Below are 144,179 nucleotides of genomic sequence, written 5' to 3' on the forward strand. Positions count from 1 at the left end.
CTGCTCATTTCATTCCTTTACGACAATTGCCAACTGCTTTTGAAATGGCTCAAATATTTGCAAAAGAAATCATCAGATTACATGGAATTCCTTCTGTGGTAATTTCCGACAGAGGGGCCCAATTTATTTCCCATTTTTGGCAACATTTAGGGAAGGTGATTCATATGGACATACGTACCTCTTCCAGTTACCACCCACAAACCGATGGTTTAACTGAAAGAACTAACCAAACCATTGAGCAGTATTTACGTTGTATGTTAACCACTTTTGACAGTGAATGGTCCGATCTTTTATGGGCAATGGAACTTGTATATAATAATTTGGATCACTCTTCCATTGGCATGTCTCCTTTTTTTTGCACTTTTGGGTATCATCCTAAAACGATCATTCAACTTGAAAAAACGTCTTTAACAAATCCAACTGTGAATGAGTTAGTACAAACGATAGTCTCTGTCCAACAACAAGCTCAGTATCATTTAGCACAAGCTAAGGAGACTCAAAAACTGACTTCCGATAAACATCGATCTATACCACCATCATATCAAGTAGGGGATAAGGTGTGGCTATCGACCAAAAATTTAAGATTGAAGGGCTGTAAAAAATTTAATCCACGCTTTATAGGACCCTTTGCCATTGATAAGGTCATCAATCCTGTGTGTGTGCGGTTGACGCTCCCACCTAAGTATCACTTTCACCCAACGTTTCATGTCTCGTTAGTGAAACCCTACTCTCCTCATACTCGAGTCATTAAACCTCCTCCAGTTATTGACATAGATGGTACACCAGAGTTTGAAGTTAAAACAATTCTAGATTCAAAACGTATTAGAGGGAAATTACACTATCTAGTCGATTGGAAGGGATATGGCCCAGAAGAACGATCGTGGGAGCCTCTTGCTAATTTGCAAAACGCGCCACGGTTGGTTAGAACCTTCCATTTACGACATCCGGAAAAACCCAAACCAGTTCCACAAGTCTTAGGGGGGCTTGTGAGAGGGGGGTACTGTCATGATTCACGGTAACTTTGCCATAAAACGACGATGGATTCATAAGCCTTATGGATCTATGGCCGTTTAAGAAGAAACCCGCCCCTGTCCCGTGCATCCAGCACTCCGAATGACAATTATTATATCTGTAAGTGTATATTAGTATTCGGATTTATATCAGTATATGTTTTTGTTTATGTATATTACGGGAGTTCTGCCATATATGATTTTGTTTATGCAAATGTGTAATTTTGTGTATGTTATGCGCGCTCTGAATCATGTATGTTATGCGCGCTCTGAATCACTGTTTAAATCTTGTTATGAGCCAGGGTTTTGAGAAATGCTTGAAGTTTTCAGCACATTGTACCAAGCATCGAAGAAACGGTAGTTGCGCGTATGGGAGAAATTCTAGAAAGGACGTTACCTCGCGTTGGAACGCGGGCAACGTCAACCAACGTTCGGGTGTGGCAAGCTTATAAAAGCCACACCCGAGCCTCTAGAAGGTGCTTGGCCTTCTGAGTGTGAGTCGGTTCGCTTCGCAGCAGCTTCGCCGCATCGCGCTACACTCACCTGATTCCGTTTCCAGTCAGCGGGGAGTTCTTCTTCACCGGAGCTTCCGAACCTGAAAATGAAAGAAAGAAAGCTAAGTAACTTTGCAGTTCTATTATTCAACAAGGCGCCCAACGCAAGAGAGAGTCTTTAACACGATCTGGATAATACGAACAATTTTTGGAACTTCTTTTGAACGCATGTGTTTCAGAAGGGACAATGTTATTTTAAAAGCATGATAGTAGTCTAGGTAAATGTTTTTGATGTTTATTTATAACCTTTTGGGCAACCATCACTAAAGAACTTACGTCAGCAATTGGAGACTAGCAGAAGGAGATTAAAAGAAGTAGGTAAACAAGGGAGAAAAGAGGATATTGTTGTAGCCCCTTTTGAATAGCGAATTGAAGGTTAATTTGTAACATTTTCTTTTAAAGGTTTATTCACCACCTTTATTTGGACACCACTTCAATCAAACATCTGGACTTCACTCCAGCAATACTTCTCCAATGACGAAGACATCAGGACGCTAGGACTATCCCTGTAGAATCGCAGGTAGGACGTTGCGTCATTTAATTCTTGTAGCAATACTTGCGGAGTTTAAGCTAAGGTCGACTTATAGTTCGTGTTCCCTAAAACAACGTCTTGTTGCCTCGCAGGTCGACAACAGGATCCAGTAGCGTCCGAATCCGGCCCTCCTCCCCAAAGTTCTATGTATGGCCTTAGCGTAAAATCAATAGCTGGTTGTAAGTAGGAGTTCAGGGAGGTTGGTCTATAGCGTCTCTGCAAAACTCACCGATCACCCTTCAGGTAAGAGAGATCAAGGCTCCAGAAGGTAAGAGTGATTCGGTGCCCTTGACAGCCATCTGCCCGAAATGGAAAGTTCCCAGCCGGTCCTATTTCGCAAGAATTGCTGTTCCGGCACTACATCATGATGTGCTGGAATTGGTTGGACAAGCTTTGCAGAAGAGTGCTGTGCACAATATCCACCTGACAACAGACATGTGGAGCAGTTGCCAAGCCACAGATTACATGTGCATCACTGCACACTGGATCTCTTTTGTGGGGCTTAAAGATAAACTATCTGCACGAGGTGTTGTTGACACAGCTGCGATTTTTGAAGGTACTCGGAAACATGCAACTGTAGCCATGTTCGCCATGGAGAAATCTCATATGGCTGAAAACATTTTACACGAGTTTCGCACCAAGGTTTTGGAATGGCTGCGGCCCAGAGGGCTTCGTATTGGTTTTGTTGCCACAGACAATGGCAGTAATGTACTTAAGGCCATGGAACTTGGTTCCTATTTCAGGGTTCCGTGTTTGGCGCACTGCATAAACATTATAGTTCAAGACTTTCTGAAAAAAGAACCCATAGTCAGCAATTTACTGGCCATCTGCCGAAGAATATGCACTCATTTCAGCCATTCTTTTAAAGCTCAGAAGCAGCTGAGGATCATCCAACTTGAATTTAGGATGCCAGTCAAGGCACTCATCCAGGAGGTGGCAACACGTTGGAACTCAACGTATTACATGCTTGATCTTCTGTACGAACAGCACATGTCACTCCATGAATATGTCTGGAAAAGAAGAGGGGATGCTAGTGCTACTGTTAAAGGCATGAACCTTGACATGGAGCAATGGAGCCTAATTAAATGCCTGACTGAGATGCTTTCTCCTTTTGAGGTCTTCACACGTGAAGTCAGCAAGGAGGACTGTACAATGGGCCAAGCTATCCCATTATTGCAAATGCTAGAGTATGAGCTGAATAATATGTCTGAATCATACAAAGGTGTAGAGGACAGAAGCCAAGCCCATGACTTGGTGGAGAGCTTATCCCGGCGCTTAACTGAAAATGTAAGGTTACAAAATAAAATTTTGTCACAAGAACATTACATTTGTGCCACAATTCTGGATCCACGTGCAAAATTGGGACTACTCAAGACATTCCTTGCTTTTTCCGACAATGATGTTGCCCGCTACAAAAGTTGTATAGCTGAAGCAGCCAGTAAGTTGGAAAACGAATGGCTGCTAATTAAAAGCCCGCAAGATCAACCCACAACAAGTACTGATACTGAAGCAGGCCATGCAGAATCAAGTGCAACTTCGTTGGCTGAGGGCAGTGCGGTTGGCTCACAATCACAACACTCACCATCACTATCGACTACAGAAACAATAACTGGATCATTAGGCCGAGTACAATCATTATCATTACAGGATTGGTATGTAAAGATGGGCTATTGTAAGCACAGTGCTGATGCACAGAAAAAACAGCACAAAAGGTTACCAGCAGCAACCCTGAACATTGAGCGGATGGTCCAGGCCTATCTGGACGACCCAACAGAGGTGTACGTTGATCAAAACCCATTGCAGTATTGGTATAGGAAAAGGTCTGAATGGCCACAGCTCAGCAGGCTGGCGATAAGCTATCTGGCTTGCCCTGTCGCAAGTGTCTCTTCCGAACGTGTTTTCAGTGCTGCTGGTTCCATTGTAACATTGAGAAGGACCAGTCTATCTCCAAAAAACGTGGAGAGGTTAACAATGATCAAAATGAATCAGCACTTCATACCACCGAATTACACAATACATGAATCAACGGAGGAAGATGAGGACAGCGGCTCAGGTGATGGAAGTATTGTGTCAGATGATTACCTACTACTGGCTGAACCCCCAGAGTTTGAGGACGAGCTATACTTCCCTGACAATTAGGCTCGCACTTACTGTCTTCCTCCCTTTTTTCCCCCTTTGTTTATGTGTCTGTCGTTCCGGTTATAAACTTGTGAATCACAACAAATCCATTACCACCGTCTTCTACTCTTCTAATTTAATATACAAGTTTCAGGTGTCTGCTATTTGACAGTACAGTCCTCCGAATCCAGCTCCTCCGCTCCATCATACTGAATCTCCTGCTCAATTCCATTTCCCTCATGAATGATGATTGGATGATGGTAACAACAAATTCAAACTTTCCTAGTCCTTCCAAAAGAAGTGGACCATGAATCAGATGACTACTATAGCTATCCTCCTTTCAGAGCCGAGAGAGACTGGCCATTAACTGAAAATAAGATGGAACAGGTAATGATTGATGCCATGCATTGGACGCAGAGTCGCAGACTATTTAGATTTTGTTGTGTTTGTTGTGCATGAATTTATGTAATTGTGCACTGCCACTAAACAACTTTCTACAGAACACACTAATTTACCCCTTCTTGCAAATAAGAAATTTGTACTTCTCCTGCAGCTTGGTGATACATTGCTTTTAATTCAATACAGGAAGGGGACTCACTCAATCTGCGCAATGAGTATGATTGACACAACAGCACCGTCCGATGGCGAAATAGACGGCCCGTTAACTTAAGATGAGAAGGAACAGGTAATGATTGATGCCATGCATTGGACGCAGAGTCGCAGACTGAATGATTTAGATTTTGTTGTGTTTGTTGTGCATGAATTTATGTAATTGTGCACTGCCACTAATCAACTTTCTACAGAACACACTAAGTAATTTCCCCCTTATTGCAAATAAGAAATTTGTACTTCTCCTGCAGCTTAGTGACCCATTGCTTTTAATTCAATACAGGAAGGGGACTCACTCAATCTGCGCAATGAGTATGATTGACACAACAGCACCGTCCATCATGATGATGGCGAAATAGACGGCCCGTTAACTTAAGATGAGAAGGAACAGGTAATGATTGATGCCATGCATTGGACGCAGAGTCGCAGACTGAATGATTTAGATTTTGTTGTGTTTGTTGTGCATGAATTTATGTAATTGTGCACTGCCACTAATCAACTTTCTACAGAACACACTAAGTAATTTCCCCCTTCTTGCAAATAAGAAATTTGTACTTCTCCTGCAGCTTGGTGACCCATTGCTTTTAATGCAATACAGGAAGGGGACTCACTCAATCTGCGCAATGAGTATGATTGACACAACAGCACCGTCCATCATGATGATGGCGAAATAGACGGCCCGTTAACTTAAGATGAGAAGGAACAGGTAATGATTGATGCCATGCATTGGACGCAGAGTCGCAGACTGAATGATTTAGATTTTGTTGTGTTTGTTGTGCATGAATTTATGTAATTGTGCACTGCCACTAATCAACTTTCTACAGAACACACTAAGTAATTTCCCCCTTCTTGCAAATAAGAAATTTGTACTTCTCCTGCAGCTTGGTGACCCATTGCTTTTAATTCAATACAGGAAGGGGACTCACTCAATCTGCGCAATGAGTATGATTGACACAACAGCACCGTCCATCATGATGATGGTGAAATAGACGGCCCGTTAACTTAAGATGAGAAGGAACAGGTAATGATTGATGCCATGCATTGGACGCAGAGTCGCAGACTGAATGATTTAGATTTTGTTGTGTTTGTTGTGCATGAATTTATGTAATTGTGCACTGCCACTAATCAACTTTCTACAGAACACACTAAGTAATTTCCCCCTTCTTGCAAATAAGAAATTTGTACTTCTCCTGCAGCTTGGTGACCCATTGCTTTTAATTCAATACAAGAAGGTGACTCACTCAATCTGCGCAATGAGTATGATTGACACAACAGCACCGTCCATCATGATGATGGCGAAATAGACGGCCCGTTAACTTAAGATGAGAAGGAACAGGTAATGATGACAATTAATGGCATGCATTGGACACCTGACTCTAAGCTATTGGTCTTTGTGTTTGCGTTGTTTGTTTGTTGTGCACAAAGTGATGTCAAAGTGTACTAGTAATCTATCTTTCTGTACACAATAAAGAATGACTCAAGTCAGTAATATTTATATTTCTACTCTTGTTGTGTCATAAAAATTTTACTTATACTGCAGGCCGATCTTCACAGTCAGTCAGTAAAAGTATCAGAGATGATGATCATTAAGTCAGGACTCAGGAGGACGTTTCATGAGTGGCATAAAACGGAAAAGCCAAAAGGTAAACACGTCAACAACAACAACCACAGCAGACCCAAATTTCTGTGTAGAAGTTGAATAGAGTGTAGCGGTGGGATGACTGCAGTGCATTGATTTTACTAACTTAAACTGTAAAATGCTATGTTTGGAATGGATAATGTGCTTTGCGTTTGTCCAACTCTTTGAGAGAAAAAAAAAGAATTTTAAGTGTTAACCCCTTCCATGCCCATGACGGAACGGTTCCGTCATGAGCATCGGTTGCGCTGTGCTCATGACGGAACCGTTCCGTCATGGCCCCGCCCGCGCTCGAACCCTTCAGCACCGCGGGGGAATTCCCGCAGCGCTGAAGGGGTTAAAGTAGGATGTGCTAATGCTAAGCACTGTGGGCCTGCTCTCTCCTGTTACTGTTGAAGGTCAATGCTGGAAACAGACTAGAGTAGAGATGATGCATAGATGCCACCTCGGAAAGTGTTCTTGTTGCACTACACCATCACTTGTGCATTTGTTTTAACTTTCTTTCTCAATATCCCCTTTGGTTTTCAATCTACTATTACAGGCCGGGCCTTGCCCGAAACTTTGTAAAACATTACAATGCATATTAATTACCTTACCAATCAATCACCTTTTTTTTCCAGCCAGGCAGTGGCGAATGGCGAGGCGACACACCCAAGATTGATGGACGAGAGGAGCAAGAGGAATGCTGAGATGCAAAAATCCAGTCCATATTTTTGACCAGGATAAGACAGTAACAGTATCCACTTTTCTCTTCTTTTAAATAATTTGATTAATATCTTGTATACAATCTTTACAACAGTGTGTTCTTGGAGTTGTTATTATCAATCATCATTAGGTTTGCTCTGTGTTTACGATTCTTCCCTACCAATTTTTAAAATTTCTATTTGCTATCTGTTAAAGTATTAAGGCCGGAACAACAGAACAAGAACTAGAAATGTATGTAATACGGGTCTCTCATCATCATGCATGCATTGCCTTTTTCTCCCTTAACATATGGATATGGTAGTCTTCAATGATTGCCGTTTGTTTGTCTATGTATGCATACTGTTTTTCTATGTCAAACCTTTCCCAAAAACCCCCTTCCCATCCATTCAACAAACCCTAACCCTCTTCCCCCGGGCTGTGTGACTTATTGTCGAGGTGGAACTAAATTAAATGTACACCAATACTTAATCACACACTTGCTGGGGCGGATGTGGTGAAAGCAACACTACTTCAATTTCAAGGCAGAGCGATGATCTTCTTCTGCTTGGCCACCCATGAGTAGGATATTTCAGAGGTTATTTTTTTTAACAAAGGAACATATACCTCAGCATGAATTGCCGGCATTGATTGGATTTGTTTCTTGTCATTCCTCATATACAGCACTAACTGTTAGGCTGTAGGCCTAGTCAAGTGACTCGACACAACTATAGTTTGTAACTCTGTCTAGTAGGCTATCCTCCTAACCACCATTCTGTTTTTTTGTCAAATATTTGAGCATATTATTGTTGCTCGGTAAGTTCTGTACTGTACTTCATTCAACTACTCCTAACAGTCTCTCAAAGGCGATTGACTGTCTCCTTCTCTTTTTTTGCAAATGCTGCCGCCCTGCCAGTGTCTACTACTACTACTATGCTGCTACCACCACCATCACCCCAATCATGGCATGTATGAAAAAGGAAACCATCTTCACCATGCAGCCAGTGCTGTGCCACAGTTGGACATAAACATCAAGCACCGGTAAGAGACAAGTTTGGGGTAGGCAGAATTAATAATGGACATGTTGTCAATGATTTCATTTTCACACACCAGTACAAAGAATGCATAGACTAGAGGACAGACTGAAAGTACTAGAAGGACCAGTCAATGAGTGAGGTGTGTCGCATCTATCTGTGTTTTATACAGTCAGCCAATTATTGAAATCAAACACAGGTTATGGGCGGCCATGCATCAGCAAGGAAACAGTGTGATGTAAAACAGTTACCCCACCTACAAAACATTAACAACATTGCATGTAACATAGAAAAATATATTTAATTTACCCTAACAAATAAACTAAACCCACAAAAGCTGACCCACCCCCCTCCCTAACCCCAACCAATGTCCATAGAAGTCCGTAACGCCCAAACAAGTTCCCACCCACCCACCCAAACAAGAATTAAAAAAGGGGCAGAACAGGATGACAGGGACTAAGTGGTGGGGCGGGACTCCAGGAGGACACGCATCTGGCGCGTCTCGCCCTCTAAACGGGCGACGCGGCGTCTAAGGGTGCGGCAGTTGCAGCCACAGTGGGCGGGGGCACCGGAGATGGCACGGTGGCGGCGGACAGCCGCCAGACGGTGGCGCCGTACCGCTGGAGGGCGGTGGCTGGGGCCCGGGCCACGGGAGGTGGCTTCAACAATTGCAGCCGCAGTCTCCTCCTCCTCCTCGGCTAAGACCACCAGCCGCCGGTATTCTCGCTGGATTGCCTCCAGCTTCCGGCGCCGTGCCTTGGTGGCCAACTCCTTCCGATTTTGTTTCGGAGTAGCTGTGTATCAAAAAGAAAAAAACAAGAAAATTGTAAAATATACTCTTAGAAAAACAGTAGGACAAGGTAATTATTTATACACATAGTGGCATGGTAGAGTAGCACAATAAAGCACAGTAGTACATAACATTTTAAATGTCGCCCGTCCTTCTTCCTTCCACCCGTCTTTCACTTTTTAGTTGAACAGTGCACCAGGTGCTCTTCTCCATAAAACTTTCAAAGCTGAGTTGAAATCAGATAGATGAGGCCATTGGTTACTCAATACTCCGGCTCCTATGCCAATTAAAGGGAATTCTAGTCTTCTAGTTCACTCTTCAAACGTCCCCAACAACTCATACTTACTTACGACATCGGATAGCGGGCAGACTTTGTCCGCCCGCCATCCTCATGCTAAAAAGGGTGGGGGTCCCGTGGGGACAATTAATTAGGATGATGCGCCCGGCACAGTGGCGGGCGCATCCTGTTTTTTTTTTTACATTCTGGTTGGCTTTGCTGAAAGCAATGCTAAAATGTTGTGCTGCTTTTCCAAGCACAACATGATGGGCCCCGCACGGAGCCTGTCACGTTTTGCTTTGAAAGGCGGGGGGGTACCATAGCATAGGTAGGTACCCTCCATGGGGGCACCCAAGCATACTCTGCAATGTCTGCATGCCTTTCCGTGGCGGACGGCAATGCTGCCACGCAAAGGCATTCCAAAATGCAGATTATATGGCTGGCGGTGTGTTCAGAGAGACACCACCGGCATATTGAACCCTTTTCCGCCTGGTCGACATGTGGGGAGTCTGAATATTTTCTACAGGGATGGCAGGAGGTATGCCCCTGCGGTATCGGCAGTGAATTCCAGCCGGCCCGGCAGGGGCAATACGCCCATCATCCTAATGGGGCCCTAAGTCACAACTGTACAGTATACATATACATACAGTACACCCTTGCAGTGAGTGTACTGTCAAGTTTAACAATAGTGAAGGATTATGAATCTAACTAACCACCGCCTGCCACTGGTGCTGCCACTCCCCCTACCGCTCCATCGTCGGTATCGGCAGCAACTGCCGCATCCTCGCCCTCCACGTCGCCTTGTTCGCTGGCCCCGGCAATGGTGGTCGGTGGTGCGCCTAGAAAACATTACACATTTATTAGGCGTCAAATACACCTCCCCCCTATTGATCAGTAGCAAGGTTGAAAAATGAGTTAATACTAACATACATCACTAGTACAAATCAGGTAGTAGTAGAGTAGACACTAATAGTTATATATGATCATTGTAGCCTTTGCTTAATTAGCCCTAGCCATGCTACCATTTTACCTTTGTGTCTTTTATTTTTGCACATGTGACGTTACCTTTACCTTGCAGCTTAAGACACCTTTGAGCCCACATGACCTGCCTCACACTGCTACTGTCTAGTCTACGCGCTGCGTACAAGCGGTCAACAAACATTAACAAGCCACTTTTTTAGGAAGTACTGGTGTACTACTGTTACTGTTAGTCCATATTGCTTATCCATAAATGCTAAACTTTTTGGCACGGCTGAGAAATGCTTGCAAGTTGCAATATACTAACGCACACCATTTCATTTTTCGCATTACAGACGCGAGATTCCCTTCTACGAACCAGAGCTTCTGAATGATGCAACAACTACCAGTACTAGGTTCTTCTAAGGTGAGGGGTCCCTTCACTCACATCTTCATTTATAAATTTATATAAACTAAATGGCTATGGGATGGTGGTGCTGCATTCCACCACTGTTCAGTTATCATGATTTAATTCCCAACTGTATAAGTGTAACAATGTATATTGTTTTAATGTTATTGATTTTCCGGTTGGTGCTGCATTTATATGAAAACAGTGTACAGACCTTCTCAAATTGAAATAAACATTTTGAACTTACATAGACTTGGTGGTATTTGGTGTGGACTAACTTACACGAGTGAGCAAATTAAAGTAAGGGTGTGCATGTGATTTGCTTCCACGACTGAGAGGTTGGGTGTGTTATGTTCTGGGTTGTCTACTTGTTGGGTATCTTGGGGGGAGGGTTCCGAGACCTAATAGTTATGACAAGACAGTACTATAGTCAAGCAGTGGAATTGTGGTGGGTGCGGAATTTCTGATTGAGGTGTGCAAGGAATGTCCAACCTACCATCACCAACATCCTATTTTCTGGTGCAAATGTCTGTGTATGTGCAAGATCCCTACAACAGTAGTATGTCCTATAGGGTATCATATCAAAATAGTAATAAATCTGGTAGGGCTGTTGCTGTGAATTTTCAAAGCCTCAAGATCTATAAGAGTAAAAGTAGTACAAGACAACGACCCAACGGATTGGACTCAATGGCTCGAGCTACTGGTAAATATGAGTTTTATATTACAACCTTTCACAAAGAGTGGCACTGGCCAACTGGGCAAGACTAGCTACTACAGTACAGACAGACTGATAGTATGTAGTAGTAGTAGTAGTACTCAGAGTCATCATAGCGGAGGCAGGGATAAGATTTTTGAAACCGTACAGATCGAAGGATAATTGGTGGTAAAAAAATAGCATTTAGAAACAAACAATAGTTCGGGAAAAATATGGGGCAGTACAAGTTATTGAATAAGAAATATTATTAAAAACAAGAAGACTTACTGGGGCCAGCAGAGGAGCCCTCAGCGGTGTCCTCCTGGTGGTGTTCTGTGTGTCCCGCCGACTGCCCAGTCCCAGTCGGTCTGCCCCTGGGTGCTGATGAACAGGAAAGATATAAGAAAGAGACAAACATTGATGGATGGTGTCAAACAAATACAATATTTTTCAACAACGGTCAAAAAACACTTATGTAAACAACAATTGCAATAACTAAATTGACCGATCTCATCTGGTCAGCAAGTAATATCGGGGGATTCGCAGTTCGACTACTTAAGTTACTATTTATCAACAGTAATCCAGTCTTCCATTCTGATTCCAGAATACCAAGTTACAACTTAGCCTAAGTACAACGTACCATCCAACCTAGCCCACCTATTCCAGGCATGCCAATTGTACATTAAGGTGCCAATTACGATCCTGTAAAAACCGGGTACGAACCGTCGGTCGGAGCGTTTTCTCCGTCCGACTCGTACCCGGTTGTAAAACTGTACAAACATGCAAGTACGATTCGCACGGAAACACCATTTCCGTACGAGTCGTACAAAACACCGACCGACGAAAATATACATACAAATGTAATCCGGGAAAGCGCCGAAGTGACGTCGGGACGCTTTCAGGCAGCGTTTCACGAACCAGGAAGTACGATTCGAACCGACAGCAGTCCGGATGGCAATATTTTTACGGCACCCAAAAAGTGCCGGAAAAGCGAAGTACGCCGCGAAATGACCAGATGAGGGGGCCCGGTACGCGCCGTACCCACCCCCAGCCCCCGTGAGTACGCGCCGAACCCCCCCCAGCCCCCGTGTATGTACGAGTCGAACCCCCCGTGTATGTACGAGTCGAACCCCCCGTGTATGTACACCCGTGTACGTACGAGTCGAACCCCCCCGTGTATGTACACCCATGTACGTACGAGTCGAACCCCCACCCGTGTATGTACACCCATGTAGGTACGAGTCGAACCCCCCCGTGTATGTACGAGTCGAACCCCCCGTGTATGTACACCCGTGTACGTACGAGTCGAACCCCCACCCGTGTATGTACGGTGCGTACCCCCAGAGCGAAAAAAATTCCCCGTACGACTCGTATCCGGTCTTTTTACCGTACGAATCATACAAGTGCCGTACAAACTGCCAAGTACGATTCGCATGGGAAAAAGACCATACGAATCGCATTGGGAATTATTCCCCACACGTCCTCGGGTCGTAAAATGTGTCCGACACATCCTCGGACGGTTTACCGTACAAATGTGAAAAGTGAAGTCCGACCGCGCAAGTACGATCCATCCCGTGCGTCCGATGTTACAACCGGATGGAAAAAACACCGTCCGCACTGAACTCCCATAGCAACCATGTAGACATGTGCCCGCATACGCGCCCAACACTCCCCCCAGCCCTCCTATGTACGAGTCGAATCCCCACCCGTGTATGTACACCCGTGTATGTACGAGACGTACCCCCACCTGCGTATGTATGGAACGTACCCCCACCCCAACCGTGTATGTACGGACCGTACCCCCACCCCAACCGTGTATGTACAACCCGTACCCTCACCCGCGTATGTATGGAGCGTACCCCACCCCAACCGTGTATGTACGACCCGTACCCTCACCCGTGTATGTATGGAGTGTACCCCCACCCCAACCGTGTATGTACGGACCGTACCCCCACCCCAACCGTGGATGTACGACCCGTACCCTCACCCGCGTATGTATGGAGCGTACCCCCACTCCAACCGTGTATGTACGACCCGTACCCTCACCTGTGTATGTATGGAGCGTACCCCCACCCCAACCATGTATGTACGGACCGTACCCCCACCCCAACCGTGGATGTATGACCCGTACCCTCACCCGCGTATGTATGGAGCGTACCCCCACCCCAACCGTGTATGTACGACCCGTACCCTCACCCGCGTATGTATGGAGCGTACCCCCACCCCAACCGTGTATGTACGGACCGTACCCCCACCCCAACCGTGGATGTACGACCCGTACCCTCACCCGCGTATGCATGGAGCGTACCCCCACCCCAACCGTGTATGTACGACCCATACCCCCACCCCAACTGTGGATGTACGACCCGTACCCTCACCCGCGTATGTATGGAGCGTACCCCCACCCCAACCGTGTATGTACGACCCGTACCCTCGCCCGCGTATGTATGGAGCGTACCCCCACCCCAACCGTGTATGTACGACCCATACCCTCACCCGCATATGTATGGAGCGTACCCCCACCCCAACTGTGTATGTATGGACCGTACCCCCACCCCAACCGTGGATGTACGGCCCGTACCCTCACCCGCGTATGTATGGAGCGTACCCCCACCCCAACCGTGTATGTACGACCTGTACCCTCGCCCGCGTATGTATGGAGCGTACCCCCACCCCAACCGTGTATGTACGACCCATACCCTCACCCACATATGTATGGAGCGTACCCCCACCCCAACATTCTAAGTACGGAGCGCACCCCAGGCCCCAACACCAGCACCTTCACCTAACATCGCGCATGTACGAGTCGTACCAAGCCAGACACAAGGACAGCACTGTACAACAAAATTGCCGAAGTACACACCGTACACACGCTTAAAACGCACGTACACAACCAGGACAAAGCACAACAACACAAGAATACACTATTCGAATGGCACAAAGCCACAAAACATGTCCAACAAGCACAAATACAACACATTCACTGACCTGCAACTGCCAAAATCCCAAACAGAGGCCCAAAACACAACCACTCCTTATAACACACCCACCCAAAGTTCAAACACAGCCACACCCACCAATGGACCAATAAAAAGGGCCCACACACACAAACCATGAGCCTTTGCAACAGACTCACTGCTGCCAGACCCCACAGACAACCTACAGCACCATACTTGAACCTTTACTACACCTTACACTTGCACACCTTCACACACACACCTTCACAAACACCCCCTCATCACATTCACACACACTTGCACAACCACACCCACACACCCACAACCATCCACACCCACACCCCCCACAACCATCCACACCCACACCCCTCACCATGCCCACTAACAAGAATCCAAAGTTCACTAGCCAAGAGTTGGAGGTCCTTGTCGACGAAATCCTCAGAGTCGAGCCACACCTCTTTGGAACATTGGTCAGACAGACCAGCATTTCTGAAAAAACAGCCATGTGGCAGAGGATTGTCGATGCTGTGAATGCTGTTGCGACCACCAAAAGGACCAGGCATGAATGCCAAGCCAGGTGGTACGATCTGCGGAGGAGGGTCCGAGCCAAAATGACCGACGACCACAACCAGGCCAACATCACAGGAGGAGGGCTGCCCCGCAGACCCGTACAATACCATCCCTGGGAGGAGAGGGTGATGGCCATACTGCCGGTGGTGGCAGTGGACGGATTAGAAGGACTCCGAGACCCGGGTGAGTACACAAACAACTCACCTCACATGGAGGGAACGTCATCCACAACCAAACTCACAATCAGTCACGCAACCACCCCAAGCTATCGCATGACTCAACCACACTCCATGAACACACACATGCCACTAGTGCCACCATGCCCCATGCACCCAGCTGGACAATGCCAAGTCACAGGCCACAGAAAACACCAACACAAGACACGGTAAGCCGGATGGCGGGAGTGTGGGCCCCAAAAATCACATAGTGCAACTCAGAAGCAGACAACAATGCCCTCTGCCCATATGCCCTAGGTCACAGCCAGACAAACAGTGTGTCCCCACACAGGAAAGACTTGCCAGCAAATGGCGGACGCCTTGCATTAAGACATGGGGGTGAAGGCACGTTTTTGCACATGACAGCAGCTAATGAACAGCCAACACTGTGAAAGAGTGGCAGCACACACCACCACAGCAGCAGCGCAGACACACACACTACACCCAATGGGTGCCTGGAGATCAGAAACAAACTCACATCAACAAGCCAAGGGCCATTCAAAGATCTGCTAAAAGTGTGTGCCTAGGAAGCTGGGCTGAGGTGACAGAGGGTGACACACAGAGGGAGGGAGAGGGGGAGAGAGAGGGAGGGAGACACAGGGAGACGGACAGAGGGAGGAGGCTGACACAGGGAGGGAGGGAGAGGGGGACAGAGTGGGAGTGATAAAGGGACACACAGGGAGACCAATTCAGCCTTGTGGGGTGTGGGAATGTCTGCTCGTCAGCAGGTGGACTGCGTGCATGTAGACAAGGGTGGCCAGTGCCTCAATCCCCCTCTCTTCTCCATGGCAAAACACTGGGCCATGTCTCAACCTGTGCACGAGCACAACGCCAGCTACCTGCATTATATAAGTGTGTGGAACAACTCCATGTGCCCACGTACAGTGCAACACGGAAGGCACCAATGCATGGCTCGCCACACCTGCTCACTCCACTGCTGACTGCAGTCACAATTGACAAAGCAAGTAAGACTGTGCCACACATAGGTAAAGTCTCAAAAGCTGTGGCCAAGGGACATACCCATGCACAAGTGCACTGTGAATGGAATGCAAGACATATCCAAATTCCCAGAGGAAATGTGCCTGCTTTGAAACGAATGAAACATGGATGTTGCATGGAACATAAATAACATTGTCTCTCTCACACACAGGTCAATGTCGTGGATCACCCCCCAACACTGGGGGGGAAGACTCACAGGACCCGGCTCTGTGGGATGCCGATCCCACCGGCAGCGACGACTCTCACCACTCTGTGGACGACCCAGACCAACCTGGCCCCTCTGGTGTCCAACCACCTGCAGCACCTGCGTCAGGTACAACTGGGCCAACCACCACCCCCACTCCTGCCACATCCCAGGAGACACCCAGGTTCCCTGCCCCACCACCACAATTCAGCCAGGCACACCAGGAGGGACACGGTGTACCGGGCACCCAGGAGGAGGCAGGCGACAACGCTAATGCCACCCCTCAGGGGTCCCGGAGACCCGATGTGCCCACAAGGGCAGGCCAGGTGCAAGTGGGCAGGGGTGGTGGGAGTGGAGGATGGCGGAGGCGCGAGCCTGACCAGTTGGCTGCGGAACCGGTATATGCCCATGTCAGAAACATCCTGGACACATACCGGCAGGACACCACGGGCATGGCCCAGGTTGTGTCCATCCTCTAGGAGATCAAGACCCAGCAGGCCCAGCAACATGCGGAGCAACATGCCTGTCTACTGCGACACCAAGGGCGGATGGAGGACAGACAGGCTGAGCTCGTGACGGTGTTCAGGGGAATTCACAGTACACTCCGTCGGATAGCCGACAACATGGGCAACCCTCCCTGTGCCGCCAGGCGTAGAACATCACCACCCACAGGGAGGGATCAGAAGGAGGAGGAGACATCCGACGGAGCATCCCAAACATCGTCACGGCCTGCTTCTGAGGGTTCCCACAGGAGGGCGGGTCGTCCACGGAAAAGACCGTGAGGGTCGGCGCAACAGCACCATCTCCCAGGACACCTGGCCTGGCACCTGGCCCACTGGACCAACAGCAGCTCATCAGCAAAAGACATTCTCTGCCACATGGACTTGCTGGTCACTGTCTGACCAATGTTGACAAAGACTGTGGCATGGACTCTGAGGATTTCCAATGGCAAGGACACCAACTCCCCTAGTGAACTTTGGATTCCACACACCCGGAAAGCCCCTCATGTCATACCCCCTCCCCCCCACGTACCCCAACAAAAATAAAAGTTACACGATAAAGAGATGATGCCTACATTTTGCATTATTACCTTACATGTGTCTTGTTAAGTCTAACCATGCCAGAGTTCTCATATGACTCCAACCATCCACACCCTGGGGCCTGAGTCTGGCACAGGACACACATGAGTCACAATGTATTAGGCAAGACAGACATGGAGCACCATACACACCCGTGATGGGCCCAACCAGCTGAGGGGGTGGCCGCACAACCGTGCCGACAGACATATTGAGTACAGCGACAGCCATGCGCAGAGGTCAGGGATCATGTGGAGTGTCCTGGGGGGCACCCAGGTACGTGTGGACAGGTGGCAGAACCATGTCCTGCAAGCTTGAGTCAGGTGGATGCAGAGAATGGTGGCCTGGCCAACGTTGGATGCATGGGGATGGCACATGTCACAATACCCACACAGTCATGGACATCATGCACAATACACAGTCTAATCCCACACAAACAGCTTGCATCTTGCTACTCGACACATAGACACATAGCCACTATCACGGAAAACCATGCCAGACATGCTGTATGCACCGTGGCAACACACCAGCATTGACTGAGAATAGGCACCTTGGAGCCATAGGGACACCTTTATTATTCATGTATTCGGGAATGAAGAGGCAACTCGGAGTACACATAAACAGGTCATGTGGAGTAACATGTGGGTCCAACACTGGAACCCCCCTTCTGCTGCACAAATGCGTGATAGCCATGGAACTGGCACACAAGTGTCGGCCAATAGCTAAACACCCCCTGCTGCTCACGGAGAGGCTGCCATACACCATTGATCCTCTGATGTGGAAGTCCCACACCATGTCAAGCCAATGCAAACCGTATGTGTCCGAGGGCAGTGTTACACACATTGATGCCATCATCACAATCCACTATCCCATCACAGATGACTGTCAACAAGTCTGACCATCTATTCAGGTGTACCCAGCTACATGTCATGTGTCCCATGGTGATGCGACATGTCTGCAGAGGAACCAAACATCGACAGGGGCAGTGTGCACACATCAGAAACAACAGCCACACCCAATACACCCCTGATGCATCCTTTACCCTAAGGAGACTTCCAAACGTGTCCGTGCGTGTAACGCTGAGTCAGCACATGATGACGTGTCCATGAGGAATAGCAGTGCCACAACAATGCAACCAGCAGACGGCATGCGCAAGTACCTGGGGATGAGAGACACACAAGAAGTCAGCCACAAAAAGCACAGCCACTTGCATGTGCATGTACTCGACACATGTAAGGATGACAACATGCTAGGTCACAATTATGACTGGGGAAATACAGTCATCACTGGTACCATCACTCGAGTGACACATCCACACACCTCTGACTCACGTGGCATACATGCAAATGGACACACACATCGCAACACATGCCACACGGGGACCAATGCGTGCACACACAGACACTGGTACTCACCACTAAGCAAAGAAGTCGCGTATGAGCCGACTCCGGATGTCCTCTTGCGGAACCACATCCTCCACATCACTAGCCCCATTGCCAAGCCCTTCGTCCTCCACGGGTGGATGGTCCTGATCATCTTGATCCAGGATGAGTGGCACAGCTTTCTCAACTGCCATGTTGTGCAGCATGCAGCAGACCATGAAGATTTTGCAGACCTTCGCCGGGGCATATGGGAGGGCGCCGCCGGTCTTGTGGAGGCATCTGAATCGGCTCTTCAGGAGGCCAAATGTCCTCTCAATCACTCGCCTTGTCCGGCCATGGGCGGTGTTGTAGCAGAGCTGGGCCGGCGTAATGGGGTTGCGGAGAGGTGTGATCAGCCATGGCATGTTGGGATAGCCAGCGTCCCCTACATGGAAACCACATGGACATGAGTAGGACAGGAGAAGCGGTCGTGCTGTAAGTCTACGCAAAATACAGGACAGACAGAGTGTACCCACCAACAACACATGCTCGTTAGTTGCGCAGCTGCGTCATCATTTCAGGCACCCTGCTACGCCTCATGATGTAGGCATCGAGTGCTGATCCTGGAAAACGAGCACAGACATGTGAAATCACCATGTTGGACAGACACACCACAAGGGCATTGATGTAGTGGTAGTGTTTGCGATTCCTGTACGCTACCTCCTGTGCCTTTGGTGGTACCGAAGCCACATGTGTCCCATCTATGGACCCAATGACATGGGGCATCCCTCCCAGGGCATAGAATCCACGCTTGACCCCAGTCAATAGTTCAGGAGTTGGGAAATGGATGAACTCATCCAGGTGAAGCAACATGGCCTCTCAGAAATCATGCAGCACACGGCTGAACATGCTCTGGGACATGCCACCAACATGAGCTATGGTATATTGAAAGGTACCCGTGGCAAGAAAATGTAGGGCTGCCATTAACTTCAGCTTGGGTGTCAGTGCCGTAGGATACCTGTGCAGCAGTTGCAGGTGTGGTGCCAGCCTTGCCGTCAACTCCTCAATCAACGGTTGGGGGAAGCGGTAGCACCGGATACAGTCATTCTCCCGCATGTCAGCCAAGTCCGGAATTGGTCGGGGAAGAGGCGGCGCTCTGCAGTAATTTGGAAGTGACAAGGAAGAGTGAGTGCACTACAACAACAATTGATTTGTACTGAGCACATGTTAATTTGTCAATACACATATGCTACATATGGAGTCAGGTATGTGCCACATGCCCTGGACACGTATGGCTGCCAGGTGACACTCCTACCAAGACCCAGCTACACACGGAGATTGTGAACCTCCACATCCCATGGCATGGGATTAGCTGTGTCCCAGTGTAAGTGAACAGCCAGACGCAACACAGGAGTGACATACATCAACATATCAGCAGAAGTAGGATGTCGATTTCAGAGACAGGTAGCGGATCACTAGAGCCACAGGTCACATGACATTACACTAGGACAGCCCACACACCTTGCCAATAAGGTGTACATGTAATGACTCACCACACATACATTGAGAGGATGCAGACATGTCCTTGTTACGCTACTCTGTGTCCCATGCATACATACGCACCTCACATCCGATACCACATGTGGCCTGGTGTGCGTAACAGTGTGCCATGTCCATCTACACACAGACACATGTTGGTTGCTGCAACAGCTGATGCTTTTGAGGGAGCACCAACATCAAGCTAATGGGAACACACCACACATACATGACATAGACACATCGTGCACCGTGGGTAGTGACATGGCTGGTGTGGTAACCCCTGTAGCGGGCATCAAGGGACACTTGCGTGTGTTGTTGACTGTGCCATGCCAGTGACGCTCATCCCAAGTGTGCAGTACGACATGCACACATGTCAAGGGAGTTAAGGGCATGCCTGGCACACATTGCACCGTCACACATAACATCTGTACACATCTCATCATACATCTGTTGCCTCCTCGACTCAGGAGTAATGTGCCACATCACAGACTTTCACACCTGTGCCCCACACATGTAGTAATGCCCAGACAATGCCTTGATGTCCATCCATGGACAAGTACGTCAGCTCTATTCCTTCCTGTGTGCTGCCTGTCACCACTGTGATGTGTGAAAGGCACCGTACATTCGCTCAGAGGGCCTGTGTACGTTCCCTATCACTATGGGTGTGCTCGCGTATGCGTACCCATAGTGATAGTGAGTGTACAGGCGTGTGTACGGTCCGTATCACTATGGGTGTGCTCGCGTATGCGTACCCATAGTGATAGTGAGCGTACAGGTGTGTGTATGGTCCGTATCACTATGGGTACGCATACGCGAGCACACCCATAGTGATACGGACCGTACACACGCCTGTACGCTCACTATCACTATGGGTACGCATACGCGAGCACACCCATAGTGATACGGACCGTACACACGCCTGTACGCTCACTATCACTATGGGTACGCATACGCGAGCACACCCATAGTGATACGGACCATACACACGCCTGTACGCTCACTATCACTATGGGTACGCATACGCGAGCACACCCATAGTGATACGGACCGTACACACGCCTGTACGGGCCGTTGCTATGCTTTTGGGGTGCCCTAGGGCCCCGGTACGCACCGTACATGTGTGTGAAACTCCAAATTACATAGGGGACACATGAGGGACAAGTATAAAGGCCTACATGCATGCTGGTTGTCATGGAGACCAAGTTTAAAGTTAGAATGTTTTTTCAGCAGGTGCACAGCAGAAGTCAGTTTGAATTAATCTACTTTGTTGCAATGTGGTTCTGGAGTTGACATCATGCTCAAGAAAAAAACACTATCAGAACACACTGCCTGTGCTAGGTTTGAAGGGATTGGAGGAAACATAGGATGCAAATGTGAGTGACCAATCACTCTGTACTCCTGTGCATGAAACAGGCCAGCAAGGCAGATATAAGACAGCCAGGTCCCATGTGGGAGCACTTGCCTGCACATCTTTGGATTCTACGACCCAGCTGCTGCTACTGATTCCCTGGAACCATGTCAAGGTCTGTGGAGAGGTCACATCCTTTCACCCTGGAGGAGAACCTGGCATTGCTGGATGTGATCCTCCCACAGTACCCCCTGCTGTATGGGCGACCAGGGTATCAGGTGAGTGCAGAGTCTACTAGCACAGACTGTGTCCCTTGTTTGTGACTGTGACTTCTGGCATTGTGTCCAGGTGTGACACACATGCTATATACTGTAGGGTGGGTCCCGGGGGGGGAATGCCTGATGTCTCCCAGCCAGAGCATGCTGTGGTGCATGTCTGCCGTCCTCACTTGCATTGTGTTTACTGTGACAATCACTGCATGGTGCATGCCACATTCTGCCTGTCTTGTCCTCCTGGGAATGTAGCCTCTAAGTCCTCATGTGATTATGTGGTCAGCCCAGTGTGACAGGTGACTGTACCCACAGATGTGTGTTAGTTCTGTGTACCTGTGCTGAGAGTGTCCACATGATGTGTTCGTACCCTGGACATCGGTGTGTGTGTAAGTCCCCTGTCATGTGGGTGGGTGCATATGTGGAGTGTGGCACCCGGGCTGCATGAGGGATGGATATACCCTGCCCATGTGATGTGAGCAGGGAGCAGTGCTGTGTTTCTGACGTGCAGAGCCAGCCCCACACCTGTGAGCCCCCCGTCTAGTGGCACATGTGCAGAGTGAGGTTTGTCGCTGCATTTGGCAATGGCAGGTGAATGTCCTGTGCCTGTGTGTGTCTGTGTACTCTGCTGAGGTAGCGTCAGTGGCCTGTGGCATGTGACTGCTTAGAGGTGCTGCACATTATCCTGGTGTAGCTTGTGATGCACAGTGTGAGCCTGGATCATTGATTGTGTCGTTGCCCTCATTCCACCTGTGTACTTTCAATGGCATGTACTGCTTTTGCCCTTCCCCAGAGGATCATGTCCCTATGACAAAGGTGCAATGCGTTGGATGCATACTATGCCTTGTTGTAAACAGCAAATGTGTTCTAATATGTGTCTCTGTGACATGTGCCAAGTGTATTGATGTAGTGTCACTTGTTCATCCTCACAGGTAGGCGCCTCTGCCAAGAAGCAGATCTGGATGAACGCCGTCAGTGCCGTGAGGAGGACGAACGGTCGCAAGCGGCGCCTGGCCCAGGTGAGGAAACGCTGGCAGGATATCCGGTGCTGGACGCGGAGGATCGCACGGGTCCTGCTGGGGGACTCACCTGAGACCCATAAGAACCGCGGGCGCCGCCGTCTGACCCACATCCACAAGCGTGTGCTGGCGGTGGTATTTCCAGACTTGGACAGGTGCTTACAGGAGAAGCAGCAGCAGGAAGGGGGTAGGTACATGTGTGTTTGTTGTGTGTCACCAGCATTTGTAAGTGCACAGTTGCATGGATACACTGCCAGGGTTTAAAGGTGCTGTGCAGATCCTGTTACCCACAGTATAGCGGTGCTCTCCTGCCTCCCTTCCCCTCCTTGCAATGTGTTCCCTGGTCTGTGTGTAGTCACTCCTTCACAAGGTTATGTAGGCTGGCACTTTATCCACGTGAACTATGCCTGTAGCATCATGTGTGGGGGTGGTGTGTAACAGGTTTTGGGACCTTGCCTGTGCCCTGTCCAGTTCAGTACTTGTGGGTTCCATGTCAGTTGGCACTGATGCTGAGTCCAGACATGGGAGTTAGTCTCTCAAGTGTCATGCCTTACAGCACGCATGTCCTATGTTGTGGCCTGTGACATGATGTGCAATACGCATAGTGCAGGGATGGCGGCGTGTGTTGCAGTCATTCCCATTCAGGACCATGGAGTTGTGTGGCCACTACTGTCCCCTGGGGCATATTTTCCTAGGTGTCATGTGTGTCATTGTCTCAGTGTCTACAGCATAGGTTGTGCTCTGTGCCATTGTCCCCTGGCACCATGTATATTGACGTAATATGTAGTACAAGTGTCCACTGTACAGCCTGACCTGATTTTCCTTGTTCATACTCACGGTGGCCAGTGCCTGTGTGTCTTGTTACAATCATCTGATGATGACCATTTGTACATGATTATTTGGACAGGCGCACCTTGGGTATTTGGTGTCCAATCTTGCATTTATGCAGCCCATGTGTATTTCACCCAGACTAAGAGATGTAAGTGCTTCCTGTGTCTCAACAAATTGTCTCATGTAGGGGGTGGTTGGTGCGGGCAAAGCCTACATGTCAAAACCTGATGTCTCCTTGCTAGGTCTGGCCAGTGTGGGATGTTTGTCTGGACATACACTCAAGGTGCAGTGAGCCAGTCATGGTGGGCATGTTTTCAGTATTACCTATGCAGCATGTGCCTCAAGTTCATGGATATGGTCCCTGCTCATTCCTATTTTCGGCAAAGCTGTGTGGTGCAGATGCAGTGCTGGATTGTCCCCAGGGCCTGGCTCCTCTGTCAAACTCCATTTCATGTCATTTGCTATTGTGTCATGCTCTCCATGGTTTTTCAGTGGCATGGTGGGTCAACCAACTGTGTGTTGCATGCCCTACATCTGTACCTTGTTTTGTAGATGTTACTGATCTTTCTTTTCAGGCTATGCACTGTAACCTATGTAGATTGGACTCATGTGACATATGTATACAGGTGTATGATTAATTGCTGTCTCTTCACCTTGCCCACAGCATCGTCGGGGGACACGGAGGGAGACATGAGCACAGACGGAGCGGAGGGACCGAGCACCAGTGCCAGCGTTGACATCGTGGCTGGCACATCGAGTGGAACTGAGGCGGAGCAGAGTGAGGCCGAGGACCTGTCCACTGGCACGACAGAATATGAAGATGACGGGTCCGAGGATGATCTCTCCGAGTGGGCGGAGGCTGCACCAGCAGCTGACAGCGGCACAACATCTCTCCCCACCCCCTCCATTGCCATCAGCCGCCTCCCACTTGCTCGTGTCCCTTCCCAGCGTGCCCGGTCACCACATGTCTCCTTCCTGCCAGGCACCGCACCACCTGCCCCTGTCTCCACTGCTGCCGCCAATGCAGAGTCTGTGGATATCCAGCGGCAGTTGCAGGTTGGTCAGGCTGCGATGCTTAATGTCCTCCATGGCCACAGCCAAGTGCTGTACAACATGGAGGCATACTTGGAGGGCATTTTCTCATCGCAGGCTGACCAACGCAACTTGCTGAGGTCCATTGACTCGACACTGACTGCAGAAGTGGGTCTCCTGCAGCGCTACGTCCAACCCCCTACCCCTGACCCATCCACACTTCCCACTCCCATGCCTGTCCCACGTACACCCAGACGTCAGCATGCACCCACCACAACAGACACAGGCACCACACCAGCAGGGAAGGTCATACGCACACCTCCTGGCACACACACACAGGGTGAAGTAGGCACACCCACTGGATCGGGGGGCAAACGTAAGACACACAGCAAGAGTGGGAGTCCGCATTCCACCAAATCCACTCCCTCCAAATCCCCTCCCCTCAGCTCTCCTGGCCACATATCCGGAAAAGACTCCTTCATGGCCGCTCTGTCCCTGAGCCCCACTGTGACACCACCCCGCAAGCGGTCAAGGGAGTCCCCGGTCAGGGTGGTTGAGTCCCCCCCCCTGTCCACACTCTCCCCCAGTGGCGCTGCGACCCATCCCTCCGCCCCCCCCTCCTTGGGGCCTGTGGTTCCTTCGGGTGCAGGGGAGTCGCTGGAGGACCTTGCTAAGGTGTGCAGCGCCATCCTGGCCTCCGCCTTTGGCCCTGCCCCACCCCCTGTGGTGAAGTCCTCCATCCCTGCACCCACGATGCCTACCCTTCGCCCTCATGTCCCTGCGGTGCCTGGTCCTTCCCCCCCACATGATGCCCTCCCCGCTCTGGAAGACGAAGGAGTCTGACTGTGCAGGCAAGCTAGGGGACACGCGTCCCACTGTGTCCCCCACCTGGATTTGAACTTTGGATTGCCCTATGGGCATTGTACATTTTGAACTTTCAAGGGACTGTTAAAAGGCGACCTCAGAGGAGCCCGGAGGGGGCCCTGACTGTCCTGAGACCCACCCTCAAAGTATCGTAGCCGGGCACTGGCGGGAGATTCCGCAGGGGAGGAATCTCGTATCTAGGATCGTACACTTGGCACCACACGACAAAGAGACACCACACCAAGGGTTCTTAGGATTCAAGCTTTATCAGATCGAAGTGGTAGGATCTTTATGATCAGCAAGGCAGATATTTACAAGCAGAGCGTGGGCTCACAGAGTCTTGGCGGGGGTAGGAGGTAGCGGGACAGTCTTTGGGGGGATATGGATCAAATGCAGGAGCGTACCCGGCGCACAGCTCACAATCCTCGAGCTGGGGGATACGCTTGTCGTCGTGGGGTCCGGCGGGACCAAAGAGAGTCTGGGGGAGCCGCGAGTCACTCAGCAGGCTCAAGCACAAGTTCGGAGGTCTTACGATCTTCAGAGAGCCGCGAGTCACTCAGCAGGGCTCAAGCACAAGTTCGGAGGTCTTATGATCTTCAGGGAGCCGCGAGTCACTCAGCAGGGCTCAAGCACAAGTTCGGAGGTCTTACGATCTTCAGGGAGCCGCGAGTCACTCAGCAGGGCTCAAGCACAAGTTCGGAGGTCTTACGTTCTTCAGGGAGCCGCGAGTCACTCAGCAGGCTCAGGCACCAGTTCGGAGGTCTTACGATCTTCGGGGAGCCGCGAGTCACTCAGCAGGGCTCAGATGTTCCAAGGCGAATCTGCCGGACAGTCCCAGAGCACCCCTTGTTATAGGTCGACCCCTCTTTGATGTCCGGAGTCTGTGCAGGCAGGGGTCTTGTCACCTGGGGGTCGCTTGTCGAGGTTTCCTGCCATTGTCTTTTGATCCTTTCAGGGCCGGGTCGGGAGGAGTCCCAGACACCCAGCAGGCGTGGAGCCAGCCCTCAGGGAGGCCGGAGGGCCGATCGAAATCCATTGTCCCATCGGAGTTCAGAGGTGCGATAGAAACTGCTCCTCCCTCTCTCATCCCCTGGAAGCGTGATGTCCTCCAGCCGGAGTGGCGCCTCTAGGCCCGGGTTGTGCTGGGGCCGGGCGGCCATCTTGGTGCACGAAGTGGGCACGCGTGCCCGGGGTGGCCGAAAGGAGAGAGGCCATGGACGGGGAGGCCCGGGTCGCGTGTGTGTGTTCTGGTGGGAAGGATCGGCTGGGCCGTGTGCTTGGGGTCCCTGGTACCAGGTTAGGTAGTGCGAGGACAGGAAGAGCCATGCTACGAGGCCGGGTCTAACACGCGTCCCCCCCAGCTGAAAGCCGGAGAGAACTACCCATCATCTTGGGGGGTTCTCTTCGCTGAGGCGGAAGAACCGGGAGAGGCCGTCAGCGTTGGCGTGGTCCGTACCAGGGCGATGTTCTACGGTGAAATCCATCCCCTGGAGGGAGATTGACCACCGCAGTAGCTTGGGGTTTTCTCCTCACATCTGCATGAGCCATCGCAAGGGCCGATGGTCGGTTTGTACTTTGAAATGGGTGCCAAACAGGTAAGGGCGCAGCTTTTTGAGGGCCCAGACTACGGCAAATGCTTCGCGCTCAATGGTGCTCCACCTCTGTTCTCTGGGCAACAGCCGCCGGCTGAGGAAGGCGATGGGCTGGTCTAGGCCTTGGTCATTCACCTGGGACAGGACGGCTCCAATGCCATGCTCGGAGGCATCGGTCTGGACTACAAACTACTTGGAGTAGTCGGGAGCCTGGAGGATGGGGGCCGTGCACATGGCCTTCTTTAGGGCATCGAACGCTTCTTGGCAGGCAGTCGTCCACTGTACCCTCTTGGGCTGTTTTTTTGATGTGAGTTCGGTAAGGGGGCCAACCAGGCTGCCATACCCCCGGATGAATCTTCGGTAGTAGCCAGTGAGGCCCAGGAAGGCTCGGACCTCCGTTTGGGTGGTGGGTGGTTCCCAGGCTAGGATGGCGTCGATCTTTGGCTGTAGAGGGGCGACCTGACCGCTCCCGACCTGGTGCCCCAGGTAGACTACTGATCCTTGCCCAATCTGGCACTTGCTGGCTTTTACTGTGAGGCCTGCCTGGCGCAGGGCGGTTAGCACTCTCCGGAGGTGCTGGAGGTGCTCACTCCATCCGGAACTGAAAACGGCGATGTTGTCTAGATAGGCCGCACTGAACTGTTCCATCCCGGCCAGGACCCTATTCACCAGTCGCTGGAAGGTGGCCGGGGCATTTTTCATTCCGAAGGGCATTACGCGGAAGCGATAATGCCCATCTGGGGTGGAGAAGGCGGACCGCTCCTTGGCTTCCTCTGTGAGCGCAATCTGCCAGTATCCGCAGGTGAGGTCGAATGTGCTGAGGAACCGGGCCGCCCCGAGTCGGTCAATGAGCTCGTCGGCTCGGGGGATGGGGTGGGCATCGGCCCGGGTGATGTCATTGAGCCCCCGGTAGTCCACGCAGAATCAGAGCTCGGGGGCGACACCGGGGGCCGCTGCCTTCGGAACTAGGACCACGGGGCTGGCCCATGGACTATCGGATGGCTCGATCACCCCCAGGGTCAACATCTTCGAGACTTCAGCTTGAATGCAGGACCGGACTCGGTCAGGGACTCAGTAGGCTCGGTGTCTTACTGGCGGGCTGTCCCCGGTGTCCACGTCATGGACACACCAGTCGGTGACTCGGGGGATCAGGGAGAAGAGGTCGGAGAATTGTCCAAGGAGCTGGCGACAGTCCGCTTGTTGCTGGTCAGTGAGGGATGGGGAGAGGTTCACTCCTTCCACGGAGCCATCCTTCCCCTTGACACACAGGAGGTCCGGGAGGGGATCGGACTCATCTTCGGCCCCGTCATCGGTGGCCAGCAGGAGGCTCAGTTCTGTCCGTACGAAGTGAGGCTTGAGGCGGTTCACGTGTAGGACCCGCAGAGGATCCCGGGGCGACAGGACGTCCACCAAGTACGTGACTGGACTCTTCCGCTCAATCACTTTGAAGGGCCCGGTCCACTTGTCCTGGAGGGCGCCAGGCTTCACGGGGGCCATGACCCATACCTGCTGGCCCGGCTGGAACTCGACCAGAGTGGCATTCTGGTCGTACCAGCGCTTCATCTCTTCTTGGCTTGCCTCCAGGTTGGCCTCGGCCAGCTCTCGGAACTTCCTGGTCTGGTTCCGGAGGGCCAGAACGTATTGGAACACATCTCGTGGGGGGGTCTGGGGTGCTGCCTCCCACCCTTCCTTAACCAAACTGAGGGGACCTCGGACGGGGTACCCATATAGTATTTCAAACGGGCTGAACCCCAAGGACTTCTGTGGGACTTCCCGGTAAGTGAACAGGAGGCAGGGGAGCAGGACGTCCCACTTACGCCGGAGGGGTTCTTCTAGGCCGTTGATCATCCCTTTCAGAGTCCGGTTAAACCTTTCTACTAGGCCGTTCCCTTGGGGATGGTACGGGGTGGTGAACTTATAGGACACCCCACATTGTTGCCACAGGGACGTCATGTATTTTGAGATAAAATTAGTGCCGCGATCGCTCACGACCTCGCGGGGAAAACCCACCCGGGAAAAGATCCCCATCAGGGCTCGGCCCACCACGGGAGCCGTGACGGTACATAGGGGGATCGCCTCAGGGTATCGGGTGGCGTGATCCACTAGGACCAAAATTAAACGGTGACCTTGGGAGGTGGGGGGATCCAGGGGCCCCACGATGTCGATTCCGACTCTTTCGAATGGGGTACTGACGACCGGGAAGGGTTGGAGGGGAGCCTTGCGCTTCCCCCCACTCTTCCCCCTAGCCTGGCACGTGGGACAGGACTTGCAGTGGGCTTCTACAGCTACTCTCATCCTAGGCCAGTAAAAGTGAGTCACGAGACGGCTGTAGGTTTTGTCTTGACCCAGGTGGCCGGCGAGGGGGACGTCGTGGGCCAAGCCCAGGAGGAAGTCTTGGAAGCGTAGGGGTACCACCAGCACCCGGCCGGATCCTAGCTCCACCGACTTCTGCTCACTGTACAAGAGGTTATTCTCCCAATAAACTTGGTGCGTTCCGGTTTGGTCGCCTGCGGCTTGGCCCTCGGCCTGGTGCCGCAGTCCGACCAGGGAAGGACAGGTGGCTTGCTCCCGGCAGAACTCCTCCCGGGTGGGCCCGCCCTCGTGGCGCCACGGGGCCAATTCGGCCAGATCGCCTAACTCGGGGACCGGGGTGGTGTCGGACGGTGAGGGTTCGTCGCTGGCGACTGACCCTCCCGATGGGGGAACGGGAGGACCCTCGGCGGGGACTGCTCTGACTCCCTCGGTCGGGGGGTCCTCGACTTCCCCCAGGGGGGTGAGTCGGGCGGACATAGATCGGGTGGTGGCGCACACCCACTCGGGGAGTCCCATCATCCCTAGGTGGGCCTTGCGCTCGACGTACATCCATGGAGAATTCTCCAGGTCGTTCCCTAAGAGGCAGTCGACCGGCTGGGAGGTTCTTACGGCAACCCTCAGTTTACCTATCACCCCTCCCCACTCAAACGGCACCAGGGCTACCTGACACATACTCTCTCAATTATCTGCAGAAATTACGGGGCAAAAGACGTTGGGTAGGATCTGCTCCTCGGGGACTAAGTGCCTGAGGACACCGGTGATGCTGGCCCCGGTGTCTCGCAGGGCTTCTATTTGGTGGCCATTGATCTTGACGAGCTGCCCGTACTTCTTCGTGTTGGAGGGCAGGAGGCTACCAGGGACCATCTCTCTATCTCCCAGGGATACTAGGGCCATAGCTGCGGGTTCCCACTCCCCGGTGTCCTCAACTTCCTCCCCCAGGGCTACGTTGGCTATCTGTCTAGCAGGGTTTGCAGCAGGGGGGACCTGGGGGGCCAAGGGGCACTCCGGGTCATTGGCGTAGTGCCCGGGCCTCTGACAACGGAAACAAGTGATGGTTACCCGGTGCCCCCGTCTCCCGGGGGGTCCGCAGACTGGTGGGGGGGCGCCGGGAAAGGTGGAGGTTGGGCCTTCGGGGGACTCGACTGGGACTCTCTCTGCCCTCCCTGGTTCCCTCCCCCTCTCTGGCGGGGTGGTCCCTGACTGGCTCGGGGGTATTCTCCTACACTGCTCCGGGGGACCCGGGTGTTGGTCCAGCGGTCTGCTTCCACAGCCAGCTTCCGGGGATCGGTGAGTTTGCTGTCGAGCAGATGCTGGCGTAGTTCCACAAAGCAGTTCGCCGCCAGGTGTTCCCACAACATGAGGTCGGTGAGTTCCTCGAGGGTGGTGACCTTGCTGCCCTTGATCCACCCATCGAAGGCCCGACTGAAAAAGTTTACATACTCCACCCAGGTGGTGCCCGGGATCTTCCTGCAGTCCCGGAATCGCTGACGGTACATCTCTGGGGTGAGGCCGTACCTAGTGAGGAGAGCCTCTTTCATGTGGCTGTAGGAGGGAGAGGGGTAGGTCGAGCAGGGTGTCCCTTCCTTCGCTCAGAAACCGTCCCCACAGCCCTGCCCCCCAGTCCTTCTGCGGGACCCGATGAGAGGTCATGGCGACCTCGTAGGCCCTGAACCATTGTTGAATGTCATCATTTTTATAATATTCTTTGACCACGTCCTTGGGGATGTGGACCTTTTGTTCCGCCGGGGAGGCCGCCTCTCGGTTCCCCGGGGGCCTCCCTTCCTCGTTTCTGGCTTTGAGCTCGATCTCCTTCAAGCTGCGTTCGTGCTCTAGTTGGAGCTTCCTTCCTTCGTGCTCCCGTTGGAGCTTCTTCTCTTCCAATTCGCCTTGTACGCGCATTTGTTCTACTGCTAGCTTTTTTTCCGCTAATTTCAATTCGCCTTCGATTTTGAGTTTGGCTAACTCGAGTTCGTGATTGCGACTTCTCTCTCTGTCTGCGAGCTCTTCCGGGGAAAGGCCCCCATCTGGCACGAAGCCTCGCACCTGATTGCTGCTGCTTTCGCCTTGGGTGGGTTCTGATTCGTCGTGTCGCTCCTCCATGCCTTCTGGGCGGGAGGCCCCGGCATCCACCCAAGCTTTCAGTGCTTTCTGCAAATCTTCTTTGGTGTTGAGACCAGTGGTAGCGATTTTAAGTTCTTTGCAGAATTGCTTCCGTTCTTTGTGCGTGTATTCTTCTAGTTGTTCCACCTGGAACACCCTGTTGGTGTTGGTTTCTGCGGGGCTCATGGCGCTTCCTTCTGCCATCTTTGTCGGTAGTGTGTCAGTCGTTCACGGTACGATCTCTAGGTTATGGGCCCGAATCCCGTCGCTTGCCACCAATGTTAGAAGGCGACCTCAGAGGAGCCCGGAGGGGGCCCTGACTGTCCTGAGACCCACCCTCAAAGTATCGTAGCCGGGCACTGGCGGGAGATTCCGCAGGGGAGGAATCTCGTATCTAGGATCGTACACTTGGCACCACACGACAAAGAGACACCACACCGAGGGTTCTTAGGATTCAAGCTTTATCAGATCGAAGTGGTAGGATCTTTATGATCAGCAAGGCAGATATTTACAAGCAGAGCGTGGGCTCACAGATTCTTGGCGGGGGTAGGAGGTAGCGGGACAGTCTTTGGGGGGATATGGATCAAATGCAGGAGCGTACCCGGCGCACAGCTCACAATCCTCGAGCTGGGGGATACGCTTGTCGTCGTGGGGTCCTGCGGGACCATGAGAGTCTGGGGGAGCCGCGAGTCACTCAGCAGGCTCAAGCACAAGTTCGGAGGTCTTACGATCTTCAGAGAGCCGCGAGTCACTCAGCAGGGCTCAAGCACAAGTTCGGAGGTCTTACGATCTTCAGGGAGCCGCGAGTCACTCAGCAGGGCTCAAGCACAAGTTCGGAGGTCTTACGATCTTCAGGGAGCCGCGAGTCACTCAGCAGGGCTCAAGCACAAGTTCGGAGGTCTTACGTTCTTCAGGGAGCCGCGAGTCACTCAGCAGGCTCAGGCACCAGTTCGGAGGTCTTACGATCTTCGGGGAGCCGCGAGTCACTCAGCAGGGCTCAGATGTTCCAAGGCGAATCTGCCGGACAGTCCCAGAGCACCCCTTGTTATAGGTCGACCCCTCTTTGATGTCCGGAGTCTGTGCAGGCAGGGGTCTTGTCACCTGGGGGTCGCTTGTCGAGGTTTCCTGCCATTGTCTTTTGATCCTTTCAGGGCCGGGTCGGGAGGAGTCCCAGACACCCAGCAGGCGTGGAGCCAGCCCTCAGGGAGGCCGGAGGGCCGATCGAAACCCATTGTCCCAGGGGAGTTCAGAGGTGCGATAGAAACTGCTCCTCCCTCTCTCATCCCCTGGAAGCGTGATGTCCTCCAGCCGGAGTGGCGCCTCTAGGCCCGGGTTGTGCTGGGGCCGGGCGGCCATCTTGGTGCACGAAGTGGGCACGCGTGCCCGGGGTGGCCGAAAGGAGAGAGGCCATGGACGGGGAGGCCCGGGTCGCGTGTGTGTGTTCTGGTGGGAAGGATCGGCTGGGCCGTGTGCTTGGGGTCCCTGGTACCAGGTTAGGTAGTGCGAGGACAGGAAGAGCCATGCTACGAGGCCGGGTCTAACACGCGTCCCCCCCAGCTGAAAGCCGGAGAGAACTACCCATCATCTTGGGGGGTTCTCTTCGCTGAGGCGGAAGAACCGGGAGAGGCCGTCAGCGTTGGCGTGGTCCGTACCAGGGCGATGTTCTACGGTGAAATCCATCCCCTGGAGGGAGATTGACCACCGCAGTAGCTTGGGGTTTTCTCCTCACATCTGCATGAGCCATCGCAAGGGCCGATGGTCGGTTTGTACTTTGAAATGGGTGCCAAACAGGTAAGGGCGCAGCTTTTTGAGGGCCCAGACTACGGCAAATGCTTCGCGCTCAATGGTGCTCCACCTCTGTTCTCTGGGCAACAGCCGCCGGCTGAGGAAGGCGATGGGCTGGTCTAGGCCTTGGTCATTCACCTGGGACAGGACGGCTCCAATGCCATGCTCGGAGGCATCGGTCTGGACTACAAACTCCTTGGAGTAGTCGGGAGCCTGGAGGACGGGGGCCGTGCACATGGCCTTCTTTAGGGCATCGAACGCTTCTTGGCAGGCAGTCGTCCACTGCACCCTCTTGGGTTGTTTTTTTGATGTGAGTTCGGTAAGGGGGCCAACCAGGCTGCCATACCCCCGGATGAATCTTCGGTAGTAGCCAGTGAGGCCCAGGAAGGCTCGGACCTCCGTTTGGGTGGTGGGTGGTTCCCAGGCTAGGATGGCGTCGATCTTTGGCTGTAGAGGGGCGACCTGACCGCTCCCGACCTGGTGCCCCAGGTAGACTACTGATCCTTGCCCAATCTGGCACTTGCTGGCTTTTACTGTGAGGCCTGCCTGGCGCAGGGCGGTTAGCACTCTCCGGAGGTGCTGGAGGTGCTCACTCCATCCGGAACTGAAAACGGCGATGTTGTCTAGATAGGCCGCACTGAACTGTTCCATCCCGGCCAGGACCCTATTCACCAGTCGCTGGAAGGTGGCCGGGGCATTTTTCATTCCGAAGGGCACTACGCGGAAGCGATAATGCCCATCTGGGGTGGAGAAGGCGGACCGCTCCTTGGCTTCCTCTGTGAGCGCAATCTGCCAGTATCCGCAGGTGAGGTCGAATGTGCTGAGGAACCGGGCCGCCCCGAGTCGGTCAATGAGCTCGTCGGCTCGGGGGATGGGGTGGGCATCGGCCCGGGTGACGTCATTGAGCCCCCGGTAGTCCACGCAGAATCAGAGCTCGGGGGCGACACCGGGGGCCGCTGCCTTCGGAACTAGGACCACGGGGCTGGCCCAGGGACTATCGGATGGCTCGATCACCCCCAGGGTCAACATCTTCGAGACTTCAGCTTGAATGCAGGACCGGACTCGGTCAGGGACTCAGTAGGCTCGGTGTCTTACTGGCGGGCTGTCCCCGGTGTCCACGTCATGGACACACCAGTCGGTGACTCGGGGGATCAGGGAGAAGAGGTCGGAGAATTGTCCAAGGAGCTGGCGACAGTCCGCTTGTTGCTGGTCAGTGAGGGATGGGGAGAGGTTCACTCCTTCCACGGAGCCATCCTTCTCCTTGACACACAGGAGGTCCGGGAGGGGATCGGACTCATCTTCGGCCCCGTCATCGGTGGCCAGCAGGAGGCTCAGTTCTGTCCGTACGAAGTGAGGCTTGAGGCGGTTCACGTGTAGGACCCGCAGGGGATCCCGGGGCGACTGGACGTCCACCAAGTACGTGACTGGACTCTTCCGCTCAATCACTTTGAAGGGCCCGGTCCACTTGTCCTGGAGGGCGCCAGGCTTCACGGGGGCCATGACCCATACCTGCTGGCCCGGCTGGAACTCGACCAGAGTGGCATTCTGGTCGTACCAGCGCTTCATCTCTTCTTGGCTTGCCTCCAGGTTGGCCTCGGCCAGCTCTCGGAACTTCCTGGTCTGGTTCCGGAGGGCCAGAACGTATTGGAACACATCTCGTGGGGGGGTCTGGGGTGCTGCCTCCCACCCTTCCTTAACCAAACTGAGGGGACCTCGGACGGGGTGCCCGTATAGTATTTCAAACGGGCTGAACCCCAAGGACTTCTGTGGGACTTCCCGGTAAGTGAACAGGAGGCAGGGGAGCAGGACGTCCCACTTACGCCGGAGGGGTTCTTCTAGGCCGTTGATCATCCCTTTCAGAGTCCGGTTAAACCTTTCTACTAGGCCGTTCCCTTGGGGATGGTACGGGGTGGTGAACTTATAGGACACCCCACATTGTTGCCACAGGGACGTCATGTATTTTGAGATAAAATTAGTGCCGCGATCGCTCACGACCTCGCGGGGAAAACCCACCGGGGAAAAGATCCCCATCAGGGCTCGGCCCACCACGGGAGCCGTGACGGTACGTAGGGGGATCGCCTCAGGGTATCGGGTGGCGTGATCCACTAGGACCAGAATGAAACGGTGACCTTGGGAGGTGGGGGGATCCAGGGGCCCAACGATGTCGATTCCGACTCTTTCGAATGGGGTACTGACGACCGGGAAGGGTTGGAGGGGAGCCTTGCGCTTCCCCCCACTCTTCCCACTAGCCTGGCACGTGGGACAGGACTTGCAGTGGGCTTCTACAGCTACTCTCATCCTAGGCCAGTAAAAGTGAGTCACGAGACGGCTGTAGGTTTTGTCTTGACCCAGGTGGCCGGCGAGGGGGACGTCGTGGGCCAAGCCCAGGAGGAAGTCTCGGAAGCGTAGGGGTACCACCAGCACCCGGCCGGATCCTAGCTCCACCGACTTCTGCTCACTGTACAAGAGGTTATTCTCCCAATAAACTCGGTGCGTTCCGGTTTGGTCGCCTGCGGCTTGGCCCTCGGCCTGGTGCCGCAGTCCGACCAGGGAAGGACAGGTGGCTTGCTCCCGGCAGAACTCCTCCCGGGTGGGCCCGCCCTCGTGGCGCCACGGGGCCAATTCGGCCAGATCGCCTAACTCGGGGACCGGGGTGGTGTCGGACGGTGAGGGTTCGTCGCTGGCGACTGACCCTCCCGATGGGGGAACGGGAGGACCCTCGGCGGGGACTGCTCTGACTCCCTCGGTCGGGGGGTCCTCGACTTCCCCCAGGGGGGTGAGTCGGGCGGACATAGATCGGGTGGTGGCGCACACCCACTCGGGGAGTCCCATCATCCCTAGGTGGGCCTTGCGCTCGACGTACATCCATGGAGAACTCTCCAGGTCGTTCCCTAAGAGGCAGTCGACCGGCTGGGAGGTTCTTACGGCAACCCTCAGTTTACCTATCACCCCTCCCCACTCAAACGGCACCAGGGCTACCTGACACATACTCTCTCTATTATCTGCGGAAATTACGGGGCAAAAGACGTTGGGTAGGATCTGCTGCTCGGGGACTAAGTGCCTGAGGACACCGGTGATGCTGGCCCCGGTGTCTCGCAGGGCTTCTATTTGGTGGCCATTGATCTTGACGAGCTGCCCGTACTTCTTCGTGTTGGAGGGCAGGAGGCTACCAGGGACCATCTCTCTATCTCCCAGGGATACTAGGGCCATAGCTGCGGGTTCCCACTCCCCGGTGTCCTCAACTTCCTCCCCCAGGGCTACGTTGGCTATCTGTCTAGCAGGGTTTGCAGCAGGGGGGACCTGGGGGGCCAAGGGGCACTCCGGGTCATTGGCGTAGTGCCCGGGCCTCTGACAACGGAAACAAGTGATGGTTACCCAGTGCCCCCGTCTCCCGGGGGGTCCGGAGACTGGTGGGGGGGCGCCGGGAAAGGTGGAGGTTGGGCCTTCGGGGGACTCGACTGGGACTCTCTCTGCCCTCCCTGGTTCCCTCCCCCTCTCTGGCGGGGTGGTCCCTGACTGGCTCGGGGGTATTCTCCTACACTGCTCCGGGGGACCCGGGTGTTGGTCCAGCGGTCTGCTTCCACAGCCAGCTTCCGGGGATCGGTGAGTTTGCTGTCGAGCAGATGCTGGCGTAGTTCCACAAAGCAGTTCGCCGGCAGGTGTTCCCACAACATGAGGTCGGTGAGTTCCTCGAGGGTGGTGACCTTGCTGCCCTTGATCCACCCATCGAAGGCCCGACTGAAAAAGTTTACATACTCCACCCAGGTGGTGCCCGGGATCTTCCTGCAGTCCCGCAATCGCTGACGGTACATCTCTGGGGTGAGGCCGTACCTAGTGAGGAGAGCCTCTTTCATGTGGCTGTAGGAGGGAGAGGGGTAGGTCGAGCAGGGTGTCCCTTCCTTCGCTCAGAAACCGTCCCCACAGCCCTGCCCCCCAGTCCTTCTGCGGGACCCGATAAGAGGTCATGGCGACCTCGTAGGCCCTGAACCATTGTTGAATGTCATCATTTTTATAATATTCTTTGACCACGTCCTTGGGGATGTGGACCTTTTGTTCCGCCGGGAGGCCGCCTCTCGGTTCCCCGGGGGCCTCCCTTCCTCGTTTCTGGCTTTGAGCTCGATCTCCTTCAAGCTGCGTTCGTGCTCTAGTTGGAGCTTCCTTCCTTCGTGCTCCCGTTGGAGCTTCTTCTCTTCCAATTCGCCTTGTACGCGCATTTGTTCTACTGCTAGCTTTTAGTCCGCTAATTTCAATTCGCCTTCGATTTTGAGTTTGGCTAACTCGAGTTCGTGATTGCGACTTCTCTCTCTGTCTGCGAGCTCTTCCGGGGAAAGGCCCCCGTCTGGCACGAAGCCTCGCACCTGATTGCTGCTGCTTTCGCCTTGGGTGGGTTCTGCTTCGTCGTGTCGCTCCCCCATGCCTTCTGGGCGGGCGGCCCCGGCATCCACCCAAGCTTTCAGTGCTTTCTGCAAATCTTCTTTGGTGTTGAGACCAGTGGTAGCGATTTTAAGTTCTTTGCAGAATTGCTTCCGTTCTTTGTGCGTGTATTCTTCTAGTTGTTCCACCTGGAACACCCTGTTGGTGTTGGTTTCTGCGGGGCTCATGGCGCTTCCTTCTGCCATCTTTGTCGGTAGTGTGTCAGTCGTTCACGGTACGATCTCTAGGTTATGGGCCCGAATCCCGTCGCTTGCCACCAATGTTAGAAGGCGACCTCAGAGGAGCCCGGAGGGGGCCCTGACTGTCCTGAGACCCACCCTCAAAGTATCGTAGCCGGGCACTGGCGGGAGATTCCGCAGGGGAGGAATCTCGTATCTAGGATCGTACACTTGGCACCACACGACAAAGAGACACCACACCGAGGGTTCTTAGGATTCAAGCTTTATCAGATCGAAGTGGTAGGATCTTTATGATCAGCAAGGCAGATATTTACAAGCAGAGCGTGGGCTCACAGAGTCTTGGCGGGGGTAGGAGGTAGCGGGACAGTCTTTGGGGGGATATGGATCAAATGCAGGAGCGTACCCGGCGCACAGCTCACAATCCTCGAGCTGGGGGATACGCTTGTCGTCGTGGGGTCCGGCGGGACCAAAGAGTCTGGGGGAGCCGCGAGTCACTCAGCAGGCTCAAGCACAAGTTCGGAGGTCTTACGATCTTCAGAGAGCCGCGAGTCACTCAGCAGGGCTCAAGCACAAGTTCGGAGGTCTTACGATCTTCAGGGAGCCGCGAGTCACTCAGCAGGGCTCAAGCACAAGTTCGGAGGTCTTACGATCTTCAGGGAGCCGCGAGTCACTCAGCAGGGCTCAGATGTTCCAAGGCGAATCTGCCGGACAGATTCGCCTTGGAATAGGTCGACCCCTCTTTGATGTCCGGAGTCTGTGCAGGCAGGGGTCTTGTCACCTGGGGGTCGCTTGTCGAGGTTTCCTGCCATTGTCTTTTGATCCTTTCAGGGCCGGGTCGGGAGGAGTCCCAGACACCCAGCAGGCGTGGAGCCAGCCCTCAGGGAGGCCGGAGGGCCGATCGAAACCCATCGTCCCAGGGGAGTTCAGAGGTGCGATAGAAACTGCTCCTCCCTCTCTCATCCCCTGGAAGCGTGATGTCCTCCAGCCGGAGTGGCGCCTCTAGGCCCGGGTTGTGCTGGGGCCGGGCGGCCATCTTGGTACACGAAGTGGGCACGCGTGCCCGGGGTGGCCGAAAGGAGAGAGGCCATGGACGGGGAGGCCCGGGTCGAGTGTGTGTGTTCTGGTGGGAAGGATCGGCTGGGCCGTGTGCTTGGGGTCCCTGGTACCAGGTTAGGTAGTGCGAGGATAGGAAGAGCCATGCTACGAGGCCGGGTCTAACAGGGACAAACTGATTTTTGGATGCTGAATAAAGCAATTTATTTTTCCTTAGTACACTACTGTCTGTCTGGTACTGCTGTTGGTCGACCTGCCCCATTATTTTGGGTGGTGATAATGTGTTGGGTGTGTGGGAATTCTAGTCTTGTTCTGGTCATAGGGTGGATCCTGGTATCTGTGTGCCATCACAAGCTGTTGGCTACATAACTTTGTTCATGTAAGCAGTTACTGCATGGTGACATCGTCCCAAGGTGTGTTCCTTCCTCTGTGTAACCTGACATCTTCCCTGCAGGGTCTTTCCAATATGTGGTGCTGAGCTGTGTCTACATTGGCTGGGTGTGTGACGGACTCGTTAGACTTGGGCCATGCATGCTGAGCGATGTCTCCACCTGCATCATTCGTGGCGTCCTTGGTGGTCACTGTACTTGTGTATGTAGACTGTTGTCATGACTTCATGTGTACATGTTTTCTTTTTGGCGCTATGCATGTGTATACTCCCAGCCTCACACACATGTGGTACATGTACTGCAGGATCTTTGTGCACCTGACTGACATTTGTGGGCATTGGATCTGTGGGTACTCCACCCTTTTCTTTGCAGGGGCACTGCTGTGAGTGTTAGTCACCCAGCCCTCCCGTGTCTGGGCACTGCTGGGAGGACTCTGCACACACCCCTCCTGTGACTGGGCACTGCTGGGAGGACTCTGCACCCAGCCCTCCTGTGTCTGGGCACTGCTGGGAGGACTCTGCACACACCCCTCCTGTGACTGGGCACTGCTGGGAGGACTCTGCACCCAGCCCTCCTGTGTCTGGGCACTGCTGGGAGGACTCTGCACACACCCCTCCTGTGACTGAGCACTGCTGGGAGAACTCTGCACCCAGCCCTCCTGTGTCTGGGCACTGCTGGGAGGACTCTGCACACACCCCTCCTGTGACTGGGCACTGCTGGGAGGACTCTGCACACACCCCTCTTGTGACTGGGCACTGCTGGGAGGACTCTGCACACACCCCTCCTGTGTCTGGGCACTGCTGGGAGGACTCTGCACACACCCCTCCTGTGACTGGGCACTGCTGGGAGGACTCTGCACCCACCCCTCCTGTGTCTGGGCACTGCTGGGAGGACTCTGCACACACCCCTCCTGTGACTGGGCACTGCTGGGAGTGTTAGGCACCCCCCCTCCTGTGTCTGGGCACTGCTGGGAGGACTCTGCACACACTCCTCCTGTGTCTGGGAACTGCTGGGAGGACTCTGCACACACCCCTCCTGTGACTGGGCACTGCTGGGAGGACTCTGCACCCACCCCTCCTGTGTCTGGGCACTGCTGGGAGGACTCTGCACACACCCCTCCTGTGACTGGGCACTGCTGGGAGTGTTAGGCACCCACCCCTCCTGTGTCTGGGCACTGCTGGGAGGACTCTGCACACACCCCTCCTGTGAGTGGGCACTGCTTGGAGGACTCTGCACACACCCCTCCTGCGTCTGGGCACTGCTGGGAGGACTCTGCACACACCCCTCCTGTGACTGGGCACTGCTGGGAGGACTCTGCACACACCCCTCCTGTGACTGGGCACTGCTGGGAGGACTCTGCACCCAGCCCTCCTGTGTCTGGGCACTGCTGGGAGGACTCTGCACACACCCCTCCTGTGACTGGGCACTGCTGGGAGGACTCTGCACCCAGCCCTCCTGTGTCTGGGCACTGCTGGGAGGACTCTGCACACACCCCTCCTGTGACTGGGCACTGCTGGGAGGACTCTGCACACACCCCTCTTGTGACTGGGCACTGCTGGGAGGACTCTGCTCACACCCCTCCTGTGTCTGGGCACTGCTGGGAGGACTCTGCACACACCCCTCCTGTGACTGGGCACTGCTGGGAGGACTCTGCACCCACCCCTCCTGTGTCTGGGCACTGCTGGGAGGACTCTGCACACACCCCTCCTGTGACTGGGCACTGCTGGGAGTGTTAGGCACCCACCCCTCCTGTGTCTGGGCACTGCTGGGAGGACTCTGCACACACCCCTCCTGTGACTGGGCACTGCTGGGAGGACTCTGCACACACCCCTCCTGCGTCTGGGCACTGCTGGGAGGACTCTGCACACACCCCTCCTGTGACTGGGCACTGCTGGGAGGACTCTGCACACACCCCTCCTGTGTCTGGGCACTGCTGGGAGGACTCTGCACACACCCCTCCTGTGACTGGGCACTGCTGGGAGGACTCTGCACCCAGCCCTCCTGTGTCTGGGCACTGCTGGGAGGACTCTGCACACACCCCTCCTGTGACTGGGCACTGCTGGGAGGACTCTGCACCCAGCCCTACTGTGTCTGGGCACTGCTGGGAGGACTCTGCACACACGCCTCCTGTGACTGGGCACTGCTGGGAGGACTCTGCACACACCCCTCTTGTGACTGGGCACTGCTGGGAGGACTCTTCACACACCCCTCCTGTGTCTGGGCACTGCTGGGAGGACTCTGCACACACCCCTCTTGTGACTGGGCACTGCTGGGAAGACTCTGCACACACCCCTCCTGTGTCTGGGCACTGCTGGGAGGACTCTGCACACACCCCTCCTGTGACTGGGCACTGCTGGGAGGACTCTGCACCCAGCCCTCCTGTGTCTGGGCACTGCTGGGAGGACTCTGCACACAACCCCTCCTGTGACTGGGCACTGCTGGGAGGACTTTGCACACACCCCTCTTGTGACTGGGCACTGCTGGGAGGACTCTGCACACACCCCTCCTGTGTCTGGGCACTGCTGGGAGGACTCTGCACACACCCCTCCTGTGACTGGGCACTGCTGGGAGGACTCTGCACACACCCCTCTTGTGACTGGGCACTGCTGGGAGGACTCTGCACACACCCCTCCTGTGTCTGGGCACTGCTGGGAGGACTCTGCACACACCCCTCCTGCGTCTGGGCACTGCTGGGAGGACTCTGCACACACCCCTCCTGTGACTGGGCACTGCTGGGAGGACTCTGCACCCAGCCCTCCTGTGTCTGGGCACTGCTGGGAGGACTCTGCACCCAGCCCTCCTGTGTCTGGGCACTGCTGGGAGGACTCTGCACACACCCCTCCTGTGACTGGGCACTGCTGGGAGGACTCTGCACACACCCCTCTTGTGACTGGGCACTGCTGGGAGGACTCTGCACACACCCCTCCTGTGTCTGGGCACTGCTGGGAGGACTCTGCACCCACCCCTCCTGTGTCTGGGCACTGCTGGGAGGACTCTGCACCCAACCCTCCTATATCAGGATATGTACGCTTAGAACATACACGGGTGTGGGTTCGCTCCATGCATACGAGGTGGGGGTACAGTCCATACGTATACTGTTGGCATAGGGGGTACACTCCATGCATACGCGGGTGAGGGTACGGGTCGTACTTACACTGTTGGGGTGGGGGGTACGCTCCATACGTACGCGGGTGAGGGTACGGGTCGCACTTACACTGTTGGGGTGGGGGGTACGCTCCATGCATACGCGGGTGGGGGTATGGGTCGTACTTACACTGTTGGGGTGGGGGGTACGCTCCATACGTATGCGGGTGGGGGTACGGGTCGTACTTACACTGTTGGGGTGGGGGGTACGCTCCATACGTACGCGGGTGAGGGTACGGGTCGTACTTACACTGTTGGGGTGGGGGGTATGCTCCATACGTACACGGGTGGGGGTACGGGTCGTACTTACACTGTTGGGGTGGGGGGTACGCTCCATACGTACGCGGGTGGGGGTACGGGTCGTACTTACACTGTTGGGGTGGGGGGTACGCTCCATAGGTACGCGGGTGAGGGTACGGGTCGTACTTACACTGTTGGGGTGGGGGGTACGCTCCATACGTACGCGGGTGGGGGTACGGGTCGTACTTACACTGTTGGGGTGGGGGGTACGCTCCATACATACGCGGGTGAGGGTACGGGTCGTACTTACACTGTTGGGATGGGGGGTACGCTCTATACGTACGCGGGTGAGGGTACGGGTCGTACTTACACTGTTGGGGTGGGGGGTACGCTCCATGCATACGTGGGTGGGGGTACGGGTCGTACTTACACTGTTGGGGTGGGGGGTACGCTCCATACGTACGCGGGTGGGGGTACGGGTCGTACTTACACTGTTGGGGTGGGGGTACGCTCCATACGTACGCGGGTGAGGGTACGGGTCGTACTTACACTGTTGGGGTGGGGGGTACGCTCCATGCATACGGGGGTGGGGGTACGGTCCGTACATATCCGTACCCACGCTATGTAATGCTTGTGCGGGCCGTACCCAGGCCTTTGCCACGTGGGTACAGCCGTCCCGCCATTTTTGGGGTGACGTAGGTGTGGGCGTGGTACGACTCATACCCACGCTCTTAAGGCGTGGGTACGGGACGTACCTGTATTGTTGTGTTGCCGGTTCGCGTCGTCAAGCACTTCCGTTGTGGCGGACGCTGGCTTTGCTGGGCACGCCCCCACCCCCTCGTAGTGACCAGGGCCTGGGGGTCAGGTATGTCCAGGGCATGTGTGCTGTGTGACTTTGGTGGGTGTTTTGTGGCCTGCTCCTGCTCCTGCCCCCCCCTTTCCCCCCTCCCTTTGTTGTTCTGACCTTCTGCGGCGTCTGCGTCGTAACCTGTAGAGGAGGTCAACTGCTATGAGGGCCGGGATGACACGTAGGTTCGGGTCCATGTCTGTCCGTCGCGTGCAGGTACTCCTTGTTTGCGTCGTCCTGATTTCCCGGCAGTTTTTGGCTGTCGGAAAATATTGTCCGTGCGGGATGACGTCGGTGCGGATCGTACTTCCTGGTTCTTGAATGGCAGGCTGCGTGCGTCCCGACGTCACGTCGGCGCTTTCCCGGATCACATTTGTATGTTTATTTTCGTCGGTCGGGGTTTTGTACGATTCATACGGAAATAGTATTTCCGTGCGAATCGTACTTCCATGTTTGTATATTGTTACGACCGGGTACGCGTCGGACGGGGAATATGCTCCGTCCGACGGCTCGTACCCGGTTTTTACAGGATCGTGATCGGCACCAAAGTAGTAGTAATTAAATAGGTACTCACCAAGCCCCGGGACCTCCACTCCCAGCAGGTCCAGCAGGTCCTGCTCACGGTCCAAGATGTCGGACCACCGGTGCGTCAGCTGCGTCTGGGTGCGCCGAACACCAGAGAAGCGTGACACTGCCCGGCGCACCTTCCCCCACCACTGCCGACGCTCCCTGAGGCCGTACCCGGACCCAGGCCTGCCACCTGCTGCCAGGGTTGAAGGGAGGTGGCGCTGCACAAAGAAAATTAGTGCAGCCAACTCCACCTCCCCAAAAAAGGCCCGTGCCTGCATCCCTTGTGGGCGCCGCCTTCCGCAAGGAAGGCGGTCGCGGCTCTGGCTGCGCCGGCGAACAGCCCTACCCTTGGACATGGTTCTGGGGACGGGGCGGGAAAGAAAAGGTAAAATAAATAAAGGAGTAAAGGAAATAAATAGCAGGCAATAGAACGAGAAAAAGTAGCTAAAAAACCAAAAAAAAGTTGACAAAAACCAAAAATATAGAGGCAGGAAAATAGTTAGAGAAATAATAAGTAATAAAGATCCAAAAAAAGTGGCTATAAACAAAGGATTGAAAAGATTTTGGGAGGATTCAAAATCAGGCCCCAGAACCATGCAATAGAGTGAAAAACAAGATGGCCGCGCCCATTGCGACCACGTGCGCAAGTTCGCGCGATATTTTCTCCCGAGCAAGCAAATAGCAATGCGATCAAGTAAAAGCAGTCGCGAACAGGAAATATCGACCACGAATGGGCGCGAACATGCATTGCGCGACCCGGAACAGGAAGTAAGCATCGCGAGAGGGCGGGACAAGTGAAAACAAGATGGCCGCGCCTGTGAGCAACCGCATGGGTAAGTTGGCGGCCCGCGATCACGCAAAATATACCGCGAACAAGCGGGGAAAAAACTTCCGAGTCTTCGCGATATTTCCGGCGTGTTTGCGGAGATTTTCAGCATTTTCGCGATAGTTTGCGAAAGTTAATTTCGCAAATTTCGTCCACCCCTAATACATATGTCATGCACTGAGCACTTTGTGCACCTTGAGCCTTCTGCACTGGACTATGAAATATGCTGGGTGATGTTGATGTAATAATACACTATATTTATAAATGGGGTTGGAGTTTAACATTATAAAAATATATATAGTATAAAAATATATAAACAATAATAGCTTTAATTACAATTAAATGAATACAAATAGATGTAACTTCAAAATAACTTTAAAAAAATTATGTAAAACAATATCATATTAAATTATAAAGTAAAACACATTTACTAAATAAATATGTTTTCAATGAAACATATAAAAAATATATATCATAAAATAGAGCCATGCATAATTATTGTTAAAAACAAGCTGTAGATTTATTGACAAATTAAACCGAAATGCATTTTAAAAATAAGTTACTAAAACTAATATATGACAAAGAATAAAACACATGAACAAATACTTTTAATTACAAAATACAGTTTGAAATATTTATTATGACTTTCAAAATATATACATTTAAATGACATACCCTCAAAATATTTTTTTGAAATATTGAAAAATCAAAAAATAGTAACCAAACTCCAATTGATAGAAATTAAAAATAAGACATTATTTAAAGGCAGTGCTATAAATACAAACCTTCAAACATTGAGAAAATACTTCTTGGTCATCTCACAAAGGTAACTTATACTTGTGAGTAGCGGTGGGTGGTAAACTCTGCTCTGCCTGTGGAGTTCACAGAGTTTTTTTCACTCCGCACTCTGCTTGGAGGGCGAAGTTTGACAAAAATCCGCCTACGCCACGTAGCGTAGTTTACCGGCACCCACCACTACTTGTGCACTCCTGTACATGCTCTCTGTGCCCAGGAAGATTGTGCCACTGCTGACTATGCCGTACAAACCTGTCTTCCATGGCTGATGCTTGTACCTCACTCCATTCCTTTCCCACACTTAACTTGGCCGATGACTCAAGTACCCTTTCATGCATCCCAGTGTTCAGGATTAGATTATTCAATATCCCCTCACTTCCGTATGTTGTTCTTCCGGTCTTCCACGTCTGTCCCCGCATGACATCAGAGAGAGGCAATCAGAACCATAGCAGAAGCACTTCTTGTTTCCCGCCGGACCCGCTGTAGCACTGCAGGATTTCACCCAGCATGCCTTGAGGCAGGGCAGGAGGATTACCAGGGCACCTGGTGGACGAGGAGTGCAGGCACAGGTGAGACCGTGGTTTTCCTTGTGGGAGGGTGGGCGGAGTTTCAGTGGACGAGACAGTATGGGTTTAGCAGTCAGGGTGCCAGTCGCCAGCTCTTCGTATGCTGCTGTCCCTGCTTATCATAAGCATGACCAATACCTAGCAACAGCCCTCGCACCCTGAAGAGCTCCTTAGTAGCAGCGTGTCTGGTCCCGTCCTCGGCACAGCCCCTCTGCACAGCAGCAGAGTGACAGACATTCTGCAATAGTGAACACAGACTCTGCTGCAAGACTGAGCCCATCCAGGAGTTAAATCAAGTCATACCTGAGAGACAGATCGGCGGGGTACTAGCAGCAAATGTGCAAATGGAAATTGAAAGGTGACTGCTGATTCTATTTCCATTGGACGGCGCACAATGAAATAGCGTGCAGCAGGCAGCAGAGGGGGGAATATTTATTTGGGACTGTGTTGCCTACCACTGTTGTTTGTTACTCTTCACACTACCTCTCCTTTGACATTACACACAGACTGGCTTGCATCTCACACATATATTCACCAGCAGCACACTGACACACAACATATTAAATGCTGTGAGGGCTACTATAAATAGGGACTCTCATAATATAGGTATGGGTGGGCGAGTGAAGCAACTCCGCCTGCTCAAGCCACTCCATGGAATTCAACTGAGGTTTTATGCAACTCTGCGAAGTTGCGCGTATTGCAACTCCACGGGCTCCACCCGCCCTTACTTGTGAGTAATGTACATGTGCAATTTACTCTTTTACTTTTAGTAACTTTACTACTTTAGCTATTTACAAAACCTGAGTGTAACGTTACTCAAAAGTATAGACTTACACATCTCCACCCCATGAAAAAGGCTTGGAGCCAATTTTACGACTGTAAGTTGCTTCAGCCAAAAAAGCAACAGTAGTAATTCCAGCACCATGCATGGTCATCCAGTTGTACTGCAACACTCTCCCATAGAAAATGGAGGCCGGGACTTAAACTAAAACCCCATAGGAAATAATGTTAAGTTAAATTCCATCATTTGCAATACTTGAAGATAAAAAGAAAAATAAGTTACTGTTAAATAATATCTAAAATAGTATATAATTAGTATTTAACCATAAAATATTTCAACTGCCTTTTTTGAATATATAAATTTATGTAGCATTCATTTCTTACCAAAATATAATTACATTACTTTTAATAATTATTAACGCATAATAAAACATTGTTTACATTGGGTGGGAATTAATTTTTTTAATGTAACCTTACGAAAACTATTTTATATTTAATTAAATATATTTATATTAATTAAAGTTTTAGTTCAAAATTAAGTTAATTTATCTTTATAATTTTCCCTTTATAATATATAACATTAAAATATTAAACTGTCAAAACATTTTAAAAGTTAATATAAACGGTTAATGAAAATAATAACACAAAAGTTGAAATAAATATTTTCAGTCAAACTCACCCATAAAAGACACAAATATTTAAAAGGCTCTATTTCATAAAATAATTACTTGCAAAACAATATTTTCTTTTAAATTGTAACAAATATAAAGATTGAATAAGAATTCCAAAATAATTGTAAACAAAAATACGGCCAACCCCACAAAATAAGCACAACCCATTAAAAAGAATAATTTTATTTTGATACATATTTTTTTTCAAATAGAAGTAATTAAGATACAATTAGTTACTTGCATATTTTTAAAAAAGTAAGATAATTAATACATTAATTGATTAATCTCATACTTTAAATATTTTATTTCAAAAACTTCCCACCCAATCCCACAATAAACACTGCATCCTATAACTCAACAAAATATGAAACATTTAAACAAATACAAATTTCAGCATTGTTTTAAATGAACATATATTAATAAATTATCATAAATAAAGAAAGAAAGCGCGACAGACAGGCACAATACAACATGATTATTGATTCAAATTGTTGAGTTTATAATGTATTTTCTTTGTTTCCTCTTTTTACCCATGCACAAGCACTTTTCTTAAGCATTTGTATTATGCACGATGGAGCAACCACTATTTGTAAATAATGTGTATTGTGCATGGGCCTGGCAGTTCAGGCTGTACTGTTCCTATGGGGAGCAGGGTCAGGACTGATTTGCATATGGCTGGGTTTAAACTGGAATGGCATAGGGAGCAAGAAAATGATGGATTTAAGCCCAGATATCTGTACTGGGGTGAATGAAATTCTTCAACCTTCTGTCCAGCAATTGTTCTTTTTCCGACTGTGGCAAGTGTGGCACAGTTCTGCTCTCTGTGAAAGGTGAGAGGTAGCGCTCCTGCCTGTACTGAATGAGAAAACATGTAATTTGCAATGTGGGAAGTTTTTTTGTTTGCAGAGTTTTATATAGCGGAAACTTGACCCGAATCCAATCAGGTATCCGAGCGCTTTACATAGCACCAGTTACGTTACATGAGGACACACATTCATTTTTTTGTTAGGCACGGGGAGATTAAGGGGCATATTATCAAGACAGGCGATAAAATTATCGCCACTTTAGCGGCAGAAAACTGCCGCTAAAGTGGCAAAAATGCGCTTGATAATATGCTCTATGGAATTCCAATTGAAGCCCATGTTAGATGTCCTTCAAATCTAACATGGGCTTCAATTGCAATTCCATAGAGCATATTATCAAGCCCATTATCACCGGTCTTGATAATATGCCCCTTTGTGATTTGCCCAGAATCACAGGATGTTTAGTGTCGTTACTGACACTCGAACCCAGTTCCCCCAGGTCAGAGGTCGAGCGCCCTAACCGTTAGGCCAACTCCTCTCCCCAAGTTCTCCAAGAAGTTCCTTTGTCAATGGCAAATGAATATTTGGCCTACTGCTCTTGTAGTAGGAAAATTGATGACACTTGCATGTCCTCTTACAGTAAAATGGTTCCTGTAAAAGAATGACTGTAACTACTTGTAATTTTTTGCTGTGCAATGCTACCTTATGGTATAATATGCTGTACAATGTTATTCTATACCATCCTATGGGTTTTGTTTTATAAGTCAGTATTCCCAATTCTAAAGTTTGCCGGTTGGTAGTTTTTCCAATGCCGAGCCACTCAAAAGACCAGAGAACTTGCAATCTTCCACCAAACCCAAGTGACAGTGATCAAAGGATCTTATCTTTGACTACATCTAGGTGTGTGGCTCGCAGTCTGATTCACAAAGGTAAACTTACATTTTTCAGTAGGGCTAGTATTTTTTTGCACTTAACAAACTACAAGATAATAGTAAGTTTAGGGTGGAAAAATCTGCACATTAAAAGATAGACCTGTGCTATCTTTTTACGCATGGAGTTCTAATCTCCGACTGTGGAGTCTCAGCGGTAGTAAACACACTGTTAACTCGTAGTTTGTGAATTGCAACAAACAGTAGTAAACTGCACAAAAGTGTAAGTTTACTTTTGGGAATCAGGCCTTATGGTCTCTATTTGCCAGTGTGTGCATAAGATCACCCCTGACCTAGTGAATGTGCCTAGTGTCCTTGCCCTAGTGTCCATTTGGTAACCAAGGGTCATAGATAACAAACTGATGGGTGTAACTGTGCAACCATGTTTTCGCCAAGACCTGCACCTCACGTTTGTGTATGCCTTTTGTTATTCAAGCCGAGAGATGTGTTCACTTCTAATCTGGTTCACATGGAGAATACAGTTATTGCCTTCTGTAGAATTCTCAGTTGTACCCTCCATGCCGTTATCAACAACTTCAACAAACAGTGGTTTGTAGGACCTCCTAAATGGTCTCCACTCCATTGGATGATGGCATGTTATATTCTCAACAAAAGATACCTAACCGCTGCAACTGAGCTGGAAGACTTGATTTAAAAAAAAACCCAACATTTTGCAGTAAATTGTACATAAGACTCTAACAATGTCACAGGGGCAGGTGGGAAATGATCTTGGTTCCAGCCGTCTAATTGGCATTTCACCACTGAGGGCCAATAAAGAAGGGCACTTGGACATGAGGAGTTCGTCCTCTAGAAGGGATTATGGAGACTGGGCTCCCTGAGCCTACCAGCTATGGGTCCACTGAGTGGATGAAGGAGTTATTAGACACAACTGTGCCGATTTAGAACATACTACCTCGTGTTATTACATATGTGGCTGTTTCTGGCTTTTTGACTATTTATTATATTTCCTTGTTACTTCATGCACATTTTCCTCCCCCGTGTGCACATGATGCTCAGGCACAGTTGGTTGTGGTGTTCTTTTATTAGCGTACACTTTATTTCCCATTAAACAAGCATTTGCAATGCAATAGGGATCGCATGTTTTTAGAGTTAAAGGTATTGGCGTTTTAATGGAAATGTTTTTTTACTTATTTGACGGGCAGGATGGCACAGAGGGTGCCTAAGCTGAAAAAGCACCACCAAGGAGCAGCGACCCTGGAAGGGTGGGGGGTGCGGGCATGCACTGTTGTGGGAGGGGTACCATCTAGCCAAAAGTGTGTGATCCTGAGAATGTAAGTCATCTCCCTGTGCCTCGGTTTCTTTACATGTCGAACTTAGAATAGCTTAGGAAGAGGCTAAATGTTGTTATTAAGCGATATATAAATAACCGGAAGTTAACCTTTCCTGTAGTAGACAAACAGATAACTGAGGGGCGTGACATTTCCAAATATTTCGTCCCAAGTTAAAGAACTTGGCAGGAGTTTGCAGCACCCAACCTTTACCACCCAATCCACAAGCTGGTGCTAACAGCCATTATCACCAGTTTACATGCGATAGCAGCCGCAAAAACATCGCCACAGAGGACCCCTTCAAATATCGCTAATGAGATGCAGAGTAGGCGTTCACGTGCCAAAAGCCTCGACAACACCACTCCTCAACATTCACAACCACCAGACAGATCTGCGATAAGAACACAAATCCGGCGATAAGGCGCGTTAGCACCAGGAAATCTACACCTGCTCTGACCTGGCGTTAAGTCGGACGGCAGCCAGTACCACAAAAGGGAGACCAGCCCAGGGCCACATTGGAAGGGCAACAGATGCCATGGAGCCACACATCGGGCGGCCAGGACACACAAGAGGGCCACAACACCCACTGACAGCACCCCCCGGACCACCCCTCCCTGGCCCCCCCCCAAGACATGCCACATCAGCTACACAAAAACATGTACAAAATATTCTGCATGACGTCGCACAATCACACCAGTTGAAATGCATGTGTTGTCACAGAAAGGAGCATCACACATTTACTTTCAAAGCAACGAATAAAACTTTATTAAAATGAACACCGAAATTAAATGAAGACACATGGCGGCTCCCCGCGGAACAGTCCGTAGTTCACAGCTTGCAAGGCAAAAAACATGATGAGAAGGTGTGTCCTGCGCATATCAACGGACAGAGAGAGTGCGAAGGAGAGAGAGAGAGGAAGAGAGGGAGAGAGAGAGAGAGAGAGAAGAAGAGAGGGGGAGAGAGAGAGAAGAGAGGGGGAGATGGAGTGAGAGAGAGAGAGAAGAGAGGGGAAGAGAGAGAGAGAAGAAGAGAGGCAGCCGCCCCTGCGCACCCAGGCCACACTGCTCACCTGCTGCCACCGGTGTGTTTCCAACCACTTGCTAGCATGTAGTGCAGTCCATTAGGTCACACATCTGAGTCAGAGCCGTCATCTGAAACAGAGTCCAGATACATGACTGGCACAGTACACACACTCGCACAAGACAATAGTGCCTGCCTTCCCTTGCACACCCAGGCAGAGGCATCACAAAGGCACCCGCCGCCCACGGAGCATGTCCGCCCATGCACACCCAGGCCTCACTGCTCACCTTCCACCACTGTATGTGCTGCTGCAAGCCACAAGCCCGGGGCCCGTGGACATGGCACCCTCCACACCATGCAGCCATGCTCCGCAGGCCACCAGGTCTCACATGTGTTGCTGGGTCTGGAATACTCCATGGCTGAGGACATACCAGTGCACCCGGCAACATCGCAGGCTGCACACCCACTCAATTTTGATTTGTTCAGCAATACGTACATCAATTGTGTGTCTTTTGCACACCCAATCAGCCCAATGGGTGCCACTAAGTCTGTGACCCAGAAGCGAGGCCATGTGGTGGTAGGCCCGCACTGCCCACTGTCTTTGGCCTACACTGTGGTCCAGCAGGGCACATGAAACCTGAGGTGCCTGGACCGCCGGGACGGGGCATCATCGTAGGGTGCCCACCCGCACAGCAGCTTAAGGTGCCACTGACTCAGTGCACCCAAATTCTCTGCACCCGTGGTGGGGTGCATGTGCCTGCCGCAATGTGCCAGGTGCGACTAACCCTGTGCAACCCCACTCAGCGCCACGTGGTGGTCAGCCCATGCAGTACGCAGGTCTGGGATGCCACTAACCTTGTGCGCTACAAAACTCATGTGCCCTTCATGATTGAGAACCGTGGTGTCCGTCATCCAGTCACCACGGGCAGAGGAGAATGTGACGTCGTCGGCCCCTTATGTTGATGGAGTCACATGGCCTGTGATGCCTGTACCGGATGGGTGTGGTGTGCGTGCAAACCTGCCCTCAGGGAGTGGCTGTGACATGCTGACAACTAGACCAGTGACCTGCACACCACAAGCGAGTTCGCCTGCGACGGGGAGCAATGAGGGCCCCCACTCGGAGCATAAGCGGAGTGGTCTGGCCTGCCGTACGCCGGACCAGCGCAGGTCTTGCCACAATGACACGTGGGCTCTAGGCGTGGTTCAGTCCATGTCCGGACAAGGAAGTGAGTGAGGCGTATGTCTCAGTTTTAGTGTCCACGGGACCCGGTACACAAAATACAATGTAGAACCCTCTGACTGGCATCCCACAGGATGACCATCATTTACGCAAGCGAAATCATTGTCCCTACATTCATTCACACATGCATACATGACTGATGATGGACATGACACAGCAGTGCGTCAAAGGATGTTTATTGCACATCCAGTGCAGTTTTGCAGCCAGAGCGGCTCAGGGCAATGCCTAGCACACTACACACTATGGGCCCGCCGAGGGCCAGCCAGAGTCCATCCAGGGATGACAAGTCCTGCTAAAGGGAAGGGTACAGTCTGCAGCCTGGTCGCAGTGTCATTGGTCACTAATCCGGAAGTTGCAGTCCATGTCGCTGTCCATGGTGAGTGCAGCATAGTGTATCGTGAGTCAGTGAAAGGTCATGAGGCTATGTGCGGGACCAAGCAGACACAGGCCAGGTGGCGGTAATGAATGCTTGTGCCTGGTCCTTCTGACCACAGTCCCATCCACGTCCTTGTCCCCAGGTGTGTGTCCTGCCCCACCTGTGGGTGTTGCAGAACCAGCTGCCGCACTGTGTGTGTTAGACGGCGACCTCAGAGGAGCCTGGAAGGGGTCCTGACTACCCTGAGACCCACCCTCAAAGTATCGTAGCCGGGCACTGGCGGGAGACTCCCCAGGGGGAGGAATCTCGTATCTAGGATCGTACTTCTGGCACCACACGACACAGAGTGACCACACCGGGTATTCTGAGAAAACAATCTTTATCAAGTAGGTTATCACTGCAAATATGTACAAGGTGAGCACGGGCTCAAGAGTCTCGGAAGGGGTAGGGGGTAGCGGGACAGTCTCTGGTAAAGGTTCAAGCAGGGACGTATCCGGCGCACAGCTCACAATCCTCGAGCTGGGGGATACGATGTTGTAGTCGGGGTCCGGCGGGACCGTGAGAGTCGGTTGGAGCCGCGAGTCACTCAGCGGGCTCAGGTACAGGTTCGGAGGTCTTACGATCTTCAGGGAGCTGCGAGTCACTCAGCAGGCTCAGGTACAAGGTCGGAGGTCTTACGATCTTCAGGGAGCCGCGAGTCACTCAGCAGGGCTCAGGTACAAGTTCGGAGGTCTTACGATCTTCAGGGAGCCGCGAGTCACTCAGCAGGGCTCAGGTACAAGTTCGGAGGTCTTACGATCTTCAGGGAGCCGCGAGTCACTCAGCAGGGCTCAGGTACAAGTTCGGAGGTCTTACGATCTTCAGGGAGCCGCGAGTCACTCAGCAGGGCTCAGGTACAAGTTCGGAGGTCTTACGATCTTCAGGGAGTCGCGAGTCACTCAGCAGGGCTCAGGAGGGTCCAAGTTCCAGGAGCCGCGACCACGTCGGCAGGCTCTCGTTGTTCCAGCGTCGAATCTGCCGGACAGACCCAGAGCACCCCTTGTTATAGGTCGACCCCTCTTTGATGTCCGGAGTCTGTGCAGGCAGGGGTCTTGTCACCTGGGGGTCGCTTGTCGGGATTTCCTGCTATAGTCTTTTGATCCTTTCAGGGCCGGGTCGGGAGGAGTCCCAGACACCCAGCAGGCACGGAGCCAGTCCTCAGGGAGGCCGGAGGGCCGATCGAAACCCATCGTCCCGGGGGAGTTCAGAGGTGCGATAGAAACTGCTCCTCCCTCTCTCATCCCCTGGAAGCGTGATGTCCTCCAGCCGGAGTGGCGCCTCTAGGCCCGGGTCGCGCTGGGACCGGGCGGCCATCTTGGTGCATGAAGTGGGCACGCGGGCCCGGGGTGGCCGAAAGGAGAGAGGCCATGGACGGGGACGTCCGGGTCGGTGTGTGTGTCCTGGTGGGGAGGTTCGGCTGGGCCGTGTGCTTGGGCTGCAGGTACCAGGTTTCGGTGGTGCGGGGGCACGGAGGGCCATTCTACGAGGCCGGGTCCAACACGCGTCCCCCCCAGCTGAAAGCCGGAGAGAACTGCCCATCAGCTTGGGGGGTTCTCTTCGCTGAGGCGGAAGAACCGGGAGAGGCCGTCAGCATTGGCGTGGTCCGTACCAGGGCGGTGTTCTACGGTGAAATCCATCCCCTGGAGGGAGATTGACCACCGCAGTAGCTTGGGGTTTTCTCCTCGCATCTGCATGAGCCATCGCAAGGGCCGATGGTCAGTTTGGACTCTGAAATGGGCGCCGAACAGGTAGGGTCGTAGCTTTTTGAGTGCCCAGACCACGGCAAAGGCTTCGCGCTCTATGGTGCTCCATCTCTGTTCTCGGGGCAACAGCCGCCGACTGAGGAAGGCGACGGGCTGGTCTAGGCCTTGGTCATTCACTTGTGATAGGACGGCCCCAATGCCATGCTCGGAGGCATCGGTCTGGACTATGAACTCCTTGGCGTAGTCGGGAGCCTGGAGGACGGGGGCAGTACACATGGCCTTTTTTAGGGCATCGAAAGCTTCCTGGCAGGCAGCCGTCCACTGCACTTTCTTTGGCTGTCTTTTAGACGTGAGTTCTGTGAGAGGGCCGACAAGGCTGCCATACCCCTGAATGAATCTTCGGTAGTAGCCCGTGAGTCCCAGAAAGGCTCGGACCTCCGTTTGGGTGATGGGTGGTTCCCAGGCCAGGATGGCGTCGATCTTTGGCTGTAGAGGGGCGACCTGGCCGCTCCCGACCTGGTGCCCCAGGTAGACCACGGATCCTTGCCCGATCTGGCACTTGCTGGCTTTTACTGTGAGGCCTGCCTGGCGCAGGGCGGTTAGCACCCTCCGGAGGTGCTGGAGGTGCTCACTCCACCCTGAACTGAAGACAGCGATGTCGTCCAGATATGCCGCGCTGAACTGTTCTAGCCCGGCCAGGCCCTATTCACCAGTCGCTGGAAAGTGGCCGGGGCATTTTTCATCCCGAAGGGCATTACGCGGAAGCGGTAGTGCCCATCCGGGGTGGAGAAAGCGGACCGCTCCTTGGCCCCTTCGGTGAGCGCAATCTGCCAGTATCCGCAGGTGAGGTCGAATGTGCTGAGGAACCAGGCTGCCCCTAGTCGGTCAATGAGTTCGTCGGCTCGTGGAATGGGGTGGGCATCGGCTCGGGTAACGTCATTGAGCCCCCGGTAGTCCACGCAGAATCGGAGCTCGGGGGCGACCCCGGGGGCCGCTGCCTTCGGGACCAGGACCACGGGGCTGGCCCAGGGACTGTCAGAGGGCTCGATCACCCCCAGGGGCAACATCTTCGAGACTTCCGCTTGAATGCAGGACCGGACCCGGTCAGGAACCCGGTAGGCTCGGTGTCTCACCGGCGGGCTGTCCCCGGTGTCCACGTCATGAACACACCAGTTGGTGACCCGGGGGGTCAGGGAGAAGAGGTCGGAAAATTGTCTTAGGAGCTGGTGGCAGTCCGCTTGTTGCTGGGCAGTGAGGGCTGGGGAGAGGTTCACTCCTTCTACGGAGCCATCCTGCTCCTTGACACACAGGAGGTCCGGGAGGGGATCCGACTCATCTTCGGCCCCGTCATCGGTGGCCAGCAGGAGGCTCAGTTCTGTCCGCTGGAAGTGAGGCTTAAGGCGGTTCACGTGCAGGACCCGGAGGGGATCCCGAGGCGACTGGACGTCCACCAAGTATGTGACTTCACTCTTCCGCTCAACCACTTTGTAGGGCCCAGTCCATCGGTCCTGGAGGGCGCCAGGCTTCACGGGGGCCATGACCCACACCTGCTGGCCCGGCTGGAACTCGACCAGAGTGGCATTCTGGTCGTACCAGCGCTTCATCTCTTCTTGACTTGCCTCCAGGTTGGCCTCGGCCAGTTCTCGGAACTTCCTGGTCTGGTTCCGGAGGGCCAGGACGTATTGGAACACATCTCGGGGGGTGGTCTGGGGTGCTGCCTCCCACCCTTCCTTAACCAAACTGAGGGGACCTCGGACGGGGTGTCCATAGAGTAATTCAAACGGGCTGAACCCTAAGGACTTCTGGGGGACCTCCCGGTAAGCGAACAAGAGGCAGGGGAGCAGGACGTCCCACTTACGCCGGAGGGGCTCTTCTAGGCCAGCGATCATCCCTTTCAAAGTCCTATTAAACCTTTCTACTAGGCCGTTCCCTTGGGGATGGTACGGGGTGGTGAACTTATAGGACACCCCACATTGTTGCCACAGGGACGTCATATACTTCGAGATAAAATTAGTGCCGCGATCGCTCACGACCTCGCGGGGAAAACCCACCCTGGAAAAGATCCCCATCAGGGCCCGGCCCACCACGGGGGCCGTAATGGTGCGTAGGGGAATAGCCTCAGGATAGCGGGTGGCGTGGTCCACGAGGACCAAGATGAACCGGTGGCCTTGGGAGGTGGGGGGGTCCAGTGGTCCCACGATGTCGATTCCGACTCGTTCAAAAGGGGTACTGACGACCGGGAAGGGTTGGAGGGGAGCCTTGGACTTCCCCCCACTCTTCCCACTAGCCTGGCACGTGGGGCAGGACTTGCAGTGGGCTTCTACCGCTGCTCTCATTCTAGGCCAGTAAAAATGGGTCACGAGACGGCTGTAGGTCTTGTCCTGACCCAGGTGGCCGGCGAGGGGGACGTCGTGGGCTAAGCCCAGGAGGAAATCTCGGAAGCGGAGGGGTACCACCAGTACCCGTCCGGATCCCAGCTCCACCGACTTCTGCTCACTGTACAAGATGTTATTTTCCCAATAGATTCGGTGTGTCCCGGTCTGGTCACCTGCGGCTTGGCCCTCGGCCTGGCGCCGCAGCCCGACCAGGGAAGGACAAGTGGCTTGCTCCCGGCAAAATTCTTCCCGAGTGGGCCCGCCCTCGTGGCGCCAATGGGCCAACTCGGGTAGATCTCCCAACTCGGGGACCGGGGCGGGGTCGGATGATGCGGGTTCGTCGCGGGCGACGGACCCTTCTGATGGGGGGACGGGAGGACCCTCGGCGGGGACTGTACTGGTCTCTTCGATCGGGGTGTTCTCGACTTCTCTCCGGGGAGTGAGTCGGGCTGACATAGATCGGGTGGTGGCGCACACCCACTCGGGGAGTCCCATCATTCCTAGGTGGGCCTTGCGCTCGACGTGCTTCCAGGGAGAATTCTCCAGGTCGTTCCCTAAGAGGCAGTCGACCGGCTGGGAGGTTCTTACGGCCACCTTGAGTTTACCTATCACCCCTCCCCACTCAAACAGCACCAGGGCTACCTGACACATACTTTCTCTATTGTCTGCGGATATTACGGGGCAAAAGACGTTGGGGAGGATCTGCTCCTCGGGGACTAGGTGCCTGAGGACACCGGTGATACTGGCCCCGGTGTCCCGCAGGGCCTCTACCTGGTGGCCATTGATCTTGACGAGCTGCCCGTATTTCTGTGTGTTGGAGGGTAGGAGGCTACCAGGGATCATCTCCCTATCTCCCAGGGATACTAGGGCCATCGCTGCGGGTTCCCACTCCTCGGCTTCCTCAACCTCCTCCCCCAGAGCTACGTTGGCTATCTGTCTCGCAGGGGTGGTAGGGGAGACTTGGGTGGCCATGGGGCACTCTGGGTCATTGGCGTAGTGCCCGGGTTTCTGGCAACGGAAACATGTGACGGTCACCCGGTGTCCCCGTCTCCCAGGGGGCCCTGTCACCGGTGGGGGGGGCGCCGGGAAAGGTGGAGGTTGTGTCTTCGGGGGGCTAGGCTGGGACTCTCTCGGCCCTCCCTGGTTCCCTCCCCCTCTCTGGCGGGGTGGTCCCTGACTGGCTCGGGGGTACTCTCCTACCATGCCCCGGGAGACCCGGGTGTTGGTCCAGCGGTCGGCCTCCACAGCCAGCTTCCGGGGATCTGTGAGCTTGCTGTCAAGCAGATGCTGACGTAGTTCTATGAAGCAGTTCGCAGCCAGATGTTCCCACAACATGAGGTCAGTGAGTTCGGCAAGGGTGGTGACTTTGCTGCCCTTGATCCACCCATCGAAGGCCCGACTGAAAAAGTTTACATACTCCACCCAGGTGGTGCCCGGGATCTTCCTGCAGTCCCGGAATCGCTGACGGTACATTTCTGGGGTGAGGCCGTATCTTGTGAGTAGAGCCTCTTTCATGTGGCTGTAGGAGGTCTGCAGGGAGAGGGGTAGGTCGAGCAGGGTGTCCCTTCCTTCGCTCAGAAACCGCCCCCACAACCCCGCCCCCCAGTCCTTCTGCGGGATCCGATGGGAGGTCATGGCGACCTCGTAGGCCCTGAACCATTGCTGAATGTCATCGTTTTTATAATATTCCTTGACCACATCCTTGGGGATGTGGACCTTCTGTTCCGCTGGGGAGGCCGTCTCTCGGTTTCCCGGGGGCCTTCCTTCCTCGCTTCTGGCCTTGAGCTCGATTTCTTTCAAGCTGCGTTCGTGCTCTAGTTGGAGCTTCCTTCCTTCGTGCTCCCGTTGGAGCTTCTTTTCTTCTAGTTCGCCTTGTACACGCATTTGCTCTACTGCTAGCTTTTTTTCCGCTAACTTCAATTCGCCCTCGATTTTGAGTTTGGCTAACTCGAGTTCATGATTGCGGCTTCTCTCTCTGTCCGCGAGCTCTTCCGGGGATAGCCCCCGTCTGGTACGATGCCTCGCACCTGATTGCTACTGCTTTCACTTTGGGGGGGTTCGGCTTCGTCGGGGCGCTCCCCCGTGCCTTCCGGGCGGGAGGCCCCGGTCTCCACCCAAGTTTTCAGTGCTTTCTGCAAATCCTCTTTAGTGTTGAGACCAGTGGTAGCGATTTTAAGTTCTTTGCAAAATTGCTTTAGCTCTTTGTGTGTGTATTCTTCTAGCTGCTCCACCTGGAACACCCTGTTGGCGCTGGTTTCTGCGGGGCTCACGGCGCTTCCTTCTGCCATCTTTGTCGGTAGTGCTTCCGTTGTTCACGGTACGATCTCTAGGTGATGGGCCCGAATCCCGTCGCTGCCACCAATGTTAGACGGCGACCTCAGAGGAGTCTGGAAGGGGTCCTGACTACCCTGAGACCCACCCTCAAAGTATCGTAGCCGGGCACTGGCGGGAGACTCCCCAGGGGGAGGAATCTCGTATCTAGGATCGTACTTCTGGCACCACACGACACAGAGTGACCACACCGGGTATTCTGAGAAAACAATCTTTATCAAGTAGGTTATCACTGCAAATATGTACAAGGTGAGCACGGGCTCAAGAGTCTCGGAAGGGGTAGGGGGTAGCGGGACAGTCTCTGGTAAAGGTTCAAGCAGGGACGTATCCGGCGCACAGCTCACAATCCTCGAGCTGGGGGATACGATGTTGTAGTCGGGGTCCGGCGGGACCGTGAGAGTCGGTTGGAGCCGCGAGTCACTCAGCGGGCTCAGGTACAGGTTCGGAGGTCTTACGATCTTCAGGGAGCTGCGAGTCACTCAGCAGGCTCAGGTACAAGGTCGGAGGTCTTACGATCTTCAGGGAGCCGCGAGTCACTCAGCAGGGCTCAGGTACAAGTTCGGAGGTCTTACGATCTTCAGGGAGCCGCGAGTCACTCAGCAGGGCTCAGGTACAAGTTCGGAGGTCTTACGATCTTCAGGGAGCCGTGAGTCACTCAGCAGGGCTCAGGTACAAGTTCAGAGGTCTTACGATCTTCAGGGAGCCGCGAGTCACTCAGCAGGGCTCAGGTACAAGTTCGGAGGTCTTACGATCTTCAGGGAGCCGCGAGTCACTCAGCAGGGCTCAGGAGGGTCCAAGTTCCAGGAGCCGCGACCACGTCGGCAGGCTCTCGTTGTTCCAGCGTCGAATCTGCCGGACAGACCCAGAGCACCCCTTGTTATAGGTCGACCCCTCTTTGATGTCCGGAGTCTGTGCAGGCAGGGGTCTTGTCACCTGGGGGTCGCTTGTCGGGATTTCCTGCTATAGTCTTTTGATCCTTTCAGGGCCGGGTCGGGAGGAGTCCCAGACACCCAGCAGGCACGGAGCCAGTCCTCAGGGAGGCCGGAGGGCCGATCGAAACCCATCGTCCCGGGGGAGTTCAGAGGTGCGATAGAAACTGCTCCTCCCTCTCTCATCCCCTGGAAGCGTGATGTCCTCCAGCCGGAGTGGCGCCTCTAGGCCCGGGTCGCGCTGGGGCCGGGCGGCCATCTTGGTGCATGAAGTGGGCACGCGGGCCCGGGGTGGCCGAAAGGAGAGAGGCCATGGACGGGGACGTCCGGGTCGGTGTGTGTGTCCTGGTGGGGAGGTTCGGCTGGGCCGTGTGCTTGGGCTGCAGGTACCAGGTTTCGGTGGTGCGGGGGCACGGAGGGCCATTCTACGAGGCCGGGTCCAACAGTGTGCCACTGACACATCAGGGGCATGAGTGGATACACCTGCCACACTGTATGCCACTGACACATCAGGGGCCTGAATGGATACGCCTGTCGCACTGTGTGCCACTGACACATCAGGGGCCTGAGTGGATATGCCTGCGGCACTGTGTTTCACTAACACATCAGGTGCCTGAGTGGATACGCCTGCCGCACTGTGTGCCATTGACACTTCAGGGGCCTGAGGGAATCCGGCTGCCGCACTGGGAGGCACGGACACACCAGGGGGCAGGGTTGTGGATGGTGTGGGGGCAGCAGCATTCATCAGCCCCACGCCTTGTGGTGGCAATGCCATGGTGGAGGTCTGTAGGGCATGATAGATCCCAGCTACATTTCGATGATGTGCAGCGGTGGCTGCCATCCTTTCCGCCTCCATCCGCACCATGTCCTCCATGAGCCTCCGTATGTGTGCCAGCTCACGGCTGGTATCACTGGAGCCACTCTGAGCAGACAGCTGTTCTACTCTCCGCGTAATGACTCCAGCAATGTCAGTCAGGACTCGTTGGAGACCATGGGGTGAAAAATGCAAAAAGAACTGTTGATGGACAGAATGCAGAACAATGTCATACATTCACCCCAATACAGAAATCTGGGCCTAAATCCATCGTTTTTTTGCTCACCATGCCATTCCAGTTTGGACCCTGCCATAGGCAAATCAGTCTTGACCCTGTGCCCTATGGGAACAGTCCAGCCCGAACTGCCAGGCCAGGTCCTCCCTGGACTAGAAACAAGCATCCTAGGACCGGTTTCGGGGTTTCACCCCTCTTCAGCCAGGATAGCTTGATTCCAGTGGCATGGAGAGCACGGGACTCACGTCTAAGCATACCCGTCCCACTCGGGGTGAAAAATGCAAAAAGAACTGTTGATGGACAGAATGCAGAACAATGTCATACATTCACCCCAGTACAGAGTCTGGGCCTGAATCCATCGTTTTTTTGCTCACCATGCCATTCCAGTTTGGACCCAGCCATAGGCAAATCAGTCTTGACCCTGTGCCCTATGGGAACAGTCCAGCCCGAACTGCCAGGCCAGGTCCTCCCTGGACTAGAAACAAGCATCCTAGGACCGGTTTCGGGGTTTCACCCCTCTGCAGCCAGGATAGCTTGATTCCAGTGGCATGGAGAGCACGGGACTCACGTCTGAGCATACCCGTCCCACTCGGGGTGAAAAATGCAAAAAGAACTGTTGAGGGACAGAATGCAGAACAATGTCATACATTCACCCCAGTACAGAGATCTGGGCCTAAATCCATCGTTTTTTGGCTCACCATGCCATTCCAGTTTGGACCCAGCCATAGGCAAATCAGTCTTGACCCTGTGCCCTATGGGAACAGTCCAGCCCGAACTGCCAGGCCAGGTCCTCCCTGGACTAGAAACAAGCATCCTAGGACCGGTTCCGGGGTTTCACCCCTCTTCAGCCAGGATAGCTTGATTCCAGTGGCATGGAGAGCATGGGACTCACGTCTGAGCATACCCGTCCCACTCGGGGTGAAAAATGAAAAAAGAACTGTTGATGGACAGAATGCAGAACAATGTCATACATTCACCCCAGTACAGAGATCTGGGCCTAAATCCATTGTTTTTTTGCTCACCATGCCATTCCAGTTTGGACCTAGCCATAGGCAAATCAGTCTTGACCCTGTGCCCTATGGGAACAGTCCAGCCCGAACTGCCAGGCCAGGTCCTCCCAGGACTAGAAACAAGCATCCTAGGACCGGTTTCGGGGTTTCACCCCTCTTCAGCCAGGATAGCTTGATTCTAGTGGCATGGAGAGCACGGGACTCACGTGTGAGCATACCCGTCCCACTCGGGGTGAAAAATGCAAAAAGAACAGTTGATGGACAGAATGCAGAACAATGTCATACATTCACCCCAGTACAGAGATCTGGGCCTAAATCCATCGTTTTTTTGCTCACCATGCCATTCCAGTTTGGACCCAGCCATAGGCAAATCAGTCTTGACCCTGTGCCCTATGGGAACAGTCCAGCCCGAACTGCCAGGCCAGGTCCTCCCAGGACTAGAAACAAGCATCCTAGGACCGGTTTCGGGGTTTCACCCCTCTTCAGCCAGGATAGCTTGATTCCAGTGGCATGGAGAGCACGGGACTCTCGTCTGAGCATACCCGTCCGATCCTTGGGGTGGACATAGACACCCAAGGATGGCGTCCAGTTTGGCAGCCATGATGCCGAAGCCCACCCGCACCTGCTCAGCCATCTCCATCTGGCACTCTGGCACACAGCGTTTGAAGGCCATGTGTTGTTCCTGGAGGTCTTGGGAGGGTGCCGGGGCTGTGTGTGCCTCCTGCTGGGTGGTTTGGGTGGTGGGTGGTGGTCTCATTGATGTAGCTGGGCTGCCCTGAGCCTGGAGGTGAGTGGCAGATGAGGTCAATGATGTCTTGGATGGTTTGGGTGTCGATGCTGGCGTTGTGCTCCTCGTCATCTGTGAAGAGTGGTTGGGACTGCTCTGCAGGAGATGTCGACGGTGCCCCTGCGATGTGAAGGGGAGATGGTGTATTACTATGTGTCCACATGTGTGTAGATGCATGGTACAGGTTGACATTCAGACAGCATGGCATTGTACATTGTGACAGTCTGTAGATCTGGGCGATGACCCAGAGTCATTGTGGGTGTGCACTGTGCTCTGCTTGATTGTGCATGTGTGCCATCCTGGCCATGTCCACCCGTCCCTCCAGTACCTGGTGGTCACTCACCCTGTTGCAGTTGTGTTGTGTCCTGTCGAGCAGTGTCCGGTCCCCCGACTCCGGCCACAGTCTCCACGCTGATGACTGTCGACATCAGCTCCTCCATGTCATCCAGCTCCAGCTGTGGCGCCGCGCCCCCACCTCCAGTCTGCATTGCTGCCTTCTGGTTGGCGGAGAGTTTCTCCTTGGTCTTCCGCTTGATGTCATTCCATTGCCTCTTGGCCTCGTCCATTGTCCGCTTGTGCTCTCCGACGGCATTCACCTTGTCGACGATGTCCCGCCATATTGCAGTTTTGGTGCCCAGTGACACTTTGGAGATGACAAAGAGTTGTTGATGGTGTTCCATCACCTCCGTGACTATGATCCTGTTCGCCTGCGGACTAAACTTCGTCTTCCTCGTCTTCCTGTCCTTGCCCTTCCCTGTCCCGGGGTGCTTGTGAGGTTGCGCTCGTCCTCTGCGCCTGCTCCGGCTGTCTCCATGGTGCTTGGGTGCAGGTTAGTTTATGTGTGGGTGTTTTTTCTGCTTTTATGGAGATTCTTCCCACCTGCCAGGTGTGTGCTGCAGGCATGGCGCTGCTTTTATCGCTGATTTCCTCATCACACTTTGGCCCATCGCAGGTTTTTTGGTGTTGTGGTTTGTGTTTTTATCTCCATCGAGGTGGTTTTATCGCAGACATTGTCTGCCGTTTCGGCAGACTATCACATGTTACCGCCTTGTTGTGAATCCCATGTTGTCACGGGGTTATTTTCCCGCGATGGGCTGCGATATTGAAAGTTGCGTTATGCTACTCTTGCGGTAGTTATCACACGTTTTTGTGAGTATACCCCATTGTCTTCTGCAAACAAACACATCTGCCTCTGCCAGTGCGTCCCCCCAGTGTGCTGCCCATCTGGAGCAGGTGAGCTAGGGTGTGGGACGCAGGGCACAGCGGGACCCAGGGGGGAGATGGCACATCAGGAAAGCAGGAGACGTGGCACAATGTCACATTCTGCTGGCATTGTGTGCCGAGAAGCAGATTAAATTAGCCTCGTTAGCGACCATATTTTAATTGGATGTCCGTGCCTAAGTAGGCAGCACACTTGCATTCTCACCCTCACCTCCTCCATCTGCTCACACCATGGCATGGCCTGCTAATAAGCAAGATCCCCACGTGGTTACCACAAATGGGTGGTGGTGAGTAGACTAGTAGCTATGCCCCCCGGCGGCCCTAAAATAATCGTAAGCAATAGCCATGAAGTCCGTAAAATGCATGGTGAGCAGACAAGCTACCTACGAAGTGTGTCCGCGTTCTGAAGTTCATATGTTTGGCCAGAAGGACAGCAAATGAGTCCTGCAATTTATAACCTTTGGCTATAGAACTGAGTGGTCATCAGTAATGTACCAAGAGGCAGTTTAGTTAGTTGGCAGCATGCGCTATAAAACATAGTTATAAACACAGCACAAATCGCTTTAAAGGTTAACATGGCATGAGCTATGTGGTGCAGCTCACGCACGTCTTACAAGCTGCACACAACTATGCAATATATTATTTCACAGGAGTCAAATTTGCCTGCCAATGATGGGAGGGAGGGGTTGGTCTGCTATCGAGGAGGCAACAGATGGCCAGAGATGACCAACCAAAAGAAACAATCTGTGATGTTCCTGTGAGAGGAAACCAAACACCCAAGGCAGGACAGAGGGCCACTATTGACCAACCACAGTAAAGTTATTTCCAAAAGACAGGCCAACCAACCAACTATCCAGAAGTGCTGGGAGGAGCCTAAAAGTTTAAAGCCCATATTCTGAATACAACGTCTTGCAGAGTCGTTTTGTTTCATTTTAATACTTTATTTCAACATCTTGTCATAAAAGTTAACTGACAATATTCCGATTGCGGCATTTAAATGATATAATAAAGTGCATATGTTAATCACAGGCCTAGTAAAATAGGTAAAAGAGATACAACAAAATTATTTAAGAATGGTACCATTACAATGTGCCGCCTCAGGATTATGTGAATCTATGAAATACATATATTACACACCAACCTATTAAAAGATCGATTAAAAGTAGGCAACAGCATTATTAAGATGATATCCATACACAAAATACTCATTCATACAATAAAATATTTATAATATATCAGTTGGATTTTCCCCTCGATAGCTTCCACTCTCCAATGCCACTCAACGAAATTACATTATGGTTATCAGAAGTGGTATGTACAGAAAAATGATGATAAAACCACAGTAAAATACATCAGAATACAAAATACAACCGTAAAAACTGCCTCCCTTCGATGCTTGTGGTCCTGTAACATATAGAAATTATTTTATGGAATCAATTATTTTTTCGCCCTCTGGGCCCTGCCTCTAATACCCCACATTTGGCCCAAGAACTTTGCCACCGCACATACAAACAATGGCCTGGCGTCGGACTTTAAAATCCTCAATGCAATTCTTTAGTTGTCCGTTCCCCACTGCTTGCAAATCGGAGTGAGACAGTTTTTCCTCAGCAACAAATACAAAGGGCATGCGAACATTACATGGGCTAAGGTCTTTCGTTGGTTTTTATAGTCTGGGCAGCTACATGTGGCCTCAATACTATTGTTCCATTTGCTAGTAAAATCAAACAGGGGCAGGGTGCCAAACCTAAACTGAATATATAACTTTCTATCCGGGAGCATTCTATAAAACCAAAACAACCTTCCAGAGAGCGATCCAGTTTGTGGGCCATAAAATCTAGGGTAAGCTTCCCCCAAACCCTACTACTCAATTTCCTCTGAATTACCCACTCCCAGTAGAAATCATTTTACTTGACATTTCCGGGAAGCAAGGTGGGGACATTAGCATCCCAGATATCCCCCATCCCAATTGATATAGGAATTTTCTTAACACCTCTCAGCTAGTTGATTTTATTAGCTGTATCCCTGCGTATTACATCCTCCAAAGCTCGTGCATAAGGCAATAATTCAGGAGTCGACTTGATCCTTAGCCAGAACAACAAAGGGAGCAATTTTGCTTTGGAAACAAGGGAGTTTCTGCCCATGTCTAACATGAGAGGAAGAAGAGGAGTACTCAGGGATAACATTCCTAGGCTCCTAAGCTCCTCGACATGTTCTAGGTCCCATAATTCAGCCCCATACATCATAGCACTCACCACTTTGGCATCATATACTTGCAAGGCCAGCCCGATCGGCTTAGTGTGGGATAAGCGGTGTTCTCTTTGCAGGATCCCAGTCAACTGCTTATGCTTCAGGTCCATCCTAGAAATATGGGATTTCCATGACAAATTGTCTGATAACCTTAGGCCCAGATAATCAAAGTCGCTAACTTTCTCAAGTTGTGTACCTCCCAACGCAGGGCAACCCGATAGGATTTATGAGGTTTCAGGGCCATGAACCAGGTTTTAGTTGTATTTAATATTAAGCCTTTAGCATCGCACAATTCTTGAAAATGGATAAGAAGCTGTTGTAACCCTCCCAGAGTTTTAGACTCCAACAATGTGTCATCTGCAAAGAGAAGAGTTACTATTTTTTCCCCTCCTAGCATAGGTGCATCTGTGCGTTCCTCAGTAAGAAATTGTACTACATTATTGATGAAGAAGGAGAAAAGCGCTGGAGCCAGGACGCAACCTTGATGCACACCCCTATTAACAGGGATTAGGTCAGTAACCTGACATTGAAGGCCCCAACGAACCCTGGCAACATTTTCTTGATGCAGACGAATCAACAGGTGCATCTGTGGGTTCCTCAGTAAGAAATTGTACTACATTATTGATGAAGAAGGAGAAAAGCGCTGGAGCCAGGATGCAACCTTGATGCACACCCCTATAAACAGGGATTAGGTCAGTAACCTGACATTGAAGGCCCCAACGAACCCTGGCAACATTTTCTTGATGCAGACGAATCAACAGGATTAAAATTTCCTCTGACATATATAAGTCCCTAAGGGTTTGCCACAAATTCGAACTGGCAACAAGGTCGAATGTCATTTTAAGGTCTATAAAAGCAACTTACAAACTGCCCTTCCCAATTGTCACTGTTTTTCAGCAGAGGAGGAGGAAACTGAACACCTGGTCTACGGTCCCTGTTATCTCTCTGAAGCCTGCTTGATACGGGGACAGAATTTTGTTGTCATTGGCCCAAGTCTTAGTTTGTGCAAAAGCACCCTCCTAAAGACCTTCTGTATTGAGTCAATTAGACGGAATGGCCTATATTTGCAAGGGTAGGACTTGTGACCTTTTTTAAACAATGGCACAACTTCTGCTCCTCTCTAGGAGCCTGGGATGGGGGGCACCTCCAGCTATAGCATTAAATAGCACATACATGTATTGCGTCCAACCTGGGGTGTCCCAAAAAAGAGTTCACCAGGTATGCCATCAGGGCCCGGGGCTTTGGCGGAACTATAGTGCTAATTGCGATCAATATGTCCTTCAAAGTAAAAAGGACCCCATTGGTTTGGGGATACCTTCTAGGTTGTACAGCCAAAGGCTTTGAAACTTCTCTGTCAGTATACAGGTTATAATAGTGAGCATGACAAACAGAGGAAGGAATATGGTTTTCTAATTCTGCAGGACCTGCCTCGGTACCCATGCCACCAGTGAACAACACTGTTTGCTATCCCTGGCATGGCATGCATCTTTAAGGAACTGCCACCTAACTTCGTCCCAGTCCCTTTTGACTATCCTCAGTTCTAATTTGTAAGCTTTCTTAGCGTTTCTTATCCCCTCTAAATCCCCTGATTTAACTGCTTGTATTAAGAGGGATCTGGAGTGTTTGTAGCCCTTATTATACCATGACTGTGTGCTCTTTTTGGTGGGCCGTGAATTCTTGGTATGCTTTGCCGCTGTGAAGTAGGAACCTAGTTGAGCAAAGAAACGGCAAGGAGTGTTCGTTACTTCCAACCTCCCTTCCTCGGTTGCCTCCAATGCTACAACTTCAGCTATGGAGACCAACAACTCGCTCTGTATACTCTTGAGTTTGTCCTCGTCAGTGGCTAATTTATGCCACTTAAGGCAGCACATATCATTGGTAGGTCAGATCTCTTTATTTGCAACCACTTTGGTTGTACAGATGCTGCACCCCACGGTGATAGCATTGTTAAGCAAAGGGAGTTATGATCACTATCAGTTGTTTCTCCTACCACCATATTTTTTACCTTATGCCAAAGCCTCATGTCCACAGGATGTAATCAATGTTTCTTTGTCCTCCCAATCAATTGAAGGTGTTTGCACCTAACTTATCCGATTTGGTCCTGCCGTTAGCTGCCCTAAGACCAAACTCCATAGTCATAGCTTTGACTTGGAGTACTATTTGGGTCCACCTTTTTACCGGTTTCAGGTCCAATAAGGGGACCATCCACTGCTTCTCATCCTCTTATGCTTCATACATCTCTTCCCCAGCAAGCGGTTCGAATGTTACGTTAAAAATAAATCCCCTGTTATTGTTAGGGAGGGAGTGGGAATTCTCTTACCCAGAAGCTCCACCAATTTAGTAATATCTGAGGGTCTACCCCCTCTAGTACCTCTCACATAGACATTATAAATGTCGATAGTATTGGCCATGTGCCCCTTAAGGCGGATTCCCATAACATCTGGGTTATTTAAAGGTAATTGTGATATACTACAACAAAGACCAAGCTTAGTCCATATAAGTAAACCCCCCGCAGGGCGCCTCATTTTATTTTGAATTCCTGCCCAAAAAAACAAGCATAGCCTGCCTTATAAACTGGAGCGATGCTCCAAGTCTCTTGTATACACATACATCAAACTTCTCAAATAACTCATTCCACTGTGGGAGCCAAGGCTTACTTCTAATACCTGCCACATTCCATGAGATCATTGAGCTATGTGATGATGCTTCCTCTTGCATTTGAATCTTGGGGCTTTGCATCATGTAGGTCTCTGTGATGTTGCCTTCGGACTACAACCTCTATCTGAATTATTTGATGTTAAAATCTCTAAGGTGGTACTGGACAGACCTAGGCGTGCCTCCTTATTCCTTATCGCCCAGAAGGAAACTATCCACTATTAATAGCTCTAAGGAGTTTGGGATGACATGTGATATTCTAGTGATGTTTCTTGGATGACACTGGGTAAATGGCCAGTAATCCGGCCACTCTGTACTGCAAGTCAATGGTCCTCCCTCAGGGGTGACTCAAATGCCAATTGCTTCATGTGGCTTTAGCCACTTGAGATCGATCTACGGTTAGTGGGCTGCGTTTAAATTGTATAGCTGAAGGTGCCGGGAGACATGTTCTAAACACTAAGGCTATAAGATTCTCAGCCAGCCTTGCGTTGGCCAGCATCAGCTCTATACAATTATTGGAGGAAGGTAGAATCACATGTCTTCTGACCCTAACAATATCTTCTCTGATTAGGGACCTACACCCTCTCACATGTCATGTCCATTGAGTCACCTTATTCTTCAGGGAATCCTCTCCCTCGAAACCTTTTTGTGGGGCTAGTTTTGGAACATTAGTCATGAACACTGTGCAGAAGTTTTTTGATATTGAGTGCCAATTTGGAAGAGGTCTATACTCTGCACTATTACTGATAAGAGGTTCAACAAACTGGGCCCTCCTCAGCCTCTTCGAAAACATCTTTGGAATAGTGTGTGTTGCACAAGAGCCTCTGTAAGTAGGGTGGATGTGGAAATTAATAGAGCCAGCCTCTTCCCCTTCTGTGTCTGTATCTAAAATACACTTGCATTCAACCAAAAGACTATGTATGCGATCCAAGATGCAGTTACTCCCTGCGTGTTTGACTAGTTTCTTAGCTTTCCTAGCTTTCCCTGTACCTGGCCACCCCCGCCCTCCGTCGCCTTCCTTTTTGCCATAAACTAGAAGAAAAGGGCTGCCACAGATGAGAACCTTGACAAACGACCACTATACTGGTTGTTCAAATGCTTGGGCTAGTGCACTTTGGCTGGTGCTAGTAGCCCCAGATGGGTGAAGCATGAAAACAATACCTCTTATTCAATGAAGCAAACATTAGAAGGGTGGCCTAGCCCAGCCTCTTCCAGGCTCTGGCGGGCAAAGATGAGCCCGCCCTTGGCCCGGGCTTTACCCACGCATGTGCCCAGTCGCGTCCCGTGCTGCGGGAGCCCACCAGTCAATTTATTCTGCACCTCTGGATGCGGGTATGACAGTGTTGGTGCACGCCCGCTGCCACAATGCCTCCTGGGGCGTGTGGTCTGCCCTCAACAACAGCGGCAACCAGCAAGGACTCCCACGCTGCGGGAGCCCACCAGTCAATTTATTTTGCGCCTCCGGGTGCGGGTGTTATGGTGTCGGTGCGTGGCCGCGATGCCTCCTGGTGCGTGTTGTCTGCCCCCAACAACAACGGCAAACAGTAAGGACTCGAAGAGTCAGTGCAAGCACTGGCTAGGTGAAACCTAAACATGTAAAGTGATGTCAAGACTGACGTAGCTAGTCCCATGCTGAAAACAGTTCTGAAGTCTGGGGTGTAGAGCAGCTTTTAAAAGTGACGCAAAAGCGGCTCAAGAGGCTTGTAAATCTGCCCCTTGGTTGTTGTTTGACCAGTACCCACTCATCTTCATGGCCCACCCATGTTTCTTTACGGCCCTCCCAAAGTAAAAATACTAGAGCCGGGCCTGCTTGACAGCCTGGAGTGGGAGGTCGCAAAAAGTCCAAACCCATCAGCTGTGTTCAGAAGGACAGCGTGCCTTGGGTACATGGCCGGCTTTAGGGTGGAGCGACTGGTGGGGCCACACTGGGCGCTGACCTGGAGGGGCGGCGCTGTGTTTAGCAATAATTTAAGATTTAAAAGCACCTGCTGCAGAGTTCCTTGTGCGTCCAACTCTCAGGCAGCAATAAAATGTGAAGATAACTCATGCTGAATGTTCTTGAAGGTTTGTCTAATGGCCGTTTTGACTCGCCATAACGTAGCGCAGAGGGTTAATATGCCTGCTGCTAAGAACATATCTGCATTTTATGTGGATAGCTGAGTGGATTAGGGAAGCAAGCGCTTTAAAGCAATAGAAATGTTTGTGAGAGAAGGTGTATGAAGAGATGAGGGGCACTTTTGCAGGGTGTTAGTGAGGGGATACGAAGTGGTCATGGGAGGGGGGGGGAGTGGCGCCAAAAAAGATTGTGGCACAGGGCGCCACCAGCGCTAAAGAAGGCCCTGCCTGGGTAAGGCTGCAGTTAAGGAATGACACGTGAGGTTTATTTGTCATCACGCTGTGGAAACAGACCCTGAAGCGCTGCAAACATTAAAGTCCAAATACATGAAAATGGAAGGAGACTGTGATGGCTTGTCGGATCTCTTAGGCCCGTGATTAATATTTTCTTTTGTATATTACCCCACTGAAAAACTAGTTTTTAAACCAGGCTTGCAGCAGTAGGCGGATGAAATCAAATATATCCCTTCAGAGCCTGTTTTGGAATGCAGGCGGCGGCACGTGCATTGCTCAATAGATGGACTCTTCAATAGATAGACTCGCGCGCGCACTGTCTGTGGGCTGTTAGGCTCCTCGTGACCACTGCTGCTGAGGATTATGTACACACTGACTCGTGTTTGCGCCCACAGGCTCTTTGTAATAAACTGAATGTAAAAGATGCTCACATCTGTAGTGTAGCGTTCTAGTGTTCGCGGGTGCGCGATGACGTAGGACGCGGCGGCCATCTTAGATTGCAGTTAGTAGCGCACTACCGCGGAGCGGATCGGATGTCTCCCAGCGCTCTCCTATGATTATTGTAACTTGGTAATAAATACAATATAATAGTCACGCATGAGTGCTTGAGTCACGACATTACAACTGGCGACGAGACTAGGACCTGGGTAACAGGCGAATACTCAGGCAGAATCCAGAACCCACGTGGGCAACTCAAAGCAACCAAGCAGGCACAAAAGTGAAAGTAAGGAGAGCGCGGCAGAGGGGAAGTGGGAGGAAGAAGGCAGGAGCACAAGGCATACAGGGCTAAGCATAACTGCAGCAGGGCACTGGACATGCAGAAGGACAAATATCCACGCACCCACGATCCAAGGCAAGGGTCAGTGGGCAGAACAACCGCATTGGAAGGACGCGGCCCACCATAAGGGGTATCAAGGGGCCGAGACTGCGACCGGAAAAGCGCAAAGGCCAGCGCTCCTGTCCGAGGAAGGCGAAGGACCGCCGAAGGCCCTGGCGGAGCAAGCAGGACACAGACCAGGGGGCGGAGCAGAGGGGCAACAGAGTCCCCCACGCAGACCAAGGCAAAGCGCACCAGGTAGTCCCAGAGGTGAAAGAAGAGTCACCAGGGAGGAGAGCAGACATGTGCGCACAACCGTCCTGGCTTACGACTCCCATCCCATTCCTGCCGAAACCAGGAGACCCGTCGATGAAGTGGGAAGACTGGAGAGAATACTTTATGAACTATCTGGAAGCCCTAGAAGATGAAAATGGAGAAGCATTCCCAAGTAAGAGAAGGAAGAGAATATTATTCCACAACCTTGGCCCAGAAGGCATCAGAGTGTTCCAGAACATAGTCCCAGCACCAAGACAAGCGGCAGATGATAACGTATTCCAACATGCTATTGACGACCTAAACAAGCATTATAGACCAGCAGTGTGCACGTCCATAGACCGATACAACTTCCAGCAAAGGAAACAGGCAGTGGGGGAATCGGTAGATGAATATGTGGCCGCGCTGAGGAAGTTAGCATCCACGTGTAAATTCGGCGCACTACACGACGAATTCATAAAGGATCAGATCGTAATGCACATAACGAATGCGACGATCCAGGACAAACTGTGGGTAAACGGAGACGCGACCCTGAAGGAAGTTATAGCCATGGTGAAGAAGGCGGAGTTGTCGAAGAGATGCGTGGAGGCAGCGAAGAGAGAGTCGACGGTCAGGCCCATGGTGAACAAAGTCACCGAGGAGGAACCACTGGAGAGAAACAAAGGAACAACGGGGTAAGGGAGAGGCCAAGCTAAGTGGACGCCCAAGTCAGCACCGGTAAAGAAGTCGAGCAATGAAGGCAAGAATACGTGCTACAGGTGCGGCAGCCTGTCCCACCCAGCCTACGACAAACGTTGCCCTGCGTTCCGAGCGAAATGCATGTTTTGCGGCATAGTAGGACATTATGAGAAGGTATGTCGCAGAAAACAAAAGAGAACAGTGGTAAAGTACGTTGCCCAGGAAAATGAAGGGGAAGGTGAAGAGGAAGAAGAAGACGATGGAGTGTTGTGCATAGAACAACATATACTGGGAATTGACTGCAACCGTCCCAGGAAACCCCAGTGTGACCTGGTGACTGGAGGCATACCGATAAAGATGGTAGCGGATTCGGGGTCTCCGTTCACCATAATACAAAAGACCGTATGGGAGGAACACTTCCAGAAGCACCTAGGGAAGCACTTGGAACCCCCAGACATTCGACCAGTCACATTTACGGGAGATCCTATCCCCATGATAGGGTACAGAAGATTGAAATTCGAATTCAAAGGAACGCAGAATGCAAATTGTACGTGGCGGTGAAAGGCCCTTCGGTGCTGGGGTGGATTGATCAAGGAGACCTGGGTATACAATTGAACCCTGGAGGTGCCACGCAAGTCTTGATGACCGGAGAAGAACAACGACCAGTTACAGGGAAACTGAAAGAGGAATTCCCCACAGTGTTCGGTTCAAAGTGGGAAAATTAACAAAATTCTCACACAAGATCGAACTCAGAGCAGAAGCGAAACCGGTGTGTCACAAAGTAAGGAACATTCCGATGGCTATTAGAGAGAAAGTGCAACAGGAATTACGCAGATTAGAGGACAATGGCATCATAGAACCGATCACCAGTGCCGAATGGCTGGCTCCATTGGTCGTAGCGATGAAACCGAATAGCAAGGTGCGCCTATGTGTGGACTTGAGAGAATTGAACAAGAACATAATAGTAGAGAAATTCCCGCTACCAGGGATAGACAAAATGCTGGCAATGACCAAAGGGGTGAAATGGTTCTCAACCATTGACCTCACATCAGCCTACCATCAGATAGCCCTACATCATGCATGCAGAAGACTGATGTCGTTCATAACACCCTTTGGATGCTACCAATTTCGCAGGATGCCATTCGGACTAGCTTCGGCAGCAGCAGTATTCCAAAAACGTATGCACAGACTGTTCAAAGAAGTTGAACGAGTTCAGTATTTCCAATATGACATCTTGGTAATGGGCAAGTGCAAAGCGGACCATGATGCCAAGCTGTTCAAGGTCCTACGTGTCTTGGAACGCAATGGACTCACAGCAGAGTGGGACAAATGCCGGTTCGGGATGACCGCAGTTACTTACCTAGGGCATGAGATCAGCGACCGAGGCATCACACCTAAACAATCCAATGTCAAGGCTATATGTGATGCGCCACCCCCCAGGACCAAGGAAGAAGTCAGATCATTCCTAGGCATGGCGGAATTCTATAGCAAATTTGTGCCTCACTTTGCTACCAAGACTCACCACTTACGCCAACTCCTAAGAGACAAAACAATCTTCAAGTGGACTGACGAGACTCAGGAGGAGTTCCAGCAGATCAAGGCGGACATAAGCACAACGGCCCTTTGAGCGGTTATGATCAGCAAGCTAGGTCGGTATTGACGACGGATGCAAGTGAAAGGGGCCTGGGGGCAGTCCTAATGCAAGAAACTAAGGAAGGAAAACTGGCCACCCTGAGCTTCGCATCCAGATCCTTATCGCCCACGGAACAAAAGTACAGCGTGATAGAGAAGGAAATGTTGGCAGCAGTATGGGCTATGGAGAAGTTCCGCCAATTTTTATGGGGCACAAGATTCAGGATCAGAACCGACCACAAACCCCTGGTCAAAGTCCTCACATCATCGGGTCATGCCAACACAACCCCACGTATAGCAAAAATGACTTTGAAACTGCTGGATTACAGATACGACGTAGAACACATTCCAGGAACCAGAAACAAGGTAGCAGACTACCTCAGTCGAGCCGCAGCCATGGAGGAAGCTCCGAGAGACTCCGAGGAAGAAGACCTTAGAGTAGCATTCACGGAAGATCACGAACGGGTGATAAGTGAACAGGAATGGGAGGAAGCATACATGGCTGACAGGGACATTGAAGAGGTCAAGAAGTACACTCTCGAGGGATGGCCAGAAAAGAGACACCTGAAGACATCGCTCAGAAAGTTCTTTGAAGTGAGAGAGTAGTTGTCAGTATGTGACAGAAGGATCTTCCTGCGGAGAGGCAAAAAAGTAGTTCCGCCCCACGCGTTGGTGCCACGTCTGCTATCCATTATACATGAAGGACACCTAGGCATAGTGAAAACGAAATTCAGGTCGAAAACAGATGTATTGGTGGCCAGCGATGGACAACCAGACAGAAAGGCATGTGCGGGAGTGTGAACAATGCCAAAGAGCGGACAAGTCTCAAAGCATGATGCGCCCTCCCTTAGGGAAAATTGACAATCCTACTAACCCGTGGGAAGATTTGGCGATCGACATCTTAGGGCCGATATTGGACAACCAAGGAGTCCAGAAATATGTAGCTGTAATGGTGGACCGATACTCAAAGTGGCCAGAGGTGGACATACAGGAGGATATGGACACAGACAAAATATTGAAATTCCTAACAACTGTTTTCCTCAGGGAAGGCATTCCACGCTCGCTGTTGAGTGACAATGGACCTCAGTTCACGTCAGACAAATGGAATGCATACATGAGGAGGAATGGGATAAGAGTCAAAGATACCTCCATATACCACCCTGCGGGAAACGGACTAACCAAAAGATTTAATAGGGTCGTCATGGGCTCTATACAATCAGCGATAGGATCAGGGAAAGATTGGGAGAAAGAACTCATGTGCATGTTGTGGGCGTACAGGATCACCCCGATTAGCACAGTATACAGCCCCTTCCAAATTCTCAGAGGCAGAGACCCATTCACAAGAGACAATGTTGTGTGGAAGGAGCGCACGATTACTAGCAAGTGGTCTCCGGCGGAAGTACAACATAATCTGGAAAAAGCCCAGAGAATATATACCGAACATTATAACAGAAGGAGGAATGTTAAAGAGGCCGAACTGGAGAGAGGAGAATGGGTGCGAGTCAAACTAGCCCAGTTAAGGAGAAAGGGCGACAGCAAGTTTAGCGCGCCCATGCAAGTTGAGGAGGTCTACAACCGAGCAGCTTTATTAAGCGATGGGAAAGTCTGGTCCCAGGACAGGATGTCCAAATGCAACAAGATCCTGGGATGGAGTGAGAAAGAAAGCGGACTAACAGGAACCCCCGTTACCAGTAAGGGAGAACAATCCGGAGAGGGTAGGACTGGGGGTAACCCGGGAAAGAGAAGGAGAAGAAGAAGTAGAGGAAAGGAGTGATCCGAGAGTGGAGGAACATTTGGGAAGCACTCTCAGCTCGCCGTGCGGAGGAGTTCCATGGAGTGGAGAAGGAAGCGGAACCAGGAACACCCAAAAACTATCTGAGCACACTTCAATGACTCCGGTGAGGCGAACCCGCATGGGGCGAGCTGTTGTAAGGCCGTTGAAATACAAAGACTTTGAGATGGGAAAAGGGAACACGGCGAACAGCAAGTAGCCCAAAGACTATTCTTATTTGTAAATTGTTGTAACTGCACAGGGGGGAGATATGTAGTGTAGCATTCTAGTCTTCGCGGGTGCGCGATGACGTAGGACACGGCGGCCATCTTAGATTGCAGTTAGTAGCGCGCTACCGCGGAGCGGAGCGGACGTCTCCCGGCGCTCTCCTATGATTATTGTAACTTGGTAATAAATACAATATAATAGTCACGCATGAGCGCTTGAGTCATTAGCATGAGAGTGGAAAACCACGACATTACAACATCTTGCCAGTTAATCCTTCAGAATTGAAAGTGGGAAAACACATTAAATTCCTGCTCCACACGCTCCTATTATGTTTAGTTAAAAGAAATAAAATGTAATCCATATACACTGTATGAAGAAAAGCGACGCAGTGGACGGCTTCAAGTATTTCTGTTTTTTAAACTGAACCAAATTACAGTAGCATTTTGTACGTTCTGCGTGTTTTTCGCTTATCCAGGTTTTCACTTTTCGCCAATAGGATGACGTGAACAGTAACTTAATGCAAAACGAGGGGGCCCCCATGCGGAATGTGATGAGGGGCCCCTGAGCCTCCCATATCTCAGCTATTCATAGACCTTGGCCTGCTCGGGCATCTTTGAAGTTGACAGGCTCTTTGAAGGGATGGGGCCCCTCCTCCCTGCACCGCAGGGGTCGCTGGGACTTGTGTTATGCACAAAGAAATGACAAGCTTCAAGTAATTATAAGTTCTTGATATAAACGCTCCACCCACAGACAGGCCCGACACCTTTCCTAGCAGTAGCGGCTCCTGGAGGGAGTGCTGCGGGGCGGTGTGGTGGGGCGGGGGAGGGGCATGGTGGGGCGTAGTAAACTAAGGCATATGGCCGAACGGAGGTAAGTAAACACATAAATAAATAAAACGAATTTTGTTGCGCGCGCTGCATCGCATTTGGATATGCAGTGCGCACAATGAAATTCATTTGATATATTTATTTATTTACTTACCTCTGTTTGGTTGTATGCCGTAGTTTACTACCCCCACCCTGCTCCTCCCCCGCCCCGCCCCACCACCCCGCAGCACTCCCTCCAGGAGCCGCTTCTGTTTCCTAGTCTTTCTCAACTTCTGTACATCATCTAAACTCACCCAGATACTATATTCTGCTTGACATCATAACTATTGGAATGCTATTACTGCAGTGTGAGATAACACAAAGTGCAGTCACTTGAATGTCTGTCTAGATTTTCACACCAAAGTATTTTTCATTTGAAAACAGAGTGTATATCCGGTCTACCTGCACATGACATGATCTGATTGCTGACTTCCTGTGTAAAGCCTGTTCTCTGCCTCTGCGTCATGGGTTCATGCAGAGCTGCTGTCCGTAATGTCTCTGTTCTGTGAGAAGGATGCTTGCTCAGCTACTGCCCACTGGTTCCATGCAGTGAGGAGGGAAGTGGGAGGCTAGGCCATCACACGCCTTTGAACGCGGAGGATGGCCAACAAAAATATTCTCTAAGTGAAATCACCTGAACTTCAACCAAGCACCCAGAGGAGGGACTTTGGTAAGCAGTCCACCAATAGGGGCCTAGCATTTTTGATTGGCACAGTAGAGAGTGATGGAGCAGGGTTTTTGTGAAATAAATCCTGCTCGGATTGACCCCTCAGTAATATTTATTAACCGTGTGCAGTGAAAATGTATACGGAAAAGCATCTAACATGAGGGAGAATGCTACTGCGCAAGCGCGTACTAAAGTACTGACTTAGGCCGTAAAACTGCTTTGGACACAATAAAAGTAAAAGACTAAAGCTGCTTTAGTGCATGTTATTAACGTTTGCTAGGAAAATATTTTACAACACAAGTTGTGCATGGATAGATGCAGCAATTGGGTTGGTGCGCAGTGAAAAAGCAATAATAATGCCTGTGTTTGTTTTCCATAGAAGCATGGCTTTCTACTCTGCATGAAGATATAAGGTTAAAAGGAGTAAAAAGAAAATGCATGAAATGAATTCGGAAAAGTGAAGGGAAGGCAGACAGAGAGTTTGTCCTTCAGAAAAAGTTGAGTGCCTGCCAAGAACTTTGCATGAAAAACATGATTTGATTCTTCGAGTGGAGGAAACGCTTCCTCTGGAGAGGAATGAGCAGTACAAAGTTTGCTACATGATTCGAATGAAGAAGGAGAACATTTGATAATGGATTGAATCATATTTCCTGGGGTGGAAGTTGTTGTCATAAATAAATAAAACAATGGGTCATTTAGTGTGATGGATATGCCGAAAGTGTTATGACAATACACCCCCTTCCTTAACCAATCAAAATGTAGAATAACCCTTCATTAGATACAAGTGTGGGTTGTACATTTGGGGTTTTAGGGTATAATTGAGGTGCCTGGTGGGAGGGGTTAAGGTTGTGCATTCTGATGATTGAGCTGATCAGACTGTTTTGGGAGATCGTCGCTGTCATCGGTTTGCCATTCTGTTCCTGTCTACTGATTCCTGACTAAGTCTTGAAATCTTCTTGAGGGGCCTTGCTGCTCTCTTGGCCAGAGAGTAGATTTCTTATCCCTATTTGGGTTAGTATAGACTGATAATCTGAATTTGCATAATCATTTGCAAATGTAATTTGTCTCTGAAACTTTTGTCTCTACGCCTTTCCACTCCTTTATGGCTTGTCATTGATATGAATTTGTCATTTTCACTTCTAATGTTGTTTGCTCTGTGACGATCTATGATTTGTGCTGTATGTTGGCACGGATGATCATTATTTCACATTATTTAGATAAACATTATAAATGTACAACTGAGCCTATTTTAATTTAGTGGTGTATATATTTAGATTATGAGTATTATTTTGAACTAAGTATTAGTTTGCCAAACCCTGTCAACTACAAAAGATCGCACTGCCATAATTGGTATACTGGAATGAAATACAAATTGGTGATTGGTGAGTTTGGTATATTTAGGTAAAGCACTAACCCAGCGTGAAGGGACTTGGTGGGTAATGAAATTGGGCCTTGTCTGTTAGAAATGTATTCATCCTGGATCGCTGATCAAGAGCGAGTGGCGGTCGATTTGCTTGGTTAAATCCCATATTGCAGCTATATAAAGTCTCGCAGAGCAGCGCATGCACGCTGACTCTTAGCCCAACCTAAAAACAAACACACAAGACACACCTTTTAACACATATCGAAGGCAAAATTAGATAGAATTGTGCACTTCTGACATATTCTGACTAGCTATAGTAGGTCCATTTGGGTGTAAATAAGGTTAACTGATAAGACACCCGCCTAATATATTGTTTTATTCAAACATCAGGTAGTAACAAAAAGTTAAGACAATTCTACAATTACAAATATTAATACAATATAATAATATAATATGACTTCTACACACCAGCATGAATATCATGCATCTGTTACCAATACAAATGTTTGTGATAGCTTGAATTTACAATATTCTCCGAAATGTTTGTACAACTGAAAGTATCCTCATATCTGCATTCCCAAAAATGAAATCAGCTTTGATTTCAGTTTTGATTTCATGACTCGGATGCGCAGTCTTAGTGGAAGGAAAAACAATGACTTCATTCTTACATTAGTAAAAATGCCAGTCACTTAAAATGTAGTATGAACTCACAAACACAGTGAAAAGTACATTTAGGCCCCGATTGAGAGTTGCATGGTATTGACACCGTGCAAACTCTGCATGAGGAATTCAACACAACTGAATGGTAACATCAAGCCAGTGCCATGCAATTATGAGTTAAACTCCATGGAATGGGGAATAACAGCGTGGCACTGGATTTACCAGTCATAAAAGAACACACAATTCCAAATTATGAGTGGTTTAACACACACATTTATCACATGCTTAAATCAGGTGGTAAGAGTGTGCTGTGGCCTCTTTTAGGAATTGGGTGGATGTAGGAAAGGCAGTGTAGGAAGCAGGGGATGAAAGGGGAAGCTAAATTGGGGACAGCACCTAAAGCCTTTTACAATTGCAGTAAAATCTTGGATGGTGCTCCAACACCATGGAAAACTAGGTGCCCACTGAGAGTCAGGTGGATCACAGCTCCATACAGTAATTCTGCTCTGCCTGACTCATAATCAAGGGATTAATCTCGATCTTGTTTTACAAGGCTTCCATCTGCCCTGTCTTTCACCAACACGAATATGATTTACAGCATCATTTAGAGGTTGGCAGCAAAAGGGCACACACCCGTTGCCAATCACTTGGTTCCCTCACCTTGTACAGAGGTATAAGAACCAGTGACTCTCAGATGGTGAATCTGCAGCCAGCTCTGCCATCTCAAACACCTTCACCAGCGCTAGACATCCAGTCTACAGAGCATCAGAACACACGGCTTGTTCTTTCCTTTAGGGAGCGCCGTGCACAGCACTGTGGTAATTGGCTGGAAAATTGATCAATGTCCCCCACATGCTGAGATAAAACTCCCGGCACATCAGGCACATCGATTTTACATTTAAGAAAAACACTTATAGCATTGGCTTGCCTTTGAAAAATGCAAAAAATGCCAGCTGATCTCTCCCCAGCATGGCGTGGCGAGCTGGCTGAAATGTCATTGTTTTTTCCTAAAGTGCTCCCGCCATGTCAGTGGAAGCAATTTCTGCAAAAATTGCAGATCAGATAGGTGCGAAGGACTAAATTGAGTGGGTGTCTGCCGCAGGGCTGAAAGAGGCATTACCTCTGTGGTTTCAAGTCTGGCTCACTCCACTTTAACCCCTTCAGCGCGGCGCGGATTTCCGCGCCACGCTGAAGGTTCTGAGCGCGGGCGGGGCCATGACGGAACGGTTCCGTCATGAGCACAGCCCAACCGACGTGCATGATGGAACCGTACCGTCATGCGCGTCGAAGGGGTTAAAAGAGGACTTTAACCATAAAAAACAAACTTAGAGCATGAGTGAAGTGTAGGATACATTGTAAAGGCCCCCTAATGCACGGCTTTATCCAGAGTGATTCCAAGAGATTTGGTTGAGTCGACTAGAATCAGGGAACCATTTAGTGCATTGATCATCTTGGTCCATTCCTTAATACTGTCTGCACTTTTTTTTGCATTGAGCTTAAGATGATTGTCACCTAGCCATTCAACGGTTCTCAGTAGTGCTTGGTTCATTATGACGATCTCTTCTGGTGATGTAAGCTTCACATACTGTTGTGTGTCATCTGCATACATGTGGAAGGAAATGTTGGCCTGCTGTAATACATCTGTTAATGATTCAATGTACAGGTTAAATAGTGACGGTGATAGAGTTGATCCTTCTGGAACCCCAATCTGAATTGGAGATGGAAAGGATAGCTCATTGTTCACTAGGAATCTTTGCAATCTATTCTCTAGGAAGGAATAGAACCATTTCAAAACTGTTCCTGATAAGCACATCCTATTTTTGAGAATGTCTAATAGTTTGGAATGGTTTACAGTGTCAAATGCAGATGATAGGTCAAGAAGGACCAAGAGACAGGCTTCATTGTGGTCTAGAGCAAGCAGAGCATCATCTACTATCTGTAGGATTGCTGTTTCCGTACTGTGGTCTGATCTGAACCCTGATTGGTAGTCGTTCAGTAGCTTAAATTCGGTAATGTGTTGATTCAGTTGTTGTTGAACACATTTTTCCATTACTTTGGCTAGTAAGGGGATGGTTGTTACTGGCCTAAAGTTGTTTGGATCCTATTCCGTTGTCTGTCGACTCCCCCCCTGTGCCCTACCCTGCCCCACCCTACCACGCTTACCTGTGCTGGCCTCCGTTGATGCTTTGTCTAACTGCATATTCCTCATCTTTAGAATATCCCAAGACCAGACAGGATCCATAAGATTTAAAACAGCAGTGGTAGCATGCACCAGTAGGGGGTTCTGTGCGGGTCCTCTTTGACTTCGTTCCACCTTGGAAGTGATGAACAGAAACGCATATGAGTGCTATCTCTGCATGCCCATTTTAGTTTTGGTTACTGACTCTGTCTGCACCCTTGGACACAGAGCCTAATAATAATTAGAAGTATCAATGTGCAGATTTCGAGATTGGGACCTCTTTAGATTGGAAAAGAAACCATTCCACAGAACGAGGAGGTGGGAGTGCAGTGAGGAATCTGCAGTTTGAAAGAGTATTCACCAGAGAGAGTGTAAGAGGTAAATAACTTGTTCTTCTGATGGATACTTCTAACCCCATAGGCCCCGGAACTCCCGATAGGACCGGACTCCAACACTACCCAAATGAATTACCGACAGGACTCGAGATAGGCTTAGTTTGTGGATCATTTTATTCATCATTAGCATAGCAAAATTTGTGCAAATGTGATTAATTCAACACAAATACAAGAAAGGGTACGAGAAAAAGCATAACATTTTATGTACACTAATCTTATTCAAAGTAACAAAATCATGTGCAAAACAAATTATCAACACAATACATTCCTATGGAAAAATGAAGAACAATATCTTTGAAGCCCCACTCCGCCCCAAGGGGTCACCTCGCAATACTGAACGCCATTAGACCACACAAGGTGCAACTGCCTGCATCCACGAGGGTCGGTCCCATACTTCTATACCCTTGTCCTCTCAATGGGAACCGCCCCTGAACACCTAGAACCCTAGCCTTCACCCTGGTGGAATGGGCCCTCAGGGCGCAGGCTGCTTCTTCACCAATGCATTGCAGATCTTAATGCAGAGACTATCGACTTTGACAAAAAGTCCTTTCTTGTGCTGCTTAGCCTTTCTTTGCCCCAAAGAAACCCCCTCCCCACCCCCACAAAATGCTTATCATCCAACTAATGGTCTTTCGTGTGATTGTTGTAAAAGCTGAAGCCTCTATTTTGGTCAACCAATGGAGACTCTTCTTCTCCTTTGAGAGGCGAGACAGCAAAGAATGTTGAGAGGTGGATGGATTCTCAAAAGTAAAAAGGAGTCACAAGTTTTTTACAAAAAGGCTGCCCTGGTCCTCAACACAAGTTTATAAGTGAAAAAGGTGGTTTAAGGCATCTGCAACGAGAGAGCTTGGAGCTCACTTATGTGACGAGCTGAAGTTATTGCAACAAGGAATACGATCTTCAGAGCCAGGATACACATTGGACAGCTGCGCCTCGGCTCCAAGGGAGTGCATATAAGAAAGTGGGAACCTAACTGAGACCTCATTGGGGCATCACAAAGTGTTTGGGGGGGACACTTATGTGTGAAACCTTTTATAAAGCTCATCACAACAGGTGATTTGAACAAGATGACTAGACCAGAAAATACACAAAGTCTGAAAGTGCCAACAAATAACCTTTAATAATGGCAACTATAAATCATTGCTGGGCCAGAGATAAAACAAAGAACAAGAACACATACGACAGTTTGGCCTGTAACATGTCTGTATTACGGATGCAACCCTAGGCCGCAAACTTGTCCCAGTGCCTGGAGCAGATAGAATTTGTAGAGCGACGCCAAGCAGAAAAGATGGTATCAAAACCATCAGGAGGAAAATGTAATGCATTCAACTGCTGCCATTCAATTTCCATGCATGGAGGTGTAGATTGCACAATTTCAGATGCATTACCCTGCCCTTTTGATGAAGGAGAAAATCTTCCTGAAGCAGTAGCCTGACTGCAGGACAGAAGCTCTTGGCTAAAAGTTCAAATGCCACCCTCTCCTGGGCAATCAGGAGCCACTAGGATGATTTGGGCCTGGTTGTTCCTGATCCTTTTCGGAACTAGGGGCTAGAGAGGTAGCAGCAGAAAGGCGTAGAGGAGTCCCGTGCTCAACTCTAGCTGGAAAGAGTCTCCCAATGAGAGCCTTTCTGGGAACTCCAGCACGTGAAAGCTTTGACACTGCACATTCTCAGCAGTGGTGAAAAGATCCCTCCAGAGTTCTCCCCATTGTTGTAAGGTTCCCTGTGCCATATCTTGGTGAAAAAGCCTCTCGTTATACGTCTGTCACCAGCAGCTGAGCTAGTGTTCAAAGATCCGACAGGTGATTCACGACCAAGGACATGCCCTGACCTTCAGTCAGCTCCAGAGGTGGAGAGGTTCTCAGCAAAGTGCCCAGGACCCCAGACCACCATGCTTGTCGTAGTACCACATGGCAGTGGTGCGGTTAATGAGAACCTGTACCAGCATTGTTTGATGAATGACCCAAGGTCTTCAGCGCCAAGCAAATGGACGCAGATCCAATAGATTGAGGTGGATCAGATTTCCTCCATAGAGCAAATTCCTCTAATTTCCATGTGTCCCAGATTTACACCTTAATCCAGCAGTGACACAGCTAAGTGGGAAAGGGAAAGGGGTCTACTACTGATCCAATTCCAGTCAAGCAGCCACCACTGCAGATCGTTTGCACTTTACTCCAACACATGGACAATATCTAGCAGGTTCCCTTTGTGCTGGGAGTTTAGGTTCCATTGAAGAGTGCTTGTTTGCCACCTGCCATAGTCTATGTGCAGAATGAAGGAGACCAAGAGCTACTCTCACCAAGACCCGTAACAATGGGATCATAGTCCGAATGCCCTGGATGAAGGTTATGATCTTCACTGCACAGTATCCAAGATGATTCCAATAAAAGCATGCCTGTGTGAAGGTGTTGAATGTGACTTTGACACATGGATTGTGAACCCCAATAATGTCAAGAGGTTCGCCATCATCTGTAGGGGGTCGACAACTGACTGTGTCAAGTCCGTCTTCAAAAGCCAGTCTCCAAGGTAGGAAAAAACTGGTATCCACCAAACTCCAAAGGTCTACTACAACTATCACCGCCACTTTTAAGAACACTCAAGCTGCACTGGTGAGACCGAAGAAAATCACTGCATTTTGAAAATGCTCCTAGCCTACCGTGTATTGCAAGTAGCATCTGTAGGCCTGCAGGACAGGTAGATGAAAGAAGGCATCCAGAATGTACAAATCCACTATCCAGTGACTTGGTTCCACAGCAAACAGGACCTGGGTCAAAATGAGCATCTTGAGTTTGTCATTCCATAAGAAGGCTTTCAGAGGTTGGAGATCTAAAAATAGGAAGAAGCTCTCCATCCTTTTTTGGCATGAGGAAAAAGTGGGAGGAACAGCCTGTCACTATTTCTGGGACCTGCATCCTTTATATGGGTCCTTTGGCCAAAAGAGCCTGCATTTATTGAAGCAAGATGGGTACATGCTCCACTGAATTCTTCTCTGATGTGGAGGAAGATGCAGCCAGTCAGAAAGGAATGGCAGGGCTGAGCCCCATTAAACGATCTGAAGGACCACCCTTGGAGAAAATGTCTGATCATGCCTCCCACCGGGTGTTGTGTGCCACTAAGGTTCAACTAAAGTGGTCCTGGAGCTGCTTCTGTAGTGACGAGGGACTGTAAAGTTTGTTGTCCCACATGGCCTGGAACTTGTCTGCTTGATCCTCATCCTGGACCACAAAAGCGTTGTGGTGCCTTTCGCAGGGGCATCCATGATGCTGCTGGCATGCCAAAGCTCTGGGGTAACCCTTAAAGGCAAAAATCTGAGGAGGACATTTTCTAGGATGAGCTGACCCAAGGAATGCATTGTGGCCTGGTTCTCTCTTAAATGTTACAGGACAGAATCAACCTTCTCCCCAAACTGGCGAGACATTTCGAAAAGCATATCAATAATTCATGTCTGCACATCTCCAGAGAAGTCAGTGGATCTCAACCATGTATGACACCAAAGTACAATGCTAGATCCAACGGCTCTGCCCAGGCAATCAGCAGTGTCCTGTCTGGATCAGCTAACATATCTGGCAGCATCCTGACCATCCTGGATGATTTGAGCCAGGGATGCCTGGAATTCTTCAGAGACGGCAAGCAAGATTTTGCTGACCATGTTCTAGAGAGCTGGAAACATTATCCTAGTAAATAGCTGCCATTTACTAACCTCAGGGCTTGGCTAGACGATGAAAATATTTCCAAATGTCTCAATCGTCTTCGACTTTGTGTCACAGGGTCATAGGGTTTACCCTGCTAGTGGAAGCTTGGACCACCAAACTTGCTAGTGTGGGGTATTGTGTTAGGAAATCAGAGTCACCTGGTGCCAATCTGTGGCATCTGGCCTGTTGACATGAGGGTAAGAATAAGACTTAGATCTGGTGCCCAGTAATGTGTTGATCTGGGCCTCATCGAATGGCAAAGAGGGGGTTAGGAGGAAGCCTGTCCAGGCTGTAGAACTTAGTCAGATTATTTGTCTTGACTTCCATATTAGGAAGCCATATATCCAATACCTTAGTTGAACATTGTACCACCAGAACAAAGGCAGCACTCTCCTCCATTACTGGTCCGGGGGGAACCCAACCCAACATCAGAGAATGTGTCCAGCCTACTGGTCACCTGCAATTCCATGTAACACCTTTTATCATTGTATTGTGGAGGTAAGTCACCCCTATTATCTTCATTGCTATCTCAAAAGGCTGGTTCACTCTGATCAGAGCCAGAACGAAAAGTTTTTGTAGCACTCAGGGACAGTTCAGCGGCAAAGGTTTTGTTCTATCTGAATCAGATTATATGGGGGCTGAGTGCAAAGGATTCTTAAGCGCACACTCTTCATACAAATTGTTGTCATACACAAACTCAAACACCTGATGTATCCATCAGAAAGTCTAGGAGGATGGTATGGATTGGTAGAGGATAAATAAGAAGAGGCAGGCGGGTAAGGGTATAGGAAAAATGACCGTGTTCAGAGATCGAACACAGCAGCCAATGCAGTAATAAACAAGCATTGGGAAAGTCAATTGGTCTTGCTTTCCCGGGCGATACTATTGACTTTGCAAATTATAGAGATTTCTAAAATGTTCCAGCATTGGCAAAACAAATAGCAGTAATTGGCCATCTTAAAATTATAGACAACATTGTCAAGAAGGCCACCGCCTTGTGTGAGTCAATGTAGTGATGCAACGCAGCTGCCATTTTGAAGGTATAGAAAACATAGTTTTTTATGCTGAGGTGTTCCACAGTAAGTGACAGTGTTGCTCATGTTGCATCACACTACACAGCAACCATCTTGAAAATGTGGTGAAGTAATGTTTCTATTATTTAATCATGGCAGGTTACAGCAATTGGCTTTACCAATGCCGGGCCCTTTAGCAAGCATCCGCCATTGGCAAAGCCAAAAGCGGCTACTAAAAAGCAGCAGGGGAAGGGGGAGGGGAAAGAGAAAACAATAACAAAGAGGCACAGGAAAGTAAGTGGAGGAGGAAAACACTCAGGAGGTCACCATGGACTCCATCTAGTGCTTGGCATACTGTAGAGGAACATCACATGGGAGGGAGGTAGCGGAGTCATGGGGTGAGTGGGTGGAGGCAAGGGAAAGAGCACAAGTGGACTCTGAAGAGCAAGACATGCCCTCCCCATGGAAAGCTGAACAACAAGTGACATTTAAAAAAAAAGTAGTTTGATGATATCAACAGTGAACGGATACACCTTATCCAATGAAAAGAATGGTAAATAAACAATGCTGTGGGTGTTGTAAACACAGAATAAAGGAGAGGCATGCAATAAAGAGCAAGGAACTGCAACTCACATCAAAGCCATCTAAACATGAGCAAGAGGTGACAAGAAGGCCACTCTGTGTAGTTTTTATTTTACAATGTTGCCACCAGTCCGTAGCAAACCTCAAAAGTAAAAGTGCATCAGAAATGGGCGCAAAGAGGGAAACAGATGATGGCAGGATAAAAGAAGGCAGCCCCCGCCTGTCGACCCTCTCCAACCCAAAACTGAACTCAAGTGTGCCATGGTGGCCCTACTTCTCCCTCACCTGGTTACAAGCAGCATAAGGCTTAGAAAGTGTGGCCTCCAGGCAATAGCAGAAGTGTGGTAAGTGTGGTAAGTGAATGGTTGCTGGGCTAGTATTAGTTCAGGTTCTGCAATGGAAGCTGCACTGTACTTTTAATATGCACTAAGATAGGAGTGTTCTTTTTCGCTATGGTCACTTGTATTTTATTTAAACACCGCGCTCGGGGAACTTATAGTGCAGTCCTTGCAGTCAGGGGTGGCTGGTGACATTTGAAAGTGGTGGGGCGTAAATACTGCACTGTGGCAAGCGAGCGAGGCCGAACCACCTACGGGGTGTTCGAGAAAATTTTGAAAAAAGAGTGGGCAAATGGTGCATTCTCAAGCAAATTTGAGAAAGAGGTGGCTTAGCGAATACATGTCTGGGAGTAGCCAGACAAGTCTCTTTGCACTTGCACAGATACATCTCTCTCCATGCATTCACGTAGGCACACTACTCGCCCTTCCCTGACAGATCACTAAACCAGCATTCAGCCATCCATATCACTAACAGACTAAGAAGATGCGGGAATTCGAAAGAGACAGGAGTCAAAGTCCAAGCAAAAAATCGTCACAGCACTAACGAAGCTTGCGGATGTCTATTCGTCCTTACAGTTCAAATGAGGAATCTGTTGGTGTTTGCGGTGAGATCCTGCTCATGTCACTGAGGAAAGTGCAGCTATGTGTGTCATCGCCCCGACTGTGTTTATACTGGCTTGCATCATAAACAAGCTCTTCTCCCCTCATAGCTTGTTCATGCATACTTAAATCACCTTGCCCATTAAAAATGTCTCTCTTGACAATTATTCTATCATTTTCAGTTGTCATCAGGCAATTACTGTAGCTCTAGGAAGGGCCCAATAGGAGCCCAGGCTCTGGGGCTGCTTTCTGAAGCAGATAGAATGAAAAGTACAGGCATGGTAATTTATAGCCCAGGCAAAGCACCTTTCTCCCAGCCCCGCAGAATTAAACCATTGCACCGAGCTGATGAACTATAATGACATTTTCCAAAGCATGGATTTTCAGCCCATTACGGTTTTGTCCTTTTTAATATATATTTCTTTGCAAGCACAGGTTGACAATGCCCTCCGTTCCTGGTGTTTTTGAGCCACATGCACATTGGGCAGCAACAATCCTCCTTTCATGTTTGTACAAGATTAGCAAAAAGACTTTCCCCCTTCAGCACAAAATAAACATCTGCTCCCACCCAGCGCGGCGCCGAGAGCTGCAGAACGCGTGGTCAACAGTCGTGGCTCGCAGGGGGGGAAGGGGGAGGGATGTCGCGCTAGGGCGGGGAGCGTGTTAAAATAAATTTAAAAAAATCTTTATCCTACCTGCTGAGGTCCTGAGCACGTCCGTGCCGCATCTGGTCCGTTCGTTGGCGCCTACAGCGGTACAGCCCCTCTCAGGCTCTCAGCCAATCCTGGCGCTGCCAGCAGCACCAGGATTGGCTTAGGGCACGGTTACTGCTTGCCCGCTTGCCCATTGGGGGACCGAGGTTTGAGCCTTTGCTCAACCCTCGGTCTCCTAATGGGCATGCGCCAGCCAGAGCACACACTAGTGCGCATGACTGGGCATGGAGCGAAAATTCGCTCACCTTCCCCAATCATGCGCACTTGTGCTGCTGCCTGTTGCCCCTGCCTGGTCCGTCTGACGATCATGTCAGTCAACATGACGCCGGACCGCCCACCATGATTGTCAGTTCTCCCTCTGCTTCTTTGAACTGAAGTAAACTGATTCAGTTTACTTAAGTTCAAAGATGCCGACGCTGCGGGCGACACTGCGGGTGGGGGGGGCTACGCCCCAACGCCCTAATGGACGCACCGCTACTGCTTGCAGTCCAATGGGAGTGAAGTCACACAAGAACACATCGTCCACAAAAAGGGGCCAAGCACCAGCATCCAATTAGTCAGTGAAACATAGAAAAGAGTGGATTTCTAACACTGCTTTGGTAAACTTTATATATAAAGGCCACACATTTTTTTATTTAAAGTTTTCCATGTCCAGCGATCATTAAAAGTCAGTTTATTAAATTATACATAAACATTTTTATAGGGAATGTCCAAAATTCGCATGATTTGCATATGCATAAGTACGTGAAATGTTTGAAATGTTAGACGAAATTACACAGAATTATGAGAAATATAAAACTAGCATTTGGCAGTATACTTGAGCGCAAGATGTGTTAGTGCAGAGGATACATTTGAAGCAGGCGTAAGGATTGACGCAGCATGTTAGGGATAGGGGCACCTCGAGCCTTGCTGGAGCTGCGTCGCGCTTGCAACGCAACTGCAGCAATGCGCCGCCGTTCCGCGGGGGGGGATGCGACACGCATCTGCCCATCTGTGCGCCGCATTGTAAATGCTGAGCATAAGTGGTGGCGCACGGGTGGGCAGATGCGTCACAACTCTTCTGGCGCATCCCTGCTGATTAGCAGACCCCCTCCCCCCGCACACCCCGTCGCCGTGACTGTCCCTATGCTGAAACGCATGGTAAACAGCTACTGGCAAAGCCAATAGGTCTGACGTTAGCTACCAGCCTTTTGGCTTGGTCTGTGTGTTCAGTACGGTCATGTTCTTTTTTTATAAAATGTTATTGTTTGGGTATCTGCGGGGCTCACAACAACATAAAAATGAACATTAGCTTAAAGCAAAATATTTTTTGGTCTAAAAAGCACACAATGTCCTGTCACAGAAGAGAACTAGTTTGTGTGAGGATGTGCTTCTTGTCAAAGAGCAGAGTGATGCCACTCACAGTGAAGTTAGCTAATGAATGAGGTAGGCTGACTTACTGTCCCATGCTGCATGCTGGGGTGGTTGGAAGAAATAAATGCATAACAAAAACAACAGACCAAATAGATGAAGAGGCCTGGTTAAAAGCCCATGAAAGTGAATATATTTAGTAAAATTAAGAGCCGGCGGTAATGCCAGATCAAATTACTGCAATACGTGGTGCAGCAGAAATGTGGTTGGACCTCTCATACGTGTGCTGTTCATGCCTTCTGTTATTTGGATGCAGCTAGTCATATTGCAGATGAGAAAGAGGTGATCACTGGCGCCAATTGTACATGATTCCATGCACATCAGGAGACACAAGGATGTAAATATATCATGAGTGAAGATTACCCTGCAAAAACTGAAAGACTGAAGAAGCAGAGAACACAAGACGCTCGCGACAAGAGATGCTGGCTGCACAGGGTTGGGACCATGAGACAACTTACCTACATGAACAGCCCCGCTGGCACAAGCTCTGAAGTCCTCTTACGATAAAAAAAGAAAAAATCCTTATAAAAATAAAAATGTCGAAGCAGTTGCATTATTCATCTCTTCTGAGTGTACTGTGCTGCACCAATCAATTCAATCGAATACCGTCTCTTTGGAATAAACCAAAAACTAAACAAAACTTTAAGAATCAGTTCAAGCTGAAGATTCACCTCTGGCTCTGAGAAGAAGCATGAACTGATAATCCTCAAAGTAAACCCTGGTCTGGTGAACTCCACCTTCTTATAATGAATAATATTAGCCTCACTAATCAAGAAGCAAGGTGGCGGCTGAAGATGTTCCGGTGCATTGAGTGCCAGAGCTAGAGGGTTAGGGCTGAGGCCTTCCTCTAATGGGTTCAGGATGGAGCACTGGTGAGAAGTCAGCAGCACACCACATGTAGAGAAGTCCTATTGGTTCTCTCTTGACCATTCAAGAAGGCAAGGGGCACCCCAAGGGAAAGCCACGCCTGTAGAGTTAGAGCTTGCCTATCTCGATGATCCCTCTCAGCTGTCCCTCCAAAACGTCCCTGACCTCTTTCCCTTCAATTTTTGACAGACAAGGCAGGCAGCCAATGAGAGAAGTGGAAGACGTCCTGAGAGAGCTCTAACCAATAAGCAGTGACTTCTCCTCAAATAGCACTCTCAATCAAGCTGATGATGATAATAGAACTACCCAACGTGACCACTCTGTCTCTGCCCACAGTCAGCCTCATTTGCATGTTCCTGACATTAACCCAGTCATGTAATATTAGGAATTGGAGACAGTTCTTTCGTCTTCTCTGCCATGGCTACGAAGTGGCCCTAACACAATCCAAAGTTGGGGTCTGTGACTCTAAATGGTTATGTTTAAAATATGTCCTCTCAGCTCCCTCTGTCTGCCACGGCTGGTGGGGTATGTGCTGAGACTCAGGTAGCTATATGAAGTTGCTGTGGAGGTGTTGCAGCCTAGAGGACATGTGCCCTTAAACAAGTCCCCTCTGAGAGCTGAATAAGCCTAGACCAACTGTAAATATTGATGTACTCAATGATACGTGTGTGCATAAAAATGAAATCGCATCACTGTTGTTGAAATCAAATCACCCAATATGACCTCTCAATCAACCCTGAGTCAAAAATATGTGGTCAGGCAAGCCCTCTGACCTAGGCCTGAGGCAACTGATTGACAGATCACAGGGGGGTGACACATAACCAGTAGAACAAACGTGCGAACAGGAAAAACCCAGAATAATCCCACAGAAAGGCAGTGACACCACAATGGTCTGGGGAGATTGGCCCCAATAAAGCGCACATGGCCAGAGGTGTGCGCATCCCCAAAGCACCATCAAGTTAGATGCCACATGAAGTTAGGAACACTCAGCCAATCAGGACACAGCACACACAGCACATGCAGTGATCACGCGTTCTCCGTGACGGACATCTGGACACGTTACCCACTGGCCCTCATTGTATCCATGGAAGGTCGAGACCCACCTATATTCGTTATCGGGTGGGAGTAATTTAAGACTCCACGACTAGGCTCACATTCCTCTACCTAAAAAGGATCAATGAATTGTTTTATGATGCTCCAAAAAATTTACATAATGACGCTCAATATGATTGTACTTTGAGTCAGTCAGGCGCTGCCATTATGGCGGTCGCACCGGTCCCCAGGGGGCTAGGAGGAGGTGGGAGCACTCCCACCTCCTGTGAGGGTCATATAGGGGTGTACCAAGGGGCTTGAACCGGAAGCACTTTAGTGCTACCGGTTCACTAGGGCACCCAACTTTGTGGTATGACTGGTTTAGTCCGGCCTGGCCCGTGCCGCCCCTTAAAAGGGGGGTGCGGGGAGCAGAACAACCTCTTGTTCTTTGCTCCCCGCAGGCACAGCACCCGGGCCACCAGCGGCCCGTAATTTGTTTTAATTTTTTCCCACTGCGGGTTACGGAAGACCGAGGAGGCGACCTACGGTTCTTTGGCTTTGTTGGCAGAGTGGAGCGGGCCGGCTGTGAGCAGCGCGGTAGCAGCGGAGGTGTCTACTGCGAGGCGGCTGAAAAACTTGTAAGCACGGAGGGAAAACGCGAGGTCAGCGTAAGGAGAGTAGGCTGCTGTGGCTGATCAGCTGTCTGTGAGGTAATCGGTGCGTGTGTAAAGCGCCCAATATTTTTCACGTTTAGCGAGTTTCAAGAGAAGTTTTCTTACCGGTGCGCTTTCAGCCCCGCGCACCCTCGTTTCCTTGGCCCCCTCTTCTAACCAAGCCTGTCTAATTATGGTGCTAAAGGGGAACCAGCGTAGCGGGGGCTCGCTCTCGAGCCCCCCCCCCCGCTTTTTTATTAGCGGCAAGATAAGTTTATCGCATGGTCCAGCATAGGGTGTCCGTTTAATGCGACGGAGCGTGTACACAAGGTAATACGGTACTTTTCAGCAGTAAGCGTCCACAACCTGTATTTTAAGCAAATCGCGTAATCGCCCCCGTACCTGAATGTGTACTGTAAATCCGCTGCTCAGGTAAAGCGCTCCAATACCTTCGGGTCGAGTTTGCGCTATGTAAATATACCCGCTCTCCAGCTATGGACGCGCGTACATGCTGATTCACTGTTGCCTGGAAGGCCGTGCTCCGCACATTGCTCGTTTTCGGCCTTGCCCAGGTAGGAGATCCTTGAAATTGCCGAGTGCACTCTAGCCTTTTAATCTAGGCATCTCCGCCTAGCAGAATTACCCTCAGGTGCAAACATCTTATTTTTGCTGCAAACACAGAAAATGCCTTGAAATTAGCTTGTAGCATACTCGCCCCTGCAGACCTGGGCCTTTCTGCCTTAGGGAACCTGTCACGTTTTCAATAATGCATACGCGTCGAGCCAGTTTTAGAGATGCCTGTCGGCATGTCAAATATTTAAGTATTATATAACTTTGTAACCATTGAGCAACTGATAACATCTCACTGAAAGACCAGAACGCCCAGTAGAGTTCCGTGGAAATTGCGTCAGACCTTCCAGAGCCTTCCATTGTATGTTAAATAACGCAGGAGTCTTTGATAATCCCCTGTCCCAGGGTCCTTTGTTTTACTGCTTATTTTCTGACCACTGTATACGCGCGCCATAGACAGAAAAAACCTGTATCATGTTGCAGCTCACAATGAGCAGCTGGGATGTATAGATGTGGACAGACAGTCGGTGGCATGCAAGACACTTCATGCTTTATACCCACAGTGATTGATTTGAAATATATGCGAATAATCTCAAATATTTGAAACTTTTTTTTTTTCTGACATCAGGAACATTTTATTTTAACAGTTACATTCAAATGTATTAACATTGGTTTTGCCAATGCTTGTTAAAGTAAGCGGGCAGAGGAAAGGACAGAGGGGGCAGGAGGGAAGATAAGGCGAGAATGACACAGAACAAATAGTCCCTCATGTGCAGCAATGTAAGATGCTATCAGTAATGGTAGACTGCAAGGTAACCAATAAGAGGGTGAGACCCAAATGCTCTTTTGTTGGGACAGGCACAAGAATAGGAATGGAGGATGTGGCATTATCGCCAGAGGAAAGTACACCCAGAGATTATTACAGTAGGCAAGAAAATATCCTCCAGTGGAACACATCAATTTATGCTTTCCAGTAGCTAAGATCCTTTCATTTATTTTTACCCTAATTGTAAAAAGGGCAGCCTGGCAAAAATGTAATTATGAAGTGAACAAGAAGCGCTATGAACCCAGCAACAAAAAATATTTCAGTGTGAATGCATTTTCAGTGTTTAGTACTACCATTTGTGACTGCTGTGTTTCCTAGTAGGAGAATTAACTTCTTTGAATATGATTCTGTACTAGTATGAAAGATGGCATGCTAGAACTGGCTTGATATCAAAAGCTATTTTAGCTGTGGACACTAAATGGTATGCGTGCCTTTGTGGCAAGCCAGGGCTGTGGGCCAGCACTGCCGCCAGTATGGTGGTATTTTTCACGTGCTGTGTGCCCATGTAGGCCATAGGGCAGCCATTTGTCAGGTGCAACAGCAGTTTTTTTAGATCACTTCAATGGCTGCTTAGAAACTTCACAGAAAGTTTAATTTGAAAGGGGTTCACTTTCGTTTTAATAGCCTGCCTCTGTAATTATTGACACGCTGTAGGTATGCCCAATATAGGTTGTCATCGGGCAGCCATTTGTTGGGGGTAACATCAGTGTTGAGATCACTTCAATAGCCGCTTAGAAACTTCACAGAAGGTTTAATGGCAAAGGGGTCCACTTTTTTAGTAGCCTGCCTCTGTACTTACTGATGCGCTGTAGGTATGCCCATAGCAAGTTACCATTGGGCAGCTATTTGTCGAGTGTAACATCGGTGTTGAGATCACTGCAATAGCTGCTTAGAAACTTCACAGAAAGTTTAATCAAAAAAGGGATTTCACGTGTTTTAGAGCCTGCCTCTGGGTAATTACTGACGCGCTATATGTATACGTGGGCCAGGCCCTCGAGCATAGATTTGTTTCTGTGGTCAGGGGGTGTCTATACCTTGTTTGAAGGAGTAAGACAGGAGGTCGCGTAATCTCCCGGTGCCTAACAAATATGAATGTGTCCTCATATAAGGCTATAAGGCTATGCTAAAGTGCCTCCAATACCATGTCTTATTTCAGCTAGGCTATTGGTCAAATACGCCCTGAGTCCAGATCTTGTGATCTGACCCCAACTGTGCAGTGGGTGCGAGTGGGTGTCAGCTTGTCATGGCTAGATTTCAATGGCCACCAGCTAACGCAACTGGTGCTACGCTAGCGCTCTCATTGAAATGTCTTTTTTCAATGTCCCGCAGGTTATGCAACTGATACTACGCTAGCACTCTCATTTGGAAGTGTGAGGTACTGGTACTAGGCTTAGCGCCCTCAAAGTCTGAAAGTCTCTCTGAAAATCTGATGTTCTTCAGGTAACACAGCTGGATATGCTAGGCGCTCTTAATTGGATTTTGATTACAATGTTCCTCACTTAATGGACCTGGTGCTATGCTAGGCGCCTGCATTGAAAGTCTAATTTCAATGTTCCTTACGTAATGCAACTGGTGCTATGCTAGGCGTTTTAATTTAATTGGAAGTTTGATTTCAATAGAAAGTGCAGAGTGGGTGCCAGACGCTCTCATTGAAAGTCGCACGCAATGTTCCCTATCTAGGATAATCAACGGTCAGAATTGAAAGTCAGATTTCAATGTTCCGCAAGTGAATGTACCTGGTGCTATGCTAGGCGTTCTTATTTGGTAATATGATTTTCAATGTGCCTCACCTAATGCAAATGGCACTATGCAGGCTATGCTAAGCGGTCAGAACTGAAAGTCTGATTTCAATGTTCTTCAGGTAAATGTAATCGGTGCTATGCTAGGCGCTCCTAATTAATATGATTTTCACTGTTCCTTCACTTAATGCAAGTGGCACTATGCTGGGCGCTCCCATTGAAAATCACATGCAACACTCTTTATGTCAATGTAAAGTTTTAAAAGTCCTGCTTCAATTCAGCCAGCAAGGTGTGTGTGTGTGTGTGTGTGTGTCTGTATGTATGTATGTATATATATATATATATATATATATATATATATATATATATATATATCAACCAAAAGAAGCTCCCGAGCTTCAGAGACGCACTCCACAAGGGATTAGTTCTTCAGAACTTTTAATTAGAAGCAAACAGCATTCGCACCTGATTGTTTGGTGTCCCTGACGCGTTTCGATGCCTCCGGCATCTTAATCATAGGGTAGGCGAGTTCAAAAACATGGAATGGACTACCGCTTCTTTTTTCCTTTGCATGCGCTCTCCAGTGTAGAGCATGCTGGTTGCCGTAGTCCCAATTCTTCCCCTCCGGTGGGGTCCGTTTTTTGAACAATAATCTTGCTGCCAATCTTAGTAATATTGTTCATAAGGCCCTCCAGTGGGCCCCAGGTTTGTTAGCTTTTGCCCACTCCTGCAATTCCTTGTCCTGGAAAAACGGCTGCAACAAGATTCTGCAGCCTCACAGACTTTCGCATGACAGTAGCAGCGGTGCAGTCTCTCACGGCCGGAGCCGCCGTGTAAAACATCAACCAAAAGAAGCTCCCGAGCTTCAGAGACGCACTCCACAAGGGATTAGTTCTTCAGAACTTTTAATTAGCAGCAAACAGCATTCGCACCTGATTGTTTGGTGTCCCTGACGCGTTTCGATGCCTCCGGCATCTTAATTATAGGGTAGGCGAGTTCAAAAACATGGAATGGACTACCGCTTCTTTTTTCCTTTGCATGCGCTCTCCAGTGTAGAGCATGCTGGTTGCCGTAGTCCCAATTCTTCCCCTCCGGTGGGGTCCGTTTTTTGAACAATAATCTTGCTGCCAATCTTAGTAATATTGTTCATAAGGCCCTCCAGTGGGCCCCAGGTTTGTTAGCTTTCGCCCACTGGTGACCTGGTGTCACTGCACTTGCCAAACTATTGTAGCAAAGCTCCAGTGGTGTTCTTCCTTCGAGTCAGCTGAGCCCCCTTCCAAAACGGGAAATCCTCTCCTGTACATGCCTCTCCTGCGTTACTTACACATACCACAAGTACAACCATACATTACACATCTGAGGTTCAAGTGTAATAACCCGCGTGTCTCTTTCGACTGTTCTCAGGCTTATGTGTGTACCCCAGTGTCTCTAGCTGGGTGTAACTGTCGAGCAATGGAAACAAACACCTCTCGAGGAGACACACGCTCAGGTGCTTGTGAAATATCAGATGAGAAAGCACAGCGCTGGCGAGCAGGGAAGAGGTTTCCACATCTGTGGCTCAACCTCAGTAAACTCTTAATCTAGTCGAGCGCTGGAAATTCGCATCTGTCTCAAGATATGAGGCCTTAGAGCAATGCTGGAACCCCGGTGCTCACCCGTGCTGAAAGGATGCATGGAATGAGGGCCGTGTTTCACAAGATGATCAGTGCACGGGTCGCCACAGGTGTATCTCTTTATCAAATCATTGTTTATTCAGATCCCTCCACATGTTAATACCGGTGCAGCCCGACGAATGCCATACGGCCTCCCGCTCGATCAGCATGTTTAATGAATTGGGTAGACACGGGCCCCCTCCTGGACATGCCCACAAGATGCTTCGTCTCCTCCTGGGCGGGAAAAGCTGTCTCTTGCCTCAGATCAGCTGTGAACATCCACCTGCTGCCAGATGTCTACAGGAAAAGCATGAAACAGACACTGACAGTCGTAATTCTGCCTTCCTTTTATATGCTTTTTATGAGCACGATTTGCATCTCTTTCTCCCTGTACGCAGATTGTATTCACCACACTATGTGTAGCCTGTTCTTCTAGTGTATTCAAGCAAATGTAATCACGTGTGCCAATGGTAGCACTGACGTTTGGCTCAAGAAAATTTTAGCGCTCTGTTGCATGAATATATATATATATATATATATTATCTACTGGCGGTCGCCAGTAGATAGTTATAGTTAGGACCGTGTTTCCATAGAAAATCCGCAACATTCTATTTGGAATAACTTTGGCGCCGGTTGACGAATCCTCGCGAAATTTCCAAAATAGGTGGGGCGCTCCGCTACGCTCCTACCCTGAAAGTCTCGGGGGGATTCGTCAAGCGGGGGCTGAGAAAAAAGGGGGGTCCCAAAACGCGTTTTCCCATGCAATTTTCCATAGGGACCTTTAGTCCAAGGTACATCCCGAACGGCTGAACAGAATTACTTGAAATTTGGCAGAGAGGTAGTCCTCAGGTCAGGGATGTGCCTTTTGCAGGTCTGGTGTCAATCTGTTCAGTAGTTCCTGAGAAAATCAAGAGTAAAATCATATATATGTGGGCGGAGCCTAACCACACATCTCATCCTGAGATCTGATTGGCTGTCAGCACTTCAACCAAGAAGTGTTGGCAGCCATCTTGGGACCAATATACATGATAGCACCTCATTAAAAAGCATTGCAGTTAATAGAAGGTTTTAAGACTTTAGTTACATTATAAATCATTTGTTGATGGTACCATACTCATTTTAGGGATTGTGGTATGTTCTAAGGTGATTTCACCATGTGAAAAAGCCTTCTGCTGGGATATCATGATTGAGAGAAAAATATTTTCTCATGCTTTTCCCACAGAGGTTTGGAAGGTGATCTATAAGCTAAACTGAGAGCTTATTTTCTGTAAATTCACATTATCTTTCTCAGTCATGTGAGAATGAAGTCTGACATTCTCAGTAAAACATGTACATCCAACAAGGGCAGAGACTGTCAGTTGATTCCTTTGTGTTCTACTGCAGCTTCCCAGAGTGTTCCAAAGAACAACTAGAGCGCTAACAGTCCTACTTATGATAAACGTATGGCACACCTGAAGCCATCTTGCTTGGATTAAAGTGGTAACTCTTAAAACATTTAATTTAAAAAGGAACAAAATGAGGGGGTTCATTTTTCCATAAAAAGTATGATTAGTGCTGCAGAAAGAACAATTAGGGCACATTTTGAGTGACTTCTCAAATCCTCTTCTATTTCATTAAAAAATTCAGACATGCAGACTGAAACATGCACTTTCAATACCAGCAGCAGTTTTCCCTGGTGAGCAGTAGCTTTACTACAGTGATCTAATGAGCAAAAAGAGTGCTAACATTCTGAATTTATGGCAAATGTGTGACACATCTGAATGCCTTTGGAATCAAAGTAAAAAACTGAAAGTATTTCCTACTGAGGAGACTGCAGTAAATGAGGAAATTAGGAAACTTCATAACAAATAAGTCTGCCAAGATGGCCACCAGAGACAAAAGAGCCCAAATGTAGCCCAAATATCACCCAGATGTAGCCCAAGTATAGCCCAATGACAGAATGTCCCAGAGTGTTCTTAAAAACAACTAGAGCGCTTACTGTCTTCATTATGACAAAAGTATGGCACACCTGAAGCCATCTTGATTGGAATAAACTGGTAACACTTAAAACATTTAATTTAAAAAGGAACACAATGAGGGGGTTCATTTTGCCATAGAAATTATGATTAATGCTGAAGAAAGAAAATGAGGGCACATTTTGAGTGACTTCTCAAATCCTCTTCTATTTCATTAAAAAATTCTGACATGCAGACTGAAACATGCACTTTTAATACCAGGAGCAGACTTCCATGGTGAACAGTAGTTTTACTACAGTGATCTAATGAGCAACTAGAGTGCTAACATTCAGAATTTATGGCAAATGTGTGACATATCTGAATACCTTCATGATGGAATCAAAGTAAAAAACTGAAAGCATTTCCTACTGAGGAGACTGCAGTACATGAGGAAATTAGGAAACTTCATAACAAATAAATCTCCCAAGATGGCCACCGGAGACAAAAGAGCCCAAATGTAGCCCAAAATCACCCAGATGTAGCCCAAATATAGCCCAATGACAGAAGTGTGCAAAACACTTATTATTTTGTGTTTTTTGCAGTGTTATATAGTGCAGACTTGTCAGGTATTGGAGTGCTTTACATGAGCATTGGTTACATCACACAAGAACAAATTCATTTTGGTTGTAGACATGGGGAGACTAAGTGATTTGACCAGAATCACAGAATGTCAAGCTGAAGCAGAAACTCCAACCTGGTTCCCCAGTTGCAAAGTCTGCAGTTCTGGAAGTAACACCACATCCTCTCCCCTAAGTGCAACATTTAATCAAGTGGTCAACTGGATAAAAAAACATAAAGGTAACAAATAATTTAAAAGTGCTTTCTCGCTATTTGAAAACTCAGAAAATATGTCCTTATTTTAGTCTTTTAGAGCACTAACCATAATTTTGATGCCAATAAGACCCTCTCATATATGTAATTTCTAAAGGAAATGCTCTAGGTATTACAGTTTTGATTACTGTTGAGAGGCAGAGGCCAGGGGCACGGACTCTGAAAATTGAAGGCAGGTAGGAGGGTGCAAAGGCAACAATTTAACCACACTGAGCAGGCAGGAAGGGCTGTGGCAGCACAACAGACTATGGAGGGCAGTGGAAAGGGGGGCAGGGGCAACAAACCAACAATACAGGACTTGCAAGAGAGGCTGTGGCAATGTAATAGACCATTGTGGGCAGAAGGAAGAGGCAATGGTAGTACAACCATACATGCCAACAGACCCGATTCAGCCAGGAAACGTCCAATGTTTTTAAGCTCAAATGGGCTTTATTTTATCTGTCTCCTGTCTACAATCTCCTCTTTTTCAATGTAACTCAAAGGGGAAAATCAATACACCAGTTTTTTTTCAAAATCTCCCTCTTACCAAGTTCAAAATGTTTGCAAGTATGGTACATTGAATCATGGAAGGAAATGGGGTAGGGACATGGACTTGGATAACAGAGGACAGGAGGGACATGGAGAGGTGCACCAAACTGACCCTGCAGGGCAGGCATCAGGGTTTGCAGCAGCACAATACACCACACAGGGCATGCGGGACGGGAGTGCAGCACAACAATCCATAGAAAGCAAGAGGGAGGGGACAGGACCATGCACATGGACAACAGAGAACAGAGGGGCAAGAGGCAGGACCATAATGGACAGACAGGAGAGAAAGCTGCAGCATAACAGACCATAAAGGGCAGGAGGGATGGATCAGGGGCATTACAATGGAACAGACAAGCCAGGAGGGAGGGAGTAGGGGTCTGCACATGTAAACAGAGGGCTGGGGGCAAGGGGACAGGGCAGGAGCAGCAAGAAAGCCATGGAGGTCAGGCAGGATGGGCACTAGAAGCAAGACACACCATGAAGAGCAACAGTGAGACTGTGATGGCATACACACAGACCATGGAGGGAAGGTGGGAGGGGTTCAGGGGCAGCTAACTGACCACACAGGGAAGGTGGGAGGGGCCATGGCAGCACAGAAGACCATGCATGGCAAGTGGGAGGGTTAGTGGTAGCACAATGGCTATGATGGGCAAGAAGGAGGGTGCAGGGGCACGCACAAAGGACGATGGAGGATAGAAGGGAGGGTCAGGACCTGTGCACAGACAAGAAAGTTCAGGGGAAGGGGCCTCACAACAGACCGCACGGGCAGGCAGGAGGAGCAGTTGCAGCACAACAGACCAGGGAGGGCAGAAGGGTGTGGCAGTACAATGGACCATGTAGGACAGGAGGAAGAGGATAGGGGCATGGCATGTGGACAGGCAGGGTGGAGGTGGCAGGGACAGGTTACAGTCATCTGACAATGCTAGGCAGGTGGGAGGGGAGTGGCAGCTCAGCAGAACACTCAGAGTAGATAGGAGTGGCAGGTCCATGGAACATGGTGGGCAAAAAGGATGGAGCAGGGGCATACACAAAGACATCGGAGGGCAGGGGGGAGGAGAATAGGGGCAGCAAGCTAAGCACAGAGTTTAAGCAGGAGGTCAATGATGGGGCATAGAATTGGGCAATGGAGGGCAGGAGGAGTGGACTGGTACATCATACTAAATTGAGGGCAGTGGCAGCACATCAGACCATGCATGGCAGGAGGGAGGAGGCTAGTCCATGGATTCACACAACAGAGGATAGGGAGGAGGGGGATGGGGCAGCAAGCTAACTGTTCAGAGAAGGCGGGTATTAGGAACTTTATTGTTTTTAAAACGTGTGTCTGTGCGAACTACTTAAAATATGAACAAGTATGCAGCATAATCTCACTTTTATTCAGGAAGAAGAGGACGTTTGTGACTGTGACTCCGGGCTCACTTGGCAGAAACACCCCCTGACCCTCCACCCCCTATCGCAAAATGTAATGCCCGTGAAAAGGGTAGGTGAACACAGTGTTATATAGAACATAGTCCTGAGAGCACGATTGAAAATGAAAACTAGATTTAGTGTATGGTAAAAACTATGCACCAAAAAGTGTGATATAAGATGAACCGGGCGTGAAATATAATATGCAATACATTGTGCGCAATGACAGATTCATTGGAGAGCGCGAGATAGCACAGGCACTAGCGCGTGCTATGCGATATGCGCCTTGGAGTGTAATATGCACAGGGCAGTGTTGTGTAACCTAACTAGTCTCTAAAGTTGTAATATAAAATATGTGCTGGGGAGTGTAACGTTGCATATGCACTGTGACAAAGATATGGATCCCAGATTGTAATATGTATGGCATAGCACTGTGCGCTATAACATAGGCATCGAGGAAGGCACGTTAGATGGGGCAATATAACCCGTGCGAAGACAAGTGTGGCATGACATATTCACGGGGTGGTGTTACAGTGCACATGGGCTAGAGAGTGTCATAGCATATGCACTAGCTAGTGGAATACAACACAGAGGTGTTTAGCACTCAGCAGGCAATGGTGGGTGTAACACAGCATCGGGCTCTGCCAGGAGCGCGCTGTGACTCTCAAGTGATGTTCGTCCCCTTTCCAGAGAGTAAAATAAAAAGTATTACACATCCGGCAGTGGATGTGTGTTTTATTAAGCGTGAAGGGGGTTTCTTGCATAGTTTTGGTCGAATTTTTGTCGAATCCCCTTTGAATGGCTTGGTGTGCATGTGTATTAAATGTGCCCGTCAATAGCTACCCATGTTTGTATAAATAAACGACAAGGGTGTCTACCGGGATTAGGCACGGTAGGGCATCAGACATGTCAGAGCTTCACTAGTGGTGTAAATACATTCCACGTGGATTCATTGTATGCATAGTCGCCTTTTAATGAATATCACGCAAATCGTCATGGTGATAGGTACGTACGGTTTGTCCAGCATGTCCTAGGTGTGTCTATAAATATATATTTTTTTAAAATAATAAAAAACAGTGGCCTGCCCTGGGGATTGGGGTCAAAAAAATATAATTAGGAGACAGGCCCTGGGGGATGGGGTCATCAGGGCCAATAAATTAGAATAAGAAGGGGAACCACACAGCCCCCCTTCTTAAAAAATTAAAATAAATAAAAGACTTGTAAGTTGGGATATTAATTCCTCTACAATACTGAGGGTCCCTGAGGGCCAACGTGGCCCTCAGGGACCCTGTGTGGATTTTCCTGATCAGTTATGTCCCCTATCTTGGACCCCAACGGTTCTATATGCATGTTACAAGTACATGTATGTTCCCTCCAGTTCCAGTTTTTAAGACGCAAACATATGTGTGTCTACCGTCAACATGTTCTCTGTCAGATCCGCCATCAATGGGCTGGATATTCGATTCCTAGGTATGACGGGCCACCGACTTTATATGGCTAAGTTACTCCATTTTTACAGTTCAGGCGAGTAGGCCCGATTCTGTCCTCAAAGCCTTTCCCTGCTTTCTGTCTCTGACAGCTTCAGCTTGAGCTCGCATCTGTATCCATGAACTTTGTCCTACTCCCTGTGCAGCTAACGGTGCCTGCCTCGGCCAGTTTTCGCCTGTCTGCCAAGAAGTTGTATTTCACCTTCGAATTATCTATTTTGCTCTCCAGCCGATGCATTCCTGTCCAGTGATTTAGGTAAACATTTCCTTTAGCTCACAAGCAAGGGACTCAGCCTTTCCGTCCTCCTGCAAGTGATTCATAGCCCTGTTGCCATGGAAAGTTTTCTATCCCTCGCATCTCATATAGACACTTAGACGCTTGTACACGTACACAGTCAGTATAGAATAGATTCTGTCCGAGAGTCTCTTCCTTGTGGATAACATAGTTCTTTAAACATAGGATGTTAGATATGATTTGGGATTAGGTTGACTTGACCCCAGACTTCTCGTCTCCACATGTAGAGCTAAATGTCAAGTCCCCTTCACCCCCTAGTTGCACGTCAATTACACGTCATGCTGCCGCGCGCGCATCTATGCCAAGTATTATCTTATAGATCCACCTATGTCTGATAATTCTAACCAATCATGTTTCTTTTATTCCTTATTACGCCTAGTTTCGATTATGTCACTGTTTTGTCACTTTTCTTATCAAATGTTACGCCTTCTACATTCGTTTCATTGTAATGCACTTATTATAAAAATACATGTCTGTTAATAAATTATTGTACTTCACTTCCTGAACCCTCGTGGTGACGGAACCTGAAGGCCGCGACTCGAGTCGGCCATTTTGAATGGAATAAAGCCCATTAGAAAACCTCTTATACCACGGATTCTGCCTCTTGTTATTTTGAGCTATTTACTTTATTTTAAGATTCCGTATGAAATTCAGTCCGGTATTTTTATTTACCACATAATGGCGCCCGAATAGGGACACTTTCTCATCTCACGCGCCGGCGGTGCGTTGCAGGCCCGGTCTCCTGCCACAGCTGGACGGACCATAAACGCGTACCAGCAGGATTTCCTGTAAGCTCCCTCCGGTCAAGCGGGGGCGACTGAGGCTGCGATCAACCCAGACGAGGCGGTGAGAAGTGCGAAGTATCCCGACCAGAGCCTAGCTGAGAGAGCAAGATCCGAGGTATACAGAGGCCCACCAGGTTTTCCGAAATCCCGACGTCCAGAGGGTCCGATGTCCGCAGTTATCGAGTCCTGTCCATTCTCTGAGGCCTTCCGTTTCAAGGAGCTACTCGGTGAGTACCATCGCCGGGGAGGCGTGTTGACGCGCACATAGGTTGTGCCGGTCAAGACGGATTTGGGTACACAAATCCGGTCTGCACTGTTTAGCAGTGTATATGTACTGTTTAGCAGTATATCAAGTATTCCGAAGTATTCAGTTATTGTCAAGAATTCAGCGTGGTGATTAGTTAGGCAGACTGTCATCATTGTCGATCATTGTTATAATGTTTAATGTTTAATGTTTAAAGTATTCAGAAATGTCTTGCATATTGTGGTATGAATGACTGTTCATTGTTCACTGTTCATTTATGGTGTTTTTCGTATTAAGAAAATTCAAGAGTAAGTATCAGATCAGTTGTCAATATGCCGCTCTTCTCGAAGTTAAGACAGATTACTACCAGAAAAGGGGTGCTTGAAGAAGCAGTTCCTATTCCTCCTAGAGACACTCCAGGACATTTCATGTACCATAAACATGGCTTAGATGCCATATTGTTTCTTGATCTATGGGTAGATTATACCAAAGGATTACCGGAAAGTCAAAGGTGGCCCATAGCGGGAACCTGGGATGCAGAGTGCATCATGAAAGTGGAGGAAGAGTTATGGAAAAGAAAGGTCAGACAGTCACAGAAAGACGCTGTTGAGTTATGGCGTAAAGAATCTCATAGACGAACAGAAAAAGCACGTAGACAAGAAGAGAGGAGTAAAGAAAGTTCAAATAAAGTTCAAGAAAATCTATTAATTGAGGAAGGTATCCGAGTGAAATCAGAACAAGTGAATAGACAAAGAAATGCTCTTATGAATGGTATGTATCCCCTTCTAGCCGAAGGACTACCTAAGGCTGCTCCAGAGATACCAAAAGACTTGCCACCCCCATTATTTCCAATTAAGGTACATCCAAAGGGGCATCCCAGAACCGCAGAAGATGTTTTTCTTTCCTCATATCTAGACGATGCAGCTCCCGAGTATGCTAACGCCACACCACATAGACCGTCTGGCGGAGGGGTTCAACGTCAGGATCAGGTGTCTGTCCCCGTGCAACAGCAAGTCCCGATACAAGCTTCGGCAAGCACATCTGTTTCCGCATCTGTCTCCGCAGTCGACTCTACAGGAGTATCAACACCCATAGTTGCTGTGTCACGTTCAACGAATCCATTCACACCCGACGCCCCAGATGGGGCCACGGGAAGTGCTAGCAGTACTTTTACACCACCTAGAATAAATAAACTTGTTTTTCAAGAGTCAGCGCATTCACGTACACCTAAATTCGTAAGTGAACGTACGCTTAAGGAACTCCTTGTAAATTGTAGATATGACCCCGTGGTCGGTAAAGAGGACGAAATGGTCCTGGCATCATTACGTATCAGGCGAGCCGCAGAGTATTTAGCAAGGTTACCAGGGATGACTACGCATCTAGATAACATATATCATTTTGTTCAAACAGGACGAGATTCAGGATGTATTAACAGAGCTATGGAATTCCAGAAAGTAGAGATACAAGGGGAACTGTTACGTTTCCTCATAAACTGTGTAATCAGAAATCAAGATCGTCCGGGGGTAGACCCGAATGCAATGCTTATTCTTACAAGATGGAGTCAGAATATATCAGAAGGGAGACACGATAAGCAAAATTGTATAATAGCCATGTGCCGAAAAATCCGTAAAGAAATAGAGCGTATTCATGAAGAAAGATTGGGAACAGACGAGTTTGAGCAAGATGAAGTGTCCGAATCAGGGAATTCCGCAAGACAATCAGAGACCATAGCCTATGTAGGCAGAGGAAGATCTTGTGAAAATACTAGATGTTTTTCTGATCCCATACACTCTGTATGTCCAAATAATAGCAGAACGTATCCGACGCCTGTAATAAATCTGAAATCTCCTGAACATTTGTTTCAAGCCGCAGATAAAATACTACGAGAACGAAAAGGTTATCACCTCCTCGATTCCATGGATGAGCAAGAATTAGCCAGATCAGCCGTTCACTGGATTGACAGTCCTGAAAAATACGGTGATGAGACCGTAGCGCACACGTTTTTTTAACCTCAGTACAGATGAACAACGTTTAGCTGGAATATATATGATTCAGCAACTCCTCATATTATATAAGAGCCAACATGCTGACCCTGGTCCTTTACCTGATATATTAACGGAACTACTCACGAACAGATGGAGAGGTTCTAGTAACAAGCTAATTAAAGAGATATTAGTGTCACGTAAGCAGTATGTCCTTTTTGTAAGTCCGGATTCTCTCTCGCTGCCCCACAGAGAAAGAGTGCCGTACTATATGGATAGACAAAATCCCCTACGAGAAGTGCACCCAATAAAAGGCGAAGACAATGAGTTTCACCGTGTATTTGTTTACACACCCATATCAAAAATGGAATTATTAGAAATGAAAAAAGTAGTACCTAGTCATGACAAAGACCCAGCGGGTTTCCACCGAGAAATTAAAGACATGTTACTGATGGGAGAGTACACCTTTCCTGATATTATGACGATATTAAAGGTGCTTTTGCCTGCTGGCATTTATGAAAAACTGAAAGAAAAAGAGTGGGAAGTGGGAGACCAAAAGATAGACTGGACAGCATTAGCAGAGGAAGAAAGGGGCCGAGCTGCAGGTTCGGGGCTCGGGGATAAAGTTAAACTATTACCAGGTTTACTAGTACAGGTACTGCCACGTTTATTAACTACAAAAAAAGGAAGATTGGGGTGCAATCACAGCCTGTAAACAAAAGCAAGATGAAGACACAAGCGATTATTATGCTCGATTTGAAAAATGTTTTGGTATAAATAGTGGTATAAAAGCAAGTAGTGATTCATATCCACATTTATTGGTGACAAAATTAGTGGAAAATGCATTGCCTCCAGTGAAGAATAGAATATTGAAATTCGAGAGTACCTGGCAAAGTAACACTCCGTCGCAAATGCTACAAATGTTACAGTATCATCACAATAGAATTAGGGATGAACAAGAACACGAGCATAGACGCATGAAGGATACAAAAATGAAAATGCTAGTTTCTCAGACAGTACCAGCGGATGGTCACAAAAAGGGTGTGACACATTCTGGTGATTCTGCAGTTCCTGTAAAAGGAACCTGCAATTACTGTAAACAACTAGGCCATTATGTACATGATTGTCAAGTCCTGAAACGTAATATAGCTACAGGTATTGCAAAAGAGAGACCACGATTAGTTAGACAAGATCAGAATGAACAAGGAGCTATGCAGCATGGACAGTCCATGCCAGTTCAGCAACAGTCTATGCCAGCCTCACAGCAACCCATACAGTTTGTGCCAGCTGCACCACCGTTGCCTGCTACTGCCACACAAACCACAACACGACAAATGTATCAGACTGCACAGTATGAATACCCTGAGTATCAGCGTTACGCATGAACCAGCCTAGAGAGGGAAGTTGACTTACCGCTTATCGAGATTCCGGTAGATCAAGAAGGACCTTATGTACATAGTGAATTATTAGGTCAAGATAGAAAATTCTTACTCGATACAGGGGCAAGTCGAACAACCATAAAACGTAGTGAAGTTCCAGGGGCACCCCTCTCAGGCTCTCAAAATGTTTCCCTTGGTTTTTCAGGAAAACCTATTGTTAATGAAGTATCACAGCCTCTACCACTTACGATAGGACCTTTGACACGAACTACAGATTTATTGCTTACTAAATCATGCCCAGAAAATCTGTTAGGAATTAAGACTCTGAAAGCACTAGGAGCCATAATATGTTGTTCTCCGGAAGGAGTAAGGTTGTTTTTGCGTGATTTTAAAGGTCACTATGTGTCTAGAGACATGGATCCCCGACTACAGACTTTACCAGTACATCTATGGGCACAAGGCCCTACGGATGTTGGCTGCATGAACATTACACCCTATCGAGTTACATTGAAAGCAGGAGTGGTACTACCACGAATGCGACAATACAAGTTACCGCATGATGCTGTAGTGGCTTTGTTGAAAATCATTGATGAGCTAATTGCCCAGGGAGTAGTTGTAGAAACAGACTCCAATGTATGTAATTCACCGATAATTCCGATTCTTAAACGAACTGATCCTACTGCTCCACCAGTGTACCGATTGGTTATTGATTTGCGTGAACTAAACAAGTGTATTGTACCACAATTCCCTGTGGTCCCTGATATATCATCATTGTTGACAGCAATTGATTCCGAAGCAACATTTTTTACTGTAATTGATCTCAAGAATGCCTTTTTCAGCGTCCCAATAGATCCGGAAAGCCAATACTTGTTCGGATTCAGTTTAAATGGGCGCAGCTTTAAATTCTCACGCGCTCCCCAAGGATTTACAGAAAGCCCCAGCATCTACAGCCAAGCACTGAAACGAGAACTTGACAGTATCCACATGCCAGTCAATACTGCACTGCTTCAATATGTCGATGATCTGCTGATCACCGCGAGAAGCGAGTCAGAATGTGAAAAAGCTTCTCTGACAGTTTTACATTTCCTAGCCGACAAGGGGCACAAGGTGTCCCCTTCTAAGCTGCAATTCTGTGTTCAGCGAGTTATTTATCTTGGTCACTCGCTGTCCAAGGAGGGAAGGCAGCTTACACCAGATCGCATCCAGTTAATTGCTAACATGTCAATACCCCAGACACAAAAGGAGGTGCGGGCTTTCATAGGCCTCACTTCATATTGTAGGCAGTGGATCCCTCAGTACGCATTTCTAGCAAAACCACTCATTCAGTTAACCACACAGGAGGCAGCCACATCGACTGTTCTCCCTTGGACTCAGGAACATACACAAGCTTTTGAAAGCCTAAAGGAAGCTTTATGTCAAGCACCTGTTTTAGCAACACCATGTTATAGCAAACCTTTTACACTCTTTGTTACAGAACGCGAAGGTACTGCCTTGTCAGTACTCACTCAGGATCAAGCAGGATCATGCAAGCCATGTGCTTATTTTTCCAGTACATTAGATCCCGTAGCTCAGGCTTTGCCTGCATGTCTGAAATCAGTGGCAGCGACAGCTTTAGCAATCAGACAAAGCGATGCCATAGTATTAGGACACCCATTGACAGTTCAAGTACCACATGCAGTAGAGGTTCTTGTGAACCGAACACAAACACAACACTTGACCATAGCAAGACTTACCGGTTATGAACTGACATTGTTTCAACCACACATAGAGATCCGACGGTGTAATACATTGAATCCTGCTACACTATTACCTGTAATTGGAACAGACCCACTAGCTCATGATTGTGTTGAAATCATTGAAATAAAGACGAAACCTAGACAAGACTTGACAGACGTTCCATTGTTAGATCCAGACCTGACGTTGTATGTAGACGGATCATGCATGAGAGCAAGTACAGGAGATTTAGTGGCCGCGTATGCAGTCACAACAGACACTGAAGTTATTGAGACACATTGTATAGATACTCTGTCAGCCCAAGCAGCAGAACTTATTGCTCTAACGCAAGCCTGTATTCAAGCCACAAATAAGAAAGTTAATGTATACACTGACTCACGTTATGCATTCGGAGTTGTACACGACTTCGGCGTGCTGTGGCGAGAGAGAGGTTATCTAACGTCCCATGGTGCCCACATTCAGCACGGGCCCCTCATTCATGCTTTGTTAGACGCAATACATCTACCCACTGCTATATCGATTATGAAATGTAAAGCACACACGAAGGTTACTGATACCATTTCTCAAGGCAATGATTTAGCTGACAGAACAGCTAAACAGACTGCTCAGAATCGCACATTAGACATGACAAAGCCAATAGTTCAGACACCAACACTGTGTATGACAATTAAGGATCCCGCACTTGACGTAATTGACATACAGACACATGCCACAGCAGAAGAAATAAAGAAGTGGACTGAACTAGGAGGGATCCAGACAGATCAAGGGTGGATGACAAAGGAGAAATCTGTATGGTTTCTCCCTGATTCCATGGTTCAAGCCATTATAGCTACAGTTCACAGTCCAGCACATTTAGGAGAGAAGGCTATGCTAGACAGCATTCAGCACATTTGGTTCAACAAACATTTACGAGCAGCAGCTAAACAAAAGGTTCGTACCTGTATGATATGTTGTCAGTTTAATCCAGGAAAGAGTGTTCCCGTAGAGCAGGGTGGATTTCAGCCTCCTGACCATCCTTTTGAAGTCCTCCAGATGGATTATATTCAGATGGAACGTTGTCGAGGATTCAAATATGTCCTCGTAGTTGTCTGCGCTCTCTCCCGTTGGACAGAGGCGTATCCCGTATCAGATTACACTGCCCCGACTACTGCCAAGCAGCTAGTTCGAGAATTCTTCCCACGGTACGGTTTACCACGTGTTGTATATTCAGATAACGGCCAGCCTTTCTCATCCGAATTAATGAAACATGTCTCACTCTTGTTGGGATATCAGTGGAAATTCCACTGTGTCCGACACCCCGAGGCAGCAGGTCTCGTAGAAAGACATAACCAGACACTGAAAATCAGACTGTCCAAAATATGTAGAGAGAAAGGTGTCGACTGGATAGTAGCATTACCAGTTGCACTCTTTTACATGAGAATGGTAGCACACTCTAGAACAGGGCTATCCCCGTATGAGGTGATCTTCGGTAGACCGCCGAATATGTGGGGGACGCCTATACCACGTAAAATAACTGATGTTGACTGTAATATGCTGACAGATTACTTGGCTTCCTTGATGTCTGCACTACAATCTTCTCGTTCACAGGTAGCTGCAGCCTTTCCCGACAACACTGAGGCGAAACCCCATGACGTTGTTCCGGGTAATCTTGTCTTTGTGAGAAACTTCGACAGGAAAAGTCAATTGGAGCCCAGGTGGAAAGCACCCAAGTTGGTCCTGTTGACCACAAGAACAGCCGTGAAGATCGAGGGACGAAAAGGGTGGATTCATTCAAGTCACGTCAAAAAATTTCATGGACTTCCTCCTGACACAGACAGTACTGCCCGTGTGTCTTCCCCCATTGACTCAAAGCTACCTTTGGCTGAGGCCAGTAGCACCGAACTCTATAAACAGAAACTCAGGTCCAGATCTAAACTGTCGGACGATTTGATTGTTTAAGTCCTCTCCAAGGTGAAGCGGTTGAATCTGTCCCGACATGTACCCCTTAGGTCTGAATCATGTAGAGTCCAGAATCATAATGAAACGACATGCGTATTGTAAATCACTGCGTAGCTACTGTATGAGGACATTATTAATTTTGTTTTTATTGAGTATTTTAGTAATTATTACGAGTATGATTTTGCACATATATCATCCTATCTCTAGACATGTTTATAATGTTGCTGCAGAACATTCTTTTAGTGACCTACCGCCACATGAATTATCTTATAGACTTGCGCTGCGCAATAACACCTTCATTAGTATGTTACATCATTCCCATCAGACTAGTAATGCGACCAATTGTTGGGTGTGTGGCCGACTCCCTCCCTATCAGAATAACAAAGGAGTTCTGCCTTTCTTTCCACATCCATTCACACACAATGGCTCCTGTGGAGCATGGTTTAGTTTATTAAATTCCATAGACCCAGACACAGCAGTTTATCAACAACATTGGATATGGGGAAATCTGAATCTAGTTTTATTCAAAGTCTGTCACCCTAATAAGGAGGGTCACCCCAGTAGAACAGGAACTGATTTAGAAAATGAAGTGTATAAATTAGGTAATTTTACGCCTAATCTTATGATTCTGAATGTCAAATCCGAAGTTGAACTAATTCTGCCCACTATGTCAGTATTTCCAGTTAAGGGTGAATTATGCGTAAGAAAAGTTGGTTCCATACATATGGGCCATAGTAGATGCGTTACTACAGTAGAATATAGTGATCAAGGTAAATCTTCATTTAGAGCTTCTCGCCATTCTTACTTCATATGTGGTCAGACGGCATATATGCGTCTGCCTCTAGATTGGGATGGTACCTGTTACATAGCATTCCTTTTGCCACCTGTTTTCCTAGCTCCCCCTGATTATTATCGAAATGTTCATTTAGTACACAATAGAGAGCAAAGAGATCTCCCAGTTGTCGATTATACTGAAACAGCATGGGACAAGTATGTAGATTTCAATAAAGGTATCTTTCCCTATATAGGTACAATATCAAATAGTAAGCTGATACGCAGACTCACCAAGACTCTTGAAGCTGTAGTAAACGAGACTATAGCCGCCCTAGGCAATCTGACAGAGGAACAATCAGTGATGAGAATTGTTGTTCTCCAGAATCGTCTTGTCCTTGACGTCATCCTGGCCGATAGGGGCGGAGCTTGCAGGGTCATCGGATCCAGCTGCTGCATATTCATACCAGAAAATTCGCCATCTGTATATAAAGCTATAACACGCCTTCATAAGATTGTAAGCCAGATACACGAGAATCCAGGCACTTGGACGTGGTCCGGGTGGTTTTGGAGTGTGATATCAGCCTGGGGATGGAGAGTTCTATCCTTCCTAGGTATTGGCCTTCTTATGCTCTTCAGTTGTTGTTTATGCCTGCAAGGTGGACCAGCGATTTGTGGTCTGTGTGCCACATCATGCATTCCACATCACAGGTCCCGTTCAGAATGCCGGAAGGAAGAAGAAATGATGCTCCATGAGCAAATCAATGGAATGATGAAGATTGATGTTTCGTGAAGGGCAAGAAGGGGACAAGGAGGGAATGTGGAAATGTGGATTTTCCTGATCAGTTATGTCCCCTATCTTGGACCCCAACGGTTCTATATGCATGTTACAAGTACATGTATGTTCCCTCCAGTTCCAGTTTTTAAGACGCAAACATATGTGTGTCTACCGTCAACATGTTCTCTGTCAGATCCGCCATCAATGGGCTGGATATTCGATTCCTAGGTATGACGGGCCACCGACTTTATATGGCTAAGTTACTCCATTTTTACAGTTCAGGCGAGTAGGCCCGATTCTGTCCTCAAAGCCTTTCCCTGCTTTCTGTCTCTGACAGCTTCAGCTTGAGCTCGCATCTGTATCCATGAACTTTGTCCTACTCCCTGTGCAGCTAACGGTGCCTGCCTCGGCCAGTTTTCGCCTGTCTGCCAAGAAGTTGTATTTCACCTTCGAATTATCTATTTTGCTCTCCAGCCGATGCATTCCTGTCCAGTGATTTAGGTAAACATTTCCTTTAGCTCACAAGCAAGGGACTCAGCCTTTCCGTCCTCCTGCAAGTGATTCATAGCCCTGTTGCCATGGAAAGTTTTCTATCCCTCGCATCTCATATAGACACTTAGACGCTTGTACACGTACACAGTCAGTATAGAATAGATTCTGTCCGAGAGTCTCTTCCTTGTGGATAACATAGTTCTTTAAACATAGGATGTTAGATATGATTTGGGATTAGGTTGACTTGACCCCAGACTTCTCGTCTCCACATGTAGAGCTAAATGTCAAGTCCCCTTCACCCCCTAGTTGCACGTCAATTACACGTCATGCTGCCGCGCGCGCATCTATGCCAAGTATTATCTTATAGATCCACCTATGTCTGATAATTCTAACCAATCATGTTTCTTTTATTCCTTATTACGCCTAGTTTCGATTATGTCACTGTTTTGTCACTTTTCTTATCAAATGTTACGCCTTCTACATTCGTTTCATTGTAATGCACTTATTATAAAAATACATGTCTGTTAATAAATTATTGTACTTCACTTCCTGAACCCTCGTGGTGACGGAACCTGAAGGCCGCGACTCGAGTCGGCCATTTTGAATGGAATAAAGCCCATTAGAAAACCTCTTATACCACGGATTCTGCCTCTTGTTATTTTGAGCTATTTACTTTATTTTAAGATTCCGTATGAAATTCAGTCCGGTATTTTTATTTACCACACAACAGGCATCTCCAGTATGCACCAGGGAGCTGCGCTGCAGACAGGTGTTCTGAGGCCAAGCCCCTTCTTACACCTCTCTGCAACGCAGCTCTGTGGCGCTTACTGGAGGTACCTAGTGGTCTAGTTTGACCCTAGGGACCCTTAGGATTCAAGGGGACTTAATCTCTCAACTTAGAACAGCCAAAGGGCGTGTTTACACAGTGGTGAAGGGAGGGGACGGGGCCTGAGGTGACGTGTGCAAACACGCACTATGGCACGTTTTAAATTGGGGATATAATTTTCCTTCAATACTGAGGGCCCCTGGGGGCTAACTAGCCCACCAAGTGCTTCCAGTAAGCGCCACTGACCTGCATTGCAGACAGGTGGTCCAGGCCGTGCCACTTTTTACACCTCTCTGCAACGCAGCTCTGTGGCACTTACTGGAGGTACCTAGTGGGCTAGTTGGACCCTAGGGACCCTCAGGATTCAAATGAACTTAATCTCCCAACTAAAAACGGACACAGGGCGTGTTTACACAGTGGTGAAGGGAGGGGACGGGGCCTGAGTTAACGTGTGCAAAAACGCCCTGTGGCCTGTTTTAAGAGGTAGTTTTAATCCCCCTGCCCTATTATATACTAGGGGCTTACAGAGGAGGTCATGCTAATCACAGGGGGACCCCAACGCATAATGTTCCCTAGTGTATGTAGGTGTTTTCACTGTATTCTAAGTGTCTTTTAACATAGCACTGGCTCTAGGACTGGTTAGTCAGACTCAGTTACCACCAGTATCCGTCTGAAAAAGTTGAGGGTACAGGATGATTTTGCAACAAGACTTCTTTCTGCTCTTCTTTTTGTTCTTTCTGCACGTTATCCTTCTTCCTGCACTTTTCTTCGTCTTTGAGGACTTCTGTTGCTTCTTTCTGCACTTCTTTTTTTTCTTTCTGTGCATTTTTCTTCTTCTTTCTTCACATGTCCTATCTCTGTAGGCATAGTTAGAAATTAGCATTTAAAAAACCTTTGAAATTCACAGAAAAAACCATAGGTTTCAGGCACGTTATAGTTAGGAATTAGCATTTTAAAAACCTCAGAAATTCACTGAAAAAACCATAGGTTTCAGGGGTGTTATAGTTAGCTGGACTTTTCACTTGTACAAAACCATTGAAATTCCCCCGTTATAGTTAGTTCAGCTAACTATAACTCGTGCGCCCGCAATGCACTGCTGATGACGTCACATATTACATCATTCATGACATGGTCAGTGACATCACTCATGACATCACTGATGACATCTCCAATGACATCACTGATGACATCACTGATGACATCATCCTTGTGATAGAGTGGCAGACCTCCTCTCACCCTAATATAACCTTTGATACACACATTCAAAAATAGAGACTAAACTTTTCAAAACAATGGACATACCAATACCAGTTACAACAACCTCTTCAGTAATTCTAAGATCCACATACACATACACTCATTCACCAACAGGCCTATACAGTCACTCATACATGTATTCACTCATCATATGTACTCATACACCTATACATCCTGTTACACAATGTCACTCATCCATAGAGTTACTCACACACATAGTCACTCATGCTAATAAAGAATCAAACATACATTATTTGCATATACAGTTATACACACACCACCACACTTACTTCTACGGAAACTTACACATACTTAGTCTTTTAAACAATCACTTATAGAAACACATACTTATTCATACAGGAACTCTTTCAATCTCTCACTCTCACATATACTCACTTATATACACCAATAGTCACATATACTAGTTTAAAACATATGTAGTTACTCATAATGACACTATTGAGACAGTTATTCACTCACTAACACACCCATACACACACTCATCCACCCATACAGTCCTGCACACATGCTGTCTTCAACACATACAAAGAGTGAGTCACTCATTCATGCACCTATGCACTACGTAATACCCCCCACCGAACCATGCAGACACTCAGACTGATACTCAAAAAACCAACTAATAACCTATATAGACACCCATGTAGCTACTCACCAACCCATGCAGCCACTTATACACAAAGTGAGAGACTAATACAGATATTTACATATTTAAACATTACTCACTAATCCATGTATTCACTATGATACACTTAATCAGTCAGTTACACAATCAATTTTTCAAAAACAAATCATCCATTTAGAAACTTATATACCCATTTATTCTTCCGTCGACCTTGAGATATACATATATAAAACATATTTAATTTTCAGAAAAACACACATTCACTGGATGATGTCATCAGTGATGTCATTTGAGATGTCATCAGTGATGTCATGAGTGATGTCACTGACCATGTCATGAGTGATGTAATATGTGACGTCATCAGCAGTGCATTGCGGGCGCGCGAGTTATAGTTAGCTGAACTAACTATAACGGGGGAATTTCAATGGTTTTGTACAAGTGAAAAGTCCAGCTAACTATAACACCCCTGAAACCTATGGTTTTTTCAGTGAATATATATATCTATATGTCGAAAACTTCGCCACCACAGTCCCAAAGATCCTCAACGATAAATCGAAGACCGGAACAGACGATAACAGACCACGAAGTAGGTGCAGGTGAAGCATTTATTAAATGATCAGCATGCCTGCCATGACACGTTTCAGCCTACTAGAGGCCTTGTTCACATAGCGCCTTGAGAGTAATATGCTCGTATTTAAAGTGCACAGTGCTTTGTAACCACTGACGTGATTGGTAGTTTATCATAGACATAGAAAAAATACAGCTGAAGTTTTTTCTTTTTTCATCTTAAAAGAAAAATACATATATGACTAAAAGCACGTTGTTATAAATACCAAAAATAGCAATTACATTGAAAATCAGTTGTAATGTACAGTTAATCTGTATTTTTAAGGTAAAAACAGTATTTGAAGAAAGAGAGCATTTGGATAAAAATATCGAATCCAAACGCAAAATGGAGATAGTCGTGCAATGTCTAAAAAAATAGACCCTAATGGGTTGAAATTGCACATGCAGCTTTTGCTTAGTTCTATTGCCAAAAGCTGCCAATCCCTCAAAAATAAGACCACAATGATTTGTCTTAAGTGTATAATACACAATAGAGGAAACATGTATCCAAATTGTACAAGTGCACTATAAGGCCATTCAATCAACCAATCTAACTGTGCCTAGTGCAAGATCTCCTGAGTTGTTGATGTCTAAAAAAACTGTTAAAATATATATACGTGCTTAAAGCAGAGTGGAACTTATAAATGCCATAATGGACAATGATTAAACTTATGTCAGGATAGTCCAAGTCAGTGCCTGATAAAGTGCAAAAAAACATATTGTTATATCAAAAAACATTAAAATAACAAGATTAAGAGGATTAGGCCAACAGTTAAAGTACATGTAATTAAAGTGCAGTTATATAACATATCAAGCCCAGTTATAGACATGTATAGAAATCTTCACTGGAGTTCAAACCCCGTGGCGTCTTGGTATCGAGTTCAAGAATGTACTTCGTTTCAAGGGGCAGAACTAAGTCTATGACAAAGTATTTAAGCAGGTCACTTTTGTTATTGTGGTATTCCTTGAAATGGCGAGCAACTGGATAGGCTGCATCATTGCCATTAATTGCCCTAATGTGCTGGAGTATCCGTTTGTGAACCTGCAACTTGGTACTCCCAACATATTGCAGGCCACATGGACACTCCAGCACATAGATAGCAAACTCAGTTTTGCATGTAAACATCCTGAAAATTGGTTTAGGAATTTCACAGAAAGGGGTCCTATATTCTGTTTTGTTAACACCATGTCTGCAGGCTTTGCAGCTAGTGCATCTTCTGAAACCCTTGCTAGAGTTAAGCCAAGATTTGTTGTTAAATAACTCTGGACTAGTTTTCACCAGAGCATTGCTCATAGAACGTGCTTTCCTGAATGTAATGCAAGGAATGACTGTCATAAGGTCCCCAATGATAGGATCATTTCGTATCAGACTCCAATTTTTCTTGAATATCTTACGAAGGGCCTGATGCTGACGATTGAAAGTCAGGATAATTCTGGTAGGCTCCCTAGTTTGTACTGGATTGGCAATAGATGTTTTATTTTGCAGAGCCAATACCCTAGGGACACAGTTGGCTTTGATGATGGCTTTGTCAATCATTGTGGGTGTGTAACCTCTGGCCAGAAATCTAACTTTGCTGGCTTTCTGTGCCAGGCTACACTCAAGGTCAGTGCTGCAGATGCGTCTAATGCGCAACATCTCACCATATGGGATGCTGCGTATAAGATGTGCCGGATGATGGCTTGCAGCATGTAGGACTGTGTTGCCCGCCGTAGGTTTCCTAAACAACGAGTCTCAATTTTGTCATTGATGACAAAGATCTCCACATCTAAAAAACAAACAAATTCCTGACTTAAATTAGCTGTAAACTGAAGATTAAGGTTGTTTACATGAATCATGGAAATAAAATCCAAAGCCTGTTGTTTGGTACCTTGCCAGATTAAGAAGATATCATCGATGTAGCGATACCATCGAAATACATGTCTGGTAAAAATTGTGTGATGTGTGCCATAGAGGACTTGCTCCTCCCACATGCCCATATGAAGGCAGGCATAACTTGGAGAGAAGCAAGCCCTCATGGCAACACCTCTGACCTGTTGGTAAAACTGATTTGAAAACATGCAGAAATTATAGTTGAGACATGTGGCAATCATGACAGACAACATTTTGTTGTGATTAAATAAATGGATGGATCTCTTTCCTAGATAATGATTGATAGCTTTTAGGCCGTCTTGGTGGTAAATACTAGTATAGAGGGATGCCACATCCAATGTGGTCAACCAGTAAGAGGAATCCCAACACACACCTTCTAATTTCCTCAGGAAGTCGCCTGTATCTTGAATATACGAGGGCAAAGCCCTCACGTGTTCCTGAAGAAAAGCATCAATGTAGATGGAAGTGTTTTCTAACAGTCCCCTGCGTGCTGATATTATGGGCCTGCCAGGTAGTTTGTCAACATTTTTGTGGATTTTAGGTATGAAGTAAAGTGCCGGAATGACTGGATGCTCATTTTTGAGGAATTCAATTCGTCCAAACTGAGCAATCCGGCACTTCTCCAGGCCAACAACTGTGTATAATAGTCAAATTGTGCCTGTTTAACAGTGACTAAATCACACCTCTTGTAACATTGGTTGTCATTAAGCTGGTGATAAGCTTCCTCTAAATATATGTCCCTGGGCCACAATACAACATTTCCACCTTTGTCTGATTGGAGGATTATGATACTATCATTCGCCTGTAGCTTTTTCACTTATTGAACATAACAGTTATTGGCTAATGAATGCTTGTGTTTAACACATGTTGTACAAATATACAGTTTTTTCAATTCTGCAACGGACAATTCATGAAATTTATCAGTATTGTCAAAAAGCATCAAAGGTGTAAATGTGGATTTTAATTTGAAATTGGTATTGCCAGGCATGTTCAAATTAATCTGTTCATCGATGTTGTCCGAACCTGAGGTTTCATAATTCAGTTGTTGTAGGTCTTGCAGCAATTCTAAGTCGTTGGCATTTAAAGTACGTGTGGCATCCGCACTCAGGCCTATAGCTGTCTTCTGTGCCCCTTTGTTGGATTTGAAAAATTTCTGGAGTTTCAATTTACGTGTGAATTTGTAAAGGTCAATCCGTGTGTTAGCGTAATTGAAATTGCTTGCTGGACTGAATGTGAGACCCAGGGAAAGAACTCGCAACTCTGCTGGACTGAGGGGGGTATTGGTAAGATTAAGTACAGTCAGTGATAACCCATCTTGGCTGATCTCAGCATGTGAAGGGCTCATTTCCTGTTCCATCTTCTGTTGCCATTGGTTTTTCTTTTTGATTTGCCATCTGTATTTTGCTATTTTGCTTTGCGTCGTTGCCTACGCCATTGGTTGTTTCTTTGGCGTTGTTTGGATTTAATCTCCTGGGTCGCAAGGTTTCTCGGCGGTCCTGGCGCAAGCAATCCACCTCTTGCGCTAGAGAAAATTTTGTAAACCCCAAACCAGCCGTCTGTCTACCTTGTTCAATATATATATGTATGCATGTATGTATATATATATATGATGTGATCAAGACTGCCGTGGGCAGTCGAAACGCGTCAGGCTGAGCACTTGCGTGAGACTTTTTATGCACTTTGCACTTTAATCTGCTAAACTCAATAAAAGAATTTACTCTCCACATCGTGGTCCGTACCTGCTTGTTGGATCCCATTATGGATTGTTCCAGGACTTTGGCTTTCATATATATATATATAAAGCAACGCAAAAACCCGGGACAGGCCAGATATAGTCGTGAGACTAAAGGCTTTAGTCCTACTTTTATGTCTGGCCTGTCCCAGTTTTTGTTTCTCAAAATATAATCACCCTACTGTGTTGGCATTGCATCACTAGTGATATCTGCTTAGTTTAGCCAGAGAAAGCTATAGTGCAATCACTTGATTGTGTGTATCATGTGCTCGGTGCAGACAGACACAGAGACAGCAATCCCTGCACAGGGGTGGCTTCTCCGTTAAGGTGGAGGAGCGTTGCCCCACTAAAAAAATGCCCCCAGAGATAGAAAAAGAAAATAGTAATAAAGTTAATTTATTACTATTTTATTTTTTCACCACCCCATCCTGAGCCGAACGCCAGGACGGGGAGCGAGGCTTCCGGCTGCTGCCAGTCAGGCAGCAGCAGAAAGCAGTGATGGGCAGGGCACCTTAAGTTTAAAGTGTGCATGTCTTTTTGGACGGCTGTCTTGCAACTTAGACAGCTGGGTTAGAGACAGCATAGGGTTCCAGTGCCCTCAGGAGCGGTATGAGAGGCCGCTCTCTCCAATACTGGCACTGCTCTCATGCAGCAAGAGAGCGGCACCAGGATTGGTTACTGCAGTTTCCTGGAGCCTGCTTTCCTGGAAAAGATCCAAGCAAGGAGGAGGTTGTTGCACCAAGAAGGTAAGAGGGATTATTTTTTCTTTCTTTCTTTTTTCACTTTTAGTTTTGTCCGTCTGCCCTACTACCCTCCTTACATGCCAGCCGCCACTGTCCCTGCACTATTAGACTTAGTTGCTTAGAAAACATCTCTCCCACATAGACTGTAAACATTGCACCTCTAGTGATAAATGCTCAGTCTAACCACAGAATCACCGCATGCTGTGCATCATGGTTTAGTGTATGCCCAGCTTATTGGCAGGCCAGGAATAAATGGCTCAAACCCATCTGTGTTCGGTTAGGAACAAGGAACCATCAAGTTGCACTCCGCATCTTGAGATCTGATGCGTCCAGGCCGGTCTTTGTGTGCGGAGTTGCCAAATATCTGGGCCGTGCTTGGATCATTCGCACGAAAGCCATTTCCAAAGCTATAAAATCTGATAACGCAGCTATCTAATAAATTTGAACCGTCTTTTTTGTGTAAGAGGATCAATGGAACGAACTGCAACTTTGAGATTCCTTGTTGATACCTGTATTTCGTTTTTAATGGGAACCCGCATTTTATGAATTGTTGTTTTATCTATTGGTGTCACAGCCTGCGTTTTAAATTTTTATATATCCCTTTTAATTATCACAAATTTTTAAATGTATAATATAGATTTTATGGTGGCGAAAACTTTTATGATAGTAATTATCGAATAAAGCAAATTGAAATTGAAAGTTTAGTGTATGTAGGCAGGCGCATGGACCGCCGCAATCCCTGGTCTATTAATCTCATATTCTTATTCTATTTTCCCCCAATAAATTTCGGCAGGTGTGACTTGTCCCAATTCATCAGGAGAACAAGTCTGAGGGTAAGATAATTATCACACAACTCGTAATTCCAATTCCCGTGTAAACACGAGGTGCACAGGTGTCAGAATTTAACCCCATTCAGTAATGAGGGCCATGGACTGGAAAAACTGCACTGTGTACATCAAGTATGCAAGGCTTCGAAACGAGTGCCCTTGAAGAATTCCTGTATCACCCCTGTACCTAGGTTTAGAATTACCTGGTCGCTGGTAATTCTTAAAGTAGTGACATGACAGGAGTTGCAAGTTTTTGGGGAATAATATGTGGGAATCAATGTTGTCATGTTGATTTTTGAATGATTGAGATCTCAGCTGCTCTTAGGAGCTGAAATCTCAGAGTTAAAACACAAAAATGTGTAATCCTGATAGGGCCAGTAACTCCTGTTCTAGTCTCACTGGAATTACCTGGGCACCTGTAATGACACGCTTTATGTTGACGTGTGCACAACAAGATGACAAACAGTTCATTGTTTGCAATGTGCATAGTTTAATCACACAGAGGCAGTAAAGTTGACATTATTAGTATCATGAGATTGGTGCAAGCAAACACTTATAGATAGTAAACACTTCACTAACTGCATGCGGCACTGGGTGTCCCGAGGCACACAGACTATAAAGACTGAATTATTTGCACCACGTGGTTAGTACAGGCACGTGCACAGACTGTAAACAGTGTGATATTAGGATCCTGTGCTTAGTGTTATGAGGCATGCAGACTTTAAACATACCCCTGTGTGTATCGCCCTGTTAGTTTCGCAAGGGCTGGTGGCTTCACTAGACACTGGACCAAGTGGGCAGCCACAGAGGAGTAGTATCCCTCCGGCAGCAGGGTATGTTCACATAGTACATAGTGTCTATGTATATCTCTAAGGCTGCCAGATAGGTCAAACCTTTCGGCCACTCACTGGGCCTGATTAGGATGTGGGGCGGATCGCCACCAACAGGCCATCGGTGGCAGTCTGCCCGACATTCAGGCCATCGGTTCCGACTGCTGCATTATGATGCAGGTGGTCGGAATGTAGAGGTCGGTGGGGGAAAGATCGATGCCTCCGACAGGATCCAAGATACCATTGGGGCAGCCGTTGGAATCGTATCCCTACCATGGGGACGGTGCCTGCGCAGGCATCACTATAGGGATTACGTTGTCCCTTTCTGACTGCCAGACCACCATCAAAAAGTAGCCAGAATGTGACTTTGGTAGGCCCCAAACAGGGCTCCCAAAGGCCAATACAAAGTGGTTCTAGGGGACTGTGTAACAGGCACCACATGGTGCCTGGCACGCAGTCCATGGATGTGGTCAAAGGGCTTTCTTCTGCTGCGGCTTGTGCTGCAGCCCTTTTCCTGGGCTACAACACAAGCCGCAGCTGAAAAAGCACTTTTTCGACCACCACCACGGTGGTGTGATCATAAGTCATCATATCATTGAAACAACAGCAATGACAGAACAAAAACAACATTTCTGCACATACTTTCATTGAAAGGATCCCAAGAAGTGCCAAATGCCTTCCTTTCTAGAACAATCGCACCGTTTTATGCACTTAACACAAATATTGTACAGAAGAAATACTTTTTTTGTATTTCTGTGGCTTTATGCGATAATTTATAATATATCTTTTCGTGGTTTAGGTATTGATTGTTAACGTTTGTCTTTCATGACATTAGAAAGTTTGAATTTTACTTATTCTCTGTTGAATATTACTTACTTTGTAAATGCGTGAGCCTGTAGAGGTGTTTTTTTACCCAGTATACAAGCACCTATTTTTTTTACCATTACAATGTTTCCAAAACAAAAAATGGTTCTGTCGGGAATCCTGAAACCTGAGTTTCTCTTGTACTTAATACATTCTGCAAATGTTTACATTAGTCATTCAATGAGAGTAAAACACACGAACAACACATCATCAATATTAATCAATAAGAGGAGAAGTACAGTGAATGCAATTCTTTTTTACTCTTTAAATTATTTGAACCAATTATAATAGCAAAAAGGCTGTCCACAAAAACAAGTGTGGTGAGACAATTAGTGACTTATTGTGTTTGGTGATAAGGTGCTATACATAAAGTAACATATATTACATATATTTACACAACAAGACTATGTACAAAAGTCCAAAAGATAAATACATAAACCACAGCAGGGTATAGAATTTCCTTATTGAAGTTGTGGTTTCGCAAGGACAAATTGAACTTAGAACGTCGACGTTTCAACCCAATGGTGTAGTGCAGATTCGTATGCATCTATTGCGGGTCTTCATCAGGACTGTTCACTGTTATACCATTTGAACACCTCTAATATAGCCTTCCGCAGAATAAGTCCGCGCTTCTTGTTAAAGATAAGACTCTCACTATGGGGAGGGTTTCGTTATCATCACGTATGTTAATAACATGTAATATATGAGCTACAATTCATAAGCATAGGGCACATTAACAGCTGTTCTACCAGTGCATGCAGTGTGTGTGTATGCACATATGCACACACACTCTCACCCATGCATTCACATGCATGCATGCACAGACCCATTCACAGCATGCACACACAAATACACATACATTCATACACACACACACACATACACACCAAACAATAAAAAACATAAAACTTACCACCTGCAGCACCTTGGGTGGAGGAAGGGAAGCCTCTGAGGTTTCATGAGGGTTGGGACTGCAGCCTCCGCTCATTTGCTGACCTTTGGTCTGAAATAAATTCATATTAAACAAACACTAACTAATAATAACAAATGTAAAGCAAACTAACCAATAAAACTATATAGTCAATTAAACTAAAAATGTAAAAGCAACCCATAGGGGCCGATTATGATGTCGGTCGGAAAGTCTCTGACTGCTGGTCGGAAGCTTTCTGACCGAATTGGAGACTTTCTGACCGCATTGGAGGCTTTCCGACTGACACGGTCGGTTTGTGTTCCGACCACCGAGTTATAATGACGGCGGTTGGAGCGTGAACTAGCTGTTTATTTTGAGGCTGTTACGACCAGCTCTCTGAGTCTTCCGGCCGGTCGTAACCACGCCGTAATCCCTTATGGACAGCGTTTCCACAATCGGGATTACAATATCAGTTTCCAAGAGCCTTTCCGTGCCAGTCTTTCGCGGCTGAAAGTTGTGGACCAGGGGGGTTCCTAGGGCCCCCCGTAAATCTCTGCACTCTGTGCAGGCACCATGGGGTGCCTGCCACAGAGTGTAGTGTTTTCAAACCCCCCGCCATTTCCTTATGGGAGCTTGTGTTACGGCTGGTGTATTTCCGTAACACAAGTTCACATAGAGAAAAGGGAGTATGCGACCAAACAGTGTTTGGTCACATCGTAATCATGCGGCTGGAACTGCCGACCGGTGGTCAGTTAGTGCTGAGACCGAGACCGTGTCTGTCTAAGGCAACTCCGACAACATCGTAATAAGCCCCAAAATGTGATCACTTACTACTCAAAAACTACTACAGTGATGATACTCTGCTGGATTTACTTCAGAAAATCAGACAACAGTAGGGGAAGAATACATACAACTACCATCTAAAGTAAGAAAACCACTTTATTAAACAAACACAAATGACTGAATCCAAACATTTTGAATTATAAATAAGTAACAAAACACTCTATTTTTTTATGTCATAAACTTTTGAAACTAAACAAAAATTACTACACCATTTTGAAAAATAAATACAAAGAGGAAACACACTATTTTCTGTCCGTATTTATTTGTAAAAATCAGGAAAAACAGAAAACGGGGAGCCTTAAATATAAAACAGGTAAAACAGGAAAAATAAATCCCAATAAGCTAAAAAAGAAAACAGGTCCAATCTAAATCCATCAAAGCAATCCAACATCATGTGGAACCATAAAACAAACCAAAACATTTTAAAAATAAATAAAAGCTCCAAGTAACTGAAAAAAGCCAAAGGAAATCCAAATAAAATATAATGGTTTACTAGAAACCAAAATAATTTCCTTTAAAAAAAATGCAAAATCCAAACATCCAAATATCCTTACAATAACTTCGGATCTATGAACCTGTAACAAACATGCAATACCAACCCACCCACAGAAAACAAAGAAAACACTATATTCAAATATAATATATACATTACATTAAAACTATGCAAAACAGTACAGTAATACCAAACTGTAGGACTTGGCCGTTTTTGGCTAAAGTTCCCTAAACTTTTTGCTTTCCCTCTTGACCTTTATTCTGACATGGTGTTGCCATGCTTTAGACACTTTGCTACTGCTAAACAGTGTAAAAGTGCAAGTGCTCCCTGTATAAAGTGTAATGGTAATTGGTTGTCCATGATTGGTATGTTTGCCTTACTAGTAAAGTCCCTTGTAAAGTGCACTATGTGCGCTAGGGCTGGTAATGCAAATGCTACTAGTGGGCCTGCAGCACTAATTGTGCCACCCACATAAGTAGCCTTAAAAAGGGAACTCAGGCCTGCCATTGCAGTGCCTGCCCGCAGTTTGTTAAACTGCCATGTTGTTCTGACAAGTGCACCCACTTGCCAGAACTTACCCTTTCCTTTCTATGCACATCAGACAACCCTATGGTAGGTCCAGGGTACCCCCGGGACAGGGTGCAGTGCATGTGAAAGGCAGGACGTGTACCAAGGTGTGTACCATCTCCTGACAGTGAATTCATCTCCATTTCGTTTTTCAATGTTGAAAGGCCATCTTGCCCATAGGATAGAATGGGAAGGATGTGTAATATGTTTCTTCCCAAAGGCTTAAGATGGAGAGTTGAAGTTTAGTATGCCTGAACTCACAATGTAATAACACATCTTTTTATGAAGGCGTTTTTGGCATTGTGTGTTTAAAAGCCACTCTTTTAGAAGTGGCTGGGTTTTTGTGTTCTAACATTTCTGTGTGTAGAGAGAGGAGTTGCCTCTAGAGGTGAAGAGGCCTGGGCTGCTGCTATAAAACAATTGTCTCATCTCCTGCTGAGTGATTGAGAATCCAGACCCCCACTAATCAAAGGAAGAAGGTGTCACTGACAGGGAGGCACCCAGAACTGGTTTGAACAGGGGTCAGTGCCTCCCTGAACACAAAGACTTGAAAGCCATTTAGGGGTATAACTATGAGAGCTCAAGCCCCTGAACTTTGGAGAATGGCTTGATCAAGATTGAACAAGACTGGAGCTACTTCTTGGTCAAGAGGAACCTTTGCCAAGGAAGAAACAACTGAAGAGACTGAAGGAAAGGACTGACCCTTGCTGCAGGTTGCTGTTTTAACCAAGGAAAGGCTAAAGGGACTTTGCTGTGTGCTATGCCCCCCTGCTTGAAAGGACTGTGTTTTGCTGTGCCCTGAAGTAACTTATCCCCAAGGGCCCAAGATGAGCTGGCTCCCTTTTGTGGAAGCTCAGTAACAGAAAAGTTTCCAGGAGAGTCTCAGCGACGCTGTGTGCGTATGCTTTTTGCAGCCTGAACCCTTTGTGAGGATTGTCCAGTTATCGTGTGCACCGTAATCCAAGTGAGTCTCATCGACGCTGTGTGCATGTGCTCTGTGCAGCATGAGACCTTCGTGAGGATTGCCTTGTTATCGTGCACACCCGGAGTGAAAAGTGAGTCTCATCGACGCTGTGTGTGTGTGCTTTGTGCCGCGGAAGACCTTCGTGAGGATTGCCTTGTTATAGTTCACCCAGATTCCAAGTGAGTCTCAGCGACGTTCTGTGCGTGTGCTTTGTGCAGCGTGAGACCTTCGTGAGGATTGCCTTGTTAACGTGCACCCGGAGTTAAAGTGAGTCTCAGCAACGCTGAGCGTATGTTCTTCGTGCAGCCTGAGACCTCTGTGTGGAGTGTCCGGTGATCGTGCACCCAAAGCTCAAGGCAGTCTCAGCGATGCCGTGTGCGTGTGCCCTGTGGCAGCCTGAGATCTGCGTAGCAGTACCGGCCCGGACCGGCAGCCCCGGAGGAGCTGAGCCACCGGCCCGAGCCCACCGTTGCCAATTCACAAAGATTGCATCGGAAGCCCAAGTCGCTGGATGAGGAGAGGAGAGTGAGTTCACGCCCCCCAGGTAACGTGTGTCGACTCCTAGGGCGGAGTGCGGGCTCAGAGGGAGACGCTCTCGGCCTCTCTCTCATTCCGGCAATGCAAGCCTCTGCTTTTGCTCGTATCGCGGCCTGTATTGCCAAGGGAGTGGCAGTACCGGGGCCGGAGTGCGGAGCTGCACTTTTTGTTACACCATACCCGTGTTGGGGGCAGCTGTTGACAGAGGCTGACTGCAAGTCAGAAGGAGTGGCAGAGAGACCGCCTAAGGCCCGTGATCGGTGCCGGAGTGTATTACGCATTATCTTATTTCTGCAGAATGGAGTACCTGATTGTCGTATTGCACAATGCATCACTCCTGCATAACGGAGTACCTGATTAGTGTATTACACATTGTATTATTCCTGCATAACGAACTACCTGATTAATGTATGACGCATGGCATTATTTCTGCATAACAAACTACCTGATTGTCGTATGACGCATTGCATTGTTTCTGCATAACGAACTACCTGATTAGAGTACTACGCAATGCATTTTTCCTGCACAACAAACTACCTGATTAGTGTATTACGCATTGCCTGATTTCTACATAACGACGTACCTGGTGGTTGTGCTACGCATTGCATTATTTTTACATTGCAAAGTACCTGATTGTTGTGTTATGCATTGCATTATTTTTACATTGCAAAAGTGCCTTATTCTAGCATTACGAACTGCATAACATGGTATGAGGATTACAGTGGAATGTTTAGAAGTGCTCATTAATATCGCCAGAACTTACAAGGGCTGGCTGGCCTAACAACCGGCCAGGAGAAATAGTACCCATACTCATATGTTAGATTTATATCGTGTGGTCTTATCGTATATCTTTTTACATAAAATGTATTCTCGTTTTTATAAAACTTGTTTGGAGTCTATTTGTGGTGTCATCATTGGGTTGCTGTGAGCGTGGTTGCGAATACTTTACACATTTGCCTTGAAGATAAGCCTGGCTGCTCTTGCCAAGCTACCAAGGGGGTGAGCAGGGGCTATCTCAGAAGGTGACCTTCCTTTCCCTGACGTGGAACCGCGGCGCGGGTCCCTATTTTGCCTAAGGTACCTACCTCAGCCAACCAGGGATCCCTGGTCTAACATTTTGGTGGTCAGCGGTGTGGGATTTGAATGTGTATTTGCAAATTCACTCACAGTGATTGGTGTACATCACAAGTTAAGCGCAGACCGTGACGCAACCACATATTGTGTTCTTGATTTGTTGGTTTTATTTTTGAGCAACCTTTAAGCCACACATCATGTCTCAGAGGAGTCAAGGAGCCAGTGAGGCTGCAGAATTAGTATTTGACATTGAGACATTGCTTACCTACAACGTTGATCAATTGAGGTAATTCTGCAGAGCTTTGGGATGTCCCATAAAAAGTAGTGCCAAGAAGGAGGAGCTGCAAATGGCCTTGAGGGCCTGGTGGGAAGCCAAAGGGGCTCAGGAGGCGGGTGATTTTGAGGTGGATGAGGATGACCCATGGAATGGATTTGGTCCACAGGCTTTGCCAGTGGAGGGACCAGCCTCAGGGGCTGGTAGTAGCCATTTAGGGAGGAGATTTTCACCAGAGGAGTTGGAGGAAAACCAAAGGGTCGGAGAGCATGAGTTGGAGGTTTTAAATTATATATACAACAAAATTTTACAAAACGATATTTTGTGCAACTATATTTAAAGCATTTAAAACAATATTTTTACCTACGATATAACTATCCACAATATTCTTAGCATCACAAGATTCTTAGCACAATATTTATGCATCACAATATTTTTAATTTGACATTTTAACCAACCACCCTAACCATCTGCCCTTAAGTAGGCATGGGAAAATGTCAAATACCACAATACTATTCATTTAACTTCTGGCCTTACACATTATACATGAATTTCTGCAAAACTACACCATTACAGAACATGACATGATTGGAGTTCAGTTAAAAATCCGATTGTGGGAGCACTGGAGCAACGTGAATGGACAGAACGTAAGCAGCTCATTTTTGCAGCACTTGTGTTTTGCCACTGGATTCAAGCTAGCCTGGCTGAGGAGGGCTGTTAGCCGAAACCGGTCCCAGGATGCTTGTTTCCGGTCCAGGGAAGACATGGCTTGGCAGTTCCCATGAGGCACAGGGTCAAGACTGATTAGCATATAGCTATGTCTGAACTCGGGCTAAAGAAGGGTGATGGATTCAACCCAGATCTGTGACTGGGGGTGAGTGTCTGAAAAGTTTCCGCGCTCTGTCCATCATCTCCTTGTGTTTGCTTTGTTATACCTACCACTGCAGCAAGATCCTATGATGGAATTCAAGCAGTTTCTCTCATTGATGTTATCCAGAAAGGTGGAAATGGAATGGATAAGAAGAAAAACAGACAATTTCAATTCACTGAACACCCAAGGCGACCCATACTATATATGTTGCCCATGACCCACAAGAACATACGAAATTCCCCGTTCAGACCAATAGTCTCAGGATGCGAGTCCATCCATGAGCCGAAAGGCAAGGACTTGGATGCTTTTCTTCAACTTCTGGTGCAGGCTAGTCCTTCATAGGCACAGGACACAACACATTTTCTGATATTACACAAGGAAGGAATTGAGGCAGGTGAATGGTCACTTGTCAACACTGAGGACATAAAAGCAAAAAGTCTTTCTGCAGGAATTACTACACTACAGACTTTTTCACAGCTTTTTCAGCTGGGATGGGTATTTGTATATGCAAACCAAAGGCTCATCCATCTTTGTGTCCAATTTTTAGACCGATCACATCTACAAATAAGAGGAATGGAAGAACCGCCTTATAATGTACCGCAGATTCAGTGGCGACATCTTCTTAATTTGGAAGGGTACCAAACAAGAACTACAACAAGTGGAGGCACTTGACCTAAAAAGAACCTTAAATAAAATTCACACACATTATTGCAAAATCTCACATTAAGTATCTGGACGTGGATATAACACTCACTGACACAGGGATGAGTACCAAAGTTTTTAAAAAGCCCACAGATCCGAATAACATGCTGCTTTTCAGCAGCTTTCATCCACCCACTCTGAAGAAACATCTAGCCTTTTCTCAGTTCACACGTATTAAACTCATCACATCCAACCAGGAGGTATTGACTGAAACTTTGCAACAGTACACAACTCAGTTTGCAACACGTGGGTATCCACATGAGGTCTTGGACAACGCCTTGGAATGAGTAGGAGCCGTTGACAGAAGAAGTCTACTTGAGAAGAAGGTCAAAGAACCAATGAAAAGGAAAGTATTTGTTTCAACCTTTTCAACAAAATCTCCAGCCATAAAAAGGATTATCCTCAGACGATGGGAATTGGTACAAATGGAACTTGATTTTAAAGGCTTATTCACTCATCATCCACTGTTTGCATATACTAGTGCTAGCAACTTAAAGAAACTTTTATCCCCACTGAAGGAGAAAGTCAAAGAAATGCATAAAGGCATGGGGAAATGCAATAACTGCATTCACTTCAGTACTGCCATAGTGGGCAAGTATATATCATATATGTCCACAGGGTAACAGATTACGTTGAAGCACTCAGCCGATTGCAATACATAATGGGTGATATATGCCATCAAATGTCCATGTGGATTATACTACGTAGGCAAAACAGAAAGGAAGGTAAAGATCCAGAATTACGGAACACAAGAGTTTGCTAAGCCTAAATAACCCTAATTTTTCTCTGGCTATACACTGGAACACCAGGAAGCATAATATAGCTCAACTGTGCTTCACAATATTAGAAAGAGTTATAGACAAACCAAGAACCAATATAACAAAACTATTATCTCAATGTGAGACACATTGGATTAATCTTCTGGATATTCTAGCACCGAACTGGAACTATCCTGCTTTCTCTGAAGAACTCAGCAAATTCTCAAGCACATGGGTAGTTATGGACGTTTTTAAGTCTTCAGGGAGGGTGGTGCAGTTTTTAGTGCTGGGTCAGGGCTGGACTGGGTCAGATTAGGAGACAGGGTTAAGGGACAGGGTTTTAGTCCTCAGGGCAGAGGGAGGGGACAGTGTAGGGCTTGGAAGGGGGTAGGGGTATTTTGACCTCAGGGTGGGGAGGTGGGGCAGGGGGGAGTTTGTAGCTTAAGGTGGTGGGAAGTGGGGGTCGCGACCTTAGCCACACATACCCCTTTACCATTCATGCCTTTACCACAAAATTATCTGGTAAAGGCATGCGTGGTAAAGGAATGCGGGCTTAAGACACAGTTGTTATTAACACCACATTGTTTAGGCATGAGCGGTTAGGGAATTTGTGGTTCTGACATACAACCGGCATCATCAATTCTACCGCTGTAGAAGTATGCATGATGCACTGGAAACTGGCAATGCTAAATAGCACAAGGTCATTCTTGTCCATCTCGTTTATTCAACCACATCGCATTGACATCACCATTTTACAGTATGGGTCTTTTACCTGTGGTAAACGTTGCGTGTTGAGACAGGTAGTCTACTAACATCACTTATTCATGTAATGGTTCTTCTATCAGTAAATAATGTAGCATGATGGGACAGGCAAGCTTGATGGAGGCTTTGCTTCTTTTTCTCACTGATTTCCATAAGTACTCAACGCACTCATTCTCATTCGAATCTGGGTCTGATTGCAATGGAGATGGCAGTCGGAAGGACCTCTGTGGTCCCATTGGAGTCAGAAAAGGCCAATGCAATTGCGTCTGAAGCGGGCCTTCCCGACTACCATAATACAATGGGAACTGATATATACTTTTCTGACTGACGTGGTCCTTATGTCTCCGACAGGAAATTACGACTGCGCCGGTGTCGGAAGAGGCCAATGGAGACAGACAGCCGGGTGAAAAGCCTCCACGACAGCCCACCCTATTACAATGCGTCTATCAGGGCATCCGACCGAGGTGGTTAAACCAGATCGACAGAGTTGGCGGAAACAGAGGGACAGACGGCACAAACTCAACTCCACACACCTCTGCACATCCTGGGATGCCATGGATCCTGCCTTACAAGTCCTGTTGCTGCTCTACCTGCTCAATTACTGCGAAATCCAATGCCGTCGCGGACCCCACCACTCCTGCCGTATATGAAATTACTGGCTTTCTGACTTCATCTGTCTGAACTGACAGCTTTCTGACCTCATCAGTCAGAATTAGTGTCTTTCTGACTGCTGCAGTCGGAGTTTTCCAGTTAATGTATCGCAATGGGGCCGTTGGATAGTCCCCAGTCAGATTTATCCTGCTACTGCCTCGGTCAGATGGCTTTTCTGACTGGCATCGGTAATGAGGCCCTCTGCTCCCATAGTGGCTAATTCTCACATTTCAATTCCCTACCCTTTCACTAAGTTTGATTCATGGGTAGAGTTGCGTAATGCACTGAATGACACACTTCCAATAAGTAAACAAGCTTCATTTTTCAATTGTAATGACCCCTGACGAAGGGTTCTTATACCCTACCCGAAATGCATTGGGTTTGTTGGAACGAAGTGAATATTGTAACTCTCTTGCCAGACCCCATGAATGTGAAGTCAACATTTGTGAAAAGAATTTGATATTCACAATCAACTGGATTAAAGAATTGATTAACTCCTCGGGTTTACTGTTTAATTATTAAACATGGACTGTTACGGAATTTTGATTCATAGAATTACTAGGTAGCCCTAGTGCTCAGTAGTGCATGCAGTGTCTAGGACAGCAGTTCTAGATTCTTTCATGTTTATTTAGCATAGGGCTGGGTGGAATCCTGTCCACGGCGTGCACACGAAGTTCATTTAAAAAAATTTCTTGATTGTTACTTGTAAGAGTGTTAAAAATTACTGTATTGAACTCCGACTAAACAGAGTTAATTGCCACCATTTTTCAAGGAAAATACATTACCATCTACGAACCACCTGCACCAATTAATGTACTTTAAGACCAATGAATTTATTAACTGTGTATTTATTAAGAATCGGCAAATGTTTTATTTTCGCAGACTGCAGAAAATCACACTGGCAGGAGTCAACTAAATATATATAAAGTGAAAAGACCACGAAAACCCTGATTTCAGAGGTGTTTTCCAGGACCACATTTTGCCAGATTTTTAGGAAATTCGTCTGTGCGAATGCCATATGAGGAATTACTACATATTAAAAGAAAAAAAATGGAAAGAGGGGCAAGTATCAAATGAGAGGAAGTCGATTTTCATCATGCATTATAAGGAATGAATTACACCTTATTGCAAGTAAATAGGATTTTAGAATCCACCTCAGAAAATTTATTATCTACCTTGTACCACCATAAGGATACAGAGACCATTTGCGACTTGCAATATTCTGATAATTTAGGTTAAGGCTTTCTTTAGCCCATGGACATGTGTAACCTGAAAGTTCTGAGGAAGTTTCCAATTACAGCCCTCTCAAGGAGACGTCAGTTTTTCTTCAGGCGAATTGCACCCGTCGCTGGCAATCTTTATCTGCCTGATGCAGGCTTCTGTGAAAAGAAAGAGTTGGCATTGAAAGGGGGCTGGTAAGGCCGTGATTGGTCACGCAGCCTGAGGTAGGCAGATGGCGGTGCTCGTGTAAGGCCCTTTCACCCCTATTTCACAGGTTTCATTCTATTACCAACTGACCAGCCGCCATTTGCACGGCCGGCAGCTTTCTGTGATGAGGAGGGCCGGTTAAGGAGAGATAGCGGCTCGGAAGGTATGCAGTGAAAAATATACATTGTGTGGTCTGCGTGGCAGTATTTTTCCATTGAACTGAGGCGTGGAAGAGAAGGGTTAATGGCTCCTGTATTCCACGCACAACTGCCAATATCTGAAAAATGACATGAGGTGTCTCAATGCTGAGAGAACACGCCACCACGTCAGGTGGGCGAGAAAATGGAAAACAACACATGCGTGGCTGACGGGAAAAAAAACCGTGCGTGCAACAGGGGTCAAAGACAAGAGGTGCAGTTCCCTTCCCGTTTTTACCTTGAATGTATTTTCCTACAAAACCCTATGCCGCATATATATGTTTTCAAATGTCCTTATAGCCAGGGCTTTAAGTGGGATGAAAAAACTGGGGAGGGGGGTGGGGTCTCTGAAGGAGTTGTGGCCAATGTTTAAGTGTGGCTTAAAAACACATAGGGGCAGATTTATGTTTCCTGGCGCATCCCTACAAATCAGCAAGGATGCGCCAGGAATGATGCGTCACGCAAGTTTACCCTTGCGCCACACATGATGCGCCGCATTTACAATGCGGCGCATCATGGTGCAGGAATAAACAGATGCGTGACGCATCCGATGGCGTAAGGTTGGCGCAATGCTTCAGTTGCGTCGCAAGCGCGACGCAACTCCAGCACTGTTCCAACCTACCCTATCCCTAACATGGTGCGTCAAGCCTTACGCCTGCTTCAAGCAGGCGCAGGGTTTTGGCGCATCAGCGTTGGGAAAGTGACTCAGTCAAATCTTATAGATTTGACTGAGTCACTTTTCAGGGGCGTTCCTGCGACGGAATGCCCCCCCCTCTGTCGACACGCCCACGTGAAACCTGACGCAGGTTTTACGTGGCGCAGGGCTTTACATTGTGACGCATCTCCATAGATGCGTCACGATGTAAATATGGCGCAACGTGGCGCAGGGTTTACACCGCCGCTGCGTCACAAAAGTGACGCAACGGCGGCATAAAAGTGGCGCATCTCCAATATAGATCTGCCCCTAGAGCTAAAAATCGGTGCTTAGCGTAGTGTGCTGCCCGACTTGTATTTTGCTGTTTCTGTGTTGGCATCCAGATATATGATACAACAAGTAACATCATACCTACAAGGAGTCAGGACTATTGGCTTTGTCATTGGTTGTTAGTAGCATAAGATAAATAAGCAGCAACTATGGCTATAGTGTCAACTATAATGTTGAAAAAGCTTCCTGGTGATACCACGACATTGTTGCTGCTACTGTTTCAAAAAGAGAAGGGAAATCCAGAGAGAAAATGACTCTTTTTAAAGAATTTCCCTTCCCCTACAACGCTCACCTGGCATGACGTCATACCGTAACTTCTCCACTAGTGAGCAGTGTGAGCACACGCACATCGATGTGCCTGCTGTCACTGCAGTCCGGAAAAAAACAGACTGCCTGTGCCAGGGCAAAAAACAGAGTCCGATAGAGACTCGTTTTGAGGCTCCCTTTAAAAAACTACCGGTGAGACCCGTCCCACTTAAAGCCCTGTAATCAGGGCTTTAAGTGGGCCGGGTCTGTCCGGGTCTGAGCACCGGCAGTTTTTTTTTGGGGCCCTCGAAACGGGTCTCTATCGGGCTCTATTTTCGTGGCTACTAAAGGTAGTCCGTTCTTTATTTATTTTTTTCAGACCCGTTTTGAGGGCCCAAAAAAAAACTGCCGGTGCTCAGACTCTGTAAGCGCATAAGACCTTACATCGTGTGCCGCCAGAGACCGAAGTTAATATGCAACCCGTAACAGGATAGCAACACCCATTGGACTCACAGGGCTTCAGCCCCCCCCCCCACCCCCGTCGTGTGTGGCAGCCCGGGATGAGACACCTTCCCGGGCAAAAAAGCAGCCGCACCCGAGCACTTCACAGGTCTTTAAAAGACCATTTGCATGTTAATGAGGCCTTGCTGTTGTTTCACCCCTTCTAAGAGCCCCTGCAGCTCCACTCTGCCTATTGCTTAAAGTTCAGCCCCCCCCCCCCCAAACTTTTGCTCAGCCCCCCCCCGAAATTTGGCTCTAGTTGCGCCTCTGACCCGTAATCGCCCTAGTTGCATCACACATTGTTTGTTTCCAGACGATCCGACGACACTGGGCGCCTCTGCCCTTAGAGTGGCAGCACCGAATACTAGCATTCTGTATTTCTGGGGCTTGCGGTAGACAAGAAAAGGCATATCCCTCTGCAAACACGACCTTACCTTCCAAATGATGCACGTAGGAGCTCTGTGCGGCCCACTCATGCATCAGACTGACAGACCAGTCACTCCAAGCCTGAAGTCTGCACAGTTGGCTAAGAAAAAACGCCCAGGAGCACCTAACTCCGATCAATACAATGCAACATCTCTATCACTGTCTGTGCACCCTCAGACGGACATTGCCTTCCATTCCTCCATAACGAGTGGAAGTGCTTGGACTCAGGCCTTTAAGTTGGACGGGTCCTCTCGGTCTCATACCCATTAGTAATAAAAACTGACTTGAAGCCGTTCCCTACCGGACCCCATATTCGTGTCCTTACATTTACAGGCAACCACACGCCTTGCTTATTCAACAATAACTGTAAAAACCCAAAGGTAATCCATATCAATATTGCAGTCTCTGATTACATTTCACATATATTAGTTCATCTCTCTTTTCGTAAGTGTTTGTTTTTGCTGATGCTGTGTTTCTGTAGTTTTTGTCATGCAGCTCTTGTATAGAGCACAGTGAACTGAGTTGCCTCCATATGTCTGGGTGTGAATTCATGTTGTAGTTGGGTCTTTATGGCAGGCCACTATTGAGAGCTCTGTAGTAGGAGTTGAGTGCAATGCGAGCTGCTCACGGTGACCATCAGTGACTCATGTAAAAGTGTTCAGAAAACATGCACATCTGATCCTTTGCCTATTTGCAGAGCACAAAGAGTGACAGTCACTTATGCACCAGTTGTCCCGGTACTCAATGGGAGAACACGGAGAAGTGCCGGTACTCATGATTTTCTTAAGCACACAGTGCTAGTTATTTTGATTTAGACCACGCCCCTACTTGGATAGGCCACGCCCCTCCAAGACATTAACCACGCCCCCTTTAGAGCACCCCCAGTTTTTTTTTCCCACTGAAAGCACTGCCTGTAATAGTTTATTGAATGCAATTAAAGCCTGAAATTAAGAGATGAACAGGAAAGGTAGTTGAGTTAAGGTAAATGTGCACACAACAGTGTGGTCAACACAGAATGTAGAATAATGGCCAGAGCTGGCGACTTTGGAGGTGGGGAACCAGATTCGAGTCTCGGCGTGAGCTCAACATCCTGTGATTCTGGGCAAATCACTTAATCTCCCTGTGCCTACCAAAAATGAATGTGGCTGTCTGTAATGCAAATGTTGCTCATGTAAAGCGCTCTGATACCTCCGGGTCGAGTTCGCGCTGTCTAAAACTGCAAAAAAAACAAAAAAATCTGATGAGCTATGTATAATTACTGCACATGGGTCGCAATAAGGGACAGCCGTTACTAATATTTTGGGATTGGATTTCTGTACTTTAATCTGGTTACTAGAAGTTATTGCACCCAGAATACAGAATAATTTACATACCCAGTTTTATTGGATTAAAACCGTATGCTTATCCCTATTCAGGCCGAATAATTGGCCCTTCTCTGCTCCCATTTGCTTTCTGATTCAGTCAGGTGGTAAATGGGAATGGGAGACCCCTGTCTGTCAGGGGAAAGGTGAGTGGTGGGCAGGGTATCCATGGCCAGAGAAAGCTGCTAGCAGGCAGGGTTGAGGGCCACTACATGCTTCCCCAGTGCCATAGGAGGACAAGAACCAGGCTGTGCCTGTTCCCGCAACCACTGCCCAGACTTGCACTCCATTTTACTGGGTGCATTTCTGATTGACAATCTCAAAACTTGGCCCAGTGTTCTGTTGCTCGACACAAGGCTAATTGGAATCTGCTGGAGTGGTATCATCGGGGATAATGGTCTGGGCAAATTGGAGCCTGGGCCATACACTGTTCTTTTTGTTTTTTGATTTAAAAAAATAAGAGAATGCTTTTACGAAAAGTGTCTGATAGCCAACTTAGAGTGAAAAGTCCAGGTGCTCCTGAGATGTCCTGTACCTAGAACTTCGTTTTTAGTTAACGCCAGGCCTCCCACTAAGGTAGCTAGTCTTGATTCCACCTTATGCTGCTTTCATCCACCACCCTACTCTTCCAGTCTCTTAACTCACTCTTGCAAGTTCTTTCTCAACCCCTTTGTCTCTCTGTCACTGGTTTCCTATTTTTCTCCTCCTCCCTCCTTTTTTGGCCTTACTCCTTCTTGCTCTCTATCAAAGTCCGGTAATGAAAAATTAGTTCCGGTCCCCATAAATGAGTGCCAGCGCCCAAGCTTTAAGCTACCGGCAGATATTAAATACTGCATTTAGTTGACACAGATCCTAATTTGGTAAGGAAAAAATGTGACATATTTAGTGGCCTGGTGCCAAATTTAACATCCCAGTGCATTCACAATTAAGGAGTTTCAGGGCACAAAGGTAATGCAAATTGAATACATGTAGACGTTATATTGGAGACAATATTTGTAGGAAATACTGTCAAATACTAGTTGTCTCAAGTAGCATACTTACTGGAAATGTCTACTCTCCACCCATAATTAATTAAGGAGGGACGATGGGCAAAAAAGGGAGAACCCTGAACTTTAACACTCAGTCAATACCATTAAGAAAACCTGTACAACAAGGCTTTTGCAGCTGTCAGTATTTGCAAGTGAATTCAAATAATGGTATCATTACAGAAAGCAAAAGTTAGTTAATCTGGGGATTAGGATAAAACCAACATTATAATGAATGCAACAATGCAATGTGCATTTAAGAAATTAGTTTTCCACAGTGTGTTAGAAATGGGGGTCTCTAGTTGGCAATGGTTTGAACCCTTGCCCAAGTAGAGACCCTTCTTCTTAGTCAAGGTGAGGGGGATACACTTCTAAAATAACTCCTGCTTACCCCATTGGTAGCTTGGCACGAGCAGACAGGCTTATCCCAGAGGCAGTGTGTAAAGCAAATTGTGCACACATACAGTAATACAGTGAAAACACTACAAATGGACACTACACCAGTTTAGAAAAATACATAATCTTTCTCTAAGCCAAACAAGACCAAAATGACAAAAATCCACAATACAGTAATCAAAATGTACTTGTTAGAAGGTAAAAATAGTTCTGTACATAGCAAACTATAGATGCAACACTTTCAACACAAAGTAGCTTGGCTATATCAAAATCCTAAACAAAAACAGCCACAGAGAAGGTGATGCGTTGGTTCCTTACATGCCGGGAAGATGATGCGTCAGTTCCTTACTCCAAGGAAGGTGATGCATCAGTTCCTTACTGCCACTCAGGGGAGATGATGCACCAGTTTCTTACTAAAGGAGAGGTGATGTGTTGGTTTCTTACTGTGCGGGGAGGTGATGCGTCAGTTTCTTACAGCGGCCCCGGTGTCCTTGTAGATTTGGCACCCCGGTGCGATGTGTAAGGATCGGGGATGTGTCAGTTCTCGATGCGGCAGCGGTGGCAACGGCGCTGCGTTGGTCTCTCCAGCCACGGTCCCACAAGGCGTTGGTTCTTTCAGCCGCACAGCAGGGCCTGCGTCGGAATTGGTGCAGTAATCTCGGACTTCGTAGATCAGTGCACACGATGCAGCAGCAAGCAGTTTCTCCAGCTGCGGGCAGGCGCTGTTTCGGTTTCTTCAGCGACATGATGGTGAAGCATGGAAATTCTTCCCGCACGGCGGCGATGTGTCGGAAACACGGTGCGAACGCGTCGTGCTTCTCATAGTTGCATCTCTTTTCCAGCTCCCAACAGCAGGAACAAGCTCCAGAGGCCCAACTCAGCAACAGGCCAGAACTCCCAGCAAGGACGTTCAGGGGAGCTGGTGGTGAAGTCTTTGTCCATAAGACTTCAGAACAGGAGGCAAGCTCTACTTCAAGCCCTTGGAGATCTCCCTCAAGCAGGACACACAACACACAGCAATGTCCTTGTCTTTCCCTTGGTAGAAACAGCCACTGCAGGCTGACCCCAGACAGCACACAACAAAGGGGCAGTACTTCTCCTTCAGTTTCTCCAGCTCTTCTCCTTGGCAAAGGTTCCTCTTGCATTCCAGAAATAATCTCAATTTCAGGGGTTGGGCCTATTATTTATGTTCAATTACCCTTTGTTCTTTTGCGGCAGAGAGGCTCTGTGCTTGGTCAAAACCAGTTCTGTCCTCTCTGGTCCCTCTTCCCAGCAGGAGGTGGAGACAGCATTATGTAAGGCAGACCAGACAAATTCAGGTGCAAGGAAATCTCCTCCCCCTACTCTAAATGAGGCCCAGGTCTATTCAGGCCAGCCCTGACTCACCCAGGAAAGGCAGGTCACACCTCAACTCCCCCAGTGGCTGTCTACAGTGAATGAACATCCCCAGCTCCTATCACTCCAAAGCCAGGCAGTAAATCCACAAACCAGCAGAGGCACACAGGATGGTTAAGCAAGAAAATACCTACTTTCTCAAAGTGGTATTTTCGAACATAATATAAAAATCATCTTCTGTAAAAGATGCATTTTTATTTTCTGAGTTCAGGCATACTAAACTCTGTCTTTCCATCTTGTCCCCATGGGAAGCTATACTTAAAGATATTATAAGTAAACTCCCATTCTATCCTATGGGACAGATAGCCTTTCAATAGTAAAAAACGAAATACACTGTATTTCACTATCAGGACATGTCACACACATCAGTACATGTTCTACCTTTCACATACAATGCACCCTGCCCACAGAGGTTCCTTGGGCTTACCTTGGGGTTGACTAACATGTAATAAAAGGGAAGGTTAGGGCCTTGCAAGTGGGTGCACTTACCATGTCGACATGGCAGTAGAGACTGTGTGCAGACACTGCAGTGGCAGATCTGAGTACATTTTGCAAGG

General features: G+C 48.5%; 1 long non-coding RNA gene across 1 annotated transcript; it reads right to left on the bottom strand.

The window, feature by feature from the left end:
* Positions 1–9,961: 9,961 nt before the first annotated feature.
* On the bottom strand, positions 9,962–98,700 carry LOC146812621 (uncharacterized). Its single transcript, XR_014965970.1, has 3 exons — positions 98,230–98,700; positions 11,590–11,682; positions 9,962–10,080 (listed from the first exon to the last, which is right to left on the bottom strand). It is a non-coding gene; the product is annotated as an uncharacterized LOC146812621 (long non-coding RNA).
* Positions 98,701–144,179: the final 45,479 nt, after the last annotated feature.

Source organism: Triturus cristatus, chromosome 7 (assembly GCF_964204655.1).
Source record: "Triturus cristatus chromosome 7, aTriCri1.1, whole genome shotgun sequence".
Classification (NCBI taxonomy): Eukaryota; Metazoa; Chordata; class Amphibia; order Caudata; family Salamandridae; genus Triturus; species Triturus cristatus.